At 42.3% G+C, this 113,248-nt stretch overlaps 1 protein-coding gene across 1 annotated transcript; it reads left to right on the forward strand.

Moving 5' to 3' along the window:
* The first annotated feature begins 28,137 nt into the window (after positions 1-28,137).
* MBTPS2 (membrane bound transcription factor peptidase, site 2) lies at positions 28,138-83,926 on the forward strand. Its single transcript, XM_063450244.1, has 11 exons — positions 28,138-28,262; positions 29,254-29,402; positions 32,600-32,738; positions 36,562-36,665; positions 44,102-44,229; positions 55,787-55,905; positions 71,290-71,470; positions 77,519-77,613; positions 77,867-78,062; positions 80,149-80,224; positions 82,451-83,926. Exons 1-11 carry the CDS (start codon positions 28,188-28,190, stop codon positions 82,671-82,673), a joined length of 1,485 nt encoding a protein of 494 aa, XP_063306314.1. The 5' UTR covers positions 28,138-28,187; the 3' UTR covers positions 82,674-83,926.
* Positions 83,927-113,248: the final 29,322 nt, after the last annotated feature.

The following is a 113,248-nucleotide window of genomic DNA, read 5'->3' on the forward strand; positions in this document are numbered from 1 at the left end:
TCATTGTTAACAGGAGTAGTGGGCAAGATAGTAGGGAGAAGGTGGGCAACTATAGGCCAGTAAGCCTTACTTCAGTAGAGGGAAAAGTAATGGAAACCATGTTAAAGTATAGGATTGTTAAACATCTAAAATCTCATGGATTTTAAGATCAGAGACAACATGGGTTTACTTCAGGGAGATTATGCCAAACTAATCTAATTAATTATTTTTGATTGGGTAACTAAAATAATAGATCAGGGTGGTGCAGAAGACATTGCTTACCTAGATTTCAGTAAGAGTTTTGACACTGTTGCACATAGAAGGCTTATCAATAAACTGCAATCTTTAAGTTGACAGGCAACAGAGGGTTGTAGTCAATGGAGTATATTTGAAGCTTGGGCTAGTAACCAGTGGGGTACCTCAGGGATCTGTACTTGGACCCATTCTCTTTAATATTTTTGTTAGTGATATTGCAGAAGGTCTTGATGGTAAGGTATGTCTTTTTGCTGATGATACTAAGATATGTAACAGGGTTGATGTTCCAGGAGGGATAAGCCAAATGGCAAGTGATTTAGGTAAACTAGAAAAATGGTCAAAGTTGTGACAACTGACATTTAATGTGGATAAGTGCAAGTGTTATGGTACTTTTTGAGAGTAAACCAAAATGTTCAAAGTCTATCTGTTCCTGTCCAAATCAATAAAATTAAATTGCGTATATACGCTGAAGTAATTAAGTCTGACACACGAGGTTCAGGTTAAAATAACTTCGAGAAAGTTTATTGGCAAGTGAAGTAAAAGCGGGCGCGCAGGCCCTTTTAAGAGGCATTTTGCGTCATCATTGATTATTAGAATATCAGCAAATAAACATCATCAATTGGATTAATTGTTAAGTGACGGGGTTAGTGTCTTACCTATTGGTTCATAAAATTAAGAGGTTAGTCCCGTGCCCACCCATCAGAGGTGGGATTATTCTGGACACGGGGGGGATAAGGGGGTCCTAAGCGTCATTTTACACGGTCAATAATATCAGACTTCATGTCCAGGTGCAAGGTCTCTTATGAATAGAACATTTCATTACTACTGTGTTCTGTGGCCTTCAAACTATACTATCTTACAAGTTCTAAGGAGTAGCCAGCAAGTCTTAAGGAGTACCCAGCACCTCCTGGCATTTGTCCTTGTAGGAAAACACAGTCTTTGTCTACTATATTAATTGGGTTGAGAAGTTCAGTCACGTAATGTAGTTTTAAAATGAACAAGTTAAGTCATGAGGACAAAATGGAGGATTTGAAGAAGTCAGGTTAGGAGGACAAAATGGAGGATTGTCACAATATAGGGTTAAAATGGAGTTAGTACAATAATTCAATACAAGTACAATGATAATTTTTAATAATTCCACATCAGTCCCCCCTATGAAATGTTAGATTCTAAGAGATAAAACTTTATTATGTTAGTATCAGAAGACGTGTTAACCCAAAGGCACAGAAACCCCGTGGCCGCTAGCTAGGTGTTAATGCAAAGTGCAAGTCTGTCCCTAGAACTGACCCTAATAGGCTAACTCATCCATCAGTATGGCTCTCGAACACTTCACACCCATGGGTGTCCCATGGCAGCTAACCCACCACTTCTCCGCACGGGGCCTTTACCATTCACTGACAGATGCTGTCCCTGAGCTAGTCCCTTCCTAGAATTCCTGCACTTTATCAACAAAAGGGAATGTTTGCAGCGGCAGACAGGGTGAGTTGATGTCTTGGAATTCTTGGTCATCAACTTCGAGATGGGTCAAAGTGGGTGCTGCTTGGTCAACAGTCTTCATGAGGGATTTTCTCAGACATGGGAGGACACAACAAAAGAGAAGAGCAAAAATAAAAAGAAAAATTAGTATAGCCATACCAATCTGCATTAAAGCCTTTTGCCATCCTGTCATCCAACCAAACCATCTTTCCCAGGGATCTTTTATCCCAGAATTCCTTTTTAACTCTTCAGACAAGTCATTTAATTTTTCTATGGCTAGTGTGACTTTACCATTAGGGCCTGTGTTTTCTGGGATGTAGGTACAACATGTCATGGTGTCGGGCAAAATTTTACAGACCCCTCCTTTTTCGGCTAAGATCATATCTAGGGCCATTCTATTCTGGAAAGTCATTTGGGATGTGGCCTGCAACTGTTCGGCCAACCCCTGGAGGGCGTCTCTGGTGTAATTAACAAAACGCTGTTGGTTATAATAAATGTAATTTATCCAATTTAAATTCTTGTTTGCGGTAACTATGGTAAAAATTGATTCAAATCCTGCGGCAACTTCATCCCTTGCTTTAAACTCATTGGGTACCCCCCTGGGCACCCCAATGGCATCGATATACACATGAGGATCAAAACTTCCTTTCACTGGGGTGTCACGTTTAACCTTAGTGTGGCTGGACTCATGGGTGTTGAGGTGTGTGTCAGAAATAATGTGTATAGGCATAATGGCCTTAGTCAAAGTACACTCCCCCCACCATTCCGTGTCCATTCTGGATCTTAACTGTAAATCCCCACACAACCAGTAAATGTCTCCTAGTGACCTAGTGTGATGTTGCAGCAAGCGTACAGGGACAGTTCTGTATGTAGCACAATAACCTTTGGAAAAGTTACCTACAAATTTACCAATACCATCGTACATGGCATAGCAAGTGTAATTACCTTTATATACGGTAATACCATCAGGGGGTTTGACGTCTTTGGCTAGAAGAGGATACTCCTTTGTCCATGCAATACATATGGACCTGTTAAAATTATAGTGATAGGCAAAAAGGCTTAAAACACATTCTTCTATATCTACGGGTAGGATTAAAGGTACGGTACCCAGGTGAGGCCGGGCACCGCCACACACATAACATGCGGTTCTATTATGCTTATTAGCATTATATTTCATCCATTCTAACCATAAATTTACATCATTAAAACCTGTTTCAGCGGCCATGGTATCTTCAAAAGTGGGGTTAGCAATGGCCATCATGTCCTGAAAGGTCTGGATATGAGGTTTTAATGGGTTAGGGACCACATGGGTGGCCCCTTGCCACTCAGAAGAGTTGCACATATCTTTGAGGTAGAAATGCCCTAATTTCTGGTAGGAACCCCTTTTCCAATACATTCCCATCACATACTGGTCTGCATCTGTTGGGCTTGGGTGCTCAATGTTAAGGATTAATTTCATTGGTGTGCTCCCCCCAGGCTTTCTTAAAGTCATTCTCTGGAGAAGCGACCTACCATGATCATCTACTTTAGCTACGGCACTTTTTGGTTTGTAACCCCAGGCAGGTCCGGCATTCCACCCCGCCGCCCCCCAATGGTCACAATTGTGCCCCCATTGCTTGTCAACTACACAAACATATGGGTCTTTCGAATGAGGGATATCTCTATAGATGCTCTGGATTTGTGGTGTGGGAAATGGGCATTCTACAATATCACAGTAGTCAAAGGTATAAGTAGCCACCTGGGTGCATGATGAATTATACCAGAAGGTGTACCCACTAATGTCTTTGGTAATGGCTACTTGCTGGGCCTTCATAAGGCTGATTAAGGAGAAGATGTACCAGAGATACATGTTTGTGCGATATTCGCTTCCTCTGGGGCAGGAGATTTCTTGCAGTGGGAAGCGTGGATCCAATTTGGCCTACCGGCCAATTTGACGGAGGTTGCGGTAATCAGGAGAACTTGGAATGGACCGTCAAATCTCGGTTCTAGGGTATTTTTCCGCACAAACTTCTTAACCAGGACCCAATCTCCGGGGAGTAGGTTATGGGAACCTGTATCCAATTCGGGATCTGGAATTGAAGAGAAAACTTGGGCATGTATTTTGTTTAGGACATTTGCAAGTTCAGTTACATAGTCTACTAAAACATCTGATTGGAGTTGCAACTGCTGCGGATAATAACAACCTAGTCTGGGTGCTGTCCCAAATAGAACCTCATATGGGGACAGTGAATGCTTCCCTCTAGGTGTGTGCCTAACACTAAATAGAGCTATTGGTAGGCTTTCTGGCCAGGGCGTCTTTGTTTCTTGTGACATTTTTAACATTCTGGTTTTTAGAGTGCCATTCATGCGCTCCACTTTACCACTACTTTGTGGGTGGTAAGGGGTATGGAAGGCTAGAGTCACCCCTAGAGCAGTCCAAATTTCTTTAGTCACAGTTGCTGTAAAGGCTGGGCCTTGATCACTCTCAATGACTTCTGGGAGTCCGAATCTACATACAATATCTGTAAGTAGGCGCTTTGCGGTTGTTTTTGCAGTGATATTGGCCACTGGGTATGCCTCTGGCCATCCTGAGAACATGTCCACTATGACTAGTGCATATTCATGGGGCCCACTCTTGGGCATTTGGATGTGGTCAATTTGAATTCGTTGGAAGGGGTACATGGGCTTTGCCAGGTTCTTTGCAGGCACCTTGACTGGTCTTCCCGGATTGCATTTTGCACAAATAACACAGGCTTTGCAGAAGTTGCTTATCAATGTTGTGATTCCGGGTGCTTCATAATACTTCTGTATGAGGGCGGCCATCAGTTCTTTTGACAGGTGTGCAGGCCCATGTGCCCATTGGACCACTGCTGGGTATAAATTTCTGGGAAGACAAAATTTGAAGTTGTTGTAATATATTCCGTCCTTTTGGACAGCTCCTTTCTTTTTCCATTTCTGGATTTCCTCAGGAGTGACTGCAGCTTGTTGTTCTTGTAAAATTCGCAAATCAGTAGGAAGAGTTTGCAAAGCAAAAATAGGGACTTCTTCTTCTTCTTCTTCTTGTCCGGACACTTCTTCATCCACTTCCTGCAGATCCCTGGCCGCTAACTTAGCAGCTTGATCAGCCAAATGGTTGCCCCTTGCTTCATCTGTATCCAATTTCCCGTGGGCCTTAATTTTCAAAACGGCCACTTCTTTGGGGAGTAGGAGGGCATCCATTAGCTCCTTGATTGCAGTGCTGTGTTTGACTGGTGTACCGGCGGTGGTAAGAAATCCTCTAGTCTTCCAAATTAGGCCGAAGTCATGTGCCACACCCAGAGCATATCTTGAATCTGTATAGATGTTGGCACGTTTTCCTTCGGAAATTTTGCATGCTGAAGTCAGAGCCTGTAATTCAGCTTCTTGTGCAGACATTGTTGGCGGTAAGGATGATGATTTAATAACTTCATCTGTTGTGGTTACGGCATATCCTGTGTGATATGTTCCTCCTTCATCGGCATATCTCGATCCGTCCACAAACAGGGTAAAATCCGGATCTGGTAATGGGTTCTCATGCACAGTTGGTAAGTGCACTGTTTCCATTTTCATCTGTTCAAAACAGTCGTGAGGTGTTTCTGGGTCATAATCATTCTTTATGACCAGATCTTGAAATTCCTTTTCCAGGAAGTGGCGTGGCCATGCTTCTAGAAGGTCAGTTGTTGGGTATTTGACAATACCATTTTCCTGTAGCTGTTCTTCATTCATGGTGGCCCATAGTTTTGCCATGGGCCCAAGATCATTCCATGACCTTGTCTTCAACTTGGTAACAGGAATATGTGGGATAGCAGTATCCCAATGACGGTAAAGGTAGTTAAGTTGTTGAGGTAGCTGGATCAAGACCATGCTATTGCCTTCAGAGTCACAATAGAAGTCTTGTGCAGTGAGCTTTACATCGGTCCGGTGGTAAAGCTCATCTTCATAGCAAGGTTCAGGAGTAATGTTCGGTTTGTACCACATGGTGCAGAAGGCGTAATCCGGGCTTACACAAAAAGGTGTCTCATCTTCATGAAATGACAAGTGTGGATGCATGACTTTCTTGATACATCCACAGAGCAGGTAGATGTAGGTTTCATCTGTGATAAATCCATAATAGATACCCCCCTCAGGGAGTGGAAGAAGAGTGGACGGATTAAGCACTTGACATCTTTGGATGGAAATGTTGTCAGGCAAAAGAAGATGACACTGTAAGCGCAGGTGTCTGGCTGGAGACACGTGCTTGAGCTGGACTTGGTTGATGATGGCAGAGATGTCATGAGGGGCCAAAACAACCAGAGGGTGGCCAAGGACCAGGTCTGAGGTTCTTTCTATGAGTTCTCTCGCAGCAAAAACAGCCCTGAGACAGGAAGGAGTCCCTCTGGCCACAATGTCCAGTTGACATGAGAAATATCCAATAGGTCTCTGGCGGCCTCTTAGGTCATTAGTTTGGGTGAGAACTCCTGTTGCATGGCCTTGTCTTTCAGAGACAAATAATTTGAAAGGTTTGGAGTAATCAGGTAGGCCCAAGGCAGGAGCAGAAGCAATGGCACGTTTGAGGGCATTAAAATTGTCCAGAGCTTCATTGGTCAGACCGAAGGGGTCGGACTTAAGAGCATCATAGAGAGGTTGCATAAGCAGAGAGGCTTCTGGGATCCATGCTCTGCAGTAGGAAATGAGGCCTAGGAAGGCATGAAGAGACTTAGAAGTCCTTGGAGGCGGAATGTCCAGCACAGCTCTCACCCGGTCCCGAGTAAGATGTCTGGTACCTTGAGATAGACAATGTCCAAGGAAGATCACTGAAGACTGACAGAATTGTAGCTTGATGAGTGAAGCTTTACATCCCTGTTCTGCCAAATAGGAAAGAAGACTAAGTGAACACCTTTCAGTAGTGGGCATATCATCTCCACACAGCAGTAGATCATCCACATACTGAAGCAGGACAACTTCTGGGTGGTCAGCTTGCCATGGGTCAAGGATGGTGCCCATGGCCTTTGCAAATTGACTTGGAGAATTTTGTGCCCCTTGGGGCATGACAGTCCAGGTATACTGCTGCATCTCATGAGTGAAAGCAAACAGGTATTGACAGGATGGGTCCAGTGGGACACTGAAAAAGGCATTGGCCAGGTCAATAACTGTGAAGAATTTTGCAGATGGTGGGACTCCAGAGAGCAGAGTATGAGGATTTGGTACAAGAGGGGTGTCCAGGACGGTAGCTTCATTAACAGCACGGAGATCCTGGACCATCCTGTACTTTTCTGGCTCACCCTTTGGAGTTTTCTTTTTCACAGGAAATAACGGGGTGTTGCATTCAGATTTACATTTGACAAGGGCACCCTTCTCCAAGAGTGCCTTGATGTGGACAGAAATTGCAGCAGACTGTGCTGGTTTTAATGGATATTGTGGTTTTCTTGGTAGTTTAGCTCCTGAAACAAGTTTTACCACCACAGGGGGAACATTTAGGTGACCTATGTCCTCTGGGCCTGAGGACCATAACTTGGCGGGCACTTGTGTTTTTAACTCCTCTGGGAAGTTAGACCTTAATTCTGCTGCTTCCTCATGGGGCTTTTCTAAATGTAGCATCAGAGGCAAGGAGCACAGGGCTGAAGTGTCTGATACAGATAGAGGTGTAAACATTTCTACCTGCCCATCCGGGGTAAAGGTGATGGATGCTTGCAGGCGTGAGAGAACATCAGCACCTAACTGTCAGGATCGGGACAGGGATCCAACACGCAGAGTACAAACAGTAGCCAGATACGTATACCGGACCTTAGAATGGCCGGACTAACGTAAGTAGTACAGTATAGAATGGTCAAAGACAAGCCGAGGTCGAGGGTAACAGAAGACAGGTAAGCGAGAGACAAGCCGAATCAAGGGTAACAGAGATAAGCAGAGTAAGGTAAACAAGCCGGGTCAAAACCAAAAGGGATAATAGAATACACAAGCACTGAGTGACTAGAACAAGCTAGAACCACGACAGGGCAATGAGCTAATGAAAGAAGCTCTGTTAAATACCCTGTTCAGAGCAGTAACCACGCCCCCAAGACGTCCTGATTGGTCCTGCAGCCATTGACTGACAGGTTGTTCCGGGGGAGTGTCCTGATGACTACTTCCTGCCTAGATGCTGTAAAAGGCAGTCACTCCCTCGCGGCCGGCCTAGCATGACCGGATAGACCGCGGGGAAGGGAGCCATCAGACCGTCTGGATGGAGGAACAGCTAAGTCTCTACCTCTTTCGGAGGTAGAGACCACAGGTACCCTGACAGTACCCCCCCTCTCAGATACGCCCACCGGGCGGAATGAACCGGGACGAGATGGGAAGCGAGAGTGATACGCCCTGCGGAGACGGGGAGCATGAACATCCTCCTGAGGTACCCAACTCCTCTCCTCAGGACCATATCCCTTCCAATCAACCAGATATTGTACTCTCCCCCGGGAGATTCGAGAATCAATAATAGAGTTAACCTCATACTCCTCCTGACCCTCCACCTGAACGGGGCGAGGAGGGGCTATTGTGGAGGAAAATCTGTTACATATGAGTGGTTTCAGCAATGAAACGTGAAACGAGTTCGGGATGCGTAAGGTATTAGGAAGAGCTAAACGATACGCAACTGGATTGATACGGGTCAGCACCCTGTAGGGTCCAATATAACGAGGAGCGAACTTCATGGAGGGCACTTTTAAACGGATGTTCCTCGTGCTCAGCCATACCCTATCACCTGGAACAAAGACCGGAGCCGCCCTTCTACGTTTATCAGCGTGTTTCTTGACCAACATAGAGTTGTGCACAAGGATTTGTCGAGTTTGATCCCACAACTTCCTCAAATTGGCAACATGAACATCAACCGACGGCACCCCCTGGGAAGGGGAATCCGAAGGAAGAATAGACGGATGAAAACCATAATTCATGAAGAAGGGTCTTGAATGAGTAGAATCGCAAACGAGATTGTTGTGTGCAAACTCCGCCCAAGGAATCAAACCGACCCAATCATCCTGGTGTTCAGAAACAAAGCATCGTAAATATTGTTCAATTTTCTGGTTGGTACGTTCAGCAGCTCCGTTAGACTGAGGATGATAGGCAGAAGAAAAGTTTAATTTAATACCAAGTTGAGAGCAGAAGGACCTCCAAAAGCGGGAAACAAATTGGGAGCCTCTGTCCGATACAATTTGAGAGGGTATCCCATGTAGGCGAAAAATCTCCTTAGCGAATATCTCTGCCAATTCGGGAGAAGACGGGAGTTTAGGCAGGGGAATGAAGTGTGCCATCTTAGTAAACCTGTCAACCACGGTGAGGATAACAGTCTGTCTTTTAGAGATAGGTAGATCGACAATAAAGTCCATGGCCAAACAGGACCATGGTTTTTCTGGAACCTCCAAGGGTTGCAGGAATCCACATGGAAGCGTATGGGGTTGTTTGGTTTTAGTACAAACTTCACATGCAGCGATGAACTCCTCAATGTCCCTCCGTAAAGCAGGCCACCAGAAGTCCTTAGAGATCAACGCGTAAGTTTTGCGGATACCAGGATGTCCCGCCATCTTGCTATTATGTAAACACTGTAAAAGTTCCAGTTGAAGAGCAGGAGGAACGAAATGACGGCCCGCAGGAGTCTGTTTAGGTGCTAGATGTTGCAACTTAATGATCTCGGCCAGTAATGGAGAATGAATCCTGAGATTCGTATTAGCAATGATATTGCATTTCGGAACTATAGAAGAAAGAACTGGTTCAGGTACAGTAGAAGGTTCATATTGGCGAGATAATGCATCGGCTTTAGAGTTTTTAGAACCAGGTCTGTAAGTCAGTACATAATTGAAGTGAGTCAGGAATAAGGACCAACGAGCTTGTCTAGAGGATAAGCGCTTAGCCTCCCCAATATAGGACAAGTTTTTGTGGTCCGTCAAAATCGTAATAGGGTGTAGGGTCCCCTCCAACAAATGTCTCCACTCCTTTAAGGCTTTAATGACTGCTAACAGTTCCCTTTCCCCGATGTCATATCTGCTCTCAGGCCCAGAAAATTTCTTAGAGAAGAAACCACAAGGGTGTAACGGTTTATCCACCCCTAACCTTTGAGACAGAACAGCCCCAACTGCTGTCTCAGAGGCATCGACCTCGAGCAAGAAAGGCAGAGTCGTATCAGGATGGACTAGAATGGGAGCCGAGGCAAAAAGTTCCTTGAGAGTCTTGAAAGCACCCAGAGCTTCCTTAGACCAGAACTTAGTATCAGCCCCTTGTTTGGTCATATTGGTAATAGGCACAATGATAGAGGAGTATCCTTTAATGAAGCGCCTATAGTAGTTGGAAAAACCAATAAACCTTTGGATAGCCTTGAGTCCTTTGGGCAAGGGCCAGTCTAAAATAGATTGGAGTTTTACAGGATCCATTTTAAAACCCTCCCCAGAAATCACGTATCCAAGAAAGTCTACCTGAGACTGATCAAAACTGCACTTCTCCAATTTGCAATATAGACCATGTTGCAGCAGCTTGTGTAATACCTTTCTGACCTGTCTATGGTGAGTCTCAATCTCCTTAGAGTGTATTAGTATGTCGTCCAGGTAAACAATAACACAATCATGCTGAAACTCCCTAAGTACCTCATTAATCAAATCTTGAAATACTGCAGGAGCATTGCATAGTCCAAATGGCATAACAGTGTATTCGTAATGGCCATACCGGGTATTGAATGCCGTCATCCACTCGTGACCTTGCTGGATTCTCACCAAATTGTAAGCCCCTCTGAGATCTAACTTGGTGAAGATTTTGGAGCCCTTAAGACGATCAAATAACTCGGTAATCAGTGGGATAGGATAGGCATTTCTGACAGTTATTTTATTCAAGCCTCGGTAATCGATACAAGGTCTCAGCTTGCCATCCTTCTTCTTAATGAAAAAGAACCCAGCCCCGGCCGGAGAAGAAGACCTCCTGATGAATCCCTTTTCTAAATTCTCCCGAATATACTCCTCTAGAACCGAGTTTTCCTGAACAGACAAAGGATATACATGGCCCCTCGGAGGCATAGTGCCGGGTAGAAGCTTAATCTTACAGTCAAATGACCTGTGTGGAGGCAAAGAATCGGCATTCTTCTTGTCAAACACTGCCCTTAAGTCTAGGTAAAGGTCTGGTATTTGTCTTTCTGTGGACGGAGTAGGATTCTCCGGTATGTTAATATTAGCTAATGGAGAAACCTTGCACAAACACCGATCCTGGCAGCCCTGGCCCCACGAGAGTATCTCTCCTAACTCCCAATCGATAATAGGGTTATGTTTTTTCAACCATGGGTACCCCAGAACTATGGGAACGGAAGGAGACGAAATGAGCAGAAGAGATAAATTCTCCACGTGTAGGATACCCACATTTAAATTAATGGGTATGGTCTCACGAAAGATAACAGGGTCTAGTAGTGGTCTACCATCTATGGCCTCAACGGCCAAAGGTGTCTCCCTTAGCTGGGATGGGAAATTGTTCTTACTAGCAAAGGCTTGGTCGATAAAATTCTCAGCAGCACCGGAATCTATCAATGCCATAGCCCTTACTACTTCCTTCCCCCAAGTTAAGGAAACTGGTAGCAGAAGCCTGTGATCTTTATAATCAGGAGTAGAGGACAAAATAGAAACACCCAAGGCCTGTCCTCTAGAGAGACTTAGGTGCGAGCGTTTCCCGGGCGGTTAGAACAGTTCGAGAGTAAATGACCCTTGGCTCCACAATACATACACAAACCCTCTCTTCTCCTGTGCTGTCTTTCCTCCTCAGAGAGGCGGGTATACCCTATCTGCATAGGTTCAGTAAGCAAAGATATCGTGGAGTCAGGACTTGGAACAGCGGGAGCTAACCTAAAAGAAGGTCTCTGGTTCCCCTCTCGAGTGTTCTGTCTCTCTCTTAGACGTTCATCTATACGAGAGATGAACGAAATTAAATCCTCTAAATTCTCAGGGAGTTCTCTGGTAGCAACCTCATCAAGGATTACATCAGATAGGCCATTCAAAAATACATCCATATACGCCTGCTCATTCCACTTGATTTCTGCCGCCAGAGACCTGAACTCTAGTGCATAATCCACCAGTGTTCGGTTCTCCTGTCTCAGGCGCAACAGTAATCTGGCTGCATTAACCTTTCTACCTGGAGGGTCAAATGTTCTTCTAAAAGCAGCTACAAATGCGTTATAGTTATAAACTAATGGATTATTGTTCTCCCATAGTGGGTTGGCCCATCTCAGAGCTTTCTCAATGAGTAGGGTGATAATAAATCCTACTTTTGCCCTATCTGTAGGATAAGAGCGAGGTTGCAATTCAAAGTGGATACTAATTTGGTTTAAAAAACCACGACACTTCTCAGGAGCCCCACCATAGCGTACTGGGGGGGTAATGTGAGAAGAAGCACCCACTGTGGCTACCTCTAGACCTGAACCGACAGGAGAAACAGGGGTATTACGTATCTCCTCTGGTGGTTTATTGGCACAAGCTAATAGAGCCTGTAGCGCAAGCGCCATCTGATCCATTCTGTGATCCATGGCCTCAAACCTAGGATCAGGAGCAGCCAGCTGACTGTTTGTACTTGCAGGATCCATTGGCCCTGTCGTAATGTCAGGATCGGGACAGGGATCCAACACGCAGAGTACAAACAGTAGCCAGATACGTATACCGGACCTTAGAATGGCCGGACTAACGTAAGTAGTACAGTATAGAATGGTCAAAGACAAGCCGAGGTCGAGGGTAACAGAAGACAGGTAAGCGAGAGACAAGCCGAATCAAGGGTAACAGAGATAAGCAGAGTAAGGTAAACAAGCCGGGTCAAAACCAAAAGGGATAATAGAATACACAAGCACTGAGTGACTAGAACAAGCTAGAACCACGACAGGGCAATGAGCTAATGAAAGAAGCTCTGTTAAATACCCTGTTCAGAGCAGTAACCACGCCCCCAAGACGTCCTGATTGGTCCTGCAGCCATTGACTGACAGGTTGTTCCGGGGGAGTGTCCTGATGACTACTTCCTGCCTAGATGCTGTAAAAGGCAGTCACTCCCTCGCGGCCGGCCTAGCATGACCGGATAGACCGCGGGGAAGGGAGCCATCAGACCGTCTGGATGGAGGAACAGCTAAGTCTCTACCTCTTTCGGAGGTAGAGACCACAGGTACCCTGACACTAACAGGTTAATGGGGCATGTGGAGGATACTACAAAGCGAGCAAGCAGGCTAGAGCCAACTCGTAGTGGAGTTGTTAAAGGGCTACGTCTTGGCTGGCCATCCACTCCAACACAAGAGACATCAATACTGGACAGGAAGGATGGGTCTGGCAGGTCTTGTTCTCGTAGAACACTACGGGCTGCACCTGTGTCAACTAGAAATGTAGTAGGATGGTCTTCAATGGGCAAAGTCACTGTGGCAAGTGGCCCTCCCTTATCCCCTGTAGACGCTGCCATTACAGGGGTTACAGACACAGGCTTGCCAGTTTCCTAATCATCTGGTTCTTCAATAATTGGAATCTTTTTCTCGGTCTTGGGGCCTGGGGCAGGCTTAGAGAACTTTCTGGGTGCCCCAGGTTCCTTTTTAGGTTCCGGACAATCACTTCTGTAGTGTCCCTGAGCCCCACAATTAAAACAAGTTACATCCTCTAACTTGACACCCTTGGTGCCAGAGGTGATGGGGGTAGCGCGGGCCACCATGAGTGGAGCTGGATTGGGTCTTCTTGGGGTCTGAACAGATTCCAGACCTCTAGCAACTAAAAGCAGGGTATCCAAGGGAACAACCTTGTATTCAGGACGTGCAGCAATGATTCCCTTGCGTATAGAGTCTTTAACACCTTGGACAAACGCACCTGACAGCATTTGTGAATGAATCTTGTCTGTAAGATCAAACCCCAAATCTGTGAACATTTGATACAGTCTTGCATGAAACCTTTCCACTGATTCTCCTTTATCTTGAATAACATCAGTAAGGCCAGCAGCCTGATCCGCAAGTTTGTCCTTAGCCCATTCTCTTAATTGGGTGCAAAAAGTTACTCCAGAGGGGTAATCAACATCACTGCTGAGCAGATCTGTACTGAGGTGTCGGGCCATACTTGGCCAATATGCATCCCCTGCTTTTATAGCACAAATGCTCAGTAGATCACGCCATGCAGCGGAATAAGTCTTTTGAATTTGAACTATCCCTCGGTAGAAGGGCATAGGCTGTTTTTCTGGGTCAGGGAGTGATTTCATTAGAGCACTAGCTTGAGTGGGATTGAAAGCAACATATTTAGGAGGGGCCTGTTCTCCCCGACCCTTGTGGCCAAAGGGGTCATCGATAGAACGATGAGTTGGGGCTCCCGCGGCAAGCTCCGATGAGACATGGGACACCCTGTCCATCTCGTCATCATCGAATTCTATGATATTGGCTCTTTTGCGCGGTGCAGGGCCCGCATGAGGTGAAAGGATCGGTGGTTGGGAACGAGCCCCAGATGCAGGGGTGGCTAGCGAGTCATAACCTGGGGATAGGTAGTCACCGGGAATTACCGGCATCAGGGCCGAACTGGGGGCCGCCATATTGGTGGCCGGAAAAGGTGTTACATTAGGGTTAAGGGAAGGAGTGGCGGCCATGTTAGATGTGGGCACACCTGGAGCAACCTGTGCCGGACTGGGCATAACCGGAACCTGGGGAGTGGCTTGGGGAAGGGGTAGTGGATATCCGGGATAGGGCAGGGCCATGGGATATGGGAAGGGGTAGGGCCAGGCTGGGGAGGGAAAGGAGGTGGGGTATTGGACTGGGGCGGAGATGGGAGGGGACGGAGAGGGATTGGTAGGGGTGGGTGTAGAGGGAGGAGCCGGGGTGAGGGTGGAAGAGGTGGTTAGCTGGGCGGATGCAGAGGGGAGGGGATCATTAATGGAGAGGGATTGTAGGGAAGGAATGGCAGATGAAATGTTAGGGGAAGGTATAGCAGGTAGCGTAGGGATGGATGAGGATGATGGGAATGTCAAAGATGGGGAAGGGGAAAAGAAAGATCCATCAGAATTCAGGACCGGGCAGACAGGGGAGGTAATGGGATGGGTGTTAGGAGGATTGGGAGTGGGGAACATAGTCAGCTGGCTATCACTTATGGCTGACTGAACCTTGGGGATAGACATTCCCTGGGCGCCGGTTTTGGGCGCTGGCTGAGGGTAGACCCCAGCAACACAATTATTATGATACACAAACAATTTCACACCTTTGTGATTTATCTCTTCCTCAACCCAACCTTCTAGCTGAATAGCCTTCGCTACTCTATACCATGCTTCAGCAGTCTTTAATAAACCATTATCTGTAAGTTTGCCTTTCTTTTCTGTCAGTAACCTACGCCAACTTTCTGGTTGCAATCTTCCACATGTCGGTACAGCAATTCTACATACTTTCGCAATCTTTTCAACACCTTTAACCATTTCCTCACCCTCTCTGTCTTCGACTAAATCACATGCTAACCAGCCCTTACTGGGCTTGCTTAAATCCTGTCCCATAATCCCTTTACCCCTATACCAGCGTCCTAGATATAGGGAGAGAGAAGGAAAACTGAACAAGAACGTCTACAATGCTCGACTGCCACCCGAGAATCGTGGGACTTTCTCAGGTGCGTCTTCCCAAAACGTAGACTAGTCACTGAATCCGCCTACCCGGGGTGGTAGACACGGATTGGAGCGAGGTGAGAAGTGTGTGACCAATCACTTCTCTTTCAAGAGAAATGGGAGTGGATAGTATAATAATATAGGAAGTTTAGAAAAGATGAAAGGCAAGGAAAAATCCTTAGAGACAGACACAGGATTTCATGAGACTCCTAATAAAACAGACAAGACAACAATACAATTGAAATACAGTGCATGCATTACAGTTCAAATAAAATCAACAATAATCCCTTTCCTTCTACATGTGCTTACTCCAAAGTCACCTTTCTCAACCTCGTAGTGTCCCTGCTCGGAGAACGACTTTCATAAGTCTCACTACCAGCGGCCACGGAAAACAACTGACACCGGTCCGAGTTCCGTCAGCCTCTCTCTACTCTGCAGTCCACAAGAATGTGGCCACGTCTATCCTCACTCCCGTAGTGCCCCTATAAAACCCACTTTATAAGTCTCACTACCACGTGATGCGAAAAACAAGCAATACCTGCCTGAATTCCCCCAGGAAACAAAGTCCCCTGCCACAAGGCTAAGTCTCCTACCACAATTAAATAATCAGTGGACCTTCAGCTCAACTAGAGCCGAAGGGTCCGGGTCAGGACGTCCCCAACTCAACTAGAGCTGGATGGTCCGGGTCAGGACGTCCCCAACTCAACTAGAGCTGGATAGTCCGAACGCGCACAGTGAAGCTAGCTAGGCTATCAAAGTGACACAAACTTGGATCACAGGAAACTATGATTCTACACAGATCCCACAGTTCCACAAACTTCTTTTTCCTTACAGCCACAGCCACGAGGCTCCTAAAAGAAGTAAACAGGCAAAGAAGACCCCCCAGGAACACATCCACGGGTCAACCCCCCTTTTTCCTTACAACCACAGCACCGTGGTTCCTAAAAGAGGTAAAACAGGCAACAGAAGACCCCCCAGGAACACATCCACGGGTCAACCCCCCTTTATTCCAAAAGGGGTAAAATACAAACAGATAGACAGACACACTGAAGACCCAGGCAAGTCCCCTCAGGTCCACCCCCCTTTATCCCAAAAAGGGGAAAACAAGCAAGACAGAATCCCAGGCAAATCCCCTGCAGGTCCACCCCCCCTTTATCTCAAAATGGGGAAACAGGCAAACAATTCAAACACAATTCAAACACAATTCAAACACACCCAGGCAACAGATAGACTAAAATGCAGGTAAACAAGTGAGTAACGAGACACCGGGCAAGATATTACCTGTCTTTGATGTCCTCCCGGGAAGCAGTCACAGACACGTGGACGGGTCAATCAAAGGGGCCGGAACGTACCGGTGGCTCTGCAGAAGTCTCTACCGTGTATCTGGAGGTGATCAATCTCCCTTCCTTCCCCCTGGATTCCTCCGTCCACCCTTGTCTTCCTTAGGACGGCTCACCGGCCGGACATAGCCCGATGCCCCACGTTGGGCGCCAAGTTGTTATGGTACTTTTTGAGAGTAAACCAAAATGTTCAAAGTCTATCTGTTCCTGTCCAAATCAATAAAATTAAATTGCGTATATACGCTGAAGTAATTAAGTCTGACACACGAGGTTCAGGTTAAAATAACTTCGAGAAAGTTTATTGGCAAGTGAAGTAAAAGCGGGCGCGCAGGCCCTTTTAAGAGGCATTTTGCGTCATCATTGATTATTAGAATATCAGCAAATAAACATCATCAATTGGATTAATTGTTAAGTGACGGGGTTAGTGTCTTACCTATTGGTTCATAAAATTAAGAGGTTAGTCCCGTGCCCACCCATCAGAGGTGGGATTATTCTGGACACGGGGGGGATAAGGGGGTCCTAAGCGTCATTTTACACGGTCAATAATATCAGACTTCATGTCCAGGTGCAAGGTCTCTTATGAATAGAACATTTCATTACTACTGTGTTCTGTGGCCTTCAAACTATACTATCTTACAAGTTCTAAGGAGTAGCCAGCAAGTCTTAAGGAGTACCCAGCACCTCCTGGCATTTGTCCTTGTAGGAAAACACAGTCTTTGTCTACTATATTAATTGGGTTGAGAAGTTCAGTCACGTAATGTAGTTTTAAAATGAACAAGTTAAGTCATGAGGACAAAATGGAGGATTTGAAGAAGTCAGGTTAGGAGGACAAAATGGAGGATTGTCACAATATAGGGTTAAAATGGAGTTAGTACAATAATTCAATACAAGTACAATGATAATTTTTAATAATTCCACATCACAAGATAATGTATCTTGGATGTAAAAACCCAAGGGTAGAGTACAGAATATTTGATAGAGTCCTAACTTCAATATCTAAGGAAAGGGATTTAGGGGTAATTATTTCAGATGACTTAAAGGTAGGCAGACAATGTAATAGAGCAGCAGGAAATGCTAGCAGAATGCTTGGTTGTATAGGGAGAGGTATTAGCAGTAGAAAGAGGGAAGTGCTCATGCCATTGTACAGAACACTGGTGAGACCTTACTTGGAGTATGGTACACAGTACTGGAGACCGTATCTCCAGAAGGATATTAATACTTTAGAGAGAGTTCAGAGAAGGGCTACTGAACTGGTTCATTGATTGCAGGATAAAACTTACAAGGAAGGGTTAAAGGAACTTAACATGTATAGCTTGGAGGAAAGACGGGACACGGGGGATGTGATAGAAACATTTAAATACATAAAGGGAATCAAAATTGTAAAGGAGGAGACTTTATTTAAAAGAAGAAAAACTACCACAACAAGAGGACATAGTCTTAAATTAGAGGGGCAAAGGTTTAAAAATAATATCAGGATGTTTTACTTTACTGAGAGGGTAGTGGATGCATGGAATAGCCTTCCAGCTGAAGTGGTAGAGGTTAACACAGTAAAGGAGTTTAAGCATGCGTGGGATAGGCGTAAGGCTATCCTTACGATAAGATAAGGCCAGGCCAGGGACTAATGAAAGTATTTAGAAAATTGGGCAGACTAGATGGGTCGAATGGTTCTTGTCTGCCGTCACATTCTATGTTTCTATAATGGAGTCCATGGGGGAGCTGCGCGACCCTTTGAAATCCTAAATTGTTAAAGTACAATCCCAAAGCTTCTAACAATCAAGAAAAGGCTAGCAATTGTGGGATGCTGTTTGTATAATTGGAGGCTGGGAAACTGGAAACAGCTACTCTGCCCACTTCAAGAGTCCACTTTGTGCTGCTGCGGTTAGTTAGACTACCCTGGTGACCCTACAATGTAAGTAGTCAAACTACCAGGCTTTTGTTCCTCCCTATACTCTTACGGTATGAAAAGCCAGTAGCAGCTCTCCTGAACTAAGCCTTGCAGGGCCGGCTCACTGCCTGAGAACATCAGCTTTTTGCCAATATATTAAGCAGAGAGTTTCAGGGAAAGGTAGAGTGAAACACTATAGTGTTAAACCCACTATTTAGGTCCCAGACCCCCCTGTCAGAGCAGTAAAAAGGTAGTTAAATTCAGCTTCTCTTCCATTACGCGACAGTCTTGCCTTGGCAGGTCACACCACCATGTCTGAAATTATCAAACTTGATGATTTCAGCCAATCCAGTGCTAACCCGGAGACTATTGCGCATGCGTGGCAAAGCTCATCACAGCACAAATTAGCATTTCCATATAGAGATGTGTTGAATCAATGCAGCTCTATGGGGAATGTTCAGTGCCTCTATGCAGATCATAGAGACACTCAATGCCAGTCCTGCACACTGTACAGCAGTGAGACAGGAAACACCTCTAGTGGCAGTCTGTTACTAGGCAGTAATGTACACACTACCTTTTTTCTTAAAGGCCAGCGTTTACATTAAAAAGCCCGCAGGGACAGGCTATAGACACCAGAAACACAACATTAAGTTGTATTTGTTCTGATGACTATAATGTCCTTTAAGTTTTAAATTCACTTTGAATTCCTGACCATTTTTAAGCTCAAGTGCTTTATGGTTGTGGAGTGGTCCTTTAAGTCCACCTGTAGTGGCTGTCATACCAACAATCACTATAGGATCTTCTGTTACACTGATCGAGTAAAACCATGTCATGTGATGCAGATGCCCCCAGAGGAAAGCATTGCTTGAATGCACACGCAGATGCTCTATGAGAAGCATTGAATTGGACCATCGTGGAGCAGACCTTAACCTCTTTTTTTCACAGGGAATTAGATACATGGAAAGCTACCATGATCTCATGGATGGGACGCATCAACGTTCTAGAAAATATGTCTCTACCAAAGCTCCTTTACCTATTCCGCATGTTACCTATTGAGATCAACTTAGCTATTTGTAATAAAGCTCGAACCCTCTTCGCCAAATTTATTTGGGATAATAAAAAAGCACGGATAGCAAAAAATACACTTCAGAGATCTTTGATACTACAGGGAATGGGGGTGCTTCATATAGCAAGCTATCGACTGGCAGCCCTAGTAGCCCAGGCTGTTAACCTACACGCACCTAGGGAGAACTTACTTTGGTAGACATGGAACGTGCACAAATGTCTACTGATGCATTTTTGGCATTCATGTGGTCCCCACCCTCCAGACGTGAAAAAACTCTTACCCTTTTTCACACCACAAGAACAACAATTCATGCCTGGGACAAAACTCCCTACTGCATGATCCCCTTAAATTTCACAGACTAGCTCTGCTGAAATCACTGCTCACAGTTTCCCCTTGGCTAACAGTGACCCCGTGGGAACAAGCGGAAATCACCACAATTTCCCAATTCCTAGCAGGTGACAAAATAATGCCATTTGCAGACCTCCAACAGACAAATAATTTGTCTCCAAGATTTACTTTGAGATACCTTCAAATTAAAAGCATAATACTGGACCATGCTAATATGCCCGCTGGGGAAGACCCTCTGAACAATAATGACAGATGTGACAAATCTAAATGTTTTTATCTATGTTATGGCTCTGTATCTAACTGTGGTGGAATCTCAGTAAAAATAAATTTACTAGGACAAGATTGCCATGTGGCATATGTGTAAATGTTGTATCAGTTAGTTAGTTACACGTAGCTAAGATACAATCAACACTGTATTGAGCAAATGCAGGAATGCAGAAACTGAAAACACTTCCCCTCCTCCATTGTTCTGGGTGAGCCATGTGGTCTAACAGGTAAGGGAAGTTAGGCTTTGTTCAGCTGATTGTGTAAAGAGTATATGTGGGTAGAGTTAACTATAGGAGGAGCTATATGTCTATATCATGCATTTACACAGTCAGTTCTGGGCTGAGATCTTGCTGTATTTTGGTGACATTAGTCCCTCTGAGCCCCGGTCGGTGAATTGAATTAAGAATCTCTTCCTTCCTGAAGAAACCTGTGTCCACTTCTCTGTGCTTGGCTTCCGTCAGTTTCTCCGGTATCATTTGGTGCATTGGGCCGGGAAGCTCATCGTTCCACGGTAGCTGAGAAGCAGAGGCGTGAGACGGTCTATCTTTGCCCACGTTCTCTACGGCTGCACCCCTGAACTTCTGCGTGGACCTCCCTTCGTCTCGGCGCCACTGGTCTGTTGTCCAGGAGATCATCGGCCTCTACGTAGTAAGTGCTGGGGTGTCCCCGTCGATGAGTGTGAACCCAGGTTCAGGAACGAGGAGGTAAGACGACTGCTGTTTTAGACGGCGGACCCACTAGGGGTATACCGATTGTGCGGTAGGCCCATAAGGGGTTTGAATTGTGTATGGAATCTGCCCCCTCTGTCGGAGGGAAGGAGCGAAGGCGCACCGCTCAATCGAATGCTCTTTAGTAAGACCGTTTGATTTGGTTAGTCAGGCGGGGTTCTGGTGTAAATAGCCCTAGCCGGACACCGGTGTCTTGTCTAGACTAGCGTTCTAGGGTGTATATTTTGTTCGCTAGGTCGGAGGGACCGGGAGACTAAGCGGCGTCTGTGTAAATTCGGTTCGCTAGCTCTCAACCTATCTTGGCTAAGTGGGAAGGCGTGTAAATTTGGAACCCACTAGATTTTTGATAGAGTAATCGACTAAGAGGCGTCTGTGTAAATTCGGTCCTCTAGCTCGCTATATGTGGTGCTTGGGCAGTGTGGCTAACCAAAACGGATGTAGATAGTTTTAGGTAGTCCATCAAGGTACTGGCCAATAGATTAGTTGGGAATTGTATATGTGATAAAGATTGTTTAGTAACGTGTATATCTTGCTAGATAGCGTGAGCTCTGCCGTCTAGCGAGAGTGTTAATAGTGTGTTGCTGTATTATAGTGCATGGTACCATAACCCTGTATATTTACTGATACTGTATATAAGTACTAATAATTGTCGTCTATTGCATGTCTAACACCATAACCACTAATAATTGTATTGTGACCTTAAATTGTACTCTAACCAATGCTAACCGTACTATAACTACTGTTTGTAAAGACGATGTTACTGGGGTATGTTATAGACGGGTAATTCAGATATAGGGAATAATAGCGTCGGTGACTGTATAGTTTCGCCAAAGGGCACAGTATTAGTTACTTAGTGACTGGTGTAACAGCTGTGTGTGTACGGGAATTCCCTGTATGTTTTGTTGTATGAGTTTGACCTAGTAACTGTGCCACATGGTGCTGTTGCCAGGGAAACGAGTGTGACTGTTAGAGGTGTGTTTGTTGTGTTTCTTTGAATTAGACGCTCCGTTGCTAAGTATGGCAGCGCCGGAATTTAAAGATTGTTGATCCCTTAGAATGTATGCTAAATAACTTTAAAAAGGGATATAATGTGTGTGATTTTGGGGACTACCTTATGTAGTAGAGAATGACCAGTTTTTGACTGTTAACACAGTTTGTGTTACTAGATGGTTATCAAAACTGGTCTATCCATCCCCAATGGAATCTGACCCATCTGACCATCCCTCAACTAAATTCTTTATCAAAAACTGGTGCAGCTGGTATGTCCCCCTGTGCTCTAATTGTCTCTGGCTCTCAGATGCCTGTCCCCTCCTATTTCTGTGCCTACCTACCCCCCCAACTGGTTCTTTGTATTCAGTTTTATTATTAGCAGTCAAAATTGTGAGGAGAATTCTTAATAACAGTAACTGAATCCACTGAAATCAGATAATTCTCAGCAATTACAAAACACCATAACCACTGATAATACCATAACCACTGAAAACACCATAACCACTGATAATACCATAACCACTGAAAACACCATAACCCCTGAAAACACCATAACCACTGAAAACACCATAACCACTGATAATACCATAACCACTGAAAACACCATAACCGCTGAAAACACCATAACTACTGAAAACACCATAACCACTGATAATACCATAACCACTGATAATACCATAATCACTGAAAACACCATAACCACTGACATAACACTATAATTACTGAGCCTTGTGTGCCTTTAGTAACAGTAAATTAGTTTTGAAATACAACTGGATGAAATGGTCAATGGTATAGGATGCTGGAATACACTTTTACCATTTTTTGTTACTGGTCAGGCTCCTCCTAGCCTTGTCCGAAACATTTTGTTAACCGAGTTACTGACCAGTAAAATTAATTTATCCATTTCCACCTACCTCACCACTCCCCTATCTAAGTCCCACCCTAACCTGACAAATGACCGGTGCCCTCCAACTTTGACATTTACAAATGCCACTGCAGCTTACCCCTGGTCCCCCACACATTGATATTAATGGTCAATTACAGTTGGCAGACCCTGTATTTGTTTATGTCCCGTTCACCATGACTGATCTGTTTAATTGGAAGACCCATAATTCCTTTACGAAAGCAGACGAGTCACCTAGTGCTTTCTATGAGAGATTGCTGGAGTCATATAGATTATATACTCCTTTTAATCCAGAGGCCCCTGAGAACTCTCGAATGAACAACTCAGCATTTGTCAGCCAGACCCAAGGTGATATCAAAAGAAAATTGCTAAAGTTAAAGGGATTTGTAGGAATGTCCATATCACAGTTAATGGAAATTGCAAGTCAGGTGTATATGAACAGGGAGGTGAATAGAGGAGTTGAGAATAGGCTGAGTAAGGGAGGAAGTAGGAATCACTGTGTGTATTGTAGAGAGGAAGGATATTGGAAAAGTGACTGCCCACAGAGGGAATATAAAGCAAGTTATAGATAAGACAAGAGAGAAGGTTACGAGATGGTTACAGAGGTGGCTATAGAGAAAGTCTTGGAGGGAATGACAGTAGTAACAGAGGAGGTGTTCAGGGAAGTAGATACTATTCCCCTACCCAGAGATTAAGGGATAGAGAAGATAGAGATTTTGTCGGTCTGGCTGACACTGTCATGGAAGACTATTGATACCGACTGGGCTCCATCCCCCTTTAGCCGAGTGCAGCCTATGGTCGATGTATCAATAGAGGGAAAGAGGAGCTCTTTCATGATTGACACTGGTGCTGAGTACTCTGTGGTAACTAACCTAGTTGCTCCTCCTTCAGGAAGACTATAATTATGATAGGAGCTACTGGGAAAAGCGCTGCTAGACCAATTCTCAGGAGTCATACTTGTATTCTAGGACGCCATTTGGTTAAGCACCAGTTCCTGTATATGCGGGAGTGTCCAGTTCAGCTTCTAGGACGAGATCTATTATTAAAGCTTCAAGCCCAGATAACTTTTAAACCCAACGGATCAACGTCTCTGAAGTTTAATAGATCACCAGGCATAATATCAGTATCGGTGCAAAGGGAAGAAGAAAGGCACTTCTACTCTATAATAAAAATACAGACCCTAAGAGTGATGAATCCTTATTTGACATTTCAAGAATATGAACAGAGAATAATCCTCCAGGACTTGCTCGCAATATTCCACCAATACACATTGAATTAAAGCTTGGAGCGTATCCTGTTAGCCTTAGTTAGTACCATATATTATAGAGGGCTAAGGAAAATATACAAACCTATGTGGATAAGTGTGTAAAGTACCTGTGAATATTTATCCACCTGTTCATTCTTACCATCCAGGGGATCAAGTGTGGATAAAAGAATGGAACACTGTTCCATTAGGTTCCAAGTGGAGAGGTCCCTATGTTGTTCTTTTATCTACCCCAACAGTTGTAAAGGTTGTAGAAGTGACTCCGTGGATTCATCACTGTAGGGTAAAAAAAAACAAAAAAAAACAGCGGCAGATTCCTGACAAGCTACCATAGATCCAGAGAATCCTTGCAAGATCCAGTTGAAGCGTGTGACCGAGTTGGATTAAAAGTGTTTTTTGCGAAGATAATATTGTTAAAAGGGAACATCAACAAAGATCTACAAGTGAGTGTTTTTGACGGCCATAATAACGCCTGTCCGCTCACCAAAGTGTTATTAAAAGCCAGGAAAGTCTCGAAGGGACCCCTGTGAAGACAAGCAGAACTCCATTCCCTGCAGCCCTTACATCCTGGAAGCTGAGGTGCCATCGCACGGACGAAGACTGAGGATGAAGACGTCGAAAGAAGTGCTTTTGATAATGTATATTTTTGTGTCTTTTTATATTCAGGAAGGTAGAGGTACCGACACTCCTAGCTGTGAGGTTTGCATTAAGACTACTAAGACAGGTAATCATATTTCCCAGACCCTAATTTGGCATTCACAATATGAGTGTAAAGGTGATGTGTCTAGGTGTATATATCTAGGTATAGAATATAGTGTATGCCATTTAGGAGTAGGAGAACCTAAGTGCTTCAATCCGGAGTATCAACCCCGTACAATTTGGTTGACCCTCAGGAATGGAGATCCACAGGGGACCTTAATAAATAAAACTGTATTAGAAACCATACATTCTTCGGGTGTTCTGCTATTTGATGCATGTAAGGCGATATCAAGTGGTAGAAAACCGTGGAATGTATGCGGGGATCTTAAGTGGGAGTGAACGTATGGGTCTAACGATAAGTATATTTGTCCCAGTAGTAAAAATAAGTACGTAAGCTCAAAATGCCCAGATAGGGATTATAATTATTGTCCATATTGGTCTTGTGTGGGGTGGGCAACTTGGGGACAGACAGCAAATAAGGATATGATTGTTACTAAGTTGCCTACAAAGCCATATTGTAAGTCTAGGGAATGCAACCCAATCCATATACTCATAAATAATCCTGAACAATTTTTAGATTTGGTTCGGTAACTTATTTGGGTTCCAAATATATGGGACGGGTTTAGATCCTGGGACAATATTATTTATAGGGATAGAGACCGATACCGTAGCATCCCAAACTCATCAGGTTTTCCATTCTTTTTATGAAGAGATGAGTGTAGAAAATAAGATCCCCCATAACGCTAAAAACGTATTTATAGATCTAGCCGAAAACATTGATGGTAGTCTTAATGTAACCAACTGCTATGTGTGTGGAGGTACTAACATGGGAGACCAATGGCCATGGGAAGCAAAGGAGGTAATGTATTCCGGTTCTGAGACAGTTGAACAGTTAATATCTTCTCAAGCCGATTATCAAATGAGTGTTAGAGGTAAATTTGAGTGGCGATTAAAGACCTCCATTATAGGTTATGTTTGCATAGCAAGAAAAGGAATAATGTTTAACACATCTGTAGGAGAACTAACTTGTCTAGGGCAAAAAGCTTATAATGATAGTACAAAAGATACAACTTGGTGGTCAGCTTCAAATGTCTCAGAACCACCTAATCCGTTTGCAATTTATACCAATTTAAAGGATGTGTGGTTTGACCTATCTGCTACATCTAGTTGGAAAGCCCCAGCAAATTTGTACTGGATCTGTGGTAAGAAAGCCTATTCAGAGTTACCACAGGACTGGGAAGGGGCATGTGTATTAGGTATGCTCAAACCATCCTTCTTCTTGTTGCCAATTGAAACAGGAGAGACCTTGAGAGTTAAAGTGTATGATGTGAATCATAAAAAGAAGCTAGCATCCTTGAATGTAGGTAGCTGGGAAGATAATGAGTGGCACTGGCTACCTTAGCGCGCTTCATTGCCAATAGGAGGGATGCAATATGTGAGGGAACTGGTTAACAGCAAAACTGTATGCCCATGAAGTGTTATTGTATTCTAATACAGGGATTCAAGCCTCATTTTACCATCAGGCAATTATGGATTCCTCTGTAAAGCACATAGCCTTCTTACCAGGTAAACCAGTTGGGCTGTTGATAAAGTCCTCCATTCACTTCCAGTGCAAATAGAAGGAGGTGTATGTGGAAAGTTCAATCTCAGCAACTGTTGTCTGCACATAGATGATGAAGGGCAGGCAGTGGCTGATCTCACAAGCCACATGGCTAAACTGACGCATGTACCGACTTAAGCCTGGAACGGGTACAATTCTAGTAGTTGGTTTGGAAGTAGGTACGAGCAGCTTGGAGGGATCAAGACATTGGTAGGAGGAGTCATGTTGATTATAGTGTGTCTCTTTCTACCATGTTTGGTTCCATTGGTAATTAGGTCCATACAGAGTGTCATAGAGAGCACGACAGAAAGGAAACCAGCTGCGCATGTAATGGCTGTTTGCAAGTATGAACCCTTAGCCCAGAGAGAATCAGAATGAGGAGTGCTAAAGGAATTTGTAAGGATGCTAAGATGCTTACGAGGTCTGTTCTGATTCATGGCAACCTGAGGTGTAAGCAAACTATGGTTAAGTGATGCATCTGGAATTGTGAAATATCAGAAGCATCAAAGGGGGGAATGTGGTGGAATCTCAGTAAAAATAAATTTACTAGGACAAGATTGCCATGTGGCATATGTGTAAATGTTGTATCAGTTAGTTAGTTACACGTAGCTAAGATACAATCAACACTGTATTGAGCAAATGCAGGAATGCAGAAACTGAAAACACTTCCCCTCCTCCATTGTTCTGGGTGAGCCATGTGGTCTAACAGGTAAGGGAAGTTAGGCTTTGTTCAGCTGATTGTGTAAAGAGTATATGTGGGTAGAGTTAACTATAGGAGGAGCTATATGTCTATATCATGCATTTACACAGTCAGTTCTGGGCTCAGATCTTGCTGTATTTTGGTGACATTAGTCCCTCTGAGCCCCGGTCGGTGAATCGAATAAAGAATCTCTTCCTTCCTGAAGAAACCTGTGTCCACTTCTCTGTGCTTGGCTTCCGTCAGTTTCTCCAGTATCATAACCACTCACAATCCCAGTCTCTCCCATTCATGACACAATGGGAAAAGGAAATTGGGAAGACACTGGGTCTAGAAAAGTGGACTAAACTGTTCAATGCTTTAATAGGTCAAATCACATGTTTTTCCCACACGGACGCCCACAAGAAGCTAATGTACAGATGGTACCTGACTTCAGATAAACTTCACAAGATTTATCCTGACACCTCTGCGGACTGCTTGAGGTGCTCCATATGTGGTGAGGATTGCAAGCTTATACAACTGCTATGGCAAATAGTTGCCAAATTCTCCTAAACATGGGCATCATACTCACAACCACATTTGAAACATGTCTGTGGCCAGATTTGCCCCCACAAATCTCACTGGTGTTAGCTGCTAGGGCCCTCATTGCACTCAACTGGAAATCGGCTGTATGCCCTTCCGAACCAAGCTTAATAGGGTTAAACCATATATAGCTAATCCTCACTGTCCTGCTTGAGGAACATTAGCTTGAGCAACAGTGGGAAGTTGTTATAAGCCTGAAGGAATATTAGTATTGTGAGCATTACTGTGAAATGTAATAAGTTAAAGCATACACAATGTACATTGGCTTGGACAAACAACGTGCACAGGGATATTACATAAAAGTTTAGACAGTTATAAAACTATGTTCTCATTTATCCAATTAAAGATGAAACTCTTCCTAACAAGAATAGCTCTTGCCGTTTTACTTCCGCCATCACTAAATATGGCTGACAGTCGCTTGTCAATTATTCCAGCTAGTGATTGGTTCACGTCTGTTCCCTTCTCCGGATATGTCCGGTGGGAAACAAACCGTTGGCACCCGAAGGTTCCGTGGAAGGAACATTCCGCCGGCGATTTCCCTGCATTTTAGCCCGCAATGATCCCGATACCGCTGGTTGTTGTGGTGCTGGGAGGATGGTGTGCTCTTTACCTGGCCGACACCTTTCTCATGGTAAGAGAGCTTAACCCTAGCCTGGGTGCTGTCTGACTGTCAAGAATAGGTAGACACACGTGAGTGGTGATGGGTGATTGCACTTTGATTAGAGGAGCTTTGAGAGAATTGAGCAATCCTGCAGCACTGGGTTTTAAACCAGCATTTCATTATGTATTTTCCATAAGTGACTCCAGGAAAGTCTTACTTTGGCATGTCTCAAGTACAGAGTCAGTGCCTGTATCTATAAATGAACCACATTTAACACACTCGGTCATGCTTTCATACCTCTATCTTAATATCAGGCAGTGCTCTGATTCTGGATTTTACTGCAGTTTCCTGTCCTCTACAAGCATGCACCAAAAAAAAAATAAAAAAATAAAGCCCCCTAGACCCCAACAAATACAATGAAACCTTCCCCATTTCATGCCATATTACTAAATACATGTCACACTAGCCAGGTATAGCAAGTCTATATATGTTATCATGTTGGTATTCTGCAAATACTTATATACCTTCATAATGAACACTTCCTATTGGCATGTACAATATAGCTGGGAATATCATACTGTTTTACACGGTACAGAATGATCTGCTACTTTCCCACCTTGCTGTATGGTTGCTATCCCTCTTAATGCCCTTACTATTGTGTTTCTTTCCCCCCACCTCCTCTAGACTGTAAGCTCATTTGAGCAAGGGTAACTTGCTCAAGATCCTCTCGCCATATGTCTAGCAGGTGAAGGCATAAACATTTGGGGGAGTCCAGTATACCAGCATCATACTTGATTTAATAGTAGAGTACCAAGTGTTTTTTTTTGTTTGTTTTGTTTTACAATAAAGTAAGAGGTTTATTAAGCAATAGTAACAATTGGAATGATAAGGGATACATAACTTAGAAATAGTGAAAGTTGTCTTCAAAGTAAATATTTATTGGTATTCTTATTAGAAACTTTTTGTATCTTATTACTTAATCTTTTAAGCTAAATGTAATTATTTTTGCTCTCATTTTTAGTCCTCAAAATCTTTGAAGACCTCTTATGAAAATTGGCTCTCTGAGCGAGGATTAAGCATATCACCATTTCACATACGTTGGCAAACAACAATTTTTAATCGACTATTTTATAAGTGGGGACGATGGAAGCCACGATTCTTGTATTTATGGTAAGAGTAATAAATAAAAAGTGCATGTTCTGTGTGTATATAATATTGCAAATTACCACTTGTCTGTATTGGCAAACAAAATGTACAGTCATGGGAAAAAGAAAGTACACCCCCTGTGAATTCTGTCAGGACATAATAATAATAATCATCTGTTCCTTAGCAGGTCTGAAAATTAAAATACAACAACTCATGACACCGTGTCATGATTTATTTAACAAAAATAAAGCAAAAATGAAATGGCTATGTGTGAAAAACGAAGTACAACTTATAATTCCATAGAATGTAGAACCACCTTTAGCAGCAATAACTTAAAATAATCTTTTTCTGTAAGACTTTATCAGTCTCTCACATGATTGTGAAAGAATTTTTGCCCACTCTTCTTTACAACGTTGCTTCAATTCTATGAAGTTTGCTAGCAATTGTTTATTCATTGCTCTTTTACGGTCCCGCCACAGCATTTCAATCGGGTTGAGGTCTGGACTTTGACTGGGCCATTACAACATTTTGATTCCTTTTCAGCCATTCTGTTGTAGATTTGCTGGTGTGCTTGGATCATTGTCCTGTTGCAGGACCCAATTTTGTTCATGCTTTAACCGTCACAGATGGCCTTACATTTGGCTTTGTTTATGTATACAGAGCGGTTCATGGTCAACTCAATGACTGCAAGGTTCCTAGGTCCTGTTGTTGCAAAACAAGCCCAAATCACCACCCCTCCACCACCGTGCTTGACAGTTCGCATGAGGTGTTTGTGCTGATATGCAGTGTTTGGTTTCTGCCAAACTTGGCGCTGTGCATTATGGCCAATCACCTCAACTTTAGTCTTGTCTGTCAAACGGATATTGTGTCTGAAGTCTTGTGGCTTGTTCAGATGCAACTTTGCAAACCTAAGCCGTGCTGCCATGCTCTTTTCAGAGAGAAGAGGCTTTCTCCTGTAAACCCTTCCAAACAAACCATACTTGTTCGGTCTTTTTCTAATTGTACTGTCATGAACTTTAACATTTAATATGCTAACTAAGGAATGTTGAGTCTGAGATGTAAATCTTGGGGTTTTTGCATTCTCTCTGAGCTTTGCATGGTCTGACCTTGGGGTGAATTTGTTTGGACATCCACTCCTGGGAAGATTGGCAACTGTGTTGAATGTTTTCCACTTTTGAATAATCTTTGAATGGTTTGGAACTTGTCTTATAAGCCTTTCTAGCTTGATGGGCAGCAACAATTGGTTTTGGGATGGCGAGAACGTTCTATGTCGCCCAACAGTGTTTTTAAGCATTAAAAATACAAACACTAACAAATACTAATGCTATAGTGTTCTGCTAGCATCAATCGTGATCATCTTGGATAATCCAATGTTTCCCACAGGGATTCAATGCATCTCCATGGGGAGAAATCAGGACAGTGTCCAGAAAGCCCATCTAGTGACTGCCACTAAATGTTGATTTAGGCAGCTATGTAAACTCTACTTTTGCTCTGAAACGGCCGTGTCTATAATGCTAAGCCTGCAAAGACAGACTCTATGCCCCATAGTCCGCTACATAAAGCTGTAGTGGTTTTTGTGACTATAGTGTCATATTAAATTGTTTTAATTTCAGTAGGGCAAAGATAGATCCTAATGTTTTAATTAAACTGACATAGCAGTTCCTAGAGGCACACTCTAAGCACCAATACTACTACAGCATAATGTAATGCCCTTGGTGCCTAGATGCTGTCTCTTCACTGTGACAAATGTAAGCATTAACATATGTGAGAAAAAGCAATGTTTACGTTTTTCAGTCACTGAGCCTATAGTGACTGTCAATTCCTAATAAAAACTGTAAAAAAAATTACTGACTTCACATTTTGCTGCATGACAATGGTGAATGCAGTTATGTTTCCCCATAGAGTAGCATTGAAATGCTTCTCCATGAGCAAAATCCTACTGGCTCTGTGTGAATTCACATAAAGGAGAAGGTGCGGTGAGACCGGGACACCCCTGGATGAAATGGGAGTATAACTTTGTAATTTTACTTTCTACAGGGAACTCTGAATATAACATGCACAAGGATCATTATGTTCTTTTAACATAACGCCATAAAACATAATACAAATCTAAACCATAAGAGAGATGTGCAAAAACAAAACAATAAAGTCCATAAAACAATTCACAAAGACAAAAACACAAAATATAAACTTACAAAAGGTTTATATAGGAGTTCTCAACTAGTTATCAGATTGGAACCGAACCAATAGACCACCCCAGAGAGAAGTGTGTACCCTATTAAGAGTTCACACTTCTCTAACCGCAGGTACTCTAGTGATGTATCTGGGTGGCCGACGTTCGATATACGAACACGTGGCGGCGGCCGTCTTACGCACGAAAATCTCAGCGGTGCTTGGTCGTCGAGTGTCTGGAACTCAAATCGGACACTCCATTACTCCGCTGAGACCTCCATGGCTCTGTAACTCACGAACGGGAAGGCTAATCAGCCCCCCGTTCGGTAGATTAAAAGTACCGAACAAGGGGATTCATACGAATCCAAGATTAATCGTGGATGGCAGTATTTAATGTGCATTTTACCTCCCGAACGAAGACTGACCGCAGGGCCAAAACCTATGGAACTCTTTTCGGATACCACCTCGTGTGCGGTCGGTAAAATTACACCCTCCACCTAACTCCCGAACCCCTGGACCGATCTGGGTGATTTTTGGATATGTTAGTCACCCAGATCAGGGCTACCAGGGGGTACCCCCAGGATTATTGTAACTACTTGTTTTAGGGTACATTCAGAACTGGGGGAAAACTACAGTATGTGTAATGGGATTAAGTGTCACACTGAGGGGAGGAGATGTGTGGGAGGTAATGGTTACACTATTGGATACTGTACTGATTAATGTGAATCCCTCCCTTGCATGGGAGAAGGCTTTATAAGGAGACGGTGTGGATTAAAAGTCAGTTCTGCTCCTGATGCTGTGTGTCGTCCAGTCATTGGGATCTGTATGGGGATATTGTGGATTACTTTATTTGCTGGAATTACTGTTTCATGGTGTTTTTACTACTTGTTCCTGAGCCTCACTGGGATCTATAGTGGAGTTAACCTGTGGAATATCAGGCCTCCGCTACAGCGTCTTTCTACATTAGTCATGTGATGTTTGAATGTCTTGTCTTGGTATTTTACATGTAGCATGCATTGAGGTAAATACATAAATACATGTTTTCCCAGGTTCACCTTGGGAATGTTTTTCGGAATCATTGCAATGTTTGGCTCCATGATCCTGTTGGGGAAAACACTCCATCAAACTCTAAATCAGATGATGGCTGAGAGCCCAGCGTCCCAGAATGAACGAATCCTGCAAGTTGTGGTCAGTCCTTTTTACTAAATTAATCCCATGAGAATTTACTAGTGATGATATAATTTGTTTAATTATAGCCCAATTTAGTTATGTGTTATGATGAACCTAGTCTTTCTGGAGGCACATAAAAGTGGGGGGAAAACAAAAATATTAAATAATTTCACAGGATTATTCTCTAAAATCCAAAAGTTTTGGATTAGCAGAATAATACAGGAGTATTTGGACTACAAAACCTACATATTGTTCACAAAATTTATCAAGGTCCTGCAAAACCCCTTATTTGGCAGTGCAAGGGTTGAGTATATGGTGGTTCTCATCTTGGTTGCTAATGGTACTCCTCCCTTGTCTCCTTGTTTTCAATTTTAAACAATCAGAATTTTACTCAAATTTCTTACTGGTCGCAAAACTAACACTGCTACTTTGCACCCAGGCCTTGGCGCTGTGAGGGGTCTTGAACTGTATCGGTCAGGGTGTAGTTGCTATGTTCTTTCCGTTATATTCTTGATTTACAAAGCATTGTGAGTTGCTGTGCTGGGAGTGTGCCCTCTCATTATGCAGGACATTTCATATTTGTAATTTGTATACCCTCTGCATAGCACTTTGGTATATGGTCGACTCTCTTTATAGAAAACCAAATACCTAACAGGCAGAGTCTCGGGATAAATGCACAAATTATGTTTGTGGAAATGTCAATTTCTGTGTCCTTGTCTAAGTGAAATCTGCATTAGCAATGACTGTTTCAATGCTGTTTTGCTCAGAGATCACCAGTGAGGATAGGAAGGGGAACGCACCATAAAATAGAAAAGGTTTGACAGTTTAGTATATTAAAAATATTTATATGCCAATCCCAACCCTCTGAAGAGTTTTTACCTACAGCCCAGTTGCCATACATAGATGTTCCTAAGGTTAATGGCATAACACTTAAACTAACTAATGGAAGAGGGCCTACAATGGTGAACAAAGTGTCCGTGCAAATAAATTTAGTGTAACTTTAAAAAAAAATTTAAGCACGATAGTACAATGTATATAACTGCAAATATAGCTTACACGATGTTTAAAATGGTTCCATGCATCAGAAGTTAATAGCTTGATATAATTTTTTTTTAATTCCTTACAAAGTGTAACTGGATCATCCCCTTCCCCTAGTTCAGTTAGTTTGTCTAAACCGCTTCAACAATCGGTATGTATCAGGTGAGGGTTTATAGACTGAAGTATACTTCTGATTTAAAGGTAGAGAAATAGCGGAATAGAACTTTTCCCTAAATAGGAGCGTGAGTATGATATATTTGTTTTGTTTGTTTAGGATGCATCATACATTATGCTTTATAAGTGAGGTAGAGCAAGCATGTCAAACCCAAAGTCTAGCAAGGGCCATATAAACATGGTTTAAGTTTATGTGACCTGAAAAGAAAAAAAAATTCTTACATTTTCATAGAAATGTAGGTTTATTTTGAAAAGTACAGTTTAAAAAAACAAAAACATCCCCCTCTACAAAACCACAGCACCCCCCTTATACTAAATCCCAGCACCCACCTCTAGCCAACAAGCAGACTCCACTCACATTGCCGCTGCCAGTATGCGACTCTGGAGCCTGGCCTCTGGTATATGCCAAATGGCGCCATCCGCACCCTATGCCAAAGCGGATCCTCCCGCTACTTCTTGACACCCTGTGAAGTTGGAGCATGTCAACGTCACGCTGGAATGTGACGTGGCGTTGCGTGCCTCCGTGCACCTCCAGGTCCTCCACTGTCCAGCCATTGCAACACTGACACACACACCCACTGACACACCCACTGACACACCCACTGACACACCCACTGACACACCCAAAGACACACCCAAAGACACTCCCTAACACTCCCCACACACGCTCGCTCACAGACACACACATACTCTCACTGATAGACACACACACACAAACTCACACACACACACGCTCGCTCACAGACACACACATGCTCTCACTGATAGACACACACACACAAACTCACAGACACACACGCTCGCTCACAGACACACACATACTCTCACTGATAGACACACACAAACTCACAGACACACACACACACACACACACACACAAACTCACTGAAAGACACACGCTCACTGAAACACAGACACACACACTCACTTACTGACAAACATTCACACATTCTTGCACACAGACATTATTGTAATTATTCCTGGGGTCCAGTGGGGATCTTCTGTCTGGAGATCTCCTTCCTGCTCCTCACTGCTCCCTTGCGCGCAGTTTAGTGATGCCATGCGCCGGAATATGACGTCATATCCAGGCGCCGGGCATCACTACAGACGGTGTGCGTGAGGGAGCAGTGAGGAACAGAACACTGAGCTCCCTCGCTGCATCCACCGTCCCCTCCTGCCAGGCCGGGTACATTATAGCAGAGTAGGCACCTGCAATGTGGGTGTGTACTCGCAGCTCGCTGGGCCGCAAAGCTGTCCATTGTGGGCTGCACGTGGCCTGCGGGCCGTGAGTTTGACATGCTTGAGGTAGAGTGTTACCCCAGAGTGTAAAGATGTTCAGCGGCTCGTTTTTTTGTTGTTGTTTTTTTTTTTTTTTTTTTGATTTGCATGATTTTATGGTAGAATATAGCATTGGGTTTGTCTTAATACCAGATGGAAGTAGCTAACAGAGTACAATGTTTGGGGAAAACTGATGATCTAGTTCGGTATTTATGAATCTATCAGTAATTGTTACCTGATTAAACCCATGAGAATTTATTATGTGTCTGTCTGCAGTGAACTGCTAAGTTGAGATACAAGAGGTGCATTGATGAAACCTAGATCAAACATGGGCTGCTTTAATTTAGCTAGGGAAGTTCAGGGACATTAATCCTTTATAAAACAGAGGAGAGAAGCCTTGGGTATAATTATTTTCAGAAGGCATGTAGGACCAAACATTGGTAGTGTAAGCTTGTTCCAGCCTTTCCAAGTGGTGTTCAATGGCTCCTGTAGAGTTTGTCATGCTAAGTTGAATCTGCCACTTCAGGTTCACCTAATGCTCTTACATCCCCCAAATCATCAAATATACAATTTGATTATAGTGATATAAGATCTATTTAGTTGCTTTAATAGATGTTTTAGCACTTCTTACCTTCAGCCCCTGATCCAATGCATCCATTCTCAGAGACCCAGTGGCAAGACACCTAACCACATCCTCATAGATTATAAGCTTCTTTTAACAGGTCCTTCTTTACCTCTAAATACCCTATTTCTATAATTATAAAACACTACTAAATATATTGGTGCTTTATTAAAACTAACCATAATTATAACTACCAAGAGTGCAGATTATTTATCTTGATGAAGCTGCAGACATTGCTGTCTTGGTGGAGATCTCTCATTTGATCATTTCAGCAGAATACCCAACAAATAGTAAAGAGATACAGTTCTGCACTTCTAACAAGTGAATAACATTCATCAAATGCATAACAAATAAATCATTTATGACTGAATGACCTCTGAGCAACAGTCTGTCTTATTAAAAAAATAAATAAATAAGTAAACGTGCAAGCTTCCGGATCTCCACAAAATATAAGTCCAGCTACTATTAATTTTCGATTAAAATGTTTTAAATGACTATAGATGAGAATCACAAGTATAAAAAAATTGAGTTATCAAAGAAAGCAGATTACAAATTAGTAAAATGTATTTTCCGAAAACTTTCTTCAGTGTGAATTGTTGTTGAGGGGTTTGTGCAATGCAGGTTTAGTGTTCACTGCTGGCTTCCAGCCCTGTATACTGTGTCTGTCTGTGTTTATGGTGACCCTTGTTCTCTTCTGTAATGTTTTGTTGCCATGCCGACCCCTAACAGGTGCCGGGTGTAAATCTACCCATCAGCCAGCTGACATATTTCTTCTCCGCAATCTTCATCAGTGGTGTCATACATGAAATCGGGCATGGAGTGGCAGCCGTAAGGTAATGTGACTCCCTTCTTTCTATCAACAGCAAAGTTAATGTAGCATGTTGTGCTCACATCAATATTTCATACACGGAGACAGCTAATAATATTCGGAGTCTGAAATACCGATGACAGTGGCAGGGGCTATTAAGATTCGGAATTAATGCTAAACTCTCAAGCTCATGGCAGATACCTGCGTTCACTCAGAGGCAGATGCATTAGGAGGCTAAAGTCTGTTTTGTATGATTGACATTTTTTTTTTGTAGTAATTAATTTTTTCGGTAAGAATTTAGACTTTTTCTTTCAGTTTTTGCAATAGTTTTGTTTATGTTCGTAGACTGTTGGAAGTGGCATCTTTTCTTATTAATTACCTGAGCTTATAACTCTTCATTTTAAGTGCTCTTTGTATTGAGTATTAATGAAAACTTAGTTAACAGTTTAGTGCTATTGATTTATTGTCATCCAGTATGCCCAGGCTGACAACAAGGTTACTTTTCCATTGAGAAATAGCATTTTAAATCACCCGTAAATATATAATGGGTATTTTTTTGTTTTTAAAGAGGGGAAAAATTTAGATTTCAATATGTCTCAAGTTTGTTGTCCACTATAAATATTTTTACCAGAATGAACAGTACTCATTTCGTCAAAGAACATGTCAATAGGTATAGTTGGTAACAAACTGTACTTTTCAAATCAACAAATTATGTTTAAAAAAAAAAAAAAAGCGTTTCAAATAATTTATCTACAGAAGTTACCATTAAAATCTAAAGGAAGTTGTGTATATAAATCATTTGGGAAGTTTTTTTTTTTAACAAATTGTGAATGTTTGAAAAGCTTATTAAAAATATGAAATCAAGGCCTAAATGAGTGTGAGTTTTTAAGAAAAAATACCGACCATGCTAATTTCACTATTGATTATATATTATAATAATAATAATAATAACTAGTATTTATATAGCGCCTTTCTCCCAGTGGGATTCAAAGCACGCTCTCGGAATTAACCAAATCGGCAGGTAAACCTTGCATTTGAACCTGTGACCTTGCATATTTTTAACAGGCTTTGTAGTCAGGGAATTTACCAACTGAGCTACCTCACTGTGACATGCGTGACAACACAGGACACAAAGTCACCTGATGTTACGCAACATCTTAAGGAGTTCCATAACATTTCCCTTTTAAATGGGAAAATTTCCTAAACCGTGTGTATAGTACATGTGCATACCAGTGTGCCGTTTTCTAAGTTTGTGTATGAGTGTACTTGACTGTGTGTGTAAGTGTCTGTATACTGTGAGTGTGTTACTGTGTGTGTGTGTGTGTGTGTGTGTGTGTGTGTGTGTGTTTGTTGTTAGGGCTGTTTTTTCTTCCCCCAGGGATCCTAACAGCTGCAGTCCGTACTTCAGGAATTCCAATCAGCACAACACTCCTACAGGCCTGCAGAATTCACTAAGACACAACACCACTGCGAGGTCCAAATGAACTCTGAGTTGTTTGGTATAACTTAATCAGATTATATAGGCATCTGATCATGTCACATTACATCACATTATACAGAAGCAGCAATAATTTTGGACAGCTGTCAAAGATAGTCACAAGACATGGTTCATTGATAGTTCAATGCCTAAATTCAGACTTGGCAAAATTAGCAAAAATTTCAGAAAGACTTGCGGTTTTAATTTTAAAGTATCAATATTCTATAGCAATTAATATAAGATTACATTTAGTCAAAAGGTTATACATGTTTTATATGAATAATATTTCTCAAATGGATAATATTTTTAAGTAGTTATGACTAATAAATCTCAATATGGAGAGTTAACACAGAATGAAGGATTGGATACATGATTTTATCCTATCATGCATGTGTGTGTATATAGCAATAGAGGTGGATAATCTTGCCCTACTTCTCTTACCACTCTCCAAGAGCCCTGTCAGAGAAAAATACCAGCCTTTGCATTGCTAGTATTTTTGCAATACTGGCATCTGCCAGAAAACCTCAAATACTGGCCAGGTGGCAACCTTAAAGGTACACTATTGTCACCAGTACAACTTTAGCTTATTGTATTTGTTCTGGTGAGTATAATCATTCCCTTCAGTCTTTTTGCAATAAACACTGTCCTTTTAGAGAAAATTCAGTGTGTACATTTCCGCTGGCCACTCCTCAGAGGTGCTTCATGTGGCAGTGCTGCACAGTGAGCAGCACTGCCATTCAATGTCTCCTCCCTCTGCATGGAGACACTGAACTGTCCTCCTAGAGATTAATTGATTCAACACATCTCTATGTGCGGATTGGCCAGGGCTGTGTTTGGCTAGTGCTGGCTCTGCCCCTGATCCGCCTCCTGGACAGTGTGTCAATCCTATGGAAAAGCATTGTGATTGGCTCAGAACAACACTTCTGATTATGTCAGCCAAGCAGGTAGATATGGGGCAGAGCTAGCAGCTGCAGACTTGAATACAAGTAAGATTTTACTATATTTAAAGGGGCAGGGGACTAGATGATGGTTTTTACACTGTAGGGTCAGGAATACATGTTTGTGTTCCTGACCCTATAATGTTCCTTTAAATTTATCATCATATAAATTAAATTCTGTACATATCCAAATCTTGTTCCTGATCTTTACCCTGAGCATTGTATTATGTAATGGTTTGTGAGCACAATAAACTACGCTGGCATAATCTGCCTGTCTATTAATGCATATAGTACATTAATAAAGCAAGCACTGTTATAACTGTGTAGTTTATTCATCCTGGTCTGTGAAATGAATGATAAGTTGCCATTTTATACTTCTGTCAAAGTTTCCCATCTGCCAAGTGGGTGTAGGACAGCTTAGTAGATTAGGTGACAATATCCAGTTTTGTTTTTATTTATATTTTCCTTAACTTTCCTTTTTTTTTTTTTTTTACTTCAGCTGTCCCTCTCTCTAATCCTGTAAGCCAAATCATTTGTCCTCCTCCCTATTTGCTGCTGTGTAATGCCCACAATTTATGAAAAGGTATACACCGGGATTACACAGCTGTGTCTCACTACAACTTCCACTGTGCTACTCCTCTATGACTTTCCTGCAGCTCATTTGGAATTTGAATATGTACTCTGTTATGTGTGTTAATGCATATGCTTTGGTGTGAGTGAATGCATTTGATTGATATTACAGTGGAACTTTGGAGCTTGAACTCAGGGCTGCCATCAGAAATTTTGGGGCCCCTGACACAGCTCAAGGTCTGGGCCCCCCGGCGCCTGCACCCGAGTGTCCCCTCCTCCCCCCCTGAGTCCGCTCACAGGATGCAGTGTCTGCAGGGCCGGTGCAAGGATTTTTGCCGCCCTAGGCAAAAGTAAAGTTTGCCGCCCCCCATGTGACATCACAGTGCCCCACCCATATGATCTGCCATGTTAACTAACACAGTGCTGCAGTGCCGCCGTGTTTACAATAAAAGGCCTGCAGGGACAGGCTATAGACACCAGAACCACTACACTGCACTGCAGTGGTTCTGGGGACTATAGTGTCCCTTTAATGTGAGGTAAATTAAAGATTAGTGCCACGAATAATATACTAGATTGCCTACTTACAACCAGATGAGGATGATGATGGGCTTCAGCTGCCGTCTGGCTCCACTGGTCTGGTGTAGAACAGGCTCTCTGGAGGCGGTTTGTAACTGTGGTCACAAAAATCAATGTTCTGGGAGAACGAGAAGCAGCTCCATTTTTTTTGAGGGCCCTTTACACAGCTCAAGGTCTGGGTCCCAGGGCCCACCTTCATGTTCCACCAATGAGTTTGTTCACAGGGGTGTGTGTGTGGGGGGGAATGCATTGTGTGAATCTGTGTTTGTATGTGTAAGGGCTGCAAGGTGAGTTTGTGTATGTATGGGATGCAGTGTGTGTGTCTGTAAGGGATGCACTGAGTGTGTGGAAGGGGTGCATTGTGTGTTGCTGTGTGTAAGGGATGCATTGCTTGTGTATGTGTGTCTGTGTGTAACGCATTGTGTTTTTCTGTGTGCAAGGGGTGCATTGTGTGTGTGTGTGTGATGGATGTCAATCTCTCCCCCTACCCCCGTCAATTTCCTTCTTCTCCCCCTCCAATTTCCTTCTTCTCCCCCCCCTCTCATTTCCTTCTTCTCCCCCTCCCTCTCATTTCCTTCTTCTCCCCCTCCCTCTCATTTCCTTCTTCTCCCCCTCCCTCTCATTTCCTTCTTCTCCCCCTCCCTCTCATTTCCTTCTCCCCCTCCCTCTCATTTCCTTCTCCCCCTCCCTCTCATTTCCTTCTCCCCCTCCCTCTCATTGCCTTCTCCCCCCCTCCAATTTCCTTCCTTCTCCCCCCTCCAATTTCCTTCCTTCTCCCCCCTCCAATTTCCTTCCTTCTCCCCCCCTCCAATTTCCTTCCTTCTCCCCCCCTCCAATTTCCTTCCTTCTCCCCCCTCCAATTTCCTTCCTCTCCCCCTCCCTCAAATTTCCTTCCTCTCCCCCTCCCTCAAATTTCCTCCCTTCCTCTCCCCCCTCAAATTCCTACCTCTCCCTCCCCTCCCTCAAATTTCCTTCCTCTCCCCCCCAAATGTCCTCCCTTCCTCTCCCCCTCCCTCCAATTTCCTCCCTTCCTCTCCCTCCAATTTCCTTCCTTCTCCCCCCTCCAATTTCCTTTCTTCTCCCCCTCCAATTTCCTTTCTTCTCCCCCTCCAATTTCCTTCCTTCTCCCCCCTCCAATTTCCTTCCTTCTCCCCCCCTCCAATTTCCTTCCTTCTCCCCCCTCCAATTTCCTTCCTTCTCCCCCCTCCAATTTCCTTCCTTCTCCCCCCCTCCAATTTCCTTCCTCTCCCCCCCTCAAATTTCCTCCCTTCCTCTCCCCCTCCCTCAAATTTCCTCCCTTCCTCTCCCCCTCCCTCAAATTTCCTTCCTCCCCCCTCAAATTTCCTCCCTTCCTCTCCCCCCCTCAAATGTCCTCCCTTCCTCTCCCCCTCCCTTCCTCTCCCCCTCCCTCAAATTTCCTCCCTTCCTCTCCCCCCTCCCTCAAATTTCCTCCCTTCCTCTCCCCCCTCAAATTCCTATCTCTCCCTCTCCCCCCTCAAATTCCTATCTCTCCCTCCCCTCCCTCAAATTTCCTTCCTCTCCCCCCATCAAATTTCCTACCTTCCTCTCCCCCCCAAATTCCCTCCCTCCCTCTCCCCCCCACTCCTCAAATTTCCTCCCTTCCCTCCCTCTCCCCCCACTCATTCAAATTTCCTCCCTCTAATTTCCTCCCTTCCCTCCCTCTCCCCCCCACTCAATTATATTTCCTCCCCCCTCCCTCTCCCCCCCACTCATTCATATTTCCTCCCTCCCCCCCTCAAATTTCCTGCCTTCCCTCTCCCCCCCACTCATTCAAATCCCACCCCCACCCACTCAAATCCCCCCCCACCCCCACCCACTCAAATCCCCCCCCACCCACTCAAATCCCCCACCCCCACCCACTCAAATTTCCTCCCTTCCCTCCCTCTCCCCCTCCCTCAAATTTCCTGCCTTCCCTCTCCCCCACCCACTCAAATTTCGTGACCCGGCGGGCGCGCGAGGGAGCACTCTCCTCTGAGTGCTTCCTCTTCAGCTCCCTCGCGCGCCGCGTACTGATGCCGGAGCCGGAAGATGACGTCATCTTCCGGCTCCGGCATCAGTACGGTGCGCGAGGGAGCTGAAGAGGAAGCACTCAGAGGAGAGTGCTCCCTCGCGCGCGCGCCGGGTGTCAGCAGGGCCAGCCTCTGGGGGGCCCTGAGGTGACCGGCTGCTGGGCTCCCCAGGAGAAGAGGCTGGCTCAGTGGGAACATACCGGGGTCGCAGGGCCCCCTGCGACCCGGTATGTTCCCACTGAATGTGGGGCCCGGACGACCTGAGCAGTCCGGGCCCCCCAGGACCGCCAGGCCCATGACAACCGTTGCGGTTGTCATGCCCTGATGGCGGCCCTGCTTGAACTTAATCTATTCCAGAAGGCTGTTTGAGAACTGATTTGTTCAAAAACTGAATCAACATTTTCCATAAGAATTAATGTAAATTTAGATGAATCTGTTTCAGACCCCCAAAATTACAGCATTTTAACACAATTTTTACAGTTTAATATTACCTTACATAAAATCATACAGAAAAACAATAAACACAGTGCAAATGAAATGAAAATTTAACTTGTCAGCTGTTTGATGACCGAATGGAGCTCTATTCGCTGACAGAATAGAGCTCTGTTCGCTTTGTTTTGTGGCAGAGGCCGATGCGTCATACCAACAAGGTACCAGTGAGGTTAATGCCATGTGATTTTGTTCTAATACAGAGTTTTGTTCTGGTATCAAGAATTTTTTTTTCTCAAATTTTTTTTGTTTGAATACTGAATTGTTCGGGTAAGGGAGCGCTCCACTTCCAAGGCTCCACTGTATTACATTTGTAAAGTGCCTATGTTAGTCAGAGAAACATTAACTCCTTAAGAACACATGACGGAAATATTTCTTCATGATTCCCTTTTATTCCAGAAGTTGTGTCCTTAAGGGGTTAATTGGGTGAAATAGGCAAGAGTTGGAATATAAGACAAACTGGTAGGACACTGAATATTTTGCATTTAGTAAATGTATCACTTTTATATAATGTGCAAAACATGGCTAATGAACTTACGATCTAACTGAGATAATGAGGAGTGTGACAGAATCTAGGTGATATTAATTAAAATGTGCAGGATGTGAATGGCAGGCACCAACCATTAAAGGGACACTATAGTCACCTAAACAACTTTAACTTAATGAAGCTGTTTTGGTGTATAGAACATGCCCCTGCAGCCTCACTGCTCAATCCTCTGCCATTTAGGAGTTAAATCCCTTTGTTTATGATCCTTAGTCACACCTCCCTGCATGTGACTTGCACAGCCTTCCATAAACACTTCCTGTTAAGAGAGCCCTATTTAGGCTTTCTTTATTGCAAGTTCTGTTTAATTAAGATTTTCTTATCCCCTGCTTTGTTAATAGCTTGCTAGACCCTGCAAGAGCCTCCTGTGTGTGATTAAAGTTCAATTTAGAGATTGGGATACAATTATTTAAGGTAAATTACATCTGTTTGAAAGTGGAACCAGTTTTTTATTTCATGCAGGCTCTGTCAATCATAGCCAGAGGAGGTGTGGCTAGGGCTGCATAAACAGAAACAAAGTGATTTAACTCCTAAATGACAGTGAATTGAGCAGTGAAATTGCAGGGGAATGATCTATACACTAAAACTGCTTTATTTAGCTAAAGTAATTTAGGTGACTATAGTGTTCCTTTAACTGCTATCATACTGTATGTTTGTTTTTTGTTTTTGTTGTGTTTTTTTAATGCATATAAAAAATGTGTGTATATATACACACGTGTGTGTGTGTGTGTGTGTGTGTATATAATAAAATGAAAATGTTCCGCTTTATCTGATCCTGTGTTCATGTTTTTCTAGGTAATCTTTTAACAGCATTTTATTTTTATTTTTCTTTATTAGAGAAACTGTGCGATTCAATGGCTTTGGGATGTTCATCTTCATTGTGTATCCTGGGGCTTTTGTTGATCTGTTGACATCTCATCTCCAAATGGTTTCTCCAGTTCAGCAGTTGCGGATATTTTGTGCAGGTAGATGATATATGTACTTTTTTTGATTCTGGATTACTTCTTTATTTACACTAGTCGTGCAAGATTACAGCATGGCAGTTTAGAAACAATAGCATTTCACAAATGAATTGTGCAAGTCAGATTGCTGACAAATGTCTACATTAATACAGAGGTGTAACTCCCACTAATCTTGGGCAGATCTGGTCATATATTGTTTGATGCTGCTCTAAAATTAAAGGAATCCTCACCCAGAAAAAACAAAATAATGTAACATAATGTATACATAACTATAAGCTATGCTTTAATGGATAACGTTATTCCATCCCAATGTCCTGGAGACAATTGTAAAGCATTCGACCTTCATCTTCATTACGTTTTGAGGTCTCCAGAACCCCATCAATTGCATTGTTTTTCCATAACGCACATTTTTTAACTTTTGCATAAAATAAATAAACCAATAGCATTGTAACAAAACAAATTAAACTGCAGCTAAAATTAGCTATACATTTGCAGAAAAATTCAGCGCCAGACTTCTACACCATTCTATAAATGATACCTTTTATGATTCAGAGCTAGGTTTTGAAGTCTGTCAGAAAGACCTTGTTTATTTGCGTATAAAAATGTCCTAATGCATAATATAGTTATTTACCATAATGTAGGTTACTGGATACGTCTGTTTATCTGCGTAATAACACAGGTGTTAATAAATCTGTGCCACGCCGTTATTTAGAATAAATGCCACCAATGGAATAGGAGTGCCCAGGACAAAGGACATTCCCACAAGAGACTGTGTTTATGTGCTGAAGGACATTTGTATCTGTAAACATTGTTAAAGAGACAATTCAATGCCGAAAGGGGCAAAATAAAATTCACTGTTTAGTAGATATAACCCCAGTGGATATATGCACGCATTTGTTTCATACATGGATTCATTGAGGGTATATCTTTTTTTTAAAAGAGCTTGCAGAATATGAACAGCAGCCTTTGAATGCCCTCTCTATTAACAGTTTCTTCAAGGGGAAATAGCCAACCAAAGGCTTCTCATTTAGATGCTTTTTGAAGCTTTCCTACTGTGCATGTGCGCACACTCACAACATTCTGATCTGAGTTCTGAAAACCAGGTATGCAGGAGGAGGCTCTGGGGAGCTAGCACAAGTAGCAAGCAAACTTACCTGGCTGTTTGACAGCCAGAGAGTGTTTCATTAATTAATTATAAAAGTGCAGATTTCTAATGGAAAATGGCACTTTTGTAAGCTGACATTAGAATGAGACACTCCTCACCCATTAAGCACTTCAGCAAGCATTATGGGTGTAAAGTGTTTTTTTTAAGAACAAGAGCCAACATGGACTTGCAGCAAGGCTTGTATAACTTATAATAAGGACAAGTGCTGAGACAGACAAGCAGATGAATATCCAAAACCAAGGATATCTTCCGTTTTCTGACAGTAGGCCTGATTATTTGATAGAATACTTTGGTGCTGGCTATCAACGTCCCATATCGTGTTATAAATAATGAGCAACCTGGGTTTAATCTGGCATCTGGACTTGAACTGGACCGTAGCATACAGGCAGACTCCATGGTCAGTATAGCCATCAACAGCATGCTTTTTCTTTGAACGCCATCACAGGGCACATAAGACTTGTCTAGATGCTCACCATTAAACCTTCTAAATGTGACCTGTTGGTTATAAGGAAGTTCCATCCTAAGTAACAGAACTAACTGAAATAAATGTAAAACTTCCATATTTGTACTAGTAACCAATAATTTATACTACTGATGCACTTTCTGAAATATGACAAAACAAACTCAGCAGCTGAGATAAATACAGATAGTTTACTGTAGGTGTGTGTTCCACCGGCAAAAGGGGATTTTAAAAACCTAAGATGTTTAAACTAGAGGCTTCGTTATGCAACACTTGTGCCATTCACCCTTTTAACAGGGCTACATGTACTGGGCCTCCAGGAAAAGGGGCTGAACTATCTTGGCTGGGCCTTTTCAAAAAGCAAGTAACCATTGAAAAAGGAGAAAACATCCACAACCAGTAGCACTGGGAAGAGACTGAAGAATCTATCTGGAATCAGGGGCATTTATAGCTTTAATTGACTGTCCTATACAGCCAAGTGGGTGGAGCTAATCATGTTGTGATTAGCTCCACCCACTGCCATGGAATGTTTTCCTTTTTTTTTTTACTTTTATTTATTTTGATTGCTGTGAATAATAATAATTCCTAGCAGTTTACCTTAGAAATGTAAAGTTCATTTTTTTCCTGTTGGCATGTGACCCAAATTAGCAAAATGAATTTATTTGAGTTTTTTTTTTTTTTTAAATCCTTTGATTGAGTTGGGACCTGAAAGGAACATGGCAATTAACATGATTTATTATACATTAGCAGCAGCTTCAAGAGACATTGCTAAATTAATATGCATTACAGAACGGCGGGGTGTACATGACTGTAGAATCTAAAACTGTTTCTTTTTCTGCAATTATAGGTTTGTGAAAATTGTTCTGAAAGCCTCTGAGTAATAACCACTTTTATGCCTAGGGCTTGGTCTTTTGCTCCATTCTCCATTCTTGGGTGCCACCGGTTCTCCTTATCTATACGTTATCTGCCCCAGGCCTTGCAATACCTGAATTGTGCACATTTTGCAAATGACACTATCACCTTCTCAAAGAATCCAAAAATACCACAATTTGACGATGTGCTGCAGTAGAATTTGTCAAAGGTAGACCAGATAACAACAAAAAAATAAAACACAGATCTTAAAAAAAAAATTAAAAAAAAAAAAATATATATATATACTGATACATGAACATTAAGTAATTGTAAAGCTTTGTACATGGGTCTACCTTTGCCCTTTGGAGTTAAATGGCTGCTCCAAGCATATTTTGAAGTGGTCTTGTCTGTATGTGCAACAACAAGAGTTCTGGGCTGGCAAATGTCTGCTGTCTTCTCTTGTCTCCCAAATGCCGCCCCAATTTGTCCACTGAGCCTGTCCTCGTAGCAACGTCACCAAACAAGGATCAGGCTGCCTGGGGGACTTGGCCTTTTTTTTTTTTTTTTTTAAATTCACCCCAACATTTTGTTCTTGGGGGTTGGGGAACCTGCACATTAATGCAGCTCTGTCACTGTCTGGTGACATCACCGCTGGGAGTCCGCTAGCCGTGGGAGACCGGGAGCAGTGAGATTTACTTAACTGAACCTGCCCCTCACCAGCGCCTCCCATCACCTCTTTTTCAGCTTCTGGTGCTTTAGCTGTAAGGAGCAGACATCAGCGCTGTACTCTCATGCAAAGGTGTGAGTACAGCATTGATGTGTATGGAGTATTAAGTGGTATGCTCCATTGAAAGAGATTTTTTCCCTATAGATGTCACTGGTGCTGGCTGGGGGAAATGACAAACTTGACAAAAGGTAATGCTGCCTTTTTGTCAAGCTTAGGAAACATACTTGGGCAAAGTAGTTCCTACTTTGTCTTCGTATAGCTCTTGACTTGGTTTGAATTCCAGTGAAATTCCAACATATTCAATCTGAGTATTTCATAAAGATTCAATATTTATGAAATACTTATTTTTGATATGGATGTGACTGAGCTGCTTTAAGGGTTAGTCTGACCAAAATTAGTATTTTATTAAAACTGTGTTTTTGGTTAGAGTAACCCTGCATTATTGTTAAACTGCCATAAATATTTATCCTAAAATAACGGATATATTTAAAAATCTATCCTGTTTTAAATGATGTGCTAATGAATGAGAAGGTGCTGGCAAAGAAGGAATTGGAAAGACACACCTAATATATGCTTTCCAAAACTTTTATTGGCCGAGACCCACTTTTCAAAACGGTAATTTTTCGAGACCCACTTGCTTTTAATGCGAATTTTAAAAAGTGAACACCATGGCAATCAGCTTCAGAGGCATACGATTAGCACACCATGGCAAACCGCTTTAGAGGCATACAATTGGCACACCGTGGAAATCCGCTTTAGATGCATACAATTGGCACACCGTGGAAATCCGCTTTAGATGCATACAATTGGCATACCATGGCAATCACTTTTAGATGCATAAACTTGGCACATCATGGCAATCAGCTTCAGAAGCATACAATTGGCACACCATGGCAAACAGTCAGATGCATAAAATTGGCACACCATTGCAATCAGTTTTAAAAGCATATAATTGGCATAACATGGCAGTTTTAGAGGCAGAAACTTTACACATCATGGCAATCAGTTTTAGACATACAGCTGCTTACTTACAGACTCAATCAGAAATGATGTTGTCCTGCTCTTTCATCCAGGCACCTCACGTTGATTATCCCAGTGGTGGAACTAATGTAGAGAGGACCCTGGTGCAAGTATGTTTTCTGGGCCCCCATCTAGTAAAAGTGTGGCCAAAAGGTAGATCTCCATCTGTCGGAGAACTTCAACAATGCTATGCCAGATGGAGATCTACCATTTGGGCATCATTGCAGGGTTATATTTGTGAGCAGTGTTTGAATGTAAGCATGTTTTTGTATTAAGTATATGTGTGCATGTATGGGTGTATTTGTATGTACTGTTGCTATTGGAATGTAGTGGTGTACTTGTTTGTAATGTTTGCGTCTGAATGCAGGGGTGTTTGTATATGTAGTGTAGGACTTTAAATGCAGGTGTGCTTTTTGTGTGTAGTGTTGGTGTTTAAATGAAGGGGTGTTTGTAAATCATGTTAGTGTTTTAATGCAGGGGTGTGTTTGTATGTAATGTTTGCGCTTGATTGCAGTGTGTGTGTTTGTGTAGTGGATGCAGTGTGTGTTTATAAAATATACATATACACAATGTGGGTTTTGAATGTAAGCATGTTTTTTTGTATGGAGTATGTGTGCAGTGTATACACACATACACACATTGACACAGCGATACACACAATGACACTTAGTTTCCCACACACAGATACACAGACACTCATGTACACAGATACACACTGACACAAAAGGACACGCAGAGACAGGAGGTGAGGGTGACCAGCGTGTACTGGTAACAGTGTTGGGGGAAGTGTGAGAAAGGTTTACAGTGGGCAGGCAGGGAGAGAAAGGGTTACAGTGTGGGGGGCAGGGGAGAAAAGGCGACAGTGGGGGGGCAGGGGGAGAAAAGGTTACAGTGTGGGGAGAGGGGCAGGGGGAGAAGGGGTTACAGTGTGCGGAGGGGTGCAGGGAGTAAAGGGGTTATAGTGGGTGGGACAGGGCAGGGGGAGAAGGGGTTACAGTGTGCGGAGGGATGCAGGGAGTAAAGGGGTTATAGTGGGTGGGCCAGGGCAGGGAGAGAAGGGGTTACAGTGGGGAGGGTAGGCAAAGAAGAGGTTACAGTGGGATAAAGGGGGCAGGGAGAGAGAAGGGGTTACATTAGGGGGGGGGGCATTGTTTGGGCTCTGTGCCCTACCTTCATTAAACATCCCTGGTGGTCCAGTGTCCCTGGTGGTCCGGTGGGTTACCTCTCCGGTCTGCAGCTCCTCCGGGTGCAGAGCTGCAGACAGTGTAATAAAAGTCTGGCGAGCTCCCAGAGTGTTGCCATGGTAACGCTCTGGGTGCTCGTGAGACTTCTTTCACACGGTCTGCAGCTCTGCACCCGGCGGCTGATTGGAGGGAGCCCTGGCGGCATCCAGGGCAAGCCGCCGGGCTCCCTCCTGGTGTCGGGCCCACGGTCATGGACCGAGAGCCCGACTAATCACTCTGCATTCCTGAGTACTTGGCGGCCCTGCATGTGTGGGTCAGTGCGACCCACTGGGAATTGCCCTGCGACCCACCAGTGGGTCGCGACCAACACTTTGGGAACCGCTGTGCTAGGTAATTAATAGTGATGCTCTAAATGCTAAAATATGCACATTATGGGAATAGCAGCACACACAAAATAAACTCAAATCATATAAGTCTAGTTAAAGTCACCTGTCTTAATGCAACACTCCTAGCACCATACCCACTGTAATAACCCAACATTATATATTATTATTATGTTATTGTTGATATAGCGCCAACAAATTCCGCAGTGCTTTACATGTTTACATTACATCTAAATGTAACTGCAAGAAAGCGATAATCTATTAAAAAGAAATGTGTCCAACGTGTCCTGCAAACAAGCATTTAAACTAGCCCAAATATATGACAGTATAAAAGAAAGGAGGCAGTGGTAGGAGAATGTGTTGAATGTGTCAGTGAATATAGATGAATATAAACACAAGGGAGTGTAAATTAAGTGGGTGAGAACACATAGGCAAAGAAGGTGACAGAGTGCAGTAAGAAAATTGGGTGATATGTTCAAAGTGTATAAAAAAAATAGTGTGTATGGTGACAAAGGTATTGTCATTAAAATGCTAAAGTGGGGAGGGGGATGGTTACAATAAAAAAAAAAAGGAAATTAAATTAAAGAAATACAGTCTGGGAATGCAATAGTGAAGTGGCTGTGTATAGTTGGGAAACAGAAAAATGAAAATGGACCGATTGTATAAAGAATGATCTAGACTAGAGCACACATACAGATGTAGACAGGGATATCTTGTTAGTATTTGTATTGGTGAATGTGAGTGTACGTGACAGGTAATGGAATGTTGTGTGAGTGATGACTTAGTAGTGGGTGATTAGTTCTGTGTGTCTGGGATGTGAGTAGTGCTGTATTTTTAATCAAATTACATAACAACCAGTTCAGAACAGGTATTGAAAAGGCATACTTGCAAATGAAGAGGACAGATAGAAACATGGTTTCCTTTAATGTCTTCTTTGTTGCGTTTTCTATGCTAGTGGTCAGGTGCAAAGGACAGCACTTACAACAAAGACTGACAGCTAAGATGGAGGTGCCCAGTTCATTATATTTTAGTGTTTTATTTCTCACACCTTTTTAAATACGTCTTTTGTTAAGTACAGGGATATGTAATTATGATGTTTAAAATTCTTGAAGTGATAGCTCGCTTATAATCAATGCAATACAATGACCACTAGATGGCAGGGTAATACTGTTTTTAGTGTGCAATTTGTTTTGTCAATCGTTCTATTAATGAGGGTTTGAGAAAACATGATTTTCTCAAACATTTGAGTAAACATTTGAGTAAAGCAAGTTGTAGTATAACAGAGTAATATCGCATAAGATGATTAAACCTATTTTTTTGTTATAGTATAGCACTGACATGATGGCATATTACAAAAACAGAACTGACACGTAGTAAGACAACTCTTCTTATAAGATGAAGATAAGTTGCTTAGCACTATGCTGGAACAAGGCAAAACACAATTGGTGAGATCTACTAGAGATATTACTTTTAAACACTGAGTATATAGTACCACAGAGTGGGAATTAAACAGGCCGCAAGTACGCAATATAGAAACATATTAATTTCACGACGCACAATTAAGAGCTCTTATGAAATGATAATAGCGTTAAAAAAAAAAGGAGGGGGGGCAAATAAAATCCAACATAACAAACAACATGAAGTTCACAGTCCCAAGTCTTGTTCAGCCAATTCCCTTGCTAGGGTATCCACTTCCAATCGCTGGCACAGTCCCAATATTGCATTCCCTCCAACTACCCCAGGCCTTAACTAGAGACCATAAGCGTTGCTCACTTATCCAGCTACTCGCAGCTCCCGAATTGGTGCCTTGGGAGGATCTGTCTTTGCTCACTTGATGGCATTGATCCACGGACCTCTGAGAGTGTGAACTGTGCTGAGGGGGTAATCCCCTAAAGGCTCTCATCCCAGGAATGGGGAGATCTTGCATGGGATGTCTTAAAGAGTCAGCTTGTAAAGGACGACTTAGGTCTGCGTCTTGGGGCTTAGGTAGGACACAAGCTGTGTTATTGTACAGTGTAGTCCAAATGCATTGGCAGAGCTTGTCAAATGCTAGTATAAGAGCATCCTCGTGTAGGGGATGCTACATGAGCAGCCATAATTGGAAGCAATGCCAGCTCTGGTTGAGCCATTATAACTCAGTCCAGGAACATGTGATGGTGTGTTTTCCTATATAAAACCGTCCCAAAATAGCAGGATTTCTTGAGTTATATGGGTAATATTAAAGATAAGCTGAGGAGCTGCTTGTTTAGAAGTCAGGCCCTACCCCTCAGTGTGCAGTTTGATTAGAACTCTTTCAGTATAATGTAACAATAAAAGTGTAAATGTTAAATATTGTTGTTATTATTGGTCATATACAGTTGTAATCAAAATTATTCAACCCCCATTGAAAATCAGGTTTGTCAAAATGTATAGACTCTGTTGTTTGCAATGAACAAATCAAACAAAAGCAATTGAAATAGCTCAACACAACGAATATTTCAAGTGCTTTCCCCAAATTCAACTGAAAATGCTACTTGTAATGACTTCTCCAGTCTCAGAATTATTCAACCCCCTGAATAGAATCCCTCAAAACAGCACAAATATGTAAAACAGGTGTTGTCGCAAGCATACCTAATGCAACTAATCAAGGGCTTCATTAGTTGCACCAGGTGTACTTGAGCTGGAACATGTGAAATACCTGAACTGACTAGCGTTTTTTTGAGTGTCATGTTTGACTGCATGTTAGAAATAAGTAAAAGAATGGTCCACAAAATTAAGAGACAAGATCATCGCCCTTTACAAACAAATGACAGGATACAAAAAGATAGCAAAGGCACTGAATGTTCTTAGAGACACTGTCGGAAGCATAGTTTGCAAGTTCAAAGTTGAAGGAACAGCAGTTACACTACCTAGAAGCTATCAATGACTGCAACCAGATTTCTGGGAAGGCAGGTTGTTAAAAAAAACAAAAACTCTCAAGTAACTGCAAAAGACCTGCAGCAAGACTTGGAGGCAACAAGCTATGAGGTTTCAGTGAGTAAAGTAAGACGTGTCCTAAACGCAGAAGGTTTCTATCTCAGAACTCCAAGACGCACACCAATAGTGACCCAAAAACATAATAAAAGTCAGCTCCTAAATGTTTAAGGAAGTTTTAGGATTCTGTTCTGTGGAGCGATGAAACAAAACTGAAACTTGTCGGCCCAATGGATCAGAGTTATTTGTGGAGGAAGAGCATACACTGAAAAGAACACTCTGCCTACAGTTAAGCATGGTGATGGCTCAGTGATGCTGCTGGGCTGCTTTGCATCCTCTGGCACTGGAAACCTGCAGCGTGTGGAAGGCAAGATGGATTCATTGAAGCATCAGGAAATCCTAGGAGAAAACCTCATGCTGTCTGTGAGGAAGCTGAAGCTTGGGCATCATTGGTCTTTCCAACAAGACAATGATCCCAAGCGTGCCTCAAATTCCACCAAGGCTTGGTTGCAGAAGAAGTCCTGGGAAATTCTACAGTGGCCATCATAGTCACCTGACTTGAACTCCATAGAAAATTTCTGTTGGGATTTGAAGAAGGCTGTTGCGGCGCGCAGACCCCATTATATTACTGAACTGGAGGCCATTGCACATGAGCAATGGGCTAAGATTCCTCAGGAACACTGCCAGAAGCTGGTGTCTGGCTATGCATCCCATATAAAAGGGTGCTCTAGTAAGCACTAAACATGCTTGCCATTAAGGTGTTGAATAATTATAATACTCGAGAAGTTGTCATAAGTTGAATTTAGGGAAACCACTTGAAGCATTTGTTAATAATCATGAAGAGGAGGAGGTGGACATACAAGGTAAAGACTTACAGGAACAACTCTGGGCACTGCAACTACTGTAGCTTATTGAAGTACTACTTTTGTGGTTTCATTCAGTACTTTTGTAGATTGAATAAACCAGACCTTTTAGCTCCGCCTTGAAACCCTATCAATCAGAGAGCACTTAGTTATACACTCCGGCCCTCATGCCAATAAGTTGATACATCAGTGCTCACGTGAGAGAGACATGCAGGCATTGTGAATGGCCCCCAGACCGGTGCAAAGCATGTTGAAAGTCAAGAATTGTAATTACCTTTTGATCTTATTGAAGGGCTTTAATATATTATTGTTTCCTGTAGTAACCTGCCCTCAGGGCTGTCAGACCGTTATTGCCATTCAGGTTGGATGGAATTGATATTGATAATGCAGAAGTGTAAATGTGGTCGAAGAAGGAAAGAGATGTGGGTGTTTTTTGTTTCTTTGCTCCCTTCCCCAAACAGTTTTGAAAGTCGTGAGACTTATGTGTGGACTCTTTGCATCACAGTCAGTCCACTGAGCTTTATGTTGTGTTGCCTTACATGGAGGTTAAATGGACATTTCACTGCCCAAATACAAAAAAAAACCCAATGGTTTAGTAGTTATACCCCCACTTTGCAGGAGCTGATCAGAATGGTGTCTTGTCAGCATCTGTACTAGGCTCCTCCCAATGTGTTTTATAAATCTTTCCAATTTTTTAATTGTACGATTACAGTTTGAATAACAATTGCCTATGTCTGCCTTACAATGCATGTTGGCTCAATATGCACCTACTATCATTCAATAAAACGTTGAGACTGCCATCTTAAAGCAAAGTTATGTGGCCACTTCCGTTTTGTGCAGACCTGTTAATCATATCGGACCAATTTCCTTATAGCTCCTTCACTACCAAACCCTTTCTGTTAAAAAATATATATATATTCCTATAGTGTCTATTTGAAATACCCATACATGTAGGATAAATCAGCATACCCATACATGTAGGATGTGCAAAGCTGAGAGATGCATAATTACTAGTGTTGTTGGGTGTAGGTTGTGTTTTCTTTTAACAGGTATGTTGAGGAGGATGACCTTTTAGAAATTATATACCTAAAATTGCTGTGTGAGGAAAAAAAAGATGAAAGTACTGAAGTATTCTGCCTATCTGTGACATTTGTAAAAACGCAGCATCATTAAAATGCCAATGACATTTACAACTGAAACAAAACACAATACTTTAATATAAATAAAAATACCAACAGACTGCCTTTATACAGTACTGACTGCAGTTACACTAAACCATGTACTATAAGACAGAGAAGACTGTCTTCTCTACATTGTGTTATATTCCTTATTCCCTGACTGTTAGAATGCTGAATAAATACATTTTTAAATTTAAATTTGTTTACAATATAAAAGGACTTAAAAGGGTGTATTAATTGTAGGTCCGTAAAGGGCCCAGAATGGAGTTTTGCTTGGGGGAAAAAATGTTTATCGGATGCCAAGTTCAATTCTTGATAAATAGTGCAGAATTTAATTTTCCTTTGGTAAAAATGTTTCTCTGATTATAAGTTCAGTTCTTGATAAAGAAGTCAAAAGAGGCTAAAATCAAAGTGAAAATGTGTATTTGATTTTTGTAGTGGAAAGGTTGAGAGATTTGGGGATAAAAAGTAACAAATGGCCAAGCACAAAGGAGCAATCTAGGCACCAAGTGACCAACATGACTACAGCTCAGTGTGGTGGTTGTGGTGCTGAAATTCCATGGGTGTCCATAGACTGTTCAACTTCAGCCACACTGGTAATTCAGAACCTTCTAAACAGAAGGATAGGCAGATTGTGCTGAGCTAATCTGTTCCTACTGCATTTATTTACAAAGTGATTCCTCAATGTGTTTCATTTAACATTACCTAATTTTTGTTCTTTATTGTGTCTAATTACCATCACTCTCTGAATATGTCTTCTGCCATTGTAATTACAGGAGTCTGGCATAATTTCATCCTTGGAGTGATTGGCATCTTGATAATATTTTTGCTTCCTGCCTTGCTGTTTCCATTTTACTATACAGGAGTTGGTGCCCTAATCACAGAGGTTGTAGAGGTAAGGAATTGTTTGTAATTCCATCTCTTTCTGCTTTTCTGTAATTTTTCTAACAGCTTTTTAGTAAGGAACATAATTACCTGCACATTCTCATCTACAGTCATTGAGAAAAGAAAGTACACCCTATTTGAATTCTCTGGTTTTACATATCAGGACATAATAACAATCACCTGTTCCCTAGCAGGTCTTAAAATAGGGTTAATACAACCTCAGATGAACAACAACACATGACATATTAACCCCTTAACGACGAGTGACGGACGAGGTCCGTCACTCAGGGGAATGCGTTAATGACGAGTGACGGGCCTCGTCCGTCACCCGTTAAAATTAACCCCAGATCGCCGCAATCGCGGCGATCGTGGGGTTAATGGTGCTCCGGTCTGCCTCTGCATTAGAGGCAGACCTGGAGCACCGGATCCGGCTGCCCCAGTACATGTGCCCGCTCTGACAGAATGTCAGAGCGGGCACATGTGCTCTGTATACTCACCTCCGCCTCCCTGCACTTCCGGGTTCAGTGTGAAGTGCAGGGAGACGGATCAGTGTTGATCCTGCCCCCTGGTGACAAAAAAATAAAGTTTATTTAAAATCCCACCCCCCTTTACCAATTTTAATAAAAAAAACAACCCCTTCCCTGCCAATTGATCACTGACTACCGTGATCAATTGGCAGGGATTACATTTTACTATGATCTGATTTTTTTTTTTTAACCCCTGAGGGTTAATTCTTTTTTTTTTTTTAACCCTCAGGGGTTAACTTTATTTTATTAATTAATTTAAATATTTTAAAATTATAAATTTAGCTAGCTGGGGAGGGTGGAAGTTAGTGGGGAATTGGCGGATTTAGTATTAGGCTAACTAGGGGTTAACGTTAAAAGTTTAAAAATAAGCTTTAAAAAGTAAAAAAAAAACAAAAAAAAACCCTTTACCCAGTCCAAATAAAAATTAACCCCTTCCCTGCCAGTCGATCACTGCCTACAGTGATCAAAATACAGATCACAGTATTATACTGTGATCTAATTTTTTTTTAACCCCTGACGGGTTAAATTAATTTAATTAACTAATTTCAATATTGTATAATTAAATATTTTGCTAGCTGGGGTGGGTGGGAGTTATGGGAAAATGGGGAATTTACTGTTAGTGCTGCTTACTGCTAGTTAGGGGTTAACGTAAAAAAAAAAGCTTAGAAAAATTTTAAATCTGTAAAAAATAGTTTTACGAAAGTTTAGGAAACTTTAAAAAAATTAATAAGCAAAACAAAAGTTTAAAAAATAGTTTTAAAAAGTAAAAAAAGTTTTAAAAAGTTAGAAAATACATTTAATAACTCTCATTACCACTACACCTGGTACAAGCTAGCGGAAAAATGATCCCACGCTAAGGTTCAAAATATGCCTTTTGAAATACCCTGGGATGTCTTCTTTAAGAAATGGTATGGCTTTATGGGGTATTTGGTTTATATAGCCTGGTAAAATACTCTAAAATGGGACATGGGCACAGCGTAAAAATTCAAAATTTGAAAAAAAATGGAATGGCTGTGTCCCAAATGTGCCCCTCCGATGTCCACATATACCTGGCAAAGGTACATACAGGGGTATTTTTGTACTCAGCAGACATAGCTGAGCAACATATGAAGTATTATACAGTGGTAGTACACATAAGGTTTGCAAAATATACTGTGCAAACTCACTTTGTGTGTCAAAAAGGCAGAAAAAACGCTTATTACCACTACACCTGGTACAAGCTAGCGGAAAAATGATCCCACGCTAAGGTTCAAAATATGCCTTTTGAAATACCCTGGGATGTCTTCTTTAAGAAATGGTATGGCTTTATGGGGTATTTGGATTATATGGCCTGGTAAAATACTCTAAAATGGGACATGGGCACAGCGTAAAAATTTAAAGTTTAAAAAAAATGGAATGGCTGTGTCCTAAATGTGCCCCTCCGATGTCCACATATACCTGGCAAAGGTACATACGGGGGTATTTTTGTACTCAGCAGACATAGCTGAGCAACATATGAAGTATTATACAGTGGTAGTACACATATGGTTTGCAAAATATACTGTGCAAAGTCACTTTGTGTGTCAAAAAGGCAGAAAAAAACGCTTATTACCACTACACCTGGTACACGCTAGCGGAAAAATGATCCCACGCTAAGGTTCAAAATATGCCTTTTGAAATACCCTGGGGTGTCTAATTTAAGAAATGGTAGGCCTTTGTGGGGTAGTTTGAATTTAAAACCTGCGAAGATGCTTGGAAATTGCACATAGGCCCGGCGTCAAAATTCAAAGTTCGGTAAAAACGTATATGGCTTGGTCTCCTATATGGCACTGTAGCTTCACAAAATAGTGCCATAGACATACAATTGGGGTGTCCTTTTACTCAGAAGACTTAGCTGAGCATAATTTGGGGGGTTTGAGCTTAGTGGCACACATGAAATATACAAAATGCCCAGCAAAAATGCAATCCGTATGTAAGAAATGCACAAAATAATTTTTTACCACATACTTTGGCATGTAATGGTAAAAAAATGGGGGCATGTTAAGGCACAATATGCACCTTATGAGATACCCTGGAGTGTCTACTTTTACAAATGGTAGGCCTTTGTGGGGTTTTTTGAACAGTCAAACTGTTATAATACCCCAAATGGAAGCATAGGCTCATTAAATCCGTCTCTCAAAATTCGACTGTGAATACTGAAAAGGACAGGTCTCCTATATGGCACTGTAGCTTCACAAAATAGTGCCAAAGACATACAATGGGGGTACCGTTGTACTCAGCAGAAGTAACTGAACACATAATAAAACTTTGTACAGGAATAGCACACACCAACTTTACAAAATACACATGAGAAGTTCTTTGTTATAAGTTTGTGTGCGAAGAAAACCCCAAAACACAATTCTACTCCAATATTTAGCAGAGGTTGGCGGTAAAATGGCTACGTTGAAAGTGTCAAAACAACCTTAGGTAAATAGCCTGTGGTGTCTACTTTATATAAATATATACTTTTGTGTGGCAATTTTGTTTTCTTTTATGGCTATTAAGCTTACAAGACAAACATACCAAATTCTAAAATCGCTCCACATTAAAAGTTTATTTTACTCCTTGTGCTTTGTGACCTGTAACTACCAAAAAAAACTTAAAATCCCAGACACATTATATATTCTGTAAATCAGAACAACTAAATGAATTTATTTATAATTACTTTCCTTAACCTGCACTAATTGTGCACACATTAATATTGCAAAAACTGTAAAAAAAAAAAACACAAACTTTTTCAAACTTTTTCATTTTTTTTGCATTTTTCTGTATTTTTTTAATAATAAATAAGCATGTGTGTATATATATATAGATATATATGTTACATCAAATTAAAGCCCTTTCTGTCCTTTAAAAAACGGTATATAATATGCGTCGGTGCAATAAATTAGTCAAATGCAAATTGCAGTTGAACGCAAACAGCAAAAAATGCTAAAAATGCCGTTGTCATAAAGTGAAAGACAAGCTTCCGAAGCTCTGTCCTTAAGGGGTTAATTAAACTGTGTTATGATGTCTTCAACAAAAATAAAGCCAAAATGGAGAAGCCATGTATAAAAAACTAAGTAGACATTACTGCTTCCATAGGAATTAAAGGGACACTATAGTCACCCAGACCACTTCAGCTCAATGAAGTGGTCTGGGTGCCAGGTCCCTCAGGTTTTAACCCTTCAGATGCAAACATAGCAGTTTCAGAGAAACTGCTATGTTTACATTTGGGGTTAAGCCAGCCTCTAGTGGCTGCCTTCCGTCGCGCAGAGCGTCCATAGGAAAGCATTGAGAAATGCTTTCCTATGGACACTTTGAATGCGCGCGCGGCACTTGTCACGCATGCGCAGTCTGCTCCTGTGACGTCGGCTGGGGGAGCTGACGTCGGAGTGGGAGGAGAGTTCACCAGCGCCGAGGGAGCCCGGCACTGGATTAAGGTAAGCTGCTGAAGGGGAGGGGGACCCTGAGGGTGGGTATACCGAAGTATTCTAGAGTCCAATGTGAGGCCATATGTTAAACAGCTAAAGCTTGGCTGAAATTGGCTCTTGCAACAGGACAATGATCCGGAGCACACAAGCAAATCTACAGAATGACAAAAAAATAAAAAAATAATCAAGGTGTTGCAATGACCCTGTCAATGTCCAGACTCAACCTGATTGAAATGCTGTGGTAGGACCTTAAGATTTATGCTGTGCATAAACAAATAGCAGCAAACCTTAATGAATTGAAGCAACGTTGTAAAGAAGAGTGGGCCAAAATGACTCCACAACGATGTGAGAGACTGATAGTCATACAGAAAACGATTACTTTATTTCTAATAAATTTTAAGACCTACTAAGGATCAGATGATTCTGTCCTGATATGTAAAACCATTAAATCCAAAGAAGGTGCACTTTCTTTTCCCATGACTGTATGTTTACAGAATGTGTTAGGAAAGGCATTCACATTTATCCCCTATGCAAATATTTTCCTGAAAATAATGCTGTTTTTTAAACAGCGTTTTCCTGTAGTTATGGATAAGCTTGCCCTCCAGAAGAATCATCATCCTATTTAAGATTATAACAGCCACTATAGAAAAATATATATATGTACATGTGTGTGTGTGTGTATGTATATATATGTGTGTGTGTGTGTGTATATATATATATATATGTATATATATATATATATATATATATATTGTTTTTGTTTTTTGCAATCATTGTTTATTGTAAATATCAAAATACAAAACAGAGAAAAGGTCAAGAGGGATTTAAAGGGTTACTCCAAGCAGTGATTTAAAGTGGTGGCATTTGAAGCATGTATGTGCATCATTTTTAGTTTTAAAGTTTCACATTTAGGGTTAAAGGGATAGTATAGGTATCAAAACAACTTTAGCTTAATGAGCCTGTCTGTGTGTATAGATCATGTCCCTGCAGTCCCACTGCTTATTTCTCTGCCGTTTAGGAGTTAAATCACTTTTGTTTCTGTTAATACAACCCTAGGCACACCTCCCCTGGCTGTGACTGGCATAGCTTGAATGAAAAAAAATACTTAATTTTCAATCTCTTACCTCTTACTTTATATATTTTTAACTCCTGCTTTGTGAATTAAACTTTAATGACAGAGAGGTTAGCAGGCTGTTAACAGAGCAGGAGCTAAGGAATTGTAAATGAAACATCATGCAATAAAGGAATTCTAAATATTGGATCTCTCTTTACAGGAAGTGTTTAGGAAGTCTGTATGTCACATTCAGGTGGGTGTGACTAGGGTTGTATAAACAAGTGACTGAACTACTAAATGGCAGAGGATTGAGCAGTGAGACTGCAGGGGCATGATCTATACACAAAACTGCTTCAATACGCTAAAGTAGTTTTGACTATATTGTCCCTTTAACCCCTTAACCCCTTAAGGACACATGACATGTATGACACGTCATGATTCCCTTTTATTCCAGAAGTTTGGTCCTTAAGGGGTTAAGGACCAAACTTCTGGAATAAAAGGGAATCATGATATGTCATGTGTCCTTAAGGGGTTAAAGAACTTTGTTGCCAAAGGTGTTACTCCACCTCAGGCAGCATCATTGGGCAGCCTGTAACGAGCATTCCGGGCTGACTAATGTCAATTCTGTGTACATATGGCGTCTGTAGTCTGTCATCAGCATGCATACCATTCTGCCGATAGACGACAAAAAGAGGCATGACTTCCCTCTCCATGTTGCTCACGTCATCCTCTGGGATGTCCCTCCCTCTGCAGTGAAGGGGAGTGACGGCACCAAAGGCGGATCAGACTGCCAGGAAAACGTGGCCTCGCCATAGGATCGTAGGTAAAGTTTTTGCTTTTTATCTTAAGTGGTTTATCTTATTTTTGTGCACATCATTCTAGTATATCTTCATAACCGGCATTGTTGACCCCTGACAGATCCTTCAGGAGTCTTCTGCATTATCTGTCATGGCTTTGCCAAATTTATGGGCATAACTCTATAAGGTTGGCATGTCTACTTGTGAATCCCTGATTATGTGTTTTAAAAAGAGAAATAAAATAAAAACCTAACCAGTCCCCTTAGACCAGAAGCTATCCGGTTTGAGATAATGTTTCATTGGTGAAGTTCATAAAATTTTAACTAATAGTGTTTGATTGTGGTCATCTTATCTGCATGGGAAAAAAAATCTGATTGTTTTGTGCAATAGCATCTGGTAGCTGATCCTTGTAGTCATCTCAAACCATATCAGCTATTCGCATTCTAGGCTCCTTGGAGTCTAACCGACATCACATAACTAAATAGACCAAATTTTATTAAATTAATGAACTGAAAGTTTAGGGCTGAATAAAAATGAAAATTTAAAAAAGCCTATTCTATTTTTGCTCTCATTTCCTTGATTGTAAACTGTGTCCTGTTTATGAATAGAGCCATGCCTGTGAATTTGTTTCCAGTAGCTATTTTTTGTTTTGTTTTTAATTGTATCTATTTTAGGAAAATGCTTGCTGCTTTCAAACTACCTCCTGTCTGGCTCCCTATGTCTGATTCCAGTCAATGATAGTCCATATAGTTGGGCAGGATTTTTAAAGCACTAGTGCACATTTTATAGTTGACTACATTACAAAGGGGCTTAATTAAAGGGACTGGCAAAGAAGCTTCTGAAGGCAGCAACACTAAAAAGAATCACTTGAAGGCCGGGGCGGCATCAACACCAAGCACCAATAAGACAGTGCTTTGCAGATAGGATTTATAAAATGGAATAGCAATGAACAAAACAAATAATTACTTGGTGACAAATAAATCACATTAGGCTTGTTATCAAAGGAAAACAAAAATGTCCAAAATTATTAATTTCTTTTTAAATGTGTTCAAATAGGGGACCTGTCTCTTCCCAAGCTTTTTATTATGTTTACTAATGTCTACATTTAACAAATATGTATGTTAAAGATGTGAAAACTAAAATTAAATGTAGAAATTCACACCTAATTATCCTGCAGTTGGCCACCTCCGTCTTGGCTTCCCGTTGATAATTGTGATAAGCTCTTTACTTTGCTTCTGGTAGTCCACATACAGAAATAAAACCAGGAGGAGGATACATTAAAGGGACACTGTAGGCACCCAGACCACTTCAGCTAACTTAGTGCTAACTTTTGCACTTAGTGCTGCAATGTTTACATTGCAACTCTAAGTCTGCCCTCAGTGGTTGTCTACCAGACAGCCACTAGAGGGCTTCCTGAATTGAAACGGACCTTTGGTCTGGTATCTAACACTCTGTATGAGGACCTCTAGCGTCAGATTTTTCCCCTTAGGAAAGCATTGATTCATTGCTGTCCTATGGGGAGGTCTAATGCGCGCCCAGCATTGGCCACGCATGCACGATAGACCCCGCTCATCGCGGGGCGAAGGTGGAGGCGGAGCGGCACCACAGCTTGGAGGGACAGCGGCGCTGGGATCAGGTAAGTAAATAAAGGGTTTTAACCCTTTATTTACCAGGGAGGGGGTAGGCAGGGGGAGCTGAAGTGCCAGGAATACAGCTTTGTATTCCTGGCACTGCAGTATCCCTTTAAACAATGTTTCTATTTCTTGACTTCATTTGTAACGTTTGCCTTGTATTTGTCTTGTATAAACTGCTTTAGGACAAAATGAGTACACATGACCAGTTAAAAGCCTGCATAAAAAATATACCCTATTTTAGGGCTGTATTAGTTCCAGTGCCATTTCTGAGAATTCATTTATATGTGCCCATTTATATGGTAACTTGCTGTATAAAGCTATTGTGGGCTAGAATTCAGGCTCAGCCAAGCACGGGATGAGGTGGATTGGAGTTATTTTCCAAATAAGCAGTTTAGCAGTTGCTTGCCCTACAATTCCATTACATAAGATGGATATTTCAGTTTCCACCAACCTCAGAGAGAATATCAGTAAACTGGAGCAGGCACCAAGTTTGGTGGGACATAAATTTCCAGTGGAGTGGTTGAAATGATCTGGGGTTGCTGAATCTCTCAAACAGAGGGAGCCGGCCTCCATTTCAGATCAATGATTTAGGTTCTCTCTGTAATGGCACAAGATCAGTTAAAACCAGCTTGAGGAATTCGCAGGGACTCTCTGAAGAGCATGCTATTTGAGTTGTTGTGTGTTCTCAGTATTCTCTTGCGCCCTTGCCTTGTTTGTTTGCTATCACAATCCCATTACATCAGATGCATATTTTAATTCCCATCAGGCTCAGCCAGAATCTGACTGAGCAGGGGCAGGCAACTTCTGGCACTCTGCTTGGTGGGAAATAAACTCCCTACACACTGGCTTGTGTGTTTTTTGTTTAGTTTTTTTCTCTTTTACTTTATCAGGAGTTAGAGTTAAATTGCCCAAAAGCAGGAGCTTTAAAACTGTTTGTATAACTCATACAACCATGGGCTGCTTGTCCAAGGAGACTGGTTTAAGCTTTATGTAAGTACTGATACGAGATACCACGAAGGTATTTATCATATTGAATAAAAAAATCATTTGAACCATAACCACTTCAGTGGGATGAAGTGGTTAAGGTGCTTATTGACCCTTTATATTCATCTGCATATTAAGCAGTCTTTGTTTTAAAGATGCATGACAGTAAAGTTTGGCCTTTTCAAGTAATACGAATTGTGTGTGATTTAATAAGCAAGCTAGATGTTCAGGATAAATGAAGGAGTATTAGTCACAAAGTGCTGGTGCTACACTTTTCAGTTTATGTTGGCTCTTTGACCAGTTAATCCATGGCTTCTCACAAGTATCAATAGAAAAGCCCAACCCAATGCTATTGCAGGAGAGGCCCTGAAGATACGATGTTCCTGCCAAGAAAAGCCTTAGTCATGTAACGATTCGTAAAACCAAAACACACAGCCTGGCATGGAATGAAATTCTATTGGAACCAGGAACAGGGAGCTCACAGCACCAGTAAAGCTACACATCGGTGTATACACCATTTGTGCTGAAATTATTTGCTCCTACCTATTTAACTAGGGCCTTTCTTGAAACATGAGCCTCATGTAGTCCATCAATGCTATTTACTACTGTGGGCTTGTGTTGACCCATTGGAACAGAGCGCCAGACACTACATGCTGAGTCATCTATATGATCTCCATTTTATTGTGACATTTCCACTGCATAGATTCTGCATTTTGACCCGGGCTGCATGCATGCACAGAAAAAGCACTGTTTGTTATTACAAGCTGCACGCATTATTGCAGACTGTACATGACTTTCAATCGTGTTGCCTAGCAACTCCCTTGTGCGAAATGGCTATGGGAATACAATAATTAGCCCACAGAGGATGTGAATCAAAAATGCAAAAGATCGAGGGTTGTGAAAGGCTACCAGATTAGCAGGACAGACAGCCTCACGGCTCATTAGGTCAATTTATGGGAAGAGGAATGCTTTTCATTAAGCCAGGTGGCAAGTAATGCCAATATTATGTGACTACCATTTTAATAAACCTGTAACTAACACTGAATAGTAATTTGGAGTACCGGGGAAACTGTGAAAACTTTTTAAGGATCGTTTTCTCATTCCATCAATGCTATCCAGACAAAATCCAATGTTTCACAATCATAGCTGGGTGTCATAGTTCTATGTATTGATCTGCGTAGATTACTAAAGATGTTCTTTTAATTAATGCTACAATCCAGCCATGTGCTGTAACCCTGGGTTACGAATTACTGTAATTGTGCAGATTGCAGGTGGCAGCCTGTGATTTGATGCCCTGAAATAGCTTTCTCAGTTGTACAATAAAATTAATTGGCTTTGGCATTCAACAATGAGCTCATGCTTCATGTTAGAAGGGTACATGCATTTCCTTCATTGTATTTGTAATAAGCACTGTATTTTTCCTACATTACTTCACATTATTTAAGGTATTTTAAGCTGATAGTTTTTGCTTTAAAGGAACATTACAGTGTTGGGAAAACAAAACTGTATTCCAAACGATATTGTATGCACCTGTCTATAGTTTTAAGTACCCCCGACCACAAGCACAAAAGGATTAAAAGCTCTTTTAACATTCCTCCTCCCGTGACATCATGCCAATGGAGGACCTAATGCGCACATGTTTCCCCGTAGGAAAGCATTGAATCGGTGCCTTCCTATGGGGATTTTGAAAATGCTAGTTCTCCTACAAAGCATGAGGACATCCAATGTAATTTCACTGAGTTAAAGAAGCCAGGAAGACAGCCACTAGAGGATGACTTAAAGGTACTCTATAGGGTCAGAAACACAAACATGTATTCCTATCCCTATAGTCTTAAATGCCAAAACCAACAATATTAGCCCCGCACATACAAAGATACATATCCACTAAAGAGTGGAAGTTTGTATGCATTTTTAAAGCGGCACTGTCTATTGACTTTGCATGATTTGCAAAGACCCTCGACAATGACATAGACACAGGGGGTCTGGTGGCCGGAGGGGCAGGGAAAGGTTCAAATTTGAAGTACTGGATGTGCATATCAGCTGGATCTGAGTATTCAGTCTGCAATGCTCAATGCCATAGAGATGCACTATACTAGAGAAGAGAGCTTAGATGCTTCCGAAATCAGGGCAGTCCTCTTGAACTCATTTGCAAGATAAGACAATAAGGGGTTCTGGGTAGATGCAGAGTTTGTCATTTCTAAACATATGTTTTTGGTTTGTTTTTCTTAATTCTTTATTTTCGTTGTGCAGTACATATTCACAATCTGACATAGCCAAAGCACATGCTTTGCATACCGCAGCATTGTACAGGGACATCCCTGTATTGGCATGATACATGTGCACATTTTAACATGGTTTTGAACTTTGAGTTAGGTACAACGATAACGTCAACATCGTAAGTATAACGTAGTGTGTTCCATCTCTTAAGTCGTCTGCATAGATAACTGCACCTATACGAATTCAGCACCACACCCTATAGGAGAGGGTCGTGGTGGTGAAAAGGAGGAGCGTGTGAGTGGAAAGAACAGAGTAGAAGAGAGAAGAGAAGAGATTGAACAGGGCGTTAAGGCGCGAGGGAGGAACCTGGGGGCTAAACATATGTTTTATTGCAACCACTCCCTTTTAACTAAGGGGCACTTTTGTGAATTGTTTTATTAAACATTTTAAGATGTATTAATTTCATTAACAACTTAAAAAAAATTAAAAAATTAGATATATATATAATGACATACTATGCTTCATAGTATTCTTAAAGGGACACTATAGACTCCAGAACAACAACAACAGCGTAATGTAGTTGTTCTAGACTGCCCCTGCAAGTATTTTCATGTAACCACTGCACCAGGCACCAGTTCATTGAGATGAAGTTGTTAAGGTGTCATGAGTGTCTTTTTATATTCTTTTAAGTGAACACTTCAAGCACCATAGCTACTACAGTAGATGGTAGTGGTTATGGTTCCTGGAATGTCCTGTCACCTCAGTTGTAAGAAGCCAAACTGTTTTAGAACTGTTTGACTTTATACATGCTGGGTACCTGCTCTAGGGCTCGCTGACAACCGGAAATTACTGCCCAGGAGCTTCTGTTAGCTCAGTGAAGAGCGCTTCTGTCTCTCACGGAGCAGTGGTTGAAGCGGGGAGTGTTGTCTGGTGGACACCAGATAAGACGTCAGCTGTTATGAAGTGAGCTGACTCCTTACAAGGGCACTTTTAGCACCATTACCACTACAGCGAATTAGTGGTTATGGTGCTTGGAGTGTTCCCTTACAACAAAGTACCTGTAAATCAATCATACAGCTTCAGGGAAACGCTAATTCATGCATCACTTTGTTGCTGTCCTTTTCATGGAAAGTGTTTATTATTAATGAAGAGTCATTAGACTGAGTCAGAAAACACAAGATGGGAATGACAGGATGCTGAATTACCAGATATTTATTAGCTATTCCTCAGCCATTACTCAACTTAAATTTTTTTTTTTTAAAACAGTTTAATTATATGTACCGTATATTAAAATCTATTAGCTTTTGTAGGTACATTAACGAGTATCTCACAATAAGTTCTTAATTTACATAATGGGATCGCAGTCAACCTTTAATGGTGAATACCGCAGTATTGCCAAGTCTAAATTAGAGCGTGTTATAAATGTATGATTTAGGCCACAATATCCTGTAACTTTTGCCAATATAGATTTAGTGACTACTTAAAGTGGCTGTCACCTCAAACTCTCCTTTCTCTTATAGTCTCTTCCACTTTCAGAATATGTTCATTTCTTCAGTTCTGATCTAGTGGGACTGCTTTTTTCCTTTTTACTACACTTGACAATTGTAACAGAAGGGTGTAGCTAAAGGCTCCACCTCCTTTGTCAAGCTTGCCTTAATATAATTATATATATATATTTATATGAAACCAGGGGGATGCACCCACCTTAACACACATAAATTTGTTGCTGCTGTGGCCAATTCGTACAATACACAAGATCCAGCACACTCCCTCATCCACTAAACAGCAACTTCAAAGCTCACACATTTTATTCGTTTTTTTGTTTTTTTTAAAACACCTTATGAGGGACTGCCGTCACTGAGTACCATGCCCACTTGCTTGCCTGCATTGTTTCAGATCCTCATGTTGGGGTTCTCCCCATCTAAGAGATAATGTATTGGTTGTGGGGTCCCCTTGTTCGCAAATCATGTTTGGGCTGCATTGTAAGATTGTGCTTGTCCCATTCTGGATATGATCTTGAAACACAAGGGGTTGTTTGTTCCTGAAGCTGATGAGCATTAACATGTCAAAGGACTTCCTATCTAAGAGGCAAACCAGGCTTCCAGGGCATTTTGGTGTGACTTCTCACACCTTACCGAATAGCTCTGTCCCCAGCTTTAAAGAGTAACTTGGGTTGTAAGCTCTGTCCTTTCATACAATCAATAACCCCCTTTTGTAATGTTAAAATCTGTGTGTGGGGGAGGGGGATTGGAACTATTGTAGACTTTTCTGGACCTGAGAGGGAACTTGATTATCTCTTCGGCACAGAGGATCATGAGATGGTTTACCCTCGGGACCTGAGAGGGAACTTGATTATCTCCCAGACACAGCAACGATCTGTGCATAAAAACTGTGTGTTTCAAATAAAGATTGTCAGAGTTGTACCTCCAGAACTGTGTCTCGTCCAGTTACTGGGGGGAAATGGGTCTCTTTGTAATGGTTCCTGATCGGCTGAAGGAAGGGAATTAGCGGAGGTAATCTAGGCAAAAATAATGCGGGGAGGTTTAGTTACAGTATATAATTATACACTGCATAAGCCTGACACAACATGGCACATTGGGATACACCGAGGTTGTGGCAGGCTTATTCAGTGTATGATCAAATAATGTAACTAAACCTACTTGAACTATTTTTGCTTAGATTAGGTTATTTTTTTTTTTTTTTAACTAATAAAATCTGTGAGCTTTGAAGTTCATGTTTAGTAGTTCTATAAGTGAATGCGCTGGATCTTGTGTATTGTACGAATTGGCCCCAGCAGGACCAAATCTATGCATGTTAAGGGGAGTGCAGCCCCCTGGTTTCATATATATATATCATGTGTTTTTGTTTTCAATAAACCAAGGTCTGTTATTCATATGACTATTTGACTACTGGCTTACTCTTTCGCCATGGTAATCCCATCTTTAGTGCAAATTTACATTGGCAGTGTTTTTGATGTATGTTTTATGTGATGCGCCTGTGATCTTTCTAACTGCATAATTTTATTGGTAAGGTAACCTTTTCTGTTCACTGGAAACCATAAATGTTTCATAGGCCACAATGAATTGACAGGTCATTTTAACTTGCAGGGTCATTGAATACTTTAAGATGCTATAGCAACAGCATGATCTAATTTCACGCACTTCTCTTTTTAGCAGACATTAAAAAGAAACCTACACATAGGATTAGAGCTTTCTGCTCTGCTATCATTTAATTCTGATCAAAGGAAAAATAGTGGCCACATTTTACTTTAACTTTGATTTTTATTTATATATATATGTGTGTTTGTATATATATATCTATCTATATCAAACATAATAGCGAGGCAAGTGTCATTTTTCTGAGAGGCAATCTCTTCTCTATCCCATATGTAGTCCGCAGAGCACACTCATCTGCTGGTTAAGTCTAAAAACCATAGCAAGTGGCAGTCGTAGCAGTGAGAGAAATTAACCTATTGACCTCTGAGCAACATCAGCTTCCATTGATTGGTAACGTCATACACTGATGCTGTAAATGTTTGCCTTCGTGTAATTTTAGCTATAGTACCGCCCTATATGTAAAACTGGTTCTGTCATGAAGAATGTGTACTGGCATTAATCCATGAAGGCTGCAAAATGAAAATAACTTTGGTTTCTTGTAAAAAAAAAAAAAAAAAAAAGTGCCACTACTGTTTAATTGCTAAGCTAATACCAGTCCATTGTTTAAAGCAGGATAGGCAACCTTCGGCACTCCAGATATTGTGGACTACATCTCCTTTAATGCTCGTACAGCCATAATGTTGGCAAAAGCATCAATGGAGATGATGTCCATAAAATCTGAGGGCTGACAGACGCCTACCCCTGTTCTGCGCTCCTAAAGCCTCCATCCCAAGTCATAAAAGATTTTTCACACAAATTCAGCACTTTCATAAATGAATTAAGGAAGACACCCTGACAGTAAGCTGACAGCCAGGAGGACTTTCTGGTATACTCAATCAAGGGAAGTAAGCGTCCCTGTGAGAATCCCTGTGAGAATCATGGCAATGGCCACACAATTATAATGCTAATTTAATTTGAAAGGGAAGGGGAGACAGTCGTCTCTGCCTGTCTCCCAGGGGTGGAGCAGAGCGGCGGCAAGAGGAGAGTACTCACCACTGAAGGAAACAGTGAGTTAACTTTATTTGTTGCATGGGGATAGTGTCTGGCATTGATAGGGCCAATGGCACACTCCAGATATAAAAACCAAAGAACAGCTTTTAAAATTTTACTGTTCCTTCAAGTAAACATTACTACAGTGGTAATCATTTTGTAATCGTAATATTTTTTTTTCAAGTTTCCATCTTCTGTACGGACATGAACATCTAAGTCTCGGCATAGGGTTTTAATTTCCGTAAATTATGAAACATATGGTCCTTATTCAGTGTTATTGACATCTGCTGGTTGAGATTTTTTTTTTTCATTTTGGATAGAGCTGGGATGAATAATATAAGTCTGATGGACAGAACACACAATCCACACTTAAGTTTATAACACTAGCATTATTTCAGGGCTATGTGAAATATATGCAATAGGATCTGGGCATGAATTGGGCCAAGAACCATATGGAAGTATCTCAAAAAGTTTCCAGATTATATTAAAATATATATACATATATATATCATTACACCTTACAATTTGCGGTTTTAGTAAATGTTGTTGTGTCAAGAATACATGTATGCTGTGTATCTGTAAATATACTAATTTCCCCCCCATAGGATTCTCCTGCCAGTGGACAAAGGGGACTGTTTGTCCGAGATATTGTCACTCATGTTCAGGACTGCTCTGTGACTAGTGTAGAGGACTGGCATACATGCCTGGCAGACATATCACAGAAACCTCAAATCGGCTACTGCATTAACTCTGCAACCCTTCAACAACTTCACTTCCCAAGCAGAGGTACTAGTGTATAGAGAAAATAGTATATAAATGTATATGGGCGACTATTATTATTATTTTATTATTTATATAGCGCCATCACATTCCATGGCGCTGTACAATGGGACTATTGCACTCATTTGATTTTATATTTGGTGGTGTGAACTTTTAGTATGTTTTCTAATCATCAATTTGAAGTATACTATTACTGCATTTTACACGGTTTAAAATATGTTGTTCAAGCTGTATTAAAGGGGAAATGTTACTTTTCACAATTTTAATAATATTTTTACTTTTGCCCTGTGAGGTGTGAAAAATAAAATGTAGAAATCCACACTTATTTATTTTTTTAACTGGGTGCCTCCATCTTAGCTCACTGTCAATAATTGACAAGCTCTCTGACACACACATAAGCTGACTACACACAACTTCTCTTATGCGCTCACATGCACAAGCTCACTGACACACACTCAAGCTCACTATAGACTAGCTGACACTGACCTACAGACAAGCTCACACTGACACAAGCCCACTGACACAAACCCAACTCAATATAGACAAGCTCACACTGAGCTACAGACAAGTTTACTGATGCACACACTCACTGGCATGCATACATTCACTGGTACTCACATCAAGCTGGATTAGTGTGAGAGAATGGAAGCTGCAGCAGGCATGCCTGGACAGATACTGACGCAGGTCTGCCTCCCAGCCCCACTTCCTGCCTTAATCCCTCCTTCTCATCTCCCCTCCTACCGGGCAGAGGGCGGAGCTCATGGATGCTTCGCCTGCGCTGCCTTATGGAATGGGATTAGATGCAGTCACTGTGATGTGCATCGGGCACCAGCGCGCAGAAGATAGAGTTCGGCACTATGTGAGTAATGGCAGCACAGCGCCCAATGGCACCTGGCTGCCATCCTGATGCCATTCTGAGTTTTACTGGGTCTGCCTGGGTGTCCCAATCACCGGACAGACCCAGACACCACTATAGCTACAGGAAAACCGGCCCTGCTTGAGCGTCTCACCTGCCCACTCCATGCGACACCGTAAAGTGTTGCGACACATAGTTTGGAAAGCACTGGACCAAGTTGAACACTATGCTAACATTTTCAAAGATGTGACAATTCCACTTTAAACTGTTAGATAACAGTAGAGTCTGATCCAACATGGCTGCTCAGCCAGAAAAAGTGAAATTTTCTGAATGACCTGACTTTTTTTTTTTCTTCCTCTGCTGAAAGCCCCCAGCCCATACTTATGATGAACTCACCTCTCTAGATGCATTACTCAGAACACTCGCTGCACGCCACAGACAAACAAGCCAGCGTCAGGCAATTCCACAAAGAAGACTCTGCCGTTTCCTGTCATACTAAACTGGCTTTATAGTTTCATATTGAATAGATTTGTCATTTAGTATGCCAAAAAGTATACATAATACTGACTCGTGCATTGTCTGCATGACAAAACTGTGCACTAGTTTGACAAATGCAAGTCTTAAGTATCAGAAGCTTTGGGTCATTCTGTTCTTTATTAAAAACTAATAGCACAATTGTATCTTGCAGGCTGTTTATTTGGCATATTCTCCAAAGTTACATTTTACACTGTTCAGTTGCCTATTATCTTTTCTGTAGCTTTTAATAACAAAACTATTCTGGGAATTTAGAGCTTCCCATGTTGTATTTAGAAGAAGATTTAAATATCTCCGCCAAATAAGTTGTGTTTTAGTTCTGCACATATGGGCAAAGCAGTGCATCACACAAACAGGCATGCACAACTGTACTGTGTATGTAGAAAACCCTCCTATTCATTTGATTGTCTAACCACTGTAATATATTACTCCCTCTTTAGTGAACTGCTGATGCTCTCGATCTTTTCATTGATAGCATAGTCCAGGATTCAGCAACATATGGCACTTAAGGTGACTTTTCATGGCTTTCAAGGCTGCCAGAGTCCCAGTGGGACTTCATTTATTTGACCCTAGGAAAGCCACCCACAGTGCTAGATTTACACAGAGCTGCTGAAGAAGCATCTTCCTCATGCAACTAATACAAGCAGCTTACGCACAGTCGCTACAAACACAGCACCACTGTTAATCCACATATAGCACTCCCACAAGCAACCTCTCGCATGCAATACCACAAGCAGCCCCACACATACACACAGTGTGCAGTTAGTCAGATAACAGTAGAGTCTGATCCAATATTGCTGCTCAGCCAGATAAAGTGACATTTTATAACCCCCAGCCCATACTCATGATGAACTCATCTCTTTAGATGCATTACTCAGACCACTCGCTCCACTCCACAGAAAAACAAGCAAGCCTCAGGCAATTCCACAAAAGAATAATCTGCAGTTTCCTATCACCTTTTTTTCCCTCTGACCCCTCTTCCTTCTACCTACATGTGAGGAACTGAACCTCGTCACGGGTTCTTGGAGGGGCCTGCTGGCCAGCCTCTTACCTCAGGACTATTGTCCATGTGTTAGACTTTGGTTCAGGACTGTGGAAAGGCTTTGTTCGTGCCTTTTCCATTGTCTGGTTCGGTATGTAGGATTTATCGAACGGATTATACTTATGCTGTTTGTATGCCGAACCAACTACCCAACATTTGGACTACCCGTAAGTGGAGTGTGCAGCTCATTAACCCTATTGACCTTGTTAACAAGCTGTAACCACAACATTCTAAACGGTCGGCTGGGTGGCCGTTGTTCGTATTGCCAAACACGTGACAGTGGCTATCTTTAGCCGCGAACACTTACAGCAGTGTTTGGTCGACGAGTACATGGAACTATAATCGTACACTCGATGGCGCGAACACCGATGAGACTTCCATCTCCACGTATGTTCGGATCCATTCGATTGAGAAGTACGGCGTTCGGTGGGAGCAAACTCCCTAATGAGGGACACAGACTACAGAGTACATACGAACTGGTTGCATTCGTATTTCTTTTGTATTGAGGACTCCCGAAAGAGACCGCCCAGCCTGATTTCATGGAACTCTTTTGGGCAGGAGCTTTGTGTGCGGTCAGTCAACGTACGACCTCCATGGAAATCCCGAACCCCTGAAACGATCTGGGTGATTTTTGGATATGTTGATCCCCCAGATCAGGGCTAGCAGGGGATGTGACTCTTGGGAGGTTTCCAAAGTGTTTTGGGGGTAGTTTCGGGAGGTTGTTAAAATGTTTTCTGTTCCTGGAGATAATTGAGTTTTGTACAGTTCCTGACTCCATTATCTCTCAGGCATAGGGGAGAGATTACCTTGTTTTGTGTGGGAGTGTCCTGGACAAGAGCCAATGTAAGTAAAGTGTGTACTTTGTCATAGTCCCCTTTCAGGTCCAGTGGGGATTGCCCCTGGAATATGTTTTTTGCTCATAAAAGTTCTGCCTTTGCCTGGTAAAGAATCACGTTACTTGTAGAGATGATAAAATCCCACCAAATACAACTTAGCACAATATCTAAGCAATTGCAAAACACTAATTTAAGTTACCTGGGGGACCAAGGCACCCCATATAAATTGTCTTGATGGTGGCAGTGTTAAGATTATTTCTGGTCTAGTGCAGACAAATACTAAACTTTAACCCTTTCACCACCACAACTACGTCACGCACACTCTTGAGGTAGGGTGCGTTCGTTACACAGACTTTCAGCTTTAATTCAAGGCATTAAAAACAATTGTATGAAATGTTTAGGAAGTGCAACCATTTCATACACCTTCCCCTTATTTCAGGGGCTCAAATGTAATTAGCCAAATTACCACATCATAAATAAAATGGAACTTTTTAATACTTTGTCAAGAATCCTTTGCAGGCAATGACTACGTAAAGTGTGAAACGCATAGCCTTTACCGAATGCGGGTTTCCTCCTTTGTAATGCTTTGCCTTTACTGCACCCATCTTCAGTTGTAGTCTGTTTGTGGGTCTTTCTGTCTTATGTTTTATCTTCAGCATATGAAGTGCATGCTTGATCAGGTTCAGATCAGGTGGTTGACTCGGTCACTGCAGAATATTCCACTTCTTTACCTTAACCCCTTAAGGACACATGACACGTGTGACATGTCATGATTCCCTTTTATTCCAGAAGTGTGGTCCTTAAGGGGTTAAACTCAAGGGTTGCTTTTGCAGTATGTTTTGGGTAATTGTCCATCTGTAACATTAAGCCCCATCCAATCAACTTACATCCCCTATATACTTCAGAATTCATCAGACTGGTTCTGTCACATCATCAATAAACACTAGTTACTAGTGCCATTGGAAGCCATGCATGTCCATGCCATCACACTGCCTCAACCGTGTTGTACAGATGATATGCTTTGAATCAAGAGCTATTCCAAGCCTTCTCTTACTTATTTTCTTCCCACCTTTCTGCTACAGGTTGATCCTAGTTTCATCTATCCAGAACTGGGCTGGCTTTTTTAAAGATGTTTTTTGGCAAAGTATAATCTGGCCTTTCTATTCTTAAGGTTTATGAATGCTTTTCAACTTGTGGTGAACCTTCTCTATTTGCTCTTGTGAACTCTTCTCTTTATGGTAGACTTGGGAAATGATATGCCTACCTCCTGGAAAATCTTCACTTGGCTGGATGTTGTGAAGGGGTTTTTGTTTACCATGGAAAGGATCCATGGACACCAATGTTTTCCATGGACATCCAGGCCTTTTCGTGTTGCAGAGTTACCAGTGAGTTTTTTGGGTTTTTCTTTTTTTCCAGGATGTACCAACCTGTTAATTTGGCCACTCCTCATGTTCCTGCTAGCTATCTGATGGATTTTGTTTTCTGAAGGCCTGTTTAATTTGCATTGAGAGCTTCTTTGACCGAATGTTTTGGGTTCACAGCAACTGCTTCCGGTTCACAGCAACTGCTTCCAAATGCAAATGCCACACATGGAATCAATTCCAGATCCTGCATAATTGATGAAGAAATAGCCCACACCTATCCATAAACAGCTTTTGCTGTAATTGTCCATTTACTTTTGTTTCCTTAAAAAAGAGGTGGCTACATATTAAAGAGCTGCAATTCCTAAACCCTTTCTCCAATTTAGATGTTAGAGCAGTGTATTGAATTGGGGGAGGGAGGGCAGTGTATTGAATTGGGGGAGGGAGGGCAGTGTATCAAATTAGAGTGCTGGAAGGAGGGGCAGTGTATTAGATTGGGTGGAGGGGGCACTCTATTAGAGTGGGGGTGCAGTGTTTTGGATTTGTGGGCAGTGTATTCAAATGGGGTGAGGTGGCTGTGTATTAGATTGGGTCTGCATGGAGGCACTGAATTCTCCCCATGGAGGTGCTGATTCGCCGTGCAGCTTTTTGCCACACATGCACAATAGCCTCCCAATGCTTTCCTATGGGAAAGCATTGGATTGGCTGAGATCAGTTTGATTATCTCAGCCAAAGTGGAGAACTTCAAAAAGCTAAAATTTTTATACTGTACTTTTCTAAATAAACCTGCGTTTCTATGAAAACTGACGTTTTTGTTTTTTTGCGGCCCACATCAACTTAAACTTTGTTTATATGGGCCGTGTTAGCCTTTGAATTTGACATGCTTGGCCCACAGGCTCGCCAGGATAAGAGGCTACCCATATACAAAACAATACCTAGTTTTTTTGTTCTGGGCTGAAATGCCCTGTAAATCTTCATAGATACAGAGCCAGTGTGTTTAATCATGAGCTTGTATTACATGTTGTCTTGTTCCTCCCTCTACCACGTGACAGAGCCTGTTTGTCGGGAGAACGGTTTGCAGTTTGTTTGAGGCATAAACACGTTATCATGTGACCTAACACAACTTTCATGGTAGGGTTACATAGTTATATGAATATTTCTGGTAATACATTTTATATTCCATGTTTGAAAATTGACTAATAGTCTGTGTTTGCTCAAATGTTACAAGAATGAAAGTCGAGCTACAGGGTTTTGTTACATTTTATGCTTTTTATTTAAAATTTTCTAACATTCCTGAGTATTATTGTTGGATATATTTAAATTAATGATTAGTGGACCATTTTACCATATCTATCAACTTTAAGTAATATGCATATGTAATTAGTATGCTACATATGATATGTATGTTTTGTTTATATTTTGTAGTGTACAGAAGGCTTGATGGCTCCGTTGAATGTTGCAGTAATAATAGTCTTACTGACATATGTTTCTCATACACCAATAACATGCAGAGTCAAACGGTAAGTTTGTATGACGGAACCCATGGTACTGGTTGTGCTTGTACATCTTCTACAAGCGTACCTGTAAATAAATAAATAATAATTCTTGTAAAATTATTACCAAGTTATCTACTCTTTCCTAGTCTTTCCTAGTTTAGTCCTTATTAGGCACCTACATCTTAATTTTTAATTTTTTTGTTTTATCTCTTTGTGTTGTTATATAACAAGCAATGCCATTATCTGTGAATGACAATCGCTGTTATGTTGCTTACAGTATGCTTGTGTGCCAGCAAGAAAAGCTATTCAAACAAGCATAGAGTGTCGATCGAATTTAGACTGCCAAAAACAAGCAGCATCGAGTGTGTGTGCAGTCCCATCGATTGAGAATCAAACTCGCCTGATAAGGGTAAAACACCCACCGGAGATGGAGATGTTATTTATAGGCTATCCTATGCACCTAGAATATGCAGGTAAATGGATTTTAGCTATGCTTCAATAGAAATTTATTTTTATTCATCAAAACCAGTCATGGATTTGGGGTAATACCGGTAGATAGATAGAGATATTCAGGGTCACACCATATATTTCTGGGAGAATTTTGACCACTGGGCACTCAATATAATGAAGAACAGTCTTGATATTATTTGTTGTTTTATCCCATTTGATCTGTGGAATTATGCAATAATTATATGAAAAAAAAGAGCATACAAAGTCTGAATGCACACATCCAATTATTGAACTTGAAGAAATTGATTCTGTTTATTCTGCCATTGTTATGAATCAGCATGTGATGGGAAGGAATCTAGGTTAGTTGGGGTAATGCACATGCACAATAACCTGTTTTGCCTGCTTTGTTACAATTGTTTGGTTTTGAAGAAAAGCAGGGCTGCTTTTTAATCTGGGGCAAAATTTAACTCACTGTCTGCTAGTTACAATAAGAAAGCATGATGGGAATTCCAGTTTGGAAAAGAAAAACAATTGAATTGAATTGATTTCTTTATTTTTAAACTACATCATAAACACACCAGCATAATGATAGGTATGGCAGTTCTTCCTCACAGCTATATATCCAACATAGCTAGTTTTGCTTAGCATTTGCAACTTTATTGCTAGTTTTCTGTAATTCCTAGTTTTTAATAAATGAGTTGTTTGCTTATTATTTTTACACAAAAACTTTATGGGACTGTCAGAACATTATAAAATTTAAAACAGAGAAAGGACACAAATGGCGCTAAATTAATAAGATCCGGTGCAGCAAAAATCACCGAAGTGTAATGTCACCACTTACACTAAAATGTGATAAATTCTAAAAAATAAAGTGATTTGCGCACACAGAAAAGACAGGTGTGAGTTTTACCTCTTGCACAGGGTATTCTTGTGTGTTCACACTACATACAGTATGTATCACCTATATACAGGTAAATAAAATACACATAGTGTAAACTGTAAAAAACAAATAATGTTTTAAAAATGATGTATATCATCAAACTCACACTTTTCAGAGCCCATTTAAAGTTGGCTCTAGACTTATAGCGCTTTTCATCTCACTCTTGAGATATCCAGTATTGGAAAGATGTGTATATCCACAGGAACTTGGAACTGGTAGCTTGCAGTGATGCTCCAAAAAGTCCAAGGCAGGTGTGTAGTTAAAAGTGTTTTATTCCAAAAGTTATTTTAAATTACAAAATAAATATATACACAGTAAAATATATATATATTAGCAGCACAACGCGTTTCAACCTTTCAATAGGTCTTTCTCAAGTGCATCTGATTTTCCAATGGGCTCTAAAGCCCTAATATATGCCAAACAATCAGTTAATTACCTTAATAATATTCACATCTGTGAGTTAGTTCCCACCCATGTCCAAACATGGTCACAGCCGGAACACTGGCATAACACTTCCGGCTGTGACCATGTTTGGACATGGGTGGGAACTAACTCACAGATGTGAATATTATTAAGGTAATTAACTGATTGTTTGGCATATATTAGGGCTTTAGAGCCCATTGGAAAATCAGATGCACTTGAGAAAGACCTATTGAAAGGTTGAAACGCGTTGTGCTGCTAATATATATATATTTTACTGTGTATATATTTATTTTGTAATTTAAAATAACTTTTGGAATAAAACACTTTTAACTACACACCTGCCTTGGACTTTTTGGAGCATCACTGCAAGCTACCAGTTCCAAGTTCCTGTGGATATACACATCTTTCCAATACTGGATATCTCAAGAGTGAGATGAAAAGCGCTATAAGTCTAGAGCCAACTTTAAATGGGCTCTGAAAAGTGTGAGTTTGATGATATACATCATTTTTAAAACATTATTTGTTTTTTACAGTTTACACTATGTGTATTTTATTTACCTGTATATAGGTGATACATACTGTATGTAGTGTGAACACACAAGAATACCCTGTGCAAGAGGTAAAACTCACACCTGTCTTTTCTGTGTGCGCAAATCACTTTATTTTTTAGAATTTGTCAGAACATTATGTTGTACCCTTCATTGTTGTATGATTTGGAGTATAAGCATGTATCTTTTTCTTTACAGTGAGTCTAAGCAGTTTCATTCCAAGATACAACTTTCTCAGTATACACTTTCCACTGGTCATAGAGACCTTCTGCAAGTATCCTTTTAAAGTGGTATAGTTAAAGATCCAACATTAAAAAAAAATGCATTCAGCAGCAGCCTACCGTATTAATTGTATTTCTGTAGTATATATTCACAGTAAAAAAAACAAATATATATATATATATATATAGTACTTAATGAAACACTAGTCACCCAAAAAAATAAAGCTTAAAGGGACACTCCATACCACTAAGCCTTTTCAGCATGCTAAAGTGCTTTATGTGTGACAAGTGTGTTTTTTTTTGTTGTTTTTTTTTACAAACGGTGCAGATTTTAATAGAAATTTGAACTTTTAGAAATTGACCTTGTTAAACCCTCCTGGCTGTCAATCAGGCCACAAGTACTGTTACTTTCTGGTTTGATTAGCTCAGTGGAGTTAAACTCAAGAGGCAGCAATTGTCTAGACTAGAGCACTGGGCTTGCAAAGACTTCTCATTTAGCTTTGGGAAGTCTGTGATTGGACAGCCACAGAACGTCTGGGCAAGGTTTGAAGGGGAGTATTTTTAGATAAACCCCCGCAGTGAACAAAAATGTATAATTACATGCACATGGTTTCATTGGGGTTTGTCTACTAAACAGTGATTAAAAAATATATATATATTTTACAGTGCAGTGTTCCTTTAATGTAGTGGTTCTTATGTCAATAGCACACCCCTGCAGTTTTAGCACTGTAAATTTTTCAGAGAAAATATATTGCTGCCTAGTAACACCTCTAGTGGCTTTCAATCTGACAGCCTCTAGTGGTACTTCCTGGGTTTGCTCCTGTAAAGATTACAGGACTGACGTTCAGTGTCTCCACGCTCTGAATAGATATGCTGAACTTTCTCTATTGAGATGCATCAAATCAATAACTATAAAAAGATGTTGCGGTGAAGCGCTTGTAATAGTAATAGATATGAAAAAAAATATAGAACTGGTGGGAAATACGATGATGTGATAAACCAGTATCCCAGGGTATACCTCTAGGTTGGTGTTTTCTTTCCCTGATATTTTGTATTTGTATACCTTATATTTAAGGGATATACCGAAATATTTGTGCATCTGGGAAAGAGAACACCATCCTAAAGGTATACCCTGGGATACAGGTTTATCACATCATCGTATTTCCCACCAGTTCTAGATTTTTTTCATATCTATTACTATTACAAGCGCTTCACTGCAACACCTTTTCCTGTTCAACTATTTATGCTATAAGATAAAACCACGGTGTCATAGTAGCTTTTCTTAAATTATATATATTTGATATTACGAAAGTATTTATTACTCAGTTAGCGCTAGTACTCTTTGCTATTTTAACTATAAAAAGATGCTGACTGGAGTAGCATGGCTTTTTAGAAACATAGAATGTGACGGCAGATAAGAACCATTCGGCCCATCTAGTCTGCCCAGTTTTCTAAATACTTTCATTAGTCCCTGGCCTTATCTTATAGTTAGGATAGCCTTATGTCTATCCCACGCATGCCTAAACTCCTTTACTGTGTTAACCTCTACCACTTCAGCTGGAAGGCTATTCCGTGCATCCACTACCCTCTCAGTAAAGTAATACTTCCTGATATTATTTTTGAACCTTTGCCCCTTTAATTTAAGACTATGTCCTCTTGTTGTGGTAGTTTTTCTTCTTTTAAATATAGTCTCCTCCTTTACTGTGTTGATTCCCTTTATGTATTGAAATGTTTCTATCATATCCCCCCTGTCTCCTCTTTCCTCCAAGCTATACATGTTATGATCCTTTAACCTTTTTGTCGCATATGTGCACTAGCCTCTCAATGCTTTCCCATAGGAAAGCATTGGATTGGCTGAGATCATCAAAATTGATTATGTCAGCCAGGGAGGCAAGCTAGCCTTGGAGAGAGCCGCTCTGCGATGTACAAAATCTTTTCGTGCACTCGGAGGGGGGGGGGGCGGGACTTAAACATTGAACAGGTCTCTATAGTGTTAGGAATAAATGTTTGTATTCGTAATGCTATAATGCTCCTTTTATTATTGCTAAATATTAAACTTCAATTTGGAAAGTTTTTCTAACTGTATTAAATTATTGTGAAAGCTTATTAAATTGATGCCTAAATCTGAATTACAAAATTAGCCGAGTTGGACAATTTTATCAGATTGGCTCTTTTAGTTTAACTTTTAAGTTTAGTGAATAAGCCTTTGAAACTCTAGGATGTATTTGTTCTGACTATATTTTTCTTCATTCCAGCGATTTCTCCTTAATGCACCCCAGATATCTAATTTCTCTATCAGGAGCTCTGGCTGTGATCAATGCAGTACCATGCTTTGCTTTGGATGGACAATGGATACTTAACTCTTTCCTTGAAGCTACCTTAAGCTCTGTTATATTAGAAAAAGAGAACAGAGAGCTCTTTGGTTTCTTTATCCTATTAGCAGGCAGTGCTTTGTTAACGGCCAATGTGGTTCTTGGACTTTGGATGGTCACAGCCCGGTAGCCTTATCTCTCTTCTTATGGTAGAACAACAAATACCACAGAAAGGGCTGATAATAACTGGCTCAATTCAATTAGATCAACTTGTATTGGTATCCATTTTAGATGCAGCATATAAACGATTCCACTTGTTATCGTACAATCCATCCAGTTAAATAGCAGGAGAAAAAAAAAAAAGAACAGCCTTTTGGCTTAAAGAAATAGTCCTTCTTGTTTTGAACTGTTCAACTAAATGAATAAATAGAAGACCTCAATTCATCAGTCAACGAAGAATAGAAAAATGCTAGAAGAAATGTGCACAGCAGGCCAATAATCCATTATCAGATTGATTGGGAAAGATAATGTTTGACCTTGAAAAGAAGTATTCACGCAAAATAGTTTTTGGTGGTGGTGGTGGTATTTTTATCCATTATCTTCCTGAAGAGGATAGAAACCTGTGGATGTTCAAGGAAACCATTCACACTGCATACACATTAATCAAACTGTAATTGAAAGTACAGTGTTTATTGTACAGTAAAATCACAGGGACACGGTCTGAAGAATCCTGATGCAGAATGAAGACTCACTGCCTGATTGTCTTCTATGGCATTAAACGTGATTTTTACTGTCTGTAAGCATCATTCAGCATCAGGAAATAAGAGAGGATCTAATGCTCATATGGTGGTAGTAGAAAATGAGAGCTGTGGGGACTTTGTTAAACCAGATTTATAAAATGAAGGTTATGTGCTGGGCCAAGGGTAAACAACCCATTAATAAATCTATTGAATTGGAAAGAGCCTTATTATCATCAATAACCTTTAAATGAAAAATGATGAGGAGTATGTTGAGACAAACGCTAGGCAGTTGTTGGTCCTCCAGACTTTTGTTTTAGCTGACTTAGACTCTTGGACGTCTTAACTTAAAATTATAGCTACTCTTTATGTCATAAGTTGGTAGATACCTGGGATAATGCATTATGTTTTGTGAACTACACTTCCCATGATGCTCAGCTAGCCTTAAAGCTGGCTGAGCTTTATGGGAAGTGTGCTTCACAAACATCTGGGAAGCTAAAATGATCTATCACAGACACAATACGAAACTCTAAGCACCACAGTCAAGGCGGTTATTATACATGGGATCTTTGAGTGCAGTCTCTCCCTTTTCAAGTAATTTTTCCGTGGTTTGTCAAAAATAGGGTCCCAACGGACTACTGCTGTCATAGATGCCTATGCGGAATCATACTTCCTCATTATCTTTTCAGATTTGGATAAGTACACTCTAAGCGCTGAGCTCTACTTTGACATTTAGGGACCATGCAGTTATTCAGTGTAACGCAACATGACAACTTGCTAGGAAACATGGATTCAAATGCACTATTTCAAAGTTATTTGTACGATATGTGAATATACACTGTAGACTGCAGAACTGAATAGCAGTAGTAGTAACATGTAGTTTGCAGCAACATGCCATTTCCTCTCAACAGTGCCAGATCCAGCAGGATACTCTTGGTTTTAGGATCTTGCCACACCATCCCCAGTATGTTCCTTGTTGTTACCTGTCTTTTGATTTCCCCATTAGATGTGCAGGCACTGCACAAAGTGCTGTCACATCATTCATCCCAGGCTCACAGCACTTCAGGAGTGCTTTGTGCATGGACATACGATAATTGAACAGCAGTGTTTTATGGGAAATTATACCATCACCGTTAATTGTGATGTTTTACAGGGGGATAAAATGCCATCACAAATCTCAAATGAAACAGAGTCTTTTTTCCTCCTAACAAATGGTTCATCATTATGTATCTTTCGTTCTTTTATGTTATATGTATATCAGGAGCCTGGTGGGACCCAGGTAACAGTTTGCCCTATTAATGGAAAGAGCAGCCAGGACTTTTATTTCTGTTTAGATGAAGAAATTTCACTTCTCACCCAAAGACGCATTTGTATAAAACTAAGAGCAGTGTACACTTGCAGTATTAACTAGATGTCCATAAGTATATAGTATTTCTTCAGTTTAAAGAAAATTACCACAATGCTTCATAATGCCTTGGAATCCTTTTGCAAAATTTTTGGATCCTTTGCCAACTCATTTTTCTGACATACCAAGCTGGACATTATCCCCAACTGATACGCATTCCTGCAAGATGGTTTGCTCCTCTCTCCCTCCCCCCCCCTCTTTGCTCACTTTCATTCTTACTTATCTTGCTTTTTAATTTTGTTTTCTTGAAGCGGTCTGTCACTTTACTGGGTCATGTTTTGAAAAGACCTCCAGGTGACATCTCCTGGAAGTGTTTGACAGCCAGTGACGGTAAAGGTAGTTCTATGTACCCTAAGCTCTCCTTCTCACAAACTTTTATGTTCTTTCTTCAACTTCTGGCACTTCATTCTGTAGAACCCCACATCACTGCTGTGCTCTCATGCATGCGCTGAATGAAATTCCAATGAAGTCAATATGAATATTTCATAAACAGTTTATTTATGAAATACTCAGAATTTATATTGTGGTGACAGAGCCACTTTAAGTACGTGTGTTTTGTTCTTGTTATTTTAACTGATATTTAAATATTGTTAAATCCGGTAAGCCGGTGTGTGTTGTTACTTTTTCGACCTAATATAACAATGGAACTTGGCTGTGTGGATCCAATGTAAAACACTTAAGATACATAATGTTACTTTAAAATAATTTAACAAGTTGATTTTAGTGACAATTATTAGAATGCCCTAAAGCACAAGTCACAAAATGTACTGTCAGTTGATGTTAAAATAGTCTTACACTATTGTCTGTTATTGTTCTTGTTTTTTTATATTATTTCAATGTTATAAAACCAAAGCTTAAATTGATATAATTTGATAATTGTGTTTTTATTTTAAATTTTTTTTATGTTTGTGATATTAAATTAGTTGCAAATATTGTTTTCTCCAAAGACGTATTATATGTTCATATTTCCATTTTGACTTTAAAATGGATGACCCATAATTTTGTTTTTACCTATAGCAATAGTCAAAAGAAAGGAGAAAAGAAGCCAGTGACCAAGTCAACCGGCCTCTAAGTGTGTCAGGGGGATCCAAGAAAGGGGGTAACCCTTACATACGTGAGAAACAAACAATATTTGCAAAAAGGTAGACCTAGGCCCTACATAAATACTTTCTTACCATTAACGAAAAAAGAGCCCGAGAATTGGGCTTTAGTGTCAGAGAATTTCAATGCCTGAATGACCTTGTATCTCTGTTGGAAGACAATGACGACACCTCCCCATACCCCTACACAGACTTATGCCCTAGAAGCAAATTTACACCAAACATCAAGGACTTCAAAAACATAGATATGTTTGTGGAATCAGTATGCAAAATGGTAGAAAAACTCAAAACAGACTCCCTAGAACCTCGACCTCATAGTAACCTTTCAAGAGATGAGTGGCGTGCCCTCCGTGTCCTGCAGGACAACGAGGACATCATCATCAAACCAGCAGACAAAGGGGGGAACATTGTTGTTTTAAACAGAGCACATTATATTCAGCTCGCAAACAACATACTCCAGGATGATACTACTTACCGTACATTGAGTTCTGATCCCTCCATCAAATTTCTGTCAGATCTTAAGTGTGTCTTGGACTCAGCATTTGATGAAGGCACATTGGGTAGGAAAGAACATGCCTACATTTATATTAAAAATCCGGTTGTGTCCACGTTCTACTGCCTACCCAAGGTGCACAAAAATTACACTCAATTAACAGCCAGACCAATTGTGTCAGGGTCAAACAATCTAACAAGTAGGGCTAGTCTTTATCTTGATAAAATACTTAGACCATTCGTGGAAAAACTACCCTCCTACTTGAGAGATACAAAGGACACATTAAAGTGCCTAACGTCCCTCAATTTACCCAGAGGTGCACTTTTATGTAGCCTCGATGTAGAGGCCCTATATTCATCAATCCCCCACATCTTGGGACTGGCACACACTAAATGCTACCTAGATACACGGGGACTGAGACATGAGCGCCACACGCAATTCGTAATAGAGTTACTGAGTTTTGTGCTAACCCACAACTTCTTTCTCTTTAATGGTCAACTCTACCACCAGGTGCAGGGTACAGCTATGGGCACGTCTTGTGCTCCATCATATGCTAACCTGCACCTGGGGTGGTGGGAAGAGAATGTGGTTTTCTCTGAGATCAATGCAGAGTTCACAAGACACATCTTCCTCTGGAAGCGGTATATGGATGATGTCCTCGTTGTCTGGACGGGCACGGAGGACTCCTTTAGGTCATTTGTAGAGAAACTGAACACCAATGAGCTGAACTTAAAACTCACAATGGAAATTGGTGGCTCTACACTTAATTTCCTAGATTGTACCGTTAATATCTCTAAAGAGTCAAGAGTTGACACCACTCTGTTTAGAAAGGCCACCTCAACAAATACGATGCTGAGATGGGAAAGTCACCACCCGATAACTTTGAAAAAAGGCATCCCGGTTGGTCAGTACCTACGCCTGAGGAGGAATTGTTCAACTATGGATGAATTTATCAACCAAGCTAAACTCCTCAGAGCTAGGTTCAAAGAGAGGGGATATCCCAATCGCTGCCTCAAAAAAGCGTATCAAAGGGCATTGTTAAGCGATAGAGAAGATCTCCTACAAGATAAGGTAGCACCAACAAAGCAAGAACCTATTCGCTGTGTGGCTACGTTTGACTCTGGATGGGACCAGACCAAACGAATACTAGGTAGATTCTGGCCTTTGATTTCCCAAGACCCTCAACTTAAGGGAGTGGTGACTCCTTTTGTCTCCCTCACTGCACGAAGAGGCAAAAATCTAAAGGAAGTGTTGGTCCCGAGCCATTTATCAACAAAAAGGGGCAACACAAACTGGCTTTCAGTACAGGGTACTTACCAATGTGGTAGGTGTGTGGCCTGCCAATACATGTCAAAAGATTCTAAAGTTCTCCCAGACTTGATCGACCAATCAACATGTCAGATTAAACAATTTTTCAATTGTAATACGAAGGGGATTATATACCTACTGATATGTGTGTGTGGCCTCAGATATGTGGGGAAAACTATTCGCCCCTTCAAGAGGCGAGTTATGGAACACATACATTCAGTCAGGAATTTCCGAGATACCCCAGTCTCTAGACATGTTAGAAATGAACATCAGGGTGACACACGAGGGATCAAGTTTGCGGGTATCGAGAAGGTCCAGTTGGGGCGCAGAGGTGGCGACCTGGACCGTACTCTTCTCAAAAGAGAATGCTATTGGATTTATAAATTCAATACACTGGCCCCTAACGGATTGAATGAAGGGTTTACATTTACGCCCTTCATTGAAAATTAAAATGAGTTCCACAGTAGACAATATTCAACATCAGTAGTAATGCAAAACTACTCCAAACTGTATATATATATATAATAATTTGTGTAAATACTTTTGTTATTTGCGTGTTTAAATTTGGTTTTTTAACGTCCCTCGGCCCCCCTAATCACATGAGTGCACAAGTGGTCAAATATTTAAGGAAACAATGCTAAGGAACAAATGGACCTTCTGTACACTTATATATACATACACATACATGGATTAGTATGTACAGTAGGTTTTTTTCAAGCCCTGTCCCTTTAAGTAACCAGGACTTAGTTTTATAGCTCCTAGACAAGCATAACATGGATCCTTCAAATTACTCCTACATACATATATTTAGACAAGTATGCATAGATCTTTAGGTCCTGCCCCTTTAAAGAAGGACTTAGATCATGTAAATTCATTTGTTATTTATGTACCACACTTGCAAATATATGTATACATATACTCTCTTACCACTGATATTTCAGTAATGTGCATATGTGTACGGATCAAGGGACTATCTCCCCTAATCATTAAGTCTCATTAAGTCTGTGTAAAGAGGATAACTAGCTGGATCGGCTAGACTAAGAATGGATACAGACTAACTTTAGTCTGATCCATTTGATCAAATATGGACACAGATCGTTACTTTGTTCAAAACCAATTGAATGTTTAGTTGATAGTGCACCTGGGAGGTCCTTAGAACTCCTGTCAATCATCCGGTGACGTTCACAAGGGGGCGGCACTTACTCGAACGGGATTTTTCGGCGCGAACAGTTTGGATACACCCACTGTTTTCTGATCCGGTATACCTGTATAAAAGAGCCGCACGAGGGACTGGCGGACACTATACCTCTGACGAAGGCGCATTAAGTCGCTGAAACGCGCGTTAGGTTAATTTAGTCAGGAGCAGCCACGAAATTTAGATTCCAGCGAGCAACAGTTTTAGTAATCTGGGGACTGAGAATGCTTATTTAAATTGCATAGAGAGGAGCTTTGTATGCTTTACTCTTTTCCTGTGATCTGGGGGTCTGGGAGGGGAATCCCTTGAGACAAGGGGCCTCCTTTGTTCTAGCTCGATCATTTAGCTGTTAATAATCTGTTTGTTTATTTAGCTCTATTGCCTTTTAGTGGCAACACGATTCAGTTCTATATCCCACAACACAGGGATTTAAGAAGCAATTGAGCAACCATGTGCATTTGATACAACATCCCACACAGGGATTCAAGAGTAATTTAGCAACAATGTGTACTTGATTCTATTTGTTACCATTGTGGTTATCTAGTACACCGGGTCTTTATACCTACTTAGAGCTCCTCTCTTTATATCTCACCCTATCTGGCTATTGAGCCTATTTGCTGGAATTCTATCTGGGGTGCTTTTGGAAGGACTATATATATTATAGATTGTGGTCCACACCCTCAGTTATTAATTTTGTGGCTCTCCCCATTATTATTTTATACTTTTTTCTACCTTTTTTTTTCACCTTTCTGTTTTTTATTGGTATTTGCACATATATACTTTATTTTAAATGAATTATAATAAACGTTAAGTTTTATAGCGAAGCATTACCGAAGGGAGGGGTCTCCTATTGGGTCGACTTAGTGTGGGGATGAGGAGGTTCCTCTTATCCACCTAGGTCTACCTTTTTGCAAATATTGTTTTTTTTTACCTATAGCAATATGTATTAGATATGTCTTTGTGGTAAAAGGGTTAGTGATGCTTGTTTAGCTGTCAAACCTGTGGCTGTATGTTCAAGGTATAGGGTACCTGTCTTGCTGTTAATTTCATTTTAAATTAAATAGGTTACTCTAAGCACTATTAACACTACAACTCAATGTAATGGTTACAGGTGCCACCTTGACAAAAACAGGGTCTCTCCCAATACCTAAAGCCTGGTTCCTTTCCTGCTGTGAACTTCCTCATTATCTGTCTGAATTTTCATTTCCACTCAGGGGGTGTAACAAACACCTCTGCCAAATAAATCATGAACCAAGTGGCTGAGGCTCGTTTTTAGACCGTAATGCCTGGGTAGACTGAACAGGATGTTACATCATATCCTTGCAAAGCACAGCTAATTACACTGTCACATCTATATTGCGAGCTTGACCATGCTATACTATAAGCTAGGACAAATACATAGCTTAAAGTTTATTTAGAGAGAAGAGATTTAGATAGGGAGCATAGGAATAATGGAGAAAATGGGTTATGGAGAGATAAATGTTGGATGGGGAGAGAGGTAAAAACTAAAAAATTATTGGACAACAGAATGTGAGGATGGAAAAAGAAAACAACCCGTGATATACCACGCTGTGCTGTACATTACAGTTAGACTACATACAAATGCACTTCAGTTCTACACCAATATACACTATATTCACATAATGCCACACTACACAAATACACCCTTATAATCATATAAACCACCACATTACACTACACATACAACCTCACATTCTCATACTTTGCTACCTTACACAAATACACCACTACATTAACACGCACTACACTACACATTAACTCCCGCTTTCACATTGCTATGCTACACAGTTACACCTCACATACACACATCGCCAAACTAAACTACACAAGCACCTTCCTGTCACACTACACTACACATGCACCCCCACATTTGCATATTTTGCCAAGCTACACAAATAAGCACTTTTGTTCACACACTTTACACATTCAAATCCAAAGATGCACCCAACATTCTTTCACACAGCTAAACTATACAAATGCACCCTCACTTTTGCTCACTATGCCTTAACATTCTCACACAGTGCCAAATACATACACCTCCATGTTCAAATACAGCACGAATGCACACCTATATTCACACATACTTCCACACTGCACAGATACACCCCTACATTTACACACTATCATGGGATATTAATACACAACCAAATTTACACGCATGCACAGGCATTTTTCTCATAAAGAGATTTTGTCTAGATTAATAAGTGTCATGGTTTGTCCCCATAGCGGTTTTTTTTTTCATTTGGTCTACATTTCACTACCTATTTGCCACTGCAGTTTGACACCTATCAATTTGTTAGAGTGTTTAGCGTGAATCTCTGGGGGGGCTGGACTCCTACTGACCCACCTGTAGCTATTTGCCTTACCAGTGGCTCGCTTAACTGGCTTTAACCCCTTAAGGACACATGACATGTGTGACATGTCATGATTCCCTTTTATTCCAGAAGTTTGGTCCTTAAGGGGTTAAAGCCATGCTTCTCATCAACTTCAGGGTCCGTTTTCGTTTCAGGTACTAGTAGCATTCTACCAATTCCTGACTCTCTAGCTTTGTACCTCTATTTTGGATTATCATTTATGCTTACTAGCTGCCAGCCCTGACCTGTGGATCCTGTCTACAATACATTTACATTCTGTGAGAGAGGAGAATTTTACTTTGAGATAGTTATAAATAAACTCAGTGCCCATTTTGTGCCCTGGAGGAATGTAATTCATGAAAGGGCCTGCTCCTATTTTGCCTGTTGCTAAGAAAAACTGAAACGTTTGTATTTGTGTGGATTTGAAACGCCTGAATGAGATTGTAAAGAGGGAGAGATATATGTTGCCGACATTGGCACGATATAACTCCAGGGTTGTCAGGGGCTAAATTCTTTTCCACTCTTGATGCTCCAAGTGGATTTTGGCAAATACCTCTAGACCTGGGGAGCCACAAGATGGCTACCTTTATTACACCGGTAGGTAGGTTTTGTTTCTGCAGACTCCCCTTTGGGATATCTTCTGCTCCTGAGGTCCTCAAAAGGATGATTAGTTCCCTGATGAATAAACATGAGGGCGCTGTAGTAGTTATGGGCGACATCCTAGCGTATGGGTCCACTCAAGAAGAGCATGATCAGCAAAATCATCGTGTACTGCAGACAGTAAGAGCAACTTCTGACAAAACTGAACTAAGACAAATACTGAATTATTTGGGAAAATGTAAACCATAATTATAAACCGTGTTTCATCCTATTACAGAATTGTTAAAAAAGGATGTTACTTGGACCTGGGGACCTCCACAGGAGGATGCCTTTGCACTGATCAAGTCAATGTTGAGGACTACCCCTGTGCTAGGGTTATATGACCCTACTAAAAGACAGTGGTTAGCACAGATGCTAGCAGTTACGGCCTAGGAGCCGCCCTGTTGCAACTAAATGAAGGCAAACTACAGCCCATCGCCTACTGCTCTCATACAGGGACTGCGACAGAGACAAGATACACATAGATTGAAAAGGAGCATCTGGTTGGCGTTTTTGGCCTTTGAGCGCTTCCAGTGCCACCTGGTGGGCTTTGAAGTGTTCACTCTGGAGACTGACCGCAAACCACTGGTTCCATTGATAAACATGTATAACTTTGACAAGGCACTTCTGAGATGCCGGAGACTTGTAATTAGATTATTAAGATTTAATTTTCAGGCAGTGCATGTGCCGGGGAAGCAACTGGTGGTGGCAGATAGTCTCCACTGGCTGCTGCTGAAGAGTAGTCAACAGAATCAGATGTTAAAATGTACGTGGATTCAATACAGGCATCCAAGTCCATCTCGTCAAATTTATGATGGCCATTTAGGGATTCTAAATGTAAAGAAAGAGCAACCTTGGCAGTGTGTTGGGCTGGAATCAGCACTGACATTGCAGAATACATATCAAAATGTGCCTTTTGTAGTGAACGTCAGCCTACACAGAGGAGAGAGCCTGTAATATCTACCCCGCTGTGTCTAGGCCCCTGGGAGAAGATAGCTGCAGATTTGTGTGAACTCAACAGAAATATCTGTTTCCTGTAGGCCACTACTCCAGGTATCTCAAAATTGCATCTTGAGGTGAGGCAACCGGCAGGTGGGGTATAACATTGGAGTTGGTGAGCGACAATGGGATGCAGTTCGCTCACCACAGTTCAGATCTTTGAATAGAGTGTATGATTTCCTTCACTCTACTTCCAGTCCACTTTATTCTGAGGCCAATAGGATGGCTAAGCAAGCAGTTCAAATCAGCAAGTTTGTTTTGAAGCAACCAGAACTTTACTTGGCCGTCCTAGTCTACAGGGCATCCCCAATTAAAGGATGTAGCCCTGCACAGATGATGTTAGGGTGCCAGATTCGTACCACGTTGCCTTCTGTGGGGGGCATTCCAGCCTGCCTACCCCTAGTCTTCCAGAGGTCATTCGGAGGAGGGATGATGAGGCAAAGCAGAATTAGATTATTTTGCACTCTGCATGCCCATTGCTTGAGCTGTACCCCAGCCAAAGTGTCAGAGTCAAGTTGTATGACGAAAAAAGGTGGAAGACACCTACTTCTGTATTAGTGTGTTCCCCCGAGCCAAGGTCCTATGTGATCCGCACATAAGACGGAATTGTTGCCTGCCGCAACAGAAGGCACCGTCAGCCAGTAGCCAAGGAGGTAGGTGCTGAGAATTTGTGTCCACAACCGGTATAATTCCCGGTCAAGAGAAGTGAGACAAGAGTCCGGTAGGAATATATTGCTGACCCTCGTACAGTCTCACTCACTCTCACAAGGATTTAGGTAAGGTATTCTCAAAAAGACTTTGAGTGGTAGAGTTGTAAAGTACTACCAAGATTAGCACTGTAGTTAGAACAGTGACTTGAAGAATGGGCAGAATAATCCCATTATTATAGTATAGTATATTGTTCTTCTGTTTATTTGTTTTCTTTGTTAAAAAAAAAAAAAAAAGAGTATTGTTATTAAAAAGTGATGGCTAGGGGGAACTAATTGTCATTTTTCAAATTAGTGCTGCTGCTGAAGATGGTGTCTGGCCTCAAGTTAAGCTCTGCAATAAAGCTTGATAAAGACCTGGTAGGGTCGAAACGTTGCTGCTTTTGCCCCAATAAAGCTGCTATTTTTGTTATTTCTGAGTGCCTAAAATGTTATTTATTCTGCATATCTTGGAAGGGAGGCCTGGACAGTCCTGGCTTCAGAGCACTTGGGCTATTTGGTGAGTGCGGTATCCAGTACATGTCTTCAAGCTCTGCAATAAAGACATATTGAAGCCAGCTCACTGTGTTATATGTATTTCATGACACCCTCATCTGTATCTCACCATGTCTTGCAATTTGTCCTCCCACTAGTCTCCCCCATCCTTCACTTGCCTGCTTTGCAGTCAGTCTGGAGGCAGGGAGCTGAAGGCTGAATTTGCTGTGTAGTGCACAGTGCTGCTCCCCCTAGAGGCAGAGAAATAATGTAACTTCCTATCCTTACCTCTCTTCACACACAGTGAACCCCTAGTGGCTGGCGACTGTATTGCAGGTCATAATCTCCGTCAATACTGCGAAAAATATTTTAATTGCCAGTGGCAACCCTAGCTTACATCTTCACACCTTTAGTACTCTGTTAAAAAGACGTCCAACTGCACCTCCCGCTGCTTATAGTTAGAAGAAGTATGGCTCTGTGAAGCACAGTCCACAAACCGTGTATGGTAGAGTGCTGTTGCCCCCTACCAACTTTGCCAGCCTGCATCTACCAATATCATCTGTCAAAAAAGACATTGCTATGGTATGAGTATGGTTTGGTGCAAGTTGGAGTGTGTTTTTATAAGGTATGAGGAGGTAAGTCACCCTAACACTAACCCGCCTCCCGTTACTCTATAAGAAAAGGATAACGATACGGTTGCAATTTGTTGGTTTGTGTATACGCAAACATATATGAAGATTTGGCTTATGTAAATGGATAATAAAATTGCACAATATGTTCAGTGATGCAATAGCTTTGAGTCAGTTTCCAATTTGTTTCTCTAAGCAAACAAAATGTGTATTGGGCAATCAAAATGCTGGTCAGCTTTATTCATTGCTTTGCTGTCATTACATTATTTATTCACATTTACAGTAATACAGAGCTAATCTATTTTGTATGCTGTTTTATGTATGCACAACAGTAACTAAAAATACAAAACAAAAACATACTGCCTATACATACTAAAATTGTCACATGATTTGCTCTGTTTTAATTCGGCAATGAAAGTAAAACTACATCTGTTTTATTTACTTATTTTTTGAAATTTCTCAATGGCTGACTAGCTATGGGATATGTTTGTATTTTTTAGAACAATTTTTGTTTTTAACTTGTATCATATGCAAGGCTGTCAGACAAAGTCAGAGCATACAGTGTAAAGACCTTAAACTCAACTGGTGGCGTGAGGGCACAATCAGTCCCCATACCTGTAACATCCATTTCCTTGCCTTTGACACCAACCAGCTGGCAACTCTGCATCTTTTATTGGTGTAACTACAGAATGCCTTGTTCCTCCATCACACCTCAAGTCCATATATACATACATTTTGGTGCTGACTGATTGGCACAGCAGTGATGTATGGGGCTTTGTCTACTCCGCTCGCTCCTGGTTAGTTGCTGTTCTGTGATTCTAAGACCCGATGATTGATTTAGCTTTTTTGAAACAACTTTGTTCTTACGTTACCCACTCCATTATAATCCTTACCCAGGCTTGACATACAGTGTCTGTCTGGTATCTGTGACCTCAGCTAGGCCATAGCTATGGTTTTCACTCATTCTGGAGTACTTTGCTATGCATGACCACACTATGGACTGCAAAATAAGGTAAAAAAAATGTAAAATATGCCCCTAAACAGCTAATCTTTTAAAATGTGACTATTCTGGTAGTTACAAGCTTGGAGCAATGCTACACTTTTATGAAAATACATAGAGGGTACTCACCGCTTTGGTGTTCAAAATCACATAATCAAAGTAGGAGCATCTAGAGTATGACTATAAACAAGCTTTATTTGTGTTCCACACTAAAGACCATTAATATGTCTTCTATTCTTTCTATACTTTCTTTGGTAGGGAGCTGTCCTATGCTAAGTATTTCTTGGATATACAGTGTCCTTGTATATGGAATGTCAAAGGCCACGTGAGATGTTATCAAACCAACAAAATGCTTTTGAAGGCAATCGTACTTTATACTTACCAGTATAGTTTACTACAGTGAAGGGTTGAGGAATTTTATGGAAAGACAGGAGGCCTCATATCTGCTTTACTTTCTTTACTCAAACATCCCAGCAGCAAAGAAATGGTTAACAGTATAGATCAATCAACCAATCACAGTACGGTTATTTATTACAAAGGGTAGCAAAGAGAGGGGCGTGGCCGACCGGACATGGAGTAAGCCGCACGCTCGTGAGGCTCTGCAAACCCGGCTCACAAAGCACAGTACTCACAGCCCTCCTGCAGCCTAAAATGGGGAAACCGAGGCGCCAGATGACTCCTGGACCCGCAGGGACTACCTCCCCGAAACGACAAGCCGGACCTATGGACGGATACCTGTCCACCCCTGACGGCTTCAAATCCATGCGGCCGGCGGACAAGATGGCGCCGGAATCGCCGGGCGCCAGCAGCACAGCTGAATCCACGGCGGGATTTCTGCAAACAGACTCCCTGGCACAAATCTCGGCGGAACTAACAGCCATAGCATCCAACATGCTGACTAAGGCTGACAAGGCAGCCATGGTGAGAGAAATGCGCACAGCAATCAGGGAGGAGATTCAAGAGGTGCGGAGAGATGTCACTGCCCTGGAGCAGCGAGTAACAGAGTTGGAAGCAGACTGCCTACAGGCCTCCCAACACTCCCAGGCAGCGGATAACGCCACCTCCAGACAGGGCACGGTCCTTCTGGACTTGAGAAGACAGGTTGAGGACCTGGATAACCGCGGACGCCGGAACAACATACGCGTCAGGGGTCTGACTGAACAGGTAGGGGAAGATCTCGTGGCCATACTGTCCGGGCTCTTCACACAAATACTGGGGGACGACGCTCCAGACACTTACCACATCGAAAGAGCCCATAGAGCCCTCCGACCCCCGAGGAATGACGGTCTGCCTAGAGACATTATATGCTGCCTGCTATCCTTCCACCTGAAAGAGACTATTCAGCGAGCAGCCAGGCCGCAGACCATTACCTTCATGGACTCGCAGGTATCTCTATTTCAAGACCTCTCACCCCTGACGCTGGAAGCGCGTCGTGCTTTGAAGCCGCTTACCCGCTTGCTACAAGACAGAAGGATCCCATACAAGTGGGGCCACCCGTTTAGCCTGCAGGCGCGTAAAGACAACGCCTGGCGCACGCTAAGATGGCCAAACGATGTTCCCGGGTTCCTGCGAGCCCTGGACCTACCGGCAGTGGCAGTCCCTAACTGGATACTGATGGGGCCACCACAACATCCCGCTGACCCCGGTATCGGTAGGAATCGGCCCCTGAGGAGAGGGGGTCCGGACGCTTCGGAAGAATGACTCCCCGCCACACCCAGATCGGCCCACCCCGAGGACTGCGGGGCCCCCACCTTGCGGAGGGCCAGCCTACCCCGGCGTTCCGCCCGACCCGGCACCAACGCCCTGGACCCCGCAGCGGAGCCACCAGCAGGGGTATGTAAGTAACATTGCAAACACACCTGCACTCCCAGCCCACACTCCCCCCGGGACCCCCAGCACGGCCGCTACACGAGGTAGCCTCCCTTCAGCCCAAACCCATCTGTATCGGGCTCTAGTCTACAACGAGACTCGGTCAACATAGACCCTAAACCCAAGACTCACATTGCTAACACAACGCAACCAGCGGGAGGGAGAGGTTTGTTTGGGCGGGGGGGCCCCGGGCATATCTTTACTCTGGTACCGCCCTGCGGTGATGTGGGGGGATGTGTTCCCCGGGAATTTCCAACAGCCCACGGACATGAGACAATGCTGTCACCGGAGATCTGGACTCATGCTGGCTCTGACCCGGCTATACCCAGGGACTCTCAAGCTTGGTCGAACCCCGGTACACCCCGGAAAGGCCCTTTTTGGGCCCAGAGTTGTTACCACGAGCAGCGGGGAAGGGAGGGACGGGAAAAGGGCAATGGAAGGAGGGCAGACCCCAGACAGATGTGGGGACAGTGACCACTAGAGAAAGAGACCGACAGTGAACCCCAGTGCAGCCCATGACAGCAAAATCCCCTCCCCCGGACGCACCGACCCATGCCATGCAGACTCCCCTGCAAATCCATCTGACTACCCCACATTAGGCCTGGGGACCGCACTAGACAGGGGAGGCTGATACCAGCAGGTTCAAGACAGGGAACACTCCGCACTGACAGGGGAGACGTGGGAAGGCCGCATGGGAGGAACTAGAGGGACCACCATGGATATTACAGACACGAGATTGGGACCCCCTCCGCCCCAGACAGCCGGCATTGCCCGAAACACCACACCCCTGACAGCCCCCCACCTCAACCGCACCCCAACTGCACAGCAGACTAGCTCGGGAACCCGGGAGGGAGGACTAGGGACTAGGGACTGGAGTTAGGTGGACACCCGCGTGGGGAGGCACGACTACGGGGAGACCCTCCCACTTGCCCTCAGAATGTGGCTGATCTGTTTACAGTTGCTGATTTACTCTGTTTTATTCTCCGGTTTAATTGCAATTTCTGATACATTATAACTCGCAAAAATGTTTAAGTTGAATATTGTTCATATGACTAGCTTTATTGTATTATGTACACGCAGTCCACAATTGGACCAACCACACACTTGGCTCCCCCACCAGGCTCAGGAGCTCTTAGCTGCTTAGTTGAGCCGGTCACAGGCAGTAGCCTCAAGACCATTAACCCCTTACACTCTACCTGGTCACCGCGACCCCGCGCAGCAGACCCGAACTGTATATTAGATCGGGCCCAGGGTTGCCCGCTGACCTCAGACAGGTAGCATAGACCCTGGTGCGCTAACCCGATCCTGGGTCATAGTTGTCTAACACCACCCGACGTTTCCATCCCTTCCAACCCACCCCGACACCAGCTGACTGATTTTGACCGACTGACACATCCTCCCTACCCCTGCCCTCGCCCCCCCCATCTCCCTACTCTTCTTAACTGTTTCTAACTACTCCCCTACCACCTCTTTGCCTACTCATTCCCCCCTCCTTCCCCACACACACAGTCCGCAGCAATGTCACAGGGATTCCAACCGGCCTCACTCAAGCTCTGGACCAATAACTCCAGAGGCCTCAACATCCCTGAAAAGCGCAGTCAACTCCTGAAGACGTTATGGTCTCTCAGGGTGTCTGTAGCATTCCTACAAGAGACGCACTTTAAAGACGGGGGTGCACCCACACTGAAGGACAGGCGATTCCCTCAGGGATTCTTTGCGAATCACCGGGACTCCAAACGCTCAGGAGTTGCCATTCTCTTTGCGGGGACGGTGCCGTTTCAATGCACTGCCACTCAGGCTGACTCGCTAGGGAGGTTCCTTTTCGTGAAAGGAACCATAGCAGACCGCCCATATACCCTGGCCAATATCTACTGCCCCAACCGTGGCCAACACTCATTTTTGGCCCGGACGCTATCCCAACTAGAGAAATTCCGGGAGGGCCTCCTGATATTGGCGGGGGACGTAAACCTCCCATTGGACCCACGGGTGGACACTTCCCGGGGCTCCAGCGCCATACCGGACCACTGTGTGCGCAAGGCCAAACAAACACTCGCCAGACTAGGACTAGTCGACTGCTGGAGAGCAGCACATCCCGACGGCAGGGACTACACCTGCTATTCTGCCCCTCACAACCAATACAGCAGGATAGACTACATCTTCGTGGCACAGGAATTCCTCCCCTTGCTCATGTCCGCAGATATAGGGATCCACGTTGACTCCGACCATGCCCCGGTGACCGTCCATCTCAAATCACCCCTCTTTAAGCCGAAGGAACGCCAGTGGAGATTAAACGAGACAGTGCTAACTGACGCGGAATGCACTGCACTGACTTCGCAAATACTCACCCAATACTTTGAATCCAACGCCACACCCGAGGTTTCTCCGCTGACTACATGGGAGGCGCATAAATGCGTGGTTCGGGGACACTATATCAGCCTATGTACGCAGCGCAAACGGGAAAACGCCAAGCAAGTCCTGGAACTGACCAAGCAGATTTCGGTCCTGGAAACCACGCATAAACGAGACCAAAGAGACGACATATATCTGCGATTGACAGACGCAAGGAGAAAACTCAGGGACATACTTTCCCAGAAGCTGCTCAACGTACTCCAGAGGTCCAACCGCTATTTTTATGAGTACTCAAACAAATGTGGTAGACTACTTGCCCAGACCCTAAAACAAAGACAGAGGCAAAACCACATACACAAAATCAATACCCAAGGACGGAAAGTAACGCGACTCCCAGCGGAGATCCTGCAGGCGTTTAGGGATTACTACACCGGCCTCTACAACCTGGCAGATCCGACTAATGCGTGTGATCCGGCACGACGCAGACGTGAACTAACGGATTACCTCGCCGCGCATGTCACCCGCAAACTCACACCCGAAAAGGCCGCAGGCATGGAACACCCAGTGTCGCTCGAGGAGCTCCACGCTGCACTCAAGCTAACCAAACCCAACAGAGCCCCGGGACCAGATGGCCTCCCCGCAAGCTACCTCCGCACCTTCAAAGATATCCTACTGCCACACTTACTAACGGGCCTAAACTCGATACTGGAGGGTCGGCAGCTCCCGGTAGACTCACTTAGAGCTGTAGTGACAGTCTTGCCGAAAGAAGGGAAGGACCCGGCCTGCTGTGCGAGCTACCGCCCCATCTCCCTTTTAAATGCAGACCTAAAGCTTTATGCTAAAGTCATGGCACTGCGCCTCGCCCGGGCATTACCCGAGCTGGTCCACCCAGACCAGGTGGGTTTTGTGCCAGGCAGGGAAGCCCGAGACAACACTATCCGGGCCCTTAACATCATTCACTCGGCCAGGGGCCAGGGAGGAGGTCTGGTCCTCCTCTCCACAGACGCGGAAAAGGCCTTTGACCGAGTGGACTGGGCCTATCTCGAGGCAACGCTGCAACACATGGGATTCGGACCCAATATCAGAACCTGGATAGCTGCATTATATACGACCCCAACAGCCAGAATCCGAGTTAACGGTGCCCTCTCTGCCTCGTTTCCCATACGAAATGGCACACGGCAGGGATGCCCCCTGTCCCCCCTTCTGTTCGCCCTCTCCCTGGAACCATTCCTGGAGGCGGTCAGAGCGGATGGGGGTATAACGGGGCATAAGATGGGGGGAGTGGAACACCGGGTCGCAGCATATGCTGACGACATGCTTTTCTTTCTGCAGCAACCCCTGATCTCCATCCCGAACCTCCTGAGCCTCTTCCGTGAGTTCGGGAGGGTCTCGAACCTGAGACTCAACACGGAGAAATCGGAGGCAATCAATATCTCAATCCCCACCGGCGAAGAAATGCACTTACGCTCCCAATTCGGATTCAAATGGTGTGACACTAAGCTGAAATACCTTGGTATCTGGCTAACCAAAGAACTTGCACACCTATATCAGGCAAACTTTGCTCCCATCCTGGCCTCCCTACAGGCCGATATGCACCGTTGGACGGACCTCTACATCTCGTGGTTCGGTCGCATAAACGCGATTAAAATGAACATCCTACCTCGCTTACTCTATCTTTTCCAGACGATCCCAATCTCCCTGCCACGGGAATTCTTCCGCTCTATCTCTGCAGCGATACGGGGATTCGTGTGGAGAAGAGGGGCACCAAGGATAAGTAAACACCAACTGGAACAGCCTAAACAGCGTGGGGGGGTAGGGCTCCCCTCGATACTGGGGTACTACCGAGCTGCCCACCTGCTGAGGGTCACCGACTGGCACGCTCACACGACGGAAAAGCTCTGGGTGGGAGCCGAGGTGACCCAGGTAGGGGGGAAAATCCCCTCGCAACTGTGGAGGACGGGAACCCCGTTCAGTGCCCTCAAGACGGGTAACCCCCTGATCGATGCAACCCTGAAGACTTGGTGCGCCCTGAGATACCCACAACAGCTGACCACCCACACCAGCCCGCTAACACCCCTTACTTACAATCCAGACATTGGGGGAGGTCTAACACCGGCGGACCTGAAAAACTTCACTCAGTCGAACTGGGTCTACATGCGCCAATGGTGCGGCAGTGACACCCTCAAAGCCCTGACAGACCTGCTCCCGGACACTACCCCGACGATCCTTGATCGGTTCCGATACCTACAGGTCAAATCATACCACTCCACAACAGCAGCCAAGCAACAATTCCATCGGGATCTCACACCCTTTGAGAAATACTGCACGGCCGGTCGTCACCTAGAACGGGGAATCTCTACGCTATACGCAATGCTTATGGAAGGAGACAACAGACCACCGCCGAAATTCATCGCCAGATGGGAGAGAGAGACCGGGGAAACCCTGACCGCCCAAGAATGGGATCAAATATTTCAGCTCACTCATAAAAGCTCAATTAGCTCAAAGTACCAAGAGATGAGCTACAAACTGCTGACAACCTGGTACAGGACCCCGGATGTGCTGCACCGCATGAACCCGGACATCGAGGAGACCTGCTGGCGATGTGGAGAAGAGAGAGGCACTATGCTTCATATTTGGTGGTCATGCTCAGCCATCACCCCCTTTTGGGAGATGGTTAACACCAACATCCGGGAAATATCGGACCCGGAGCTCCCGCTCCAACCACTCCCCATGTTGCTACACCACACGACCATGTCACTTAAAACGTACAAGAAATCCCTGACAAAACACCTGCTGACAGCGGCAAAGTCCCTGATACCCACTCTATGGAAAAAGGCCGCCGCCCCCACCTTCCAACAATGGGTGGATAGGGTGGGAGAAATACGCAACATGGAAGCAATGACGGCCTCCCTCCAAGGCCGCACAGAGAAATGCAACCTGACGTGGACCCCCTGGCTTCTGTTCATAACTGCAGACAGGACAACCCCCTGAGACCTCAGCACATACCTTAGCCCTCATCAGCCCCGCACCCCCACACTCCCCCACCCATCTCTTTCTCAACTATTCCCTCCCCCCCTCGCTTCACCCCCAACTCTCCTCCCCCCCTCCCCTTCCCCCCTCGGAACCGAGACAGACACGACTGAACCATACCCAGAACTGGACTGGAACACGCATAGCGTGATGGATTATACACAGACAAAGAAACAACCGGCAGACGGAACCCCACGCGGACGGGATGAGACACCGCCAGCCCCCAGGTCGCTGTACGATACTCCATAGCTCATGACCAGACTCACAGCAGGCGCCGCGATAGACCTGTGTACACGGGTACCACCGAACAGTCACGCCACACGTAGGCAACATCCAGACATGATAGACACACTTAAAAACGCGACTAGACGACCCCAACGGCAGTACCTAGGACTGAGGGAACGGCACACATAGCGACCGAGCAGCAGTGAATGGACAAGACCTAGCGGCCCAGGTAGCTCACCTGTACCCGAAACGGAAGTGCACGAGGCGGGCTGGGCCGGAACAGGCCCCACCCCACGCATGACTGTAGCTTACAGCCCGCCCGCCCGACCCACCTAAGCACTCACACCTGCCACAAACACCTTAGCTGACAAATGCACCGGGACCACAATCAAATAATAAATGAATAATTGCACAACTAATATGAGTTACTACGACATGCCGATACAAACACGGAATACTACATTGGTCCTCCAACCTCAGACAACCTCATGTAACCAACAAAAACCTACTGTGTAACTTCAAACGCACATGTATCTGTCAAGCATAGCTATTGCGTGTTCTGTAACCCTTTTGTAACCCCCATCCTATACCCTTTTTCTTTACTGTACCCCCCACTTGATCTAAAATAAGAAAAACCGTTAAATAAAGAATGTCAAAAAAAAAAAAAAAACAAAGGGTAGCAAAGCTCCTCCCACTTCCTATTTCTTTGCTGCTTGCCTCCCAGGTTCTAATTATACTGCCCGTATTTGGATATTATACTTAATTTGTTTTCATATATTTTACTTACATTGTTTTTCTTGCTTTGGTTCTCTTGATTTACTTCTTGTCCTGCCTTTGACATATATCCTTCAGCTTTTCCCTATGCTCTAATCTAGCCTGAGAGACCCTTTGCTTGTTGGGCGCCCTCAGGGCTTTGATTTCTCCTCTGCTCATTTTCCCTTATCTTTTGGGAACGAGTAGCCGAGCTTATCAGCTGATGAACTGTGATTTGCACAGCGTGACCGGCCCGCTCCATCTTTCCCCTGTTGTTGCCACCCATTCACTTCCCCTCCTGAGGTGCTGGCAGCCATTTTAAACGGCTCTATATCTCACACAGCCTTTTCCCACCATTTTTTTCGCGAGCTCGTGGATCTGGCTGGACAAGACTGCTTTTATAAGGTTCCTTTATCCAATAATTAAGATTTAAGGTAAGTTTTTGTTTTTTCTTATTTCCTTTATGGTTGTGTCTATTGACACCAATACTTATTATCCTTTATTTCTTTATTTTTCAGATACTGTCTCTCCCCTTTATCATCTATTTTTCTTAGCCCCCCAACCCCAGTCTTTCATTTAGTCTCCCTTAATTTAAGTTAAGCTTGCATCTTTACATCGTGGGTGACCCCCATTGTTTGAAAAACATACCATTACTTTGTCAGTGGGTGACTCCCACTATTTCTACTGCCATTAACTTTATATTAAACTAATTACTTCAGTTGTCTGGTTTGCATTTATATCTTATTGGGTGACCCCCCACCTTTTTACTGATATATAAATATTTTGTGGTAACCCCACATTGCTTGAATATTGTGGCTAACTCCACTTCAAAAAGTTTTGTTATACTTCTGGGTATATCCCATTTACTGAAAGTTCCAGTGAACCCTAACTGATTCCACGTGAACCCTGAATCCACTACTGATTTATTGGTGACCCCAATTAGGCTGTATATATATGTATATAGTTATAAATACAAAAAAATCTATATAGATATTTTTATATATGTATATATTTTTTTATTATTTTTACTGTTTATTATGACTGAACAACCAGACCCATCTATTTCAGCTGAGCTTAAGGCGTGGCATTTTTCTGCTATTGCAGACTCAATTCCCAAGGCCCTGGCTACCCTGCAGGAGCAACCTACCCGTAATCCTAAATCCACTCTACAACACATTTCAGACTCTGATGAATCTCAGGATCCTTCAGACCATGAAGGGGTCGCACGCAAACTCACCTGGAAGGGCAATAGTGTTTCGGCCGGTAAAGGCAAAGTGCCAGCCAAAACCCCTAGATTAAGTAACGCCACCTTACAATGACTCCAAGATTTAGACCCTTTAGAGGGATCCACTTCCCACAACTTACAAATTGTGGATGAATACCAAGCAGGTTATACGGATGATGACATCAATGACATGCAATCTTTGTGAAAGAAATGATCGTTTCTCACACCCACATCCCTACTACTATTTCACGGCAGGACCAGTCATCTGACACTTTGCTGGACTTCTGGGCCACCCATTTTTTGATCCAAAGTTGATCAAACTTCCACGTTCAGCTGAATGGACACCACCAGAGCAAATTGTCCTTTTCTGTAGATTATGGCTCTGCAAGAGGTCAGGAATAAACTCAGAGCCGAGTGCCCATGACCAATTATCCTTGATAAAGTTGCTCTTACACCAGAGTTTGACCCTATCCTGGTCACATTTCTCACCAGATCTGGCAAAGAACTCGCAAGGGCATAGAGCAGGGCGTAAAAGCCGTTCATGACAAACTGCTCGACATTGCTAGGCCACTTATTCAAATATTAATTCTATCAGAAGAAGCCCTTTCCGATATTTCTTTTGATCCACGCATGGTGCGCGAGTGGGCTCAGAGAGCACTCTGCCTTTTACGCAATGCCAATGTGGTCTTATCTACAGAACAGTGTAAAGCTGTTCTATACAAGATAGATGCTAAGCTGGTGGAATTGGGTTCAAGAAAACTGGGTCCAGAGGCTAATGGCTTTTTATTTGGTGATAAGTTTATCAGGGTAGAGATCGATTTTTAATTCACTTACTAAGGCCCCATCTTCCCTCTGTAGAGTTTTCCGTTCATAATGTTTTTATGGGAGAGCCGGTCGCCATAGAGGCCGAAAAACCGGCAGACAAACCTTCACTGGCTATAGGCCTCACCCTGCTGAACAGTGGAACTCAGGTCAATACAGACTTTATTACTGAAAACTCTTTCCTGGCAGAGGTCCCATCAGAGGACGTGGCTTTGTTTATCTCCGCAGACGCACTGCTTCAGGTAATTCACCTTCCTTATTTTCATGTAACTATAGCAGGCCGTCTAACCCATTTTTCCCCTCAATGGTCTCTACTAACTACAGATCCTTGGATCCTTCATGTTTACACATAGATTTTATGTCCGATCCATATCAATAAAAAACACCAATTCCTCTACGAATGAGTCAAGCTGAAGAGGCGACTGCATTTCAAACTTTGCTAACTCAGATTCAAAGGAGCCATCAAATCTTCTACTGGCCCCCCAACATTCATCTGTAATGTATTCTTGGTCAAGAAAAAGACCAGAGAATTTTGGCCAGTTAATAACTTATGAGATTTAAACCCATCTGTCATTTATCAACACTTCAATATGGAAGGGATACACCTTCTATATGACCTGCTCTGTGAAGGAAACTGGTTCTCCCGCTTCAACCTCAAGTATGCCTACCTTACGATTCCAATTGCTGATTCTCATCGAAGTTACCTTCAATTTCTCTGGCATCACGAACTCTGGCAATTCACTTGCCTCCCATTCGGCCTGTCATCCGCCCCATGATGTTTCATGAAACTCATGAAACCGATTTCGATTTCAGGGTGTCAGGTCCATCATCTATCTAGACAACATCCTAATTATGGCTCAGGTCCCACATACTCTCTAGGATTCATAATACACTTCGAGAAGTCTTCTCTTCTACCATCACAGCCCATACAATTCCTGGGATTTTAGATAGACTCTGACCAGTCTGTTCTACAACTCCTGCTCTCCAAAATAAAGACAATAAAGAAGGACATTCGGAGACTCTTAGGTTCTCCTCGTATCTGCCTCTGCAACTTGTTATTATATTAGAGAATATTGTGAACATTTTAGCAGAAAGGGGGAAGTTATATTATGTATTATTGTTTTGATTTAAAAAAGGAACTATAGCTAAAATACATTAAAAAAGAGAACAAGTTAAAAAAAATAAGTATTATTAAAAATGTATTAATTATAAAAAATTTAATAAATCGAATTCTATGTTTAGTCCTTTTGGTTGTAAGGTATCCATATAATATACCCATTCCATCTCTGTGTGTCCAATCTTTTTAATGAAATCTCCACCTCTCCGGTGATTTTTAACAGTCACAATACCCATAAAAGTGAGATGTTTAGGGTTATTATGTGTGCAGAAATTAGATGAGACTTTTCCTATATTCCTGCAGTGTTCTGCTATTCGTGTTTTCAAAGTCTAATAGTGCGTACAATGTACTGGAGGCCACAAGAGCACTCCAATAAATATATCACGTTTTTGCTATTACAGGTGATATCTTTATTTTTAAATGTTTTCCCAGTGTTATTTGATTTGAAAGTGGTTCTTAATTTTGCTGTCATATTAGTTTTTATACATGCTGAACATGAGTTGAATTTATAAAAGCCTTTTTTATTTGTTATACAGGGAGTGCAGAATTATTAGGCAAGTTGTATTTTTGAGGATTAATTTTATTATTGAACAACAACCATGTTCTCAATGAACCCCAAAAACTCATTAATATCAAAGCTGAATATTTTTGGAAGTAGTTTTCAGTTTGTTTTTAGTTTTAGCTATTTTAGGGGGATATCTGTGTGTGCAGGTGACTATTACTGTGCATAATTATTAGGCAACTTAACAAAAAACAAATATATACCCATTTCAATTATTTATTTTTACCAGTGAAACCAATATAACATCTCAACATTCACAAATATACATTTCTGACATTCAAAAACAAATCAGTGACCAATATAGCCACCTTTCTTTGCAAGGACACTTAAAAGCCTGCCATCCATGGATTCTGTCAGTGTTTTGATCTGTTCACCATCAACATTGCGTGCAGAAGCAACCACAGCCTCCCAGACACTGTTCAGAGAGGTGTACTGTTTTCCCTCCTTGTAAATCTCACATTTGATGATGGACCACAGGTTCTCAATGGGGTTCAGATCAGGTGAACAAGGAGGCCATGTCATTAGATTTTCTTCTTTTATACCCTTTCATGCCAGCCACGCTGTGGAGTACTTGGACGCGTGTGATGGAGCATTGTCCTGCATGAAAATCATGTTTTTCTTGAAGGATGCAGACTTCTTCCTGTACCACTGCTTGAAGAAGGTGTCTTCCAGAAACTGGCAGTAGGACTGGGAGTTGAGCCAGGGGTACACAGGATCAAGCCTGGAGTTCACACATTCACCTTGCTGAGGTATATATTTTATTTAAAACTATTATTTTACTTTTTACAGTCAGCAGGGGGACTACCTGTATATTATATGTATATTTATGTCAACCAGTTACTGTGTGTGTGTGTATATGTATATATATATATATATATATATATATATATATATATATAATTTTAACAAAAAGGGCTGCACTCACCTAAGCATGCATACATTGTAAGGTGCTGTTGTGGCCAATTATTGCAACATACATTGACATTGTGGCTGGCTTATGGTCATATGCATGTATTATCATATGCTCTAACTAATACCCATTATGTTTGCCTAAGTCAAATGAAAAAAACTATTAAACTTTGCAACCCTGCCTGTCACAGCTGCCTCATTCCACAGCCCTTTTTAACCTTGACCTGCAGCATGCTGTCCGGGAGTATCGATTTCTCAAGTAAGTGGGTTAATCTCATAAGAGCAAGCATTATGTTGCTAGGATGGGACATGACCATAATGGGGTACATTGACATAGTGGCAGTCTTATGCAATTTCTGATCATGTACTGAGACTAAATCACCCTTATTTTTGCCCAAGTCTTGCCCAACTATTACATTTAGTGAGCTTTGAAGTTGGCGTTTGAGGTGGTGAGTGCGCTAGATCTTGTATGTTTCATATATACATGTCAGGATCGGGACAGGGATCCAACACGCAGAGTACGAACAGTAGAGATGTACGTATACCGGACCTTAGAATGGCCGGACTAACGTAAGGAGAAAGCAGAGAATAGTCAGAGACAAGCCGGGGTCGAGGGAACGAGAGGACAGGTAAGCAAGAGACAAGCCGAGGTCAAAGGACACGATGTCAGGGTACCTGAGGCCTCTACCTCTAAGGGAGGTAGAGATTTGGTGGTTTGCCCGTCCAGGCGAGCTGTTTCCTTCGTTCCTCGCGGTTCATCCAGTCACTTAAACACCGGCCGCGAGGAATCCACGTCCTTTTCTAGCAGGACGCTCAATACGTGACGTCATGACGCTATCACGAGCGACCTGTCACTCAAGTGTCCGATATCCAATCGGTACTTGTCAGAGGCGTGATTACCATCCAGAGCCAGGGTATTTAAGCTTACTTCTCTCTTCAGCTCATTGCCCTGTCGTGGTTCTAGCTTGTCTAGTCACTCAGTGCTCTGGTATTCTAGTTTACTCTATTTGGTTTTGACTCGGCTTGTTGTACTACCCTGCTTCTCTGTTCTCCCTTGACCCGGCTTGTCTCTCGCTTATCTGTCTTCCCGTTCCCTCGACCTCGGCTTGTCTCTGACTATTCTCTATTACTCTCGGTACGTTAGTCCGGCCATTCTAAGGCCCGGTATACGTACCTTTCCACTCTTTGTACTCTGCGTGTTGGATCCCTGTCCCGATCCTGACATTACGACAGGGCCAATGGATCCTGCAGGTACAAACAGTCAGCTTGCTTCTTCTGATCCCAGGTTTGACGCCATGGAGCATAGGATGGATCAGATGGCTCTAGCACTACAGGCACTTTTGTCTCGTGCTAGTAACCCACCTGAGGAGACACGTACTCCTTCTATTTCTCCTGCAGTCTCAGGTCTAGAGGTAGCCACTGTAGGTGCTTCTTCCCGTATTACCCCACCAGTACGTTATGGCGGGTCACCGGAGAAGTGCCGTGGTTTTCTGAACCCGATCAGCATCCATTTCGAATTACAACCCCGCTCTTATCCTACAGATAGAGCGAAGGTTGGATTTGTTATTACTTTACTCATTGAGAAAGCTCTGAGATGGGCCAATCCTTTATGGGAGAATGATAATCCACTAGTCTATAATTATAATGCCTTTGTAGCTGCGTTTAGAAGAACTTTTGACCCTCCTGGTAGAAAGGTCAATGCAGCTAGATTACTGTTGCGCCTTAGACAGGACAATCGAACACTTGTGGACTATGCACTAGAGTTCAGGTCCTTGGCGGCAGAAGTTAAGTGGAACGAACAGGCTTATATAGATGTGTTTCTGAATGGGTTATCAGATGTAATTCTTGACGAGGTCGCTACTAGAGAACTCCCTGAGAATTTGGAGGATTTAATTTCTTTTATATCTCGTATTGATGAACGCATAAGAGAGAGGCAGAACACTCGAGATAGGACCCGTAGACCCTCCTTTAAACTAGCGCCTACCTTTCAAAATTCTGAGTTCGAGGACTTACGTATTTCTGAACCTATGCAGATAGGCAGTACTCATCTCACAGAGAGAGAGAGACAGTACAGAAGAAGGGAGGGTTTATGTATGTATTGTGGAGTCAGAGGACATTTACGCCTAAATTGTCCTAATCGTTCGGGAAACGCTCGCACCTAAGTTTCTCTAGAGGACAGGCCTTGGGTGTTTCTACTTTGTCCTCTATTCACAACTACAAAGAGTTCAGGCTTCTGTTACCCGTTTCTTTGAGGTGGGAGAAGGGAGTAGTAAAGACTATGGCACTAATCGATTCTGGAGCTGCTGAGAGCTTTATAGATCAGGGTTTTGTTGCCAAGCATGCTATCCCATCCCAGTTAAAAGAGACACCACTGGCTGTTGAGGCCATCGATGGTAGACCGTTACTTGAGCCTGTTATTTTCCATGAGACCATACCGATTAACTTAACTGTTGGCATCCTACATAAAGAGGATATATCCTTAATGCTCATTTCTTCTCCGTCTATTCCCATAGTCCTGGGGTACTCCTGGTTGAGGAGACACAACCCTATTATTAATTGGGAGTCAGGGGAGATAGTTTCGTGGGGAAAGAATTGTCAAGGAAAATGCTTGCGGAAGGTCTTACCTCTCGGATTAACTAACACATCGACTACCTCTGACAATCCTACAGAGACACAAATTCCGCCTCAGTATCTAGATTTAAAGGCAGTATTTGACAAAAAGAAAGCCGATACCTTACCCCCACACAGGTCCTTTGATTGCAAAATTAACCTACTCCCTGGTACCATGCCTCCCAGAGGTCATGTATACCCATTATCTACGAAAGAGAACTCAGTTCTAGAGGAGTATATTCACGAGAATTTAGACAAGGGATTCATCAGGAGGTCCTCCTCCCCTGCCGGGGCTGGATTTTTTTTTGTTAAAAAGAAAGATGGTTCTTTGAGACCTTGTATTGATTATCGAGGCTTGAATAAGATAACCATTAAAAATGCCTACCCGATTCCCTTGATCACCGAACTCTTCGATCGTTTGAAGGGCTCTACAATTTTCACCAAGTTAGACCTCAGAGGGGCATATAACTTGGTGAGAATCCAACAGGGGCATGAGTGGATGACGGCATTCAATACTCGCTATGGTCACTATGAATATACGGTTATGCCTTTTGGGTTATGCAATGCACCAGCGGTATTCCAAGATCTGATTAATGAGGTTCTTAGGGAATTTCAGCAAGAGTGCGTCATTGTATACCTAGATGATATACTTATACATTCTAGTGAGATTGAGACTCATCACAAGCAAGTCAGGAGGGTTTTGCACAAGCTTCTTCAGCATGGTTTGTACTGCAAGTTGGAGAAATGTAGCTTTGATCAAACCCAGGTAACCTTTCTCGGCTATGTGATCTCTGGGGAGGGATTTAAGATGGATCCGGATAAACTCCAGTCCATTCTAGAGTGGCCTTTACCCAAAGGTCTTAAAGCCGTACAGAGATTTATTGGTTTTTCCAATTATTATAGGCGCTTTATTAAGGGCTATTCTTCAATTATCGCACCTATCACTAATATGACCAAACAGGGGGCTGATACTAAGAATTGGACTACTGAAGCTCTTCTTGCGTTCAAAACTCTCAAGGAGCTTTTCGCTTCCGCTCCAATTTTAGTTCACCCCGACACTTCCCTGCCTTTTCTGCTTGAGGTAGACGCATCAGAGACTGGTTTAGGTGCTGTCCTATCTCAAAGGTTGGGTGTTGATAAACCATTACATCCATGTGGATTTTTCTCTAAAAAATTGTCCGGTACTGAGAGCAGATATGACATTGGTGACAGAGAATTACTAGCGGTTATCAAAGCTTTGAAAGAGTGGAGACATTTATTGGAAGGTACTTTACATCCTGTTACCATTCTAACAGACCACAAAAATTTGTCTTATATCGGAGAAGCCAAGCGTCTGTCCTCCAGGCAGGCTCGTTGGTCATTGTTTCTTACCCATTTCAATTACGTTCTGACTTACAGACCTGGCTCAAAGAATTCTAAAGCCGATGCGCTATCTCGCCAATTTGAGCCTTCTGCTTCAGTTGAACCACTTGTGTCCTCCATTGTACCCAAATGCAATATTATTGCTAATACCAGTCTTAAAATTCATTCTCCGCTACTTGACCAGATCTTGAAGTCACAACATCTAGCCCCCGGAAACACTCCTGAGGGAAGAAACTTTGTTCCTCCTGAACTTCAACTGGAGCTCTTACAATGTTTTCACGAAAGTAAGATAGCTGGTCATCCTGGTATTCGCAAGACATACTCTCTGATATCCAAGGATTTCTGGTGGCCTTCACTTCGAAAAGATATTGAGGAGTTCGTCGCAGCTTGTGAGACTTGTGCCAAGACTAAACTACCTCATGCTTCTCCATGTGGCCTGTTACACCCCTTGGACGTTCCTGAGAAACCTTGGTCCTGTTTGTCCATAGACTTTATCGTTGATTTACCTGCTTCCAAGAGACATACTGTTATTCTCACGGTAGTGGATAGATTTACTAAGATGGCTCATTTCGTACCATTACCTAAACTTCCGACTTCTCCTGAATTGGCGGAGATTTTTGCGAGAGAGGTTTTTCGCCTACATGGGATTCCTTCGGAGATTGTTTCTGATAGAGGTTCTCAATTTGTCTCACGTTTCTGGAGATCCTTTTGTTCTCAAATGGGTATCAAATTGAACTTCTCCTCTGCCTATCACCCTCAGTCTAACGGAGCTGCTGAACGTACTAATCAAAAGATCGAACAGTATCTACGTTGCTTTGTTTCCGAACACCAGGACGATTGGGTCGGTCTGATTCCTTGGGCGGAGTTCGCA

Source organism: Pelobates fuscus, chromosome 1 (assembly GCF_036172605.1).
Source record: "Pelobates fuscus isolate aPelFus1 chromosome 1, aPelFus1.pri, whole genome shotgun sequence".
Classification (NCBI taxonomy): Eukaryota; Metazoa; Chordata; class Amphibia; order Anura; family Pelobatidae; genus Pelobates; species Pelobates fuscus.

Coding starts and splice junctions, on each gene's coding strand:
- MBTPS2 (XM_063450244.1), top strand. CDS start 28,188: ATGATCCCGATACCGCTGGTTGTTGTGGTGCTGGGAGGATGGTGTGCT. Junction 28,263..29,253: donor TGGCCGACACCTTTCTCATG/GTAAGAGAGCTT, acceptor TCTCATTTTTAG/TCCTCAAAATCTTTGAAGAC. Junction 32,739..36,561: donor AACGAATCCTGCAAGTTGTG/GTCAGTCCTTTT, acceptor GACCCCTAACAG/GTGCCGGGTGTAAATCTACC.